This window comes from Carassius gibelio, chromosome B17, assembly GCF_023724105.1.
Source record: "Carassius gibelio isolate Cgi1373 ecotype wild population from Czech Republic chromosome B17, carGib1.2-hapl.c, whole genome shotgun sequence".
NCBI classification, from domain to species: domain Eukaryota; kingdom Metazoa; phylum Chordata; class Actinopteri; order Cypriniformes; family Cyprinidae; genus Carassius; species Carassius gibelio.
In genome coordinates this window covers 28,443,799-28,587,977 of record NC_068412.1, presented here as the reverse complement: position 1 = coordinate 28,587,977, position 144,179 = coordinate 28,443,799, and the positions used below count along the sequence as shown (strand labels likewise).

Below are 144,179 nucleotides of genomic sequence, written 5' to 3'. Positions count from 1 at the left end.
TGTAGCATTTTCTCAGGCCGTACAGTATCTCCTCCATCAGAAGTGTGGCGCTCAGAGGTGCGTGTGAACGTCCTGTGTCGCATGTGTGTGTAAAAGTTCAGAAACACGTGTCACTCACCACAAACTATGGCATCTGATTTCCTCAATGAGTGTAAAAATGACACAGCAAAAAGCAAAGCAACACACAGCTCCCTCTACCGCTGCAGACACACACACGGACGACAATCCATTCATGTGCAGAATCACCACGGCCCTACTAACCCAACTCCATCTGACCTCTTCAGAAAAACTGCTTCAACAACCTTACCAAAACTAACCCACAAGAGCCTCTCAACAATAAACCCGTTTCACATCTACAGCCACTAATACAATCCACAGTACACTTCTGGACTCGATTAAAAGCTATAACTTATAAATGCTTTCTAATTTTTTATAATGTAAACACCATGGTATAAATATACCAATTATCCAATGCATGCATAAAACAAGTACATGCGTGCATAAAAGCTTGAATAAATGCAAGTAACAATAAATGCATGTATAAAAGTAACAATAAATGCATGCATAAAACTAACAATAAATGCATGCATTAAAGTAACAATAAATGCATGCGTAAAAGTAACAATAAAAGCATGCATAAAAGTAACAATAAATGCATGCATGAATAAATTAATACATAGTCACATAAAAATGTAATATATGGAAAATAGTAACAAAATACCATTATAGCACTTTTAGTTATTGAGTGTCTTCAATGCAGGATTAACCAGATGGATGCTACTATTGTTTTGCAAGCTGTGTTTTCTCTGTAGTGTACTGTATGGTGCATTTAAGACACATTTTCATAAGAGCAATCAATCTTTGCCAGTAAACTTCGACTTCAAGTCCTGTAACAGCAGCAGTGGTGAGTGGTTTAGTAGTCAGACTGACGTCTCTTAGAGAGCTTCTGTAGCACTACTGACCCAGTGAGGAAACACACACACACACACACACACACACACACACTAAAAACACGCCCACACTATCCAGCACAGCTTGGCTATAAACTGTCCTGATTCAATAACTGCATAACATCATGATGAAAACAAACTAAACTTCAATAATAGAAAAAGAGAGACTATAATCAGTGTTTAGACACTCAGTTCTCCACATTTACTGCTCTCTAGTTATTAAACTTCTCATCTCCATATCTTAATGACATTACAGTAGTTCAACAGCACCATTATGTCATCATGAAACTGTTATCTTATCATCAAGTCTGTTAGTCAGACATTAGACATGGAATACCACTAAAACACACTGACAGGCATAATAAAGTACTCATGACACTTGTGTGCAGCACTTTAGACTAAATCAGATCTGAGATGTGAGAATCACAGGGCTGTGTCTCAAATCCTAGTGTGTGTCTCACTAGACAGCAGCAGTTTTGTTCCGCGAAGGCTGTGTGTTTAAAGTAAGAAGCTCCTAGACTTTAGTGAGCTAAACACGATGCTGTCTATGAAGGCAGCTCACTAGGATTTGAAACACCGCCAAAGTACCGGTTTGCACAACAACAGCTTCACTGATTTTATTATATTTTATAGCTAAATTAAGCTTTGTTTCAATAATACATACACTTTATATGATAAATCACAGTAAATATTCTCGATAAACACGAGTGTCTACATAAACACATTCAACAACAGAACACAAAACCGCATTTACTCGGGCTAACAATAGCACAACAAAAACCAAGGTGTTTCCCTCGCCTTGCCAGCTTTTGACGAACTACATGGTGACTAAACGCGACTTACCTTTGTCTTTGTCTCTGTTCCAGCTCAGTAGAAATGTTTAAGTAAAAGCAATCGCGTGAAGAGCAGAATCAGCAGCTACTCGCTCGCTGCGCGTCCCTCTTCTGCGCACTTCATTCTGTCTGCGTCGAGCGCGCTCTCGTTTTCCAACGGCGAGGCCCCGCCCCCGCACTGACGTCACTCTCTTTTTCTCTCTCGCTCTCTCTTTCACACACACACACACACACACACACACACACACACACACACACACACACACACACACACACACACACACACACACACACACACACACTCTAGACAGGCGAGACAGGCGCATTTTAACGAAGAGGTTATAATGACATAATTGTTTTACACACAACATTGTCAAAATATCAATACAAAAGCAATTTTAGATGAATAAGGCACAAGTAAATAAATAATTTGTATAGTCCCTGATAATAAATAAATAAATAAATACATTATTGATGACAAAATACAAAGTCAAATTAAATAGTATAAATTTGCCAGACTTTATCATATAAAATATTAATAATAGTGAAACGATTTTTCCATTTCATTTTATTATTAATGCTAATTGAAAAAGTGAAATAAATAAATAATAAATATAAATAAATAAATAAATAAATAAATAAATAAATAAATAAATAAATAAATAAATAAATTAATTAATTAATTAATTAATTAATTTATTTATTTATTTATTTATTTATTTATTTATTTATTTATATTTATTATTTATTTATTTCACTGATACTTAACAAAAATAAAATAAACAAGGGTTAAATGTATAGTTTGCCAGTCTTTATCATAATTATTGAGAGTGATCAGGGTAACTATTTTTTTCTTTGTATTTTATTATTGTTATTATTATTATTATTATTATTGTTGTTATTATTATTTTTATTTTACACCCTGAAATCTTATTTATTTATTTATTTACTGCACTAGTGCATGCAAAAATAAATAAATAAATAAACCATGAAATTAAACAAATAGAAGTACAGGAAAAATTAATTTGAGTGTAAAGGACTTATTATGTGAGATCGATTATACACTTTAGAGTAATTATACAAAAATATCTGAATTAGGAATTTAATGTGGAAATGTTCAACAAGACTTTATTAAGCATCGAAAATATTCTCTTCTTTAGACATATACAGACATAAATTAATATAGAAATACAAGCACAATGATGAACAAAATAACGCAGATAAGCAAGTTAATTTGCTTATGAATTGGAGCATTGCTTAACCCCTGACACATAGATGTTATTTTATAAAAAAAAAGCATTAAAATACACACTTAATTGATGTCTTTGTAAGACATTGCCGTCCTGCTGTGCTTTTGTGTGCAGCTCTATTGTCATCTGCTTTTCACAAATGGCCCAGTTAATTACTTTACTGACAGAAGCTTTTATAACTTCAGTTCCTAAAAGTCTAAGGATTTGTTTTTTGCTATAAGTTCAGTAGATCTTAGAAAGCAATCGTAGATGATCTGCACAAATAGTTGCATTGAGCAATGCACATTTACTGAGAATATATGCATTCCTGGCATACTGTGTTGTATCATTCAAGAAGATTACTGTCAATCATGTGACTTGTGGCCAATCAGGGTGTTTGTTTTGGTCCCGCCCTGCTGTGCTGTATTCACACACACACACACATGCGCACACACACACACACACACACGTGGATGGGAAATTCCCACCGCTGTAGTGGTTGTGGTTTCTCTGCTGTGAATTCATCATATGACACAAAGACTTCATACGAGAGCTGGTGATTTCACGTCATACAGAGGAAATGCAGCTCTGCTATGGGAGGAAATGCAATGTTTTTGTTGTAGATGTTTTGACGGTATTTGTATAAAGAGCAGTATGTAGATAAATGTCACAGTGCCATTTTTAGTCAGCTTTCATTTCCCATCATAAGACAAATAATGATTCTAAAGTATTACGTTATGTCTTTAAAGGTCATGTAAGTGTCTTGTGAAAGGTTACTAATCAATGTGTCTTTTTCGCAGGAAATAGTTTAACATGTGTTTCTCTTGTGTAAGAAAATTTACAAATGTGACCCTTGACCACAGATCGCTGGTGTGTATTTGTAGCAATAACAAACAATACATTGTATGGGTCAAATTTATACATTTTTATTTTATGGTAAAAATCATTAGGATATTAAGTGAAGATCATGTTCCATGAAGATATTGTGTAAATTTCATGCCGTAAATATATCAAAACTTAATTTTTGATTAGTAATATGCATTGCTAAGAACTTCATTCGGACAGCTTTAAAGATGATTTTCTTAGTATATTTATTTTTTTAAATGTTTAATAATCAATGGAAAGGTTATTTATTCAGTTTTCAGATGATGTTTAAATCTCATTTACACATGTATTACATTTACTCATATTTACACATGTATAATGTATATTTGTAGTCCAAAACCAGGAAACAAGTTACATTTTAGCACTTTCAGTTTCTTCGTCCTGAAGTCAATGGGTTTTTGGTTCAGTACCTGAAATAAAGCTCAAAATATTTCCATGTTTATGTGATTTTATTAAAGATTTTAGCAAGAGTTTTAATGGAATAGTTCATCCAAAATGTGCTAAAAGAATGACCCTCATTTAAGTTTAAAGTTTATGTATTTATGCATTTATTGACATAATATTTATTAATATTTGTTTATAAAAAATATTATTTAAATATTATTATTTTCAGCCATATATTTATAAAATAAATAAAGAAATAAATACTAAAAAGTACACTAATAATACCAGGAATTCCAAACGTACTAATTCTGGAAATTAGGAAAAATACAAGAGACAGAAAATATTTCGTATTTAAGTGTTTCAAGCCGATAATATGGGAGATTTCTAAAATTATTATTAAAAACAATAATTTGACTACAGAGAAGTCAGTTATTTCGGATAGTTTAAATAAACATTTATATCCTCTGGCACTCTTATTTGAAGCTCAGTCACAAAATAGTTTATTCTCTCAATTATTCACAAAATAGTGAATTCTCTTATTGTTCCTTCAACTGATATTCCATGTAAATTAATTCCACAAAAATTTTATTTTAACCAGCTCACTGTCTCTGGGGTTCTTAAAGCTTTGAGTTTTTTGGGCCCACAGAAGCCAGTGGGGCCTGATAAGATGGAACTGTTTTAAGTTAGCGTCTGGTTTTATTACTGAACCATTGACTTATTTATTTAATCTTTCTATTACCCATTGTGAAATCCCTAAGATTTGAAGATCTGGTTTAGTTTCTCACCTTTTTAAAGGTGGGGACCCTTTGCAATTGAACTATTATAGACCGATATCTAAACTATGTGTTTTATCCAATTATGACCAAATCTTTTTTTTTTTCTGGAAATAAATAATATTTTTTCTCCTTCTCAATCTGGATTTAGAACACAGAATAGCACTGTCACTGCTGATTTAAAAGCGTTTAATGACATTATTGATGCCTTAGATTAAAAAAGATTGTTAGATTGTTCAGCTCTTTTTCTTGACTTGTCAAAGGCTTTTGACACAGTTGATCATGACATACTCTTAAATACACTCTCTATGGTTTGCAAACTATTTTTCAGGGTGAACACAATGTGTGATTTTAAAAGACTGTACTTCATCTATTTTGTCACTTTCCAAAGGTGTCCCTCAGGGGTCTGTTCTAGGACCGATTTTATTTTCCTTGTATATTACATTTAAGCAATAATATTCCAAAAGTAAAGTTCCATCTGTATGCAAATGACACTGGTATTTACTGCTGTGCTCCATCAGCTTCTCAAGCACTTCACTATTTACAGACAGCGTTTGATATTGTTCCGTTTATGTCAGCTTAAGCTGGTTTTAAACACAGATAAAACTAGTTGAATGATTTTTTCAAATTCTAAAGTTCCACAAATTTAATATGTTGAAAGTTTATAGTTTATAAGTTTATAAGTATCCTTTGATTTGTGTTTTGTGTTATGATGTAAACTTGTATATACTGTGTTATTTGTTGCTGATTACTTTTTAAACCATATATTAGCAATATGCATTTATTCAAACAGCTTAGAATCAGCATAAATCTGCTCAGTGCGAAAACAAATAAAATGTATTCAGTTCAAATATATAAACGTGGTTAAAATATGACTAGCTGTTGAAATAACAATATTAAAACATTTAAATACATGCAAATGAAACCAACTGGATGCAAAATATATAAAACTGGTTATTGTGCATTTAAAACATATTCATTTACACAATTACAGAAAATTTACCCTTTTCATTTATCTGACAAATATGCATCACATTAAGTTTATTAGTTTGTTTATGTTAAAACGGTCTAATCCAAATGCATGGGAGTTTTAGATACAATTCAAATACATGAATCCTAAATTTAGGCCTAAAGTCACAAATGGTTAAAACGTAACTCCTAAGACAGCGTGAAATCCATGTGTAAAACACATGATGCCAGAGTTATTTTGTTGCTAAAACACATCACTCGTGTAAGTGCAGGTAAATGTAACTTCATATATTTGAGCGATTGCACAGTTTGACCTGTGTAAACCATGTCAAGCAGATGAGTGTTTGTGTTGGTGGTTGTTAAGCCACGTTTGTTTGGTTTTCTATCTGGCCAGACGAATGTAATCTTGATTCTGATAACAAACACTGTGCAAACTCTCGATCTGTCAACATCTCTTTCTGAACACATACTGAGTATGAAATATTCATTGGGTCGTGAATCGTTGCGCTGCCGAGTTTCGGCGGTAATGCACTGCCGTCTGTGAGGGAATGTGAGGTCATTGTGTGACCCAGCTGTACAAGTGTTTATTGATCAGTCCAAAACCCAGAGGGTGGATCATTACAGTGCCCCGAACCGGCCGGGACAAACCACTGCATCAGCTGTGTTTGAACAGACCAAATACAAACTCACAGAGCAGCCGGAGGACAGTTTTATTACTCTGAGCTCAGATACAGAGAGCCATTAAAGCAACGGTTCTTTCAAAAATAAAGCTGTGCTGAAAATGTGCAAACCATCAGGCCAGCCAAGATCAGGATGAGTTTGTTTCTTCATCAGGTTTGTAGAAATGTAGCAGTGCATCAGTGTCTCATCAATGGATGCTCTGCAGTGAATGGGTGCCGTCAGAATGAGAGTCTGATAAAAACATCACAATAATCCACAGCACTCCAGTCCATCAGTGAACATCTGGAGAAGACAAAACCTGAAACACATCCAGCATTAAGATGATTTTAACTCAAACACATCGAGTCTATAATCTATAATAACACTTCCTCCAGTGAAAATGAGTTCTGGTCTGAATCAGGAGAGAAATCTGCACAGATCAAGCAGCGTTTAAACAGATCTAAACTAATCTGTGAGAGACAACAGCAGATGCACTGTTTCACTGGAGGAAGTGAATTACGAATTATTCATATTATTCAATATGGATTTTAGCTTGAGGCAACAGTTTGAAGGTGAAAACGTCTTATGTGTTTAATCCCAAATTTGAAAAAATATATTAACAAATATAAATAAATTCATATTATTTATTTATAATTTATGCTCATATAATTCTTATTTAAATGATATAAATGAATACATGTAAATTGTGTTTTACATAGTATGCAATGGTTATTCTTGGGCTGTGTTCTGAGTAAGCATTCATGACTAAGCAGAACTCATCGTTACACATGACAAACTCTCTGATGCTATTTAAAGAACTAAAATTCAATTTGTGCAAGAGACATATGACAACATAACCTCTTTTCTACACACACACACACCCACATACACCCACATACACCCACACACCCACACACACATTTACTTAGATATCTAAATGGGGACATTCCATAGTAGTATGGAATACGTTTTTATACTGTACAAACTGTATATTATATTGCCCTTCACCAACCCTAACGCTTACAGAATACTTTCTGCATTTTTACTTAAAAAAACAAACAAAAAAAAAAACAAAAAAAAATGTTTGTTTACTTTATTTTTAAACCAGTTTTACAAATGAGGACATCCCCAAAGAGAAGTTTTTGAGATTTTGTCAGGTTAAGCTCACTTTTGGGTACAAATTTGTCCCCAAAATATGGTTAAGTAGGACCAGCTCACACACACACACACACACACACACACAGTGAAAACTCCTTTTGTTCATTCTTCCTGTTGCTTTCCCTCCTGAACCAGAGATGCCGGTTTGACTCCAGAGTTCATATGGAGTTTGCTGAAGTCCTGCCAAAACATCGGGCTGTGATCAAGTTCATGCCTGGGACACAGATACTGATCTCTATAGAACACACACACTTACACACACACACACACACACACACACACACTTACACACACACACACACACACACACACGGAGAGTCATCTCATTTATCCCCAGTAAAATATGGAGTGCCACAAGGATCCGTCCTAGGTCCCCTTCTATTTTCAATATACATGTTGCCCCTTGGTAATATTATTAGAAATACGGGATTATTTTCCACTGTTATGCTGATGATACTCAGCTATATATCTCAATGAGACCAGATGAAACTTCTAAATTATCTAAGATAAAAGAGTGTGTTAAAAATGTAGTTAAGTACGTACACACACGCACACACATACACAAGCGCGCGCAAACACATACAGAAAGTAAAAACAGGTTCTCAGTAATTCTTGCTCAATCATCAGAATCACGGTTAAAACTAGATTTCGACATTTTGTGTAGAACATCTTCTGGGTTTGTTTATTGAGAAGCGTCGGTCATAATGTCAGCATGTTCCAGGTGATTTCCAGCGTGTTTCTCACTTCAAACCAAAGTCCATCCTCACATCTCAGAATATTCTGGTCTGTAGGCCAGGCTCGAGTCTTTACTGTAACACTAATGTGACTTCATTCAGTCGTTTATCACTGCGATTGCTAATGTGGGGCTGTAGAAGAGAAACAGTCTATTACAGACGTCTTATCTGGCTCTTCACAGTCATGAATTCATAAGCATCAGATGAAATAGCAGCACAGCAGCAGACAGCTGAACAAACACAGACTGACTCCTCGAAATCAGCTTAGTGTTTACACCAGATCCTGATGGGCTCTTCACCGTGCAAATCATTAAACAGCATCAGCCAGAGACTGAGATCCCATCATGTGAGACACTGTATTATGAGATATACAGACATTAGGATGTTAAATGAGGCTTTTACACACTATAGAGGCAGACAAATCAAATAAAGATGATAGAGGAGTTACTTTCTTAAGATTAGATACAACAAATGAACCACATTCAAGACTATGAAATAAAATGATTACATTTTTTTTTTGTGACATATCAGTACATGGATCCCGGTTAAAATAACATTATATAAAATTATAAGGTTAACATTAGTAACTTTAAAAATAACATTAGACATATCATTAGTAACATTAAATATATGTTTGAATTACATGCACACATTTATATTTAATAAAATAAAATGCAATGCAAAGCAAAGCATTTTAAAATGTGACAAAATGTGATCAAATATAAAAATACTAAATAAATAAAATGCAAAAAATAAAACATAATAAAATCATCAAATAAAACCAGAAAAAATGTTAGAAATAACACACCTCTATATAAATAATAAAATAAAAATTAATTAATAAAATGGAAAAATAAAATGCAATGCAATAAACTAAAATGCAAAAATATAATGCGATGCATTTTCAAATGTGATCAAATCAGTAAAAAAAAAGAAATAAAAAATTAAGGAAATAAAATAAAAATAATAAAAATAAAATAAATTCAACATAGAAATAATGTGCCAACCTCTACATACATTCAATAATAAAATAAAAAATTATAAATAAAATAAATGGAATAAAGTAAAATGCATGCAAAAAAATTAAACAAAATAATAAATAAAAAATGTATGCAATGCCATGTGATTAAGAAAATGTACTGCATTTAGAAACAGACTATGAAGCTTGCTCGGCCAAACACTGTCAGTCAATGTAAACATACATGAATAATAAAGATTGCTTTGGAGGATCGTGAATGCAGGATTTGATGTGATGCTGGTTGTGACCCGCTGAATGACTGTCATTATTATGTTTGACTTTCAAGTGTTGAGCTGAAACTAAGCTAAATCATTCATGGGCCTTTTTCACTCAAACTCAAACTCGGTTACTATGGCAACAGCAGGCCAAATAAAGCCGTCTGATGGCAACAGCTCCATCATTGGTCCAGTGTGTGTAAACATGGGTCGCACTGTCAGATGAGGAGATACACATTATTCATGATTGCATCAGAACCCACAGAGAGAAAGAGAGAACACACACACACACACACACATGCCACACAATCACATGCTCCACTTCCTCTACTGCTTGTGCACCCTTTGAACTCTGAGTTTGATATAAAGTGTTTTAATGACTTTACAGTGAAAAATCATAAGAAAAAAATATATATAAAATAAACCAAAGTAACAAAACAGAATAAAAAATAATTGCAAAGCAATGCAATGCAATAAAATATTACAAAAATAAATTTAATTAAACATGTAGCAAAATAAAATAAAACATGAAACAGTACAATGCAAATGGAATAAAATCAAATGGAAAGAAATGTAATGTAATAAAATACTAATAAAATAAAATACAAATATTTATAAAAATATTACATTTATTTTATAAATAAAATAAATGTAAAAAATTCAAGTAAAAACAATGCAATAAAATGCAACAAAATCAAATAAAATCAAAACAAATCAAAGCAATGTAATGTAATTAAAAAAAAATGCAATGAATAGCAAAAAATATAAAAATATAAATTTTGATACTGGTAATATAAAAAAAAATCAAATAATTGTAAAAAAAAACAATAGAAAAAAGAAATTAAAAACACAATGCAGTACAATAAAATAAAATAAAATGCAATCAAATACAATGCAATAAAATACTATCTATCTAACTAACTAACTAACTAACTAACTAACTAACTAACTAACTAAATAAATGAAGTCAAGTGAAGTAAAAAGTTTTATAGTGGTTGTCTTGCCACACACACAGTTCTTCAGCTTCCACCAAAACACAGAGAACATGAATCCTGCCTGGAGACCAGTCGAGGGGTTTTCGGCTGCTCTGATTGGACGAGCTCCATAACAACCGCAGGAGCACATCCAGCATCAGGTGAAGCAGAAGAGCAGAGACACACTCACACTCACACACACACACACACACACACACACACACACACGCACGCACGCACGCACACACACACACACATCTGGCCTGTGGCTGAATATGTAATATTAAACAGATCTGGTGTGTTTGCTCATTTAAAGATGTCTTTAGATGTATTAGCCTTCAGCATGCTGGAATTATTACATCATTGATATTAATTATGCATTTTACATAATTACATTTTATATAACATATTAATGAATGTTAATTATGTAAATGCATATTTACATTTTAACACATACACCCACCATTAATCTTTTCTTCAGAAAACGAAATTGAATTGCTTATTTTTGTTTCATATCAGTACATTTTATTATTAAATATTAATATGAATTGCATTACTAGACATTGTCAACATTTCGAAACCAGAAAGAAAAGCACTGATGACTGTAACAAAATGAATAGAAACAAAACTTCTGTGCAATTCTTGGCCAATCATTTAATATGACGATGAATGAAATCAGGGTTATTAAAGAAAACTAAAACTAAAGCTATTAAACACATTTATTTTCTTATCTAAATAAAGCTGAAAATGAATAAATAAAAAAATAAAAAAATAAATAGAGTTGTTTTGCCTTGGCAAGCTGAAAACATAAAATTGTTAATGAAAGAAAATGATAACTGAAATAAATCTAAAATAAAATGGAAAAATAATATAAAGCTAAATAGTAATACTTCATCAAATAATACAAATCACAAAAATAGATAACAAAATTGCTAAAAAAAATTATAAAAAAATAAGCAAATTTTTTTTTACTAATTTTAATTTGTGAAATTAAATGAAATAAATGAAAAATAAAAACCACAAATGCACAAAATAATAACATACTAATAAAACAAATAAATAAATAAATAGAAATGTTGTCTTGGCAAATAACTAAAAGGTTAAAGAATGGAAATTAAACAGAAAAAATAAATAAATTTAAGTTAAACCTAAACAGTAATATTAAAAACAATATCATTATAAAAATTGCAAAAGCACATAACAAAGGGGCTAAAAACTAATCAAAACTTAAAAATAAATAAATAATGAATAACCTAATTCAAAATATGAAATAAAAATCTGAAGGTATATATATATATATATATATATATATAACACTAAAATAACACTGGAAGCGGTCACACATTAACCCAGCCGTCATCAGTCAGTCCTCTCAGGTGAAGTGTGTGAATTATTGAAGCGAGCGAGAGGAGGGATCTGTCCGTCTCTCTCTTATTAAAGCAATGACACCTGATCTGTGCAGGTAACAGAGACACAAATCTCCAATAAATCTTGAACACATCAGAGTGCAGTGCAATGCAATGCATAATTCAAAATTCAGGTCAAAAATGCCATTGTTTTAGGTGATTCAAAGCAAAACAAAACAAAATAAATACAAAGCAATGCAAAAAATAAACAAATGACAGTAAAAAAAATTAAACATGAAGCAAAAAATGAAATAAATACCAAAACATTTTTTTTATAAACAAAAATTTAATAATTGAAAAAAAGAAGAAAAAATTTAATCATGGTAAAAAGTGTGTGGATTTTTCAAAAATACAAGAGAAAAAAAAGAAAGAAAAAATGCAAGTCAAACAGACATAAATAACTTAAGTCTATCAGAATTAAAATACTTTTTGACATTTTTTGTAGATTGTTTTATTTGAAAATTATATATATTTTCAACTTCAACTTTTATTTTAAAGTACTAAAATAATTACAAATAAATAAATTAAAACTACAAACATAAAAACTAAAACACACTAAAAGCAACACAAAATGACACACACACACACACACACACACACACACACATAAACACACACACACACACAAACTACAAATTAAAGTAAAAACAAAAATATATATAAATGTAAAATCTAATTATTAAAATATTAACAAAAAGTGCACTTGTATCCACTCGAGCGACACTGAAGCAGCTCCTCCTGAATCCAGTGTTTGTGTTTGTGTTTAAGCAGCTGCAGGTCAAAGGTCAGAATCTGACTTTAATGTGTTTGTTATTCAGTCTTCAGTCGGACTTCAGACTGATTCTGATTCAGACTCTCATCGTTCGTTTCTTTGTTACTCAGAGACTCAGGACTGGACTTACAGGTTTAAAATCCTCCTGATTTCCAGCCTTTCCCACTTTAATCTTCCCAAATCCTCACAGACAACCATTGATTTGCAGAACACTTGCCTTTTGAATAAATTGTCATTTCTTTGTCATGTATTCTGGAAACACCTAACAGTTTCCACACCGTTCTTTAAGTTTATCCCATGCTGCTAATATTCAGCAGCAAAGCACTGAGGAAAGTGTGATGCTTTGATGCCTGAAGAGTTAAAAAGATCCGATGCACAGTAAGGTGTGTGTGTGTGTGTGTGTGTGTGTGTATTGACCCATCGACCTCCACCAAAAAGACACTTTTGAGTGTATTGTGTGCAGATGAAAAGTGTTGAGAGGACGGTCCATCACGAGCGAGTTAAACAAACTCAACAATACAGCAGAAAACTAATGCTTTACTAATCCTTATTATATTAAAGAAATATTGTGTACAAATAGTTCAGCCAAAAATAAAAAATGTGCTGAGAATTTCCTCAAGATGTAAGTTGAAGTGTGTGTTTCTTCATCAGGTTTGTAGAAATGTAGCACTGCATCAGTGTCTCATCAATGGATGCTCTGCAGTGAATGGGTGCCGTCAGAATGAGAGTCTGATAAAAACATCACAATAATCCACAGCACTCCAGTCCATCAGTGAACATCTGGAGAAGACAAAACCTGAAACACATCCAGCATTAAGATGATTTTAACTCAAACACATAGAGTCTATAATCCAGAATAACACTTCCTCCACACACACACACACACACACACACACACACACACGCACACGCGTATGCACAGAAACACACACACAAACACACACACACACACACACACACACAAAATGCTAACTGAAAAAAAAAAATACAATAATAGCATGCATTAAAAAAAAATAGTCAAAAATACTTTTTATAAATTTTTACTTAAAAGGAAATATAAAAATAAAATTTAATTCAAAACATTAACAAAACCATAATATAGTATCTCAATGACTAAAAATAATTTTTGTAAAAGTACAAGTACCTACATTTTTATGTGCATGAAAATCTGTAAATGTTTTATTACCAATACGTATTATACTCGATCAGAGCTTTAAACATCTGTATACTAAAATATGAATTTAAAGGAATAACAATTCAAGTGTGCAAACAAAACAAAATAAATAAATAAATAAAAATGAGAAAAACTACACTTTTGTAAATATGTGGCAACTAACAGAATAACAAAGCAATGTATCACATGAGGCATTAAAGAGGAAAGTCATGCAAACATAGCTGTAGATGATTTGAAACTGCTGTGAGAGCAGGAAAGATGGGCAAATATTACGTTTCATTAATTGTGCAATTATCAAACCAAAAATAAAAATTTAATGCGAACATGTCGGTCGCTAATAGAAGTGAGTGAAATAAGACGGATGTTTTTTGTAAATTAGAAACAACACAGAAAATTTTTTACTCATTTCACAATAATTACAAAGAAATGTAAAACAAACCAGACTACGATAAATACAGTTTTGAAAAACACAGCGGTTAGTTATGATTGAATAATATTTTAATGACTTTTTTTTTACAATTAAATATATAAAAAAATTGGTGTTTCATGCTAAATTTTGGTGTTGGTTGCCACTTGATGTAAAATGTTCAATCCGAGTCCTGTCGTAAAAGCAGAGGAGGATGTGAATTATCTTCATTCCAGAGAACAATAAAACAATTAGAGACACATCCACACCACAGCTGTTGTCCGGACCCTTTATAGAGCCGCCAAACTCACCTTTAACCTTTCAAATTCTTCCTAGTTTTAAAGTTAATCACATGACCCTCGGGAACTACACATCTGCGGCATTTAAACATATTTAGATTTAAAAAGGGATTTTTCTTACTTTTTTTCTGACAGATTTTTGACAAAATTCTGTTATCTCAAAAATAAGCCACAATTTAGCTCAGAATTTGTATCTTATTTTCACTTAGTGTGGAATAATATTGACTTTTTTTATTAATTAGTAGATTCTCTCAATCCATCATCTCTTGCTGTCCAGACAAACTGTCCGTATGAAGTCTAACAGATTTATGTGACTATTATTTCACATCTCAAGCTTCATTTGAGTGTTGAAGAGTGTTGCATGTTTAAATATGGACTTTGAAAACCTCAGTTTGTACTTACAGCCGTGAGAATAATTCTCCAGCTTTCCTCGTTCAGCTGTAACTCAGAGCCGACTGCTGAAAAATGCAGGAGCTATTAAACAAAACAGCTCTCTATATCTCCTTTCTAACTGTGAGTCAGCAGGGGTGTTTACCACTTGTGTGTGTGTGTGTGTGTGTGTGTGTAAACCAGAGGCAGCGGTCAGCGGTGTATTCACAGGCTAAAGGCATCTGATGAGTCACTGTGTGGTGAACAGCAGATCAGTGCAGCTCTCCAAATATTCTCCTTGTGTCTGGTTTGGGAATTTCCCAGTAGTATGCCGTAGATAGCTCTCCTCCTCGTATGCAAGAAAGGATAAGACTCCCAAAAAGTGCAAAAAAAAAAAAAAAACCGGTCACCATCACATCATTCCAAATTTGTAGGACTTTCCTTTTTCTGTAAAAAACTAAAGAGCTGATTTTTAGCTAAATGTTCACACTGCAACTTTTCCTCATGAAATCACATTTCAATGAGATGCCAAACTCAAAAAAAAAAAAAAAAAAAAAAAAAAAAAAAAAATTAATAACCAAAACTTTCTACTAAAAACTACAAATATCACACAATTCACAAATAAATTAAAAGAGACGGCGAGTAACCCGTGTTACTGTAGCATCATTGATATACTATTACAGCTGTTGCTAATATACTTAATCTTAAAATCAATTTTGTTTTATATTTATGTATTTCATTTATTTTATTAATATTTTGAATAAAAAATGTCTTTTCATTTCCATTTAAGTTCAACTTGCTTAGTTAAAAAATGTTTTATTAATTATTTTTGAAAATATATATTTTTTAACTAAAATGTAATTAGTTTTAATTAATTTTATTTACGTTTTAGTTATTTTCATATCTCAGCTCAAATTAAATTAATATTTGATATTTTTTTCTGCTTTTAAGCATCTAGCTAAATAATATGTAAATTAAAATAAAATATAAAATAATATTTATAATATGTACTATAGATATATATTGTACATATTATAAATTAAAACACGTCTTCTGAAGTCATATTACACAATTTATAAATAATTACATTAATTACATAATAATTACATGTTATTAAAGTATCCGTGATATACTCATATAGTTTTTGATAATATATTGAATTATTTGTTTTAATTTTAATTGTAATTTTAGTTTAGTTATTTTTTGTGTGAATTGTATTGTTTTATATGTACATCAGTCTTTCTTTACTGATTTCACGTCAGTTTTAGTTATTTAAATGTTATTATTAGCTGTTTATTTTTAGCTATTGTTTAAGCTGCTCTTCAACTCAAACTAAGCAACAACATCAACAACAAAAAGAAGAAAATAAAATATTATAATAAAATTATTTTATTTCAATTCAGAATCAGAAAGAGCTTTATTGCAAAGTGTGTTTGCGCGTACAAGGAATTTGTTTTAGTGACATAAGCTTCCAGTACACAGAGACAACAACACAGTGTATAAACAATTGTGCTATAAATGATAATGGAATAGAAATGAGATGCAGGAATGTTCTAGGATGTCATTAACTCACCGTAAAATCAAAAGATGTCTAAGTCATAAGATGTGTGAAAAGACAAGAGCATCATGTTGTTGTCTCTCCTATGAAAACATATCATATATGATTATCATACGCAGATGTCATATATTCAACATGAGGTCATGTGTGTGTGTGGGTGATGACTCATGATGTCATTTCCTCTGCAGAGAGCTAAAGTTAAACGTGACAACACTCCCCTGAGAATTCCATGTCAATATTTTAATATCTTACAAGTCATACGTGATGTTGGACAACAGAAAGTAAGTGTTTGGGCCAGTTGCATGAACTTAAACCACAAATTTGTAAAAAAAAAAAAAAAAAAAAAATTCTAATTCTACCCATGTATATAACTGTACATGAGCTTTACATAAAGTCAATTGCATTCAAACTTAATAACAATAACTACAAGGAAATTTCCCTTTACACTGAGAAAAACATACTTTGAAATGATTTTCACTCAGAAATCGCAAGCAAATTTCAAATACTACAGAAATGCCAAGCAACATTGAATTGCACATAAAATTTTGGAAAGATGAATGAACGAAAGAAAAAAAACTGAAGTAATGTAGTAACAGCTTTCACTAAGAAAAGGCAAGTGATACGGTGAATGCTTTGAAATGTGAAATTTTAATGTAGAAATGCTGAAATAGTATTTTATTGTAAAGCATCCCAATAATCTTCGTTTTATTTAAAAAAAATTCTAATCATTGTGTGGAAAGAATGGCATTTTTCGGTAAAATGTGCACTAATAATCTTTTTATTTATTTTTTGCAGTGTAGTATTATTGATACATTCTCTCATTTATATGAGATTTTATTTATTAATATTATTTGTATTTTTATTTGAATTTTATTTTAGTTGTATGTGTTTATTAACATGTATATAGTTTTTATTAATAAATTATATATATATATATATACATTTCAGAAATACTAATTTTAGTATTTCAATTTAAACTAAACTAAATTAGAAATAAATATTTAGTTCATTTTTATTTTATTAAGTAATGAGAAGTTTTATTAATATAACCCTTCATTAAACTCAATGTGAAATGTTGAAGTGCAGGGATTTTCATGCAAAAATGTACTCAACAATCTTTGTTTTAATACGACTTCACAAATCATTGTTTACAGTTCGAGCCACATTTATCTGTAGAGCACTGCATCGTCTCAAAGCAGCTTCACAGAACATGCTTGTTATTAAAACAGCGAACAGATGAAATTATAATGATATTTTTAACTTCATCACGTTGACGTTTGGGCTCAGACCCGAGTCAGATGAGGTAGAAGTGTAATCAACACATTTAAGTGTCATGTGATCCGAGGAGGGAACAGGTAATCAGAGACTGACCTCAGTAAAGATGCTTCTCATTTCACCGCAGTAAAACCAGCACGAGACGACGAGAGAGAGAAAGTCACTCGGCCTGCCAGACACACACACACACACACACACACACACACACACACACACACCTATCTGCGATGATGATCTTAGACCGTTCACTTATTCAGTTCGCTCAGTTTCAAATAATGCTCATATTATCATGCTGCAATGATAAAAACATGCTTGAGTTACTGTAATGAATATGGCGGAGGTGTTGGGCGATATAACGCTGAATTATTCATCTGCAAACGACTGTCAATAATAAAGACGGAGAGGGAAAATCAATCAGGAGTCAGTGAAGTATTAGCCATATCAGGCGGAGATTCACGCCGAGCATCAATCGCTGAAGGTCTCTTAATGTATATGTATTAATTATTAAAACCAGGAGCTGAGAGACTCTTCGGGATCTCCAGAGCAGTGGTTTTTCATAGCGAGGACGTGTTGATCAGACAGATGTTATTGAAGGGTCAGTGGTTCGCAGTGACCTGTAGACTGAGCAGAGGAATGATGTCAGATTCTTTCAGATGTGGAAAACAAAAGTATTGTCAATCAGCTGCGGCTAAACAGACCATTATCAACTCAGACGAGCTCCATTCAGACAGAGTAGACCAAGACATTTAAAGGAATAGATCAACCAAAACAAGAAAAGGTGTTCACCATTGCCCAAGCTCAGGATGAGTTTGTTTCTTCATCGGGTTTGTAGAAATGTAGCATTCGGACTTCAGACACTTGATCTGATGAATCTACAGACGAGCGACTGAAGTGAACAGATCTGTGCAGGTTTGACTTCAACCACAAACACTGGAGGAGTGTGTGTGAGGGGAAATACCGTGTTTTTAGGCACGATGATGTTGAGCAGTAAAGTGTGTGCGACCAAACACAAGCTCATCTGGAAAATCACACTGTGGTTCGGTGTCTCAGTGTGTGAAATAGAGGTTAGGAACTGATCGAGAGCACAGATGTGTTGCTCACCAGAAATTATTTTCTTACTTAGTATTCTTGATTTGAATTTTAAGTGAGATTTTGTTTAAAACAAGAAAAAATGTCAATGGGGAAAGAAAAATAGCAGTTTTTATTATGATTATTCATCTGGTCCCATTGATAGATATTTGTTCTTGTTTTAAACAAAAACTCACTAAAGTTTAAACCGTTTTCAGAAAATAAATCATTTTGCTTCTCAAGTAAATGTGTCTACACTGGAAAACAGAACAAAAATATTGAGTAAAAAATAGTTTGTAGTGATTATTCATTCAAATAAGTAAGTTATTCTAAGTCTAGACAAAAACAACAAAATTATGAAAATATTTAACGTTTTTATTTATTTTATTTTTTAAATCTGAAACTTGAAAAATAACTTGCATGTGTATATTCTAATGTAGTCGCGTTTATTTAATAATATTCAAATGTTTTTAAGGTTACCTGAAAAAAAAAATATATATATTGTTTTTTTTGCGGAGACATAAATGAGTCAATAAATATCTATAAATATCTAAAATAATAATAATAATAATACAGAGAGCAGATAATTTGATGAGAAATGTTTGAGTTCATAATGAGTTCATAATGAGACATTGCTGAGATCTTATGTGATCAATTTTCCACCAAAAGTATTGCGGTGAATGATCATAAAACTAATAAGCTTGAAATAAAAATTTAGAAACACGTAAAAAAAACAAAAAAAAACAATTATTGCTCAAAACTACAAAACAAATGCAAAATTATAAGAATAGTAAACAACATGGTCACAGATTGAGCTTAAACATTGTCATTTATACAAAAACATAAGAATATAACTAAGGAAAACAATATTTTTTAATACCATTTCTCTTTTGAAACATCTCAGAAGCCAGATATTTCAGCAAGAGTCTTCTCAACAGTAAGCCGTTAATTTTACAACACACACAAAGTCAATATGTTTAGTGAAACAGTGGTTTATGTGTGTGACATCATGAGCGTTGACCAGCGTTTCACCTCACTCTCGGGTGATGAGGTGACGCTGTTAACTAGTCTTTGATGTGAGCTGCACTATCTAACAGCCGATCAATAGACATACTGATGGCAAATAAACCCAACATCAAAGCGCATCAGTGTGCAAACACACATCCACATGATTCGCTCGTTAATTTACACCTCAGGACACATCACATTCAACACACGGAACAGCCCAGTCTTAAAACACATTAAATCCTTCAGCCATTAGAAAGTGAATCTGGACAGATAAACACAGTTGAGGGATTCATGCTGCCGGCTCTAAAGAAATCTAACTCTGCCACAAGGTTAATAAATTAAGAACTAGACTAATGCTTTGAAGTCCATTTAAATCAAATAATGGAACTGACACACACACACACACACACACACACTTTCAAAATATTCAGTGGTGTTTTAATCTTCTATTTTTCGTATTTGGTATTGATGATTCATATGAGAAAGAGTAAAAAAGCTCCTCTCTTTTGAGAGAAAAACACAAACGCTATAACAACTGCATAACAACACCCTAGTAACCACTCAAAATACCATAGCAAACACACATAGCAACGTCCAAGTAACCACTTAAAACAGAAGAACAACCACATAGCAACACCCTAGTAACACTTAAATCAACCACATAGCAATACCCTAGTAACCACTCAAAACACCCAAACAACTAGATAGCAATACCCTAGAAACCACTCAAATAAACCACATAGCAACACCCTAGTAACAACACAGAACACCAAAACAACTACATAGCAACACCATAGTAACCACTTAAATCAACCACATAGCAACACCCTAGTATTCACTCAAAACACCAAACAACTACATAGTCACCAAAACAACACCTTAGTAACTACTCAAAATACAAAACAACTACATAGCAACACCCTAAATACCATTCAAAGCAACCATATAGCAACACCCTAGTAACCACTTGTAGTGTTTTTCTCTTGTTCTGGTGTGTGTGTGTGGGAAGGAAGGAGACCAGGGTTGGCTGTCTGAGGCTCGTGAGGACTTTAATTATAAACAAAACAAGCGCGCCACGTGCGCACACTCTCAATCGCTATCTTGCAATGTTGCTCTGACTTCCGGTTTACGCTTTCTGTCCCTCACGAGTCCTCAGCTCTCTCTCTCCTTGCCGGCGTCAAACTGGCTTATATACCATCTTCCCACGCCCATTATTGCAACGAGACCCAGGTGTACTTTGACACTTGACTCACTTCCCGCCGCTCGTCTGTCCACTCTCTCTCCCATCCCAGACCTCACTGAACCACACCTCCCCCGCCACACCACTCAAAACACCAAAACAACTACATAGCAACACCCTAGATACCATTCAAAGCAACGGCATAGCAACACCCTGGTAACCACTCAAAACACCAAAAACAACCACATAGCAACACCCTAGATAGCATTCAAAGCAACCGCATAGCAACACCCTAGATACCATTCAAAGCAACCACATAGCTACACCCTGGTAACCACTCAAAACACCAAAACAACTACATAGCAACACCCTAGATACCATTCAAAGCAACCACATAGCTACACCCTGGTAACCACTCAAAACACCAAAAACAACCACATAGCAACACCTTAGATACCATTCAAAGCAACCGCATAGCAACACCCTAGATAGCATTCAAAGCAACCACATAGCAACACCCTAGATACCATTCAAAGCAACCACATAGCAACACCCTAGTAACCACTCAAAACAACAAAACAACCACATAGCAACACCCTAGATACCATTCAAAGCAACCACATAGCTACACCCTGGTAACCACTCAAAACACCAAAACAACTACATAGCAACACCCTAGATACCATTCAAAGCAACCACATAGCTACACCCTGGTAACCACTCAAAACACCAAAAACAACCACATAGCAACACCTTAGATACCATTCAAAGCAACCGCATAGCAACACCCTAGATAGCATTCAAAGCAACCACATAGCAACACCCTAGATACCATTCAAAGCAACCACATAGCAACACCCTAGATACCATTCAAAGCAACATAATAGCAACACAGTTGTAACCACTCAAAACACCAAAACAACCACATAGCAACACCCTAGATACCATTCAAAGCAACCACATAGCTACACCCTAGTAACCACTCAAAACACAAAACAACCACATAGCAACACCCTAGATACCATTCAAAGCAACCACATAGCTACACCCTAGTAACCACTCAAAACACCAAAAACAACCACATAGCAACACCCTAGATACCACTCAAAGCAACCACATTGCAACACCGTAGTAACCACTCAAAACACCAAAACAACCACATAGCAACACCCTAGATACCATTCAAAGCAACCAGATAGCTACACCCTAGTAATTACTCAAAACACCAAAAACAACCACATAGCAACACCCTAGATACCACTCAAAGCAACCACATAGCAACACCGTAGTAACCACTCAAAACACCAAAACAACCACATAGCAACACCCTAGATACCATTCAAAGCAACCAGATAGCTACACCCTAGTAACCACTCAAAACACCAAAAACAACCACATAGCAACACCCTAGATACCACTCAAAGCAACCACATAGCAACACCGTAGTAACCACTCAAAACACCAAAACAACCACATAGCAACACCCTAGATACCATTCAAAGCAACCAGATAGCTACACCCTAGTAACCACTCAAAACACCAAAAACAACCACATAGCAACACCCTAGATACCACTCAAAGCAACCACATAGCAACACCGTAGGAACCACTCAAAACACCAAAACAACCACATAGCGACACCCTAGAAACCACTCAAATAAACCACGCAGCAACACCATAGTAACCACTCAAAACACTATAGTGATGGCCAGATAACAACCCAAACCATGAAAGTGACTACACAGCAACAGCTTGGAAACCACTCAAACCCTCTCAGCGCCTGTATAGCAACCCCTCGGCAGCCGCGTGACTCCAGCGTGAGTGCAGTGGGTTTTTCACAGTCAAACGCAGAGTTTCTTCATTGAATGTTCTGTTTGGAGAGTTGCTGCTCTGCTGGCGTCTTTCATCTGAACTCAGCTGGCGTTCTGTGATCTCCTCTGATGTCCAGAACTAGAAGACCATCTCCAGCATCTCCACACACGCTGATGAGGGATCTTCAGGACTCTGCTGACCCGCTCGGCCTCCATCAGCTCAATCAATACCTGATGCTCCTTTGATCTTAATGAGGTTTCATCTTTTGTTTTCGGGGATTTTATCAGTTGCTGAAGCCGCGGGCAGTTTCCAGAAGAATATCTCGAACAGCATGAACAGCAATAACACTTCAGCTGGAAACTTCTGACATATATTAATATTACATGTGTGGCCACTAATGGCATTCTGACACACTCCATCAGAGAAGAGAAATCGCTGGAGAAACGAAATCATGCGAGACGTGTGAGAGATGAATGCCTTGATCTCTGAGCTGGACTCCTCCAGCTCTGTGTGTGTGTTTGCAGAGTCCTGAGGAGGCGGATGAAAGCAGCAATATTGATTTATGTGCAACTGCAAATATGAGCTGAGAGAAAGAGAGCGTCCTCACAGAATAAAGCATAAAGAGACGATCTCCCCTCATCTCCCCAAACACTCAATACTCTCCACCTGCAGACTGCCTTGTTTACTCCAAAGTGCTTCAGATGAAAACTTTCTTTGGATCAATTTTTGTTCTTCTAACTCCACTTATGTGTGTGTGTGTGTGTGTGTAATGGTGTAATAGATAATTATTACAGTTACTTTGTTTAGTAAAATGAAGCTGACACAAAATAAATATTAAATGAAAAACGCAATTATATGAAAAATATAGTGAATTGAAATATATATATATAAATATACATATATAAATCCTTATAGTAAAACTGTAGATACACTAAAATAAATTACTTTCTTTTTCTGCTAAGTTTTTATAACTGTACTTCCATAATTATTTAACGTTTTGTACAGTTTATGATTTTTTTTTTAATTAAAGCTCAAATGAAATCTAATAAAATAACAAAAGCACCTAACAAAATTAATAGATTTTCAAATAAAAGTAAAACAAAATATATATTTTAAATCTTATTCAAAATAATATATACTTTAATAGCATAAATTATATATATATATATATATATAGCTTTGTAATCATTGTGTAATTTACAATCAATTTCCAAATGAATATTGTCTCACACATAATATTTTTTTTCAATGTTGGCTTCATTTTTTAAAACGTTAACTCTTGCATTTTATTTAAAATATATTATTCTATTGATTTCATTTGTCCTATACATTTCTTTAGGAAATACACTCAGAAACAGCTGCCAAGATAAACACTTGAAGAAAAATGGACTTCTAAGGAATATAAGCATTGAAGGTTCGTCTGATTGTTGTCTCTCTTTAACTCTTGAAGTTTTCCTCTCCTTTATTCATTAACTGAAGTAAGAAAGACTCTGAAGTGTTTGTACATTTTTGTCTGGACGAGCTGATTATAGACACACATCTCTATTCCAGCACGTCGAGTCGCATGAGTGCAGCGAGTGAATGTCCGTGACCTCTGACCTCTGATCACTGCTTCATTCAAACACTAACACAGCTGAGCTGCTGATCTCTGAACACCTGCGATGACATCATCATCTGCCGTCCCACTGGGAAGCCTCTGTTCTCACTTTACAACATTCTGCCCTGAGTTCAAACACACACACACACACACACACACACACACGCACACACACACACACACGCACACACACACACACAAATAGTTTTAGTTAAAGTTGTAATCATTTTGTGTGTGAACCGTGAGTCTTCATCATCTCAGTGCAGATGAACACGGAGCTAACGGTCATTTCTTCTGGCTGTTTGTTTGTGGCTGATGTCCAGTGTTAAGTGCCTCCCTTTGACCTTGTAAAAGAAAACCAATTAAATATTAATGGCAGAAACATGAGCGCTGCTTTGTTTTGGCCATTTTAAAGATCCTGGGGTCATAAATTATGTTTACTCATTTTCTCTAGATCTCTTGGACGCTGAGAGAATGAGGTTTGAGCTTTCCTGTAGTTATGTAGAGATTGACTAACAATGCCAAATTAATGGATAATGCATGCATTGGATAAATAAAAAAATGCAAGTATCAAAAAAATAAAAAAAAATAATAATAATAAAAAATAGTAATAATAAATGCATACATTAAATAATGTATCCCTAAAATAAAAAAGGAAATGCATGCAATAAAAAAAAAAAAAGGAATGTAAGCATTAAGTATATAAATGCATGCATTAAATAATGTATCCATTTAATAAATAAATGAATGAATAAATAAACAAACAATAAAATACAAAAAAATAAATAACTAAATTACATAGAAAACAAACAAACAGACAAATAAATAAATAAAAGTAATGGATGCATTTAAAAACAAATAAATAAATAAATATGTAAATAAATATGTAAATAAATGCATGCATTAAAAATAAACTTATGAATAAACAAATGCATGCTTTAAGTAATGTGTGCAATAAATAAATACACACATTAAATACATAAATGCATGCATGAAATATAAATGAATAAATCAATGCAATAAACAAACAAATAAATTTGATATAATAAATTAATAAATGAATGCATTAAACAAAAACAAAAAAAAAAAAAGGAAAAAAAAAAAAGATTAACTTTCCCCTGGTTTAATTATCCTTAACCTGTAAAAAGACATTGATATGTTTCTCTGGTATATTCTTCCTGTTGATCAGGTGAACTATAACACAAGGGTTCCAGCTCTGTAGCAGAACATCATTCAATCCGTGCATCTCTCTGTCTTCATCCACTAACAGTTCACACTGATGTCTTTAGCATCGACAGAAATACGGCTCTCCGCTGCTCGTACTGTAAATCAGACCAGAGTTATATTCAGTCCTGAATGATTCAGTGTCACTGTGATTGAGCGGCTCATACTAAACCTGATTGTCATCGGCTCTGGGATTACAGATCAATAAAAGAGCTGGTTAGTTAGATAGCTGGACTAATTACAGAATACAGCTCATGCAGTCTTGGTATATTTGTATAGTAAAAAAAAGTATATTTTTAATTAAATTGAATGCAGCCCAGGTGAGCAGAAGAGACTTCTTTCACACACTGAACATATTACAGTCTCAAGGTTTCATGTGTATCATTATTGCAAATAAACCCTTCAGGATGGTCCTGCTGGTTTCTTTAGTCTAGTCAGCTGTCTGTACATTATCACACACTAATGAACAGATTCTCACACACACGCGCTACACAACTGGTGAATGTGTTTTGTCAGCTCTGACCTCGTTCACACACACAGCTGCTCCTCTGATCGAGGGCATGTTCAAACCTGCTTTCAGTATCAGACACAGCACAACAGACAGAGACAGGCCAGAAAAACAACACATAAAAAAGAAAGAAAAGGAAAATAATAAAACACTTAAAGCCTTAATGCATTATAAAGTAGTTTTAATGCATTGATTATGCCTCGTAGAGCACCTTATAATGCATTGTGCAATCTCATGAATATGTGTAACCACATTTAATACATTATAACACTTAGCAATTCATTGTTACGCAATGCATTTTAAATTCAGTTAGAATTATTTACGACAAGATATAATGTATTACAATGAAAATTATGAATAATTGCAATGCATTTTACCCTTTAATAACCTTCATTATACTGAACATTAAGGCTTTTGAATGTATGCAATAAATGATTGCTTGCAGTGAATAAATGAATGCATGCAACATATTAGGGAATGGATTAATCAAATAAATGCATTTAAAAACGTATGCATTAAATAAGAAAATAAATGAAAGCATTAAGTAAATGCATGCATTAAACAAATAAATAACTAGATGCATGCAATATATATATATATATATATATATATATATATATATATATATATATATATATATATATATATATATATATATATATATATATATATATATATATATATATATATATATATATATATATTTTTTTTTTTTTTTTAAAGCTTATAATGAAATGATGGCCCATGTTAGCTTTATGGGACAAACATTCATTAGTGAATAACAGACAGCAGCCCATTAATGAGAGCAGTGACAACATGGTCAGACGCTGCTGGATCAATCAGTGTGTGTCCAGTCAATAAAAACACTGATCGATCCGTTGTTTAATGTGAAATCTGGCTTTACAACCAAAGCCTGGCATTAATATCTGTCAGGATGCTTTTCTGTTCAGATCCTCGAATGTGATTACAAACATTTAACAGCATGTGTTCAAGCTTTATAACCTATAAATAAAGAAATTAAGCTTAAACAAAATTAAAATTATATATATATATTATAGAGCTGAATTGAGTCATTGGGACTGACAGTGGACTCTCATGCTGGACATCATGCCGAAGATCATATTTCAATATCTGGTAAAATAATGTTTAAACTGATTCGTGTGATTTGATTAAAGGTATGTTTTACAGTTACAGAGACAAAGCAACAAACATAATTCCTTTTTTTTTTTTTTTAAACAAAGGATTGAAAAGATATTCAATTTCAAAAGAATGGAAATTGCAGTTGAATATACAGGGGGAACACCTACCTATAAAGTGTTTAATCAACGCATTTCCAAGAAAACACACTTTGTTTCAAACACTTCGGTGAGAAAAATAAAATGCACCTGGAGATGATTTCCATCTTTACTATTCTAGCCAGTGAGTTCAGATAACTATAGGGTCAAATATAGGGTGCGTTACAGTTACAGTGACACGAGAGGGCGCTATTTCTCCAGAGATCCTCTTTACATTGAGAGCTTCTTCATGTTACAGTGTGTTTGCATTCGAAGCTTCTAGATTCATCTTGAGATTGACTGAGATGTGAATGTTGATGTCATAAAGAGCCTGATGTCTCAGGATCTGACATCACTGCGAAGAAATAATGAATTAAATGAAACATTTAGGCCTATGTTGTACTGGCAGATATGCATCTTCACTCGTTTAAAGAGGTGAAGTGTGGGGGGAATTAGTCTGTGCCAGTAAACAAAATGTATTCAAGATAAAAGCTCTGAAAACAAGCTTTAATACCATACGCAGCTGTGGATGTAAAAACGTGTCGGGAGTACAATATCATTTCCTAATTTCAAACACTAAAGGCTTCTTCTTACATGTGTAAGTAACACTCTCTAGACGAACTCTGATATATCTTCACAAAACAAAAACTCAAAAGAGAGAACCGACAGAGAGACAAACATTCAGAGAAACATTGTATCATCTGGCTGAGCAGACATCGGCTTCTCTCATTGGTGCAGGGGGAGGAGTGGGCGGGTCTAGATGAATCAGCCAATAACAGCGTGATCAGATCCCGCTCTGCTTACACGTGTTGCTAAAGAATCTCACTCCTAAATCGTAACATACGGACGCTTGGTGGGTTCCCTATATCTATTGATTGATTATTTATTTATATTTGTTTATTAATAAATCAGTCAGCGGCGCTGACGTCATTGCATGACGCGATCCCACGATTCACTGCGATTTTCCACTGGGTAAGTAGAACAGTTAATACAGATGTAAACAATGTTTGTTTGTTTTCACATATACTCCTGCAAGGTAATATCAGTTCTGATGTGTTTTTAGTTATTACAGAAGCTCACAAGCTTCAGCCATTTATGAAGTGTTGCCAGATTGATGTTTTCCACGAATTGTTCAAAAGCCACACAAAATAATATTTGTTAATAATCACACAAATCTTACCAATTATAAAGAATACAAATTAATTCATAACTACAACTGTATTGTGGCTCATCACATTTTTTCAATATGTCATTATAAAGCAAATAAAGTCTAATTCTCTAAAGAAGGTTATGTTGTTGCTACACTGTAAACTATTTTCCATGTCTGTCATTGATTTGAATTATTTCAGTAATAAAAGGGAACAACAGAAATATCGAAATTCCACCTGTGCAAGCCCATTTTATTCCATGTCATACAACCCAAAACCCAATCTGCCAACACCAATGAAGAAAATACTGGTAAAGATGTACAAGTTTAATTCTGAATGTTTTCATTTTTGCTTTGTTTTATCAGGTTCTTCAAATTTGCCAGCTTCCAACATTCTCCGTTATTTTAACCACCCTCCACACACACACACACACACACACACACACACACACACACACACACACACACACACACATACACCAAAGGCACTTTTAAGAGCCACATCTGTGTTGTTAACCTGTACTTGTCTCTCTGTAGCTCGCTCACTCTCTCTCTCTCTGTGTTTACATCTGTATCTGTCCATCTTTCTGTTTCTCTTAAGAGGTCCTCCTTCAAAAACTTTCTTTATTTCTAGCACGTTGTCTCTCTTTTTTTTTGTTTTGTATTTCTGCTGTATATTTCCTGTCAAGTTATGACACGACCCAAATTCAGGCCCTGTCCGTATTGCCAGACTCCCAATCAGGCAAGCAGGAACACTTGTCATGTCTGCTTTGGAAGTCTGTACATTAAACAAAGAATAAAAGACAGAGTGGTGTCTCTGGACAGCCGATGGGGGCAATCTGTGGTGAACAGCAGAAATGCTGCACGTATCGTTGATTCTGCCCGTATTGCAGTAAGTAAAAATGCTAATTTTTCATAAATATTATTTGAAGTGTAACTGAAAGCTCATGTTTAGACTAGTAGCAGTATAGTGTGGCCTTTATAAACATAGTCTTAGTTTATACAATGAAGACTCTTCATTTTTAAATTGTGTTAAAGAGAAACAATAAGTTGTCAAATAATGATTCAGTGAAATTTAACTTTGATCTTATGAAATAGAAGATGCATTAATGTTTTTTCTCAAATAATAATCTTTATGAATCAGATCAAGGCTCGGTTTCTTGCATTGCACTCCATTAAATTACCTTAAAATGAAATTGCTTTATACAGTACTAATGTATCTAATAATTCAGTGGGTTTAACTAATGTGTAGTAACTGCTTTTGGTTATTTCAGGTGTGTAAGCTTGAGGCAGTGGGTTACAAGCCCATTTTATTTATTGGCAAACAAAATAAAAAGGCTTCAAATAAGTGGGTTGCAGACATTATTACCCATCTGCAGCCCACTCCTGTCACAAGAAGTTGTTTGGAGAAGATGCAAAGGGCTTATGAATTTATCCTTACTAAAGGTAAGAGTAAGATTTTGGTTCAGAAAAAATATTATTTCAAATACATGTATTATTCTTTGTTAATATGTACAGGTTTGAAATGAATTCAAACTTGTATTAAAGGAACCTCCATGGGTAAACAACTGGACAAAGACATTCTCGTAGCAGAGCAGCACAACAGTCGCAGTCAGGAGCAGTGCAACGGTTCCATTTTGGAGCTGGAGAGCCTCACCGTGGAGCAGCTGGAGAGCCTCACCGTGGAGCAGCTGGAGAGCCTCACTGTAGAGCAGCCGGAGAGCCTCACCGTGGAGCAGCTGGAGAGCCTCACTGTAGAGCGGCCGGAGAGACCCACTGTAGAGCGGCCGGAGAGCCTCACCGTGGAGCGGCCGGAGAGCCTCACCGTAGAGCGGCCGGAGAGACCCACTGTAGAGCGGCCGGAGAGACCCACTGTGGAGCGGCCGGAGAGACCCACTGTGGAGCGGCCGGAGAGACCCACTGTGGAGCGGCCGGAGAGACCCACTGTGGAGCGGCCGGAGAGACCCACTGTAGAGCGGCCGGAGAGACCCACTGTAGAGCGGCCGGAGAGACCCACTGTAGAGCGGCCGGAGAGACCCACTGTAGAGCGGCCGGAGAGCCTCACTGTAGAGCGGCCGGAGAGACCCACCGTAGAGCGGCCGGAGAGACCCACTGTAGAGCGGCCGGAGAGCCTCACCGTAGAGCGGCCGGAGAGACCCACTGTAGAGTGGCCGGAGAGACCCACTGTAGAGCGGCCGGAGAGCCTCACTGTAGAGCGGCCGGAGAGACCCACCGTAGAGCGGCCGGAGAGACCCACCGTAGAGCGGCCGGAGAGACCCACCGTAGAGCGGCCGGAGAGACCCACTGTAGAGCGGCCGGAGAGACCCACTGTAGAGCGGCCGGAGAGACCCACTGTAGAGCGGCCAGAGAGCCTCAGCATAAAACAGGAAAGCCTCACTGTGGAGCGGCCAGAGAGCCTCACTGTAGAGCGGCCGGAGAGACCCACTGTAGAGCGGCCGGAGAGACCCACTGTAGAGCGGCCGGAGAGCCTCAGCATAAAACAGGAAAGCCTCACTGTGGAGCGGCCAGAGAGCCTCACTGTAGAGCGGCCGAAGAGCCTCAGCATAAAACTGGAGAGCCTCACCATGGAGCAGCTAGAGAGCCTCACTGTAGAACAGCCGAACAGACCCACTTTAAAGTGGCTGGAGAGCCTCAGCATAAAACAGGAGAGCCTCACTGTGGAGCAGCCGGAGAGCCTCACTGTGGAGCAGCCAGAGAGACTCACTGTGGAGCAGCCAGAGAGCCTCACCATAAAACAGGAGAGCCTCGATGTAGAGCAGCCAGAAAACCTCACCATAAAACAGAAGAGCCTCAATGTAGAGAGGCTGGAGAGCCTCTGCGTAAAACATGAGAGCCCCACCTGGGAGCGGCCGGAGAGACTCATTGTGAAACAGGAGAGCCTCACCGTGGAGCGGTTGGAGAACCTCACAATAAAACAGGAGAGCCTCAATGTGGACCAGCCAGAGAGCCCCACTATAGAGCAGCTGGAGAGTCTCCCAAAGAAGTCTGAGACTGTATTTATTCTCAACCTTGTTCCTCTCTCTTCCCCATGCTCTCCAACTTCTCTCTCTCCTACATCTTCTACTACATTTACAGCTTTTCTTCCTCCACACTCTTCTCCACCTCCAATGCCACGCTCTAAGTCTTTGCGGCAGAGGAAGAAAAGGTCAAAACCCTCAATCTGTTCACCAGCACATTCTGCCACCTCTGTCTCTCCTCCGTCTCTCATCACCACAGATATCTCCCTTCCACAGTCTTGTCCTCCACCTGCTGCCTCCTCCATCTCCCAGTCCTTGAGTCAGGAGGGGCCATATGTGAAGAAGAGAAGAAAGGGTAAGGGTATGGTAATACACACTTCTAATACATTTGCTCTCAGACAAATCTGACTTCAGGCAATGTTACTTAGCAGTGTCAAAGTGACCAGAGTCCAAGGGCTGTTCTTAATGTCAATCACTGACTCTAGTTAAAATGGCTTTGGGAAACCCAGCCTAGTACATTTTACTTGATCAACAAAAAGCAAAGTCATTTGGACACAAGTGGACATGACCACAGATGACCACACGAGTGAAATGATAACATGACAACTTGAGATTCAACTAAAAAACATGCCACTCATTGCTTAATAAACTTTCCTTATCTTTTGATCATTAAGGTTGCCGAAAATGTAGCAGGCAGAAGATCTTCCTATTTGATAAAATAACTGGAGAAAGAATACATAAGGTAAAATTTATTTTATTATGCTGCTTGCTTGTCTTAGTGACTGATTCTGGCCTGTAAAAATAATAAACCAGTACGTTATGCCCTGTTCAGTGATTGCATAAACAGTTTAAATAATTAATACTTTGTGTGTGTGTGTAGGGAAAAGCAGAATTGAAAGTCCACTGGTTGCCTTGCACTATGTGGTAAGTCTTGTTTCATTAACCATTTAATTCCATTGCAATGCTAAGTAGTCTCTTCTGTGACCAATATGATGTATGCAAAGCTGGAAGCTGCATGGAGGCTCTTTTATTGATGCCTGTGGCGAATGAAAGCTCTCTGGTCACAGAGGTGAAATCCTCCTCCGAGGTAGCCTGTAGCAAGCTGATGCAAGGTTTTGCTAGAACATGGCCGAGAGTCCGTAGTCTGTAGAAATGCCAGATATGCTTAGAGTGCAACATGAAAACATGCTGAAATTGTAAAACTTGTTCAGTATTCTCCAACTTATTTTCCAGTGAATGTCAGTGAACTTTCTAAATTAAATCCAACAGTGATCCTGATTTTTGTTCTGTGTTCTAATGATATGTGCACTTTACAGTGGCAGAACTTGGGATGACACATGGGAGCCTGCCAGCGAGTTCTAGCATGTTTTGCCTGAGTCTCTTCAATCTCCATGACAGACGAGTCACCATAAACACATGGACTCGTCAAGCACACTTCAATTCTGAGTGTTTGTTGTTGTTGTTGTTTAGCTTGCTGTTCTTTATTAAAGTTTTTGCACCCTCTTTTAGTTTTTTTTTACACCTTCTGCATTTGTCATGAACTGCCTGTCAAGTCAAGTCAAGTCACTTTTTTTACATAGCGCTTTAAATAAAATTCATTGCGTCAAAGCAACTGAACAACATTTATTAGGAAAAGTCAATTCAATCAGGACCACTTCCGTCAAGTATATTTATGACAATTATAATTGCATACAGTTAGTGTTGGCGGTATGGTTATGTTCTGGGCAACACTCCACACACCTGTCCATGCAGCCATGGCTACGGTGACCTCGGAATAAGAGAGAAACAGACTAATATTAGCATGGATGGCATTCTTCTAATGATGTAGCAAGTACATCGGGTGTTATGGGAAGTGTTTCCGGTTCCGGTTTACCTAATTAATGCAGCCTAAAAATCCTTTAACGGATTTGGATATTAAAAGCATATTAGTATGTTATGTGTAAGCCAGGTTAAAGAGATGGGTCTTTAATCTAGATTTAAACTGCAAGAGTTTGTCTGCCTCCCGAACAATGTTAGGTAGGTTATTCCAGAGTTTAGGCGCCAAATAGGAAAAGGATCTGCCGCCCGCAGTTGATTTTGCTATTCTAGGTATTATAAAATTGCCTGAGTTTTGAGAACGTAGCGGACGTAGAAGATTATAATGTAAAAGGAGCTCATTCAAATACTGAGGTGCGAAACCATTCAGGGCTTTATAAGTAATAAGAAATATTATAAAATCTATACGATGTTTGATAGGGAGCCAGTGCAGTGTTGACAGGACCGGGCTAATATGGTCATACTTCCTGGTTCTAGTAAGAACTCTTGCTGCTGCATTTTGGACTAGCTGTAGTTTGTTTACCAAGCATGCAGAACAACCACCCAATAAAGCATTACAATAATATAACCTTGAGGTCATAAATGCATGGATTAACATTTCTGCATTTGACATTGAGAGCATAGGCCATAATTTAGTTATATTTTTGAGATGGAAAAATGCAGTTTTACAAATGCTAGAAACGTGGCTTTCTAAGGTTTAACCCACAGTTTTAGTATAGGTAAGTTTACAGGAACTGTCGGTCTGTTTTGCATTCCACAATATAAATGTAATAGCATTATATAGTTCCATTCACATCTTTGTTTCTCGATAGCCAAAATACATTTCATTTATTAATAAGAATGATTACTTACATTTTTATATTTAACTGTTTGCCTTTAATTGCATAAAATTTTGATGAACTGCTCAATTCGTGTCTTTAATTTCTAGTTGAGAGAGTATACTTGATGCACTTTTGGGATATATCTGAATATATCTGTGTTGATCATTACTGAAACTGTTAGTTGAATAACTGAATTGTGCTTTCTGATATCTGACCTCATGTTACTGATTGATTAGATTTACTGAGTATAATGATGTGATCACGTGTGTGCCAGGGAGACTCATACAATCAACTTCATTTACAAAGGAATTTGCATCTTCAGGATGTTACAGAAGGTCAGACACCTGTGGATACAGATATTTTTGCATAGATATTTGAAATAGCATTTCAAGGAACGTCATTTGAAAACACTCTGAATTCACTCGGAGTTATTCTGAATGTTATTCTTCATCATGATGGACTTTCAGTGGCTCCAGTAAACATCTAGTCTTATTATTAAACTTATTAATGTGTGAATGTTATTTATTAAGCAACAAAATAACAAAGTAAATCATTTATTGTAAAATAAAAAAATTAGGTGCAAATTGCATTTTGTTCATTTTGACATTTTAATAAAGCAAACATGATTTGATAAACAAGATCCGAATGTAACTGTGTACTGAAATTCACAGCTAAAGCCCAAATACATAAATTTGCATGTTTGCAAATGAACTGCATATCAGAGTCCAGCGTCTCTTGAGCTGCTGCTCATAATCAAACAGCTTCATATCTGAACGCATCAAAATCTTGGATAGTGGAATTTATCTCAAGAATGTAATAAGAAAATTATTTAGGCCGTCTGATTTATTTCCTATGCCTGTGGAAAACAAAACTAACTTGTGTCTCTATCAGGTCGCTGTCTCTAGGAATTATGATTTGGAAAATGCTGAATTTGCTGTGGCTGATAATCATCTGTTGTGTTACGAGTCAGATGAGTATGTTTCCTTCAAAAAAAAATTCATTTATCATGCCAGTGAATGTTGTTTGGTGCACATCGATGTAAAGCGTTGTCTTTGTTTGTGCAGCCTGTTCAAAGATGATGATAATTCGCGAGACAGACATAAACTCGAGCAGCTTCAGCAGTTCAAACACATCTTTTACAGGTACATGAGAGACATACTCAATGGGCTGTGAATATTTGCTTTCTGATAGTGCTCATGAAGAACAACAAATTCATTGAGCCGATGTTTTTCTTTCCTTCCAGCCATAAACATGACATGTTCACCAGGGTATGAAATACTGATAGGAAACTTTTGCATAGTGGATGTCCAACAAAACACATCTGTCCTGGGTAACAGTCTTGTTTTTAGTAGCATTCATTTATGAATATAATCTTTATTGATATTTTGAAATAGCATTCATTTTTATATCTACAGCTTTGTTTAACTTTAATTTAAGTTTTAGTAATTTTGTCATTTTTATGAGTTTTTTTATTTAGCTTCAATTTATTTTTATTTCAGTTTTAGTAATTTTAATACCCCGTTAGTTGACAAGGCATATTAAATATTATGTTTTATAAAACGTTTTATTACATATTTTAGCTGTTTTTTTCTTTTGTCCAGTCAACTCATATAACAATATTTTGACTTATTTCTTATGATTGAACAAATCTCTTTCTTTGTATTAACTTTTAGTTTAGTTTAAAGCAAACAAGCTTCTTACTATGTAAAGTTAAACCAACAACCTTTTCAGTGCCTGCATGTATTTTAATTATAAATGTGAAATGTTCAAATGTTTTCTCTTGTTTCCAGGAGAATGCAATTCATACCGTTTCAACATAACAAACGATGGGGGGAATTATAAAGTAAGAATGAATGACATGGTTAAAAACATTATAATGTGGTTTTTACCGAATGGATCTCGATGTCTTCCATCAGAAGTCCTGAATTCATCAGGTACATGTCTTAGGATCGTATAACACACATGCAAAACTGCATATGGATGCATGTACTTTCCATGCATTTGTGTTTGCATGCATGCTCTCTGCTGTCAGTGCCAATGACGTCATAGCTGGTTAGATTTTGAACTTTGAACATTCCATTAATCAATGAAAGGCAAAAATAGACTGAAAGACCGTATTGTTTAAAGTGTTGACTTGACTTGAGAGTATATACAAATCAAACTATTTGAATGAAGTCTGTGTGTTCGTTGTCCTGCGAGCTCTGTAATGAGTTCCCGAGAAAGAGCAGACTAATTTAGACTACTTCAGAACAGTTATTTGTAGTTTGTGTTGTAGAAATTTAATCTCTTGCATTCTGCAGGATCCACATCAAATAATTATGGGACTTGCCAGACACAGCAAAGCAGCTCCACCACCACCCAATCTATTTCCACCATTACTAACAACCCTAGCAGCTGCCCTAACAGATCACCCATCAACACCTCCTGCAATGCCATTTATCCAGATGCATGTAAGATTTCACACTTTTCTATAATCCCACCAGTTGCCATTGCAGCCAGATGCATTGCATTTTCCCGTACTGTGAGTTCAATGTCTGCTATCTATGCTATCTGTAACAGTCTGAGTGTAGGCTTTCATGTGACGACATACAGTACTCATCTGGTTAGACTGGTTCAAGATTTATATCTTATGTCCTAAATACCAATAAATTCCAGTGTGCATTTCACAGCCTTTTTTCAATCAACATATCATACAGTAGAATACAAAATATTAGGATAAATATCAAGATTTATTTACGTGAAGACAGATTATGCACAGTTATGTTCTCTTTAGGTTGTTTGAAAACCCCTCCCGTTAATCCTGAAATTACATGTAGAAACGCCTCATATGGAAATGATACATGCACTGGTAAGTTTGAGTCTTAAGATCTTGATTTCAGAATCAAAAAAATATTACAATATGAACTGACAGTCTTCTTATTTCCAGCATAGCTGTAGGCATACTATTATGACTTGTTGTGCCTTTTAAACACAATGCACTTGTTTGAGAAATTCATTAATTCGTTTAGTGCTATAAGTTAATAGCATGACAAAATCATAGCAATAATATGACTAGACTATATGACCATTAAATATGAGAACTGATGAACAGATATCAGATATTGTTTAAACTGCAATAAAATGCATCCACTGTTTATTTGTGTTTAAGGGAACGAAAAAAGCAGATACATAATGTATTTAAATGGCAGTGAATGGATGTGTGTGACCTGCGATGGTGAAAGATCGACAACTCCCCAGCCAACTACTAGTTCAACATCATATACTACAACTAACACTCCAACTACTAGTTCAACATCAGATACTACAACTAACACTCCAACTACTAGTTCAACATTGCATACTATTAACACTCCAACTACTAGTTCAACATCAGATACTACAACTAACACTCCAACTACTAGTTCAACATTGCATACTATTAACACTCCAACTACTAGTTCAACATCATATACTACAACTAACACTCCAACTACTAGTTCAACATCATATACTACAACTAACACTCCAACTACTAGTTCAACATTGCATACTATTAACACTCCAACTACTAGTTCAACATCAGATACTACAACTAACACTCCAACTACTAGTTCAACATTGCATACTATTAACACTCCAACTACTAGTTCAACATCATATACTACATCTAACACTCCAACTACTAGTTCAACATCACATACTTCAACTAAAACTCCAACTACTAGTACACCATCACATGCTAGTTTCATGACAGGTTGGACAACTCCCGAGCCAACTGTCCCACCACCTGAGATAATTTTCACTCTATCTAATAAAACAAATCAGACAAACACAGTTCAAGTTCAAGACCCCCAAGAGGCAGTGTAAGTGTGCAGTTACCAGCTGATTTCAAATCTAAATGTTAGTTACAGGATAACAAGTAATTAAATGTATTTCACAGAGAAAACTTGGAAAAAGTAGAGTCACTGGTGGAGGTAATGGAAAAAAACAATAAAACCAATGCGGCGATTGTCATGGGGGATGTTATTGGCGTTCTCCAAAGACAACCCAGGGACAAGCCAACCAAAGACATCAACATATGCTACTCTTCGAACCAGAACATGATAAACGTAAGGCTTGAGAAGAATTAAAACATGTCCCTCCGGAGAGGGAATTAACGTTTAACAATGTCATTTCTTCTTTTCGCAGGTTGTTGAGAGCAACCAGGCTGGTTATCCCTGGTCTGTAAAGATTCCCAGAGAAGCCTTTAATAAATCACGTCAAGAAAACAATGGAAGTGCATTTGTTGGAGTTTTACGATTTAAAAACATGGAAAATAAGGTTTGCATCTGTGTTTTTTTTTACCCCCACTCTTGTTTTTCAGATAATATACTTGGACAAATATTTATTGACCTGATGTATTGACAAACATTTATATTTGACTGCTCTGTTATGGTTTCTCATTTAGGATAAAACTCACACTGTTTTGGGCAATGAGAGCTATGGAATAACGATGGGTGCCAACATCTCCAACCTTACAGACAATATTGACATGACCATTCAAAAGAACAATAAACTGGTAATAAAGGTTTTGTTGCAAAACGTATTATTTTACACCGTGAAATCAAAATGAAAGTAAATGTGTTCTTAACAGGATGGAAATGTGTCCTGCGTTTCTTGGGATGGCAAAGGTAGATTCATTTATGATCCTATTAACAAACCCAGTATATTTTCTATAACTTACGTATATGTATAATTAATTTAATTAATCTCTCTCTTCTCTTTGAAGGAGAGCTTAATTGGACAACGTTCGGCTGTGAGACAATAATCGAAAACAACACCATAAAGTGCTCCTGCTCACATCTGACGTTCTTTGCAGTGCTGATGGTGAGAAGATTTACAATGAAGAAGAACTTACACTATCATAATTCATATTTCATTTAAAGATCCCCTGAAATCAAAATCTTTTAGTCCACATCCATATGCTAGTGAACTCAAAGGTCAATGTCAAAATCCTTGGTCAGGACACTCTTGTATTTTTCCTTTTTTCAATCAGGACCACTTCCGTCAAGTATATTTATGACAATTATAATTGCATACAGTTAGTGTTGGTGGTATGGTTATGTTCTGGGCAACACTCCACACGCCTGTCCATGCAGCCCTGCTTGGCCAGAGCGGGGAGAGCAGCAAGAACAGAACCATTATAAGCATAAATAATTACAATTCACAATTACATGAGTTGTAAACAAAATGTGATAGAGACTGCTTCCAATGAAGACACTATAAAGAAAGAACAAGTTAGATCAGATTACAGGTTCAGTTGGTGAAGTTGGGGGTTGGAGGAGGGAGTTAATTGCAAGCAGCAATGTGATGGAAGAGACACTGAATAATGGGAATTTAAATAGACCTCAGGTGATAGTTGTTAAGACTGGATAGGTACACGTCAGGAACAGCTGACTGTCAGCTGATGCAAGTGTGACTAACGTGGCCTGACTGAACTAACGCGATGCTCAATAATAATATTAATAAACAATTAAATACATTAGCTATGTTTGCATGCACCCAAAAAATCCAATCCATTAGTACCTGAATTTGATGACTCAATCAGGATGGAAAATCCTTCAAACACTTCAATCAATCCAACTGAACTTGATAAAAAAAATGGGATCGAAAGTGGTGTAGACCTAAAATTCCTAATTTAATTCAAAATTATCAATTGGATTCAAAGTCAGAATGCGTTTTGAAATCTACATTTTACTTTTTACAAAATGGTTAGGGGATCAGATTGAACATTTACCAAATTTTTACCAATTTGCTAAATTTGTGCATGTAAACACACAAACTTGCATAAGTGATTCAGTGCATCCAAACGTTGGAGTTATGACCACCTGACAGCTCTCAGTTATGCTGACTAGAGCCATAAAATGAATGTGGAACAGCTCAAATAAAAAAAATTATCCTGTGGATCTGTTTCATTCTGTTTTCTTAGACCTCTCAGTCAGATACAAAACTCACATCTTCGGATCTGGAATCATTGACCTTAATTTCTTCTATCGGCTGTGGCATCTCCATTTTTTTCCTGTCTATCGGTTTATTCATGCATTTCCTGCTACGGTAAAGTATCCTAAAGAATATTATATAGTTAGTGCTGTTAAGTAATCAATAATCACTAATACTACACTAAGAAATAATTTTCACTCAGAAATTGCTAGTGCATTTACAAAGAAACAGCAATGCATTGAATTAAACTTGAAATTTTGATGTGTAAAGACTGAAATGTAATACAAGTGATGAGATCAAAGCTCTAAAGTATTAAAGTTCAGGCTATAAGAACAGTTACTTTTGTGTTTTAATAGGAAAGCCAAGTCAAATCAGGCAACGAAGATCCTGATGAACATGTTTGTAGCTTTGTTTCTACTGAATGCCTCATTTTTGTCAAACGAGAGCGTCGCTAACACAAAAGACAACGCTGCGTGTGTCTTCATAGCGCTGCTCCTGCATTACTCCATGCTGGCCTCATTCACCTGGTTCTTCATTCAAGCTCTTCATATGTACTTATGGCTCATCAGACAGAACGTCTCCATCACAAACTACATGAGGAAGATCACCGTGTTGGGCTGGGGTGAGTTAGAGCAAGAAAATAAAATTGCCATGAGGTTTAGGTGTGCTGGATTTAGTAGGGACATTTTAATTGTAGAAAATGTAGACTGGCTGTGTTTACAAAAGTTTATTAATTTGACACTATATCAATCAGTCACCTTTATTAATATAGTGCTTTAAACAAAATACATTGCGTCAAAGCACTGAACAACATTCATTTGGAAAACAGTATCTCAATAATGCAAATAAAAACGCTGTAGATGATACTTCGCTGTAGATGAAGTGACCCCAACTAAGCAAGCCAGAGGCGACAGCGGCAAGGAACCGAAACTCGATCGGTGACAGAATGGAGAAAAAAACTTTGGGAGAAACCAGGCTCAGTTGGGGGGCCAGTTCTCCTCTGACCAGACGAAACCAGTAGTTCAATTCCAGGCTGCAGCAAAGTCAGATTGTGCAGAAGAATCATCTGTTTCCTGTGGTCTTGTGCTGGTGGTCCTCTGAGACAAGGTCTTTACAGGGGATCTGTATCTGGGGCTCTAGTTGTCCTGGTCTCCGCTGTCTTTCAGGGCAGTAGAGGTCCTTTCTAGGTGCTGATCCACCATCTGGTCTGGATACGTACTGGATCTGGTGGCCACGGTGACCTCGGAACAAGTGAGAAACAGACAAATATTAGCGTAGATGCCATTCTTCTAATGATGTAGCAAGTACATCGGGTGTTATGTGAAGTGTTCCTGGTTCCGGTTTACCTAATTAATGCAGCCTAAAAATCCTTTAACGGATTTGGATATTAAAAGCATATTAGTATGTTATGTGTAAGCCAGGTTAAAGAGATGGGTCTTTAATCTAGATTTAAACTGCAAGAGTGTGTCTGCCTCCCGAACAATGTTAGGTAGGTTATTCCAGAGTTTAGGCACCAAATAGGAAAAGGATCTGCCGCCCGCAGTTGATTTTGATATTCTAGGTATTATCAAATTGCCTGAGTTTTGAGAACGTAGCGGACGTAGAGGACTATAATGTAAAAGGAGCTCATTCAAATACTGAGGTGCAAAACCATTCAGGGCTTTATAAGTAATAAGCAATATTTTAAAATCTATACGATGTCTGATAGGGAGCCAGTGCAGTGTGGACAGGACCGGGCTAATATGGTCACACTTCCTGGTTCTAGTAAGAACTCTTGCTGCTGCATTTTGGACTAGCTGTAGTTTGTTTACTAAGCTTGCAGAACAACCACCCAATAAAGCATTACAATAATCTAACCTTGAGGTCATAAATGCATGGATTAACATTCCTGCATTTGACATTGAGAGCATAGGCCGTAATTTAGATATATTTTTGAGATGGAAAAATGCAGTTTTACAAATGCTAGAAACGTGGCTTTCTAAGGAAAGATTGCGATCAAGTAGCACACCTAGGTATCTTAGACAGTGTTCTAGGTTATTACAAGCAGAGTTTTTAGGCCCTAAAATTAACACCTCTGTTTTTTCTGAATTTAGCAGTAAGAAATTACTCGTCATCCAATTTTTTATATCGACTATGCATTCCATTAGTTTTTCAAATTGGTGTGTTTCACCGGGCTGCGAGGAAATATAGAGCTGAGTATCATCAGCATAACAGTGAAAGCTAACACCATGTTTCCTGATGATATCTCCCAAGGGTAACATATAAAGCGTGAAGAGTAGCGGCCCTAGTACTGAGCCTTGAGGTACTCCATACTGCACTTGTGATCGATATGATACATCTTCATTCACTGCTACGAAATGATGGCGGTCATATAAGTACGATTTAAATCATGCTAATGCACTTCCACTGATGCCAACAAAGTGTTCACTTTATCTTTACTTTGGGATTAGAAACAAAGCTTGCATCTTCTCAACTGTAAATCAAGTGTATCCCAATTGTAGTTGTAGTGACACTACAGCTGTAAATACAGGTGCTGGTCATATAATTAGAATATCATCAAAAAGTTGATTTATTTCACTAATTGAGGTGGCTCCAGCTCAGGAGGGGTGGGTGACTATGTAACCCTTTCTGCATATACTTATGTTTATTAAATTTATAAAGTTTTCTTTGCAGTGCTCAGTTACAGTGTTCACTAAACACTCGCCAGCACCAGCCATCCGGCTTCATGTTCCGGTATTAGGTGGCTGAGATCACAGGTTTCTGCGGGAGCCTCCTTGATCATCAGGCCTGGCACAGCACTGCAGGGAATTTCATGGATGACCGGCTAGGTCACTCCGAGGGGTCTCCTGGCCGCTTAGTTCCAGTGGAAGTGGAGTTGGCAGTTACAGAAGTCTTCCTGTATATGCTGCCTCAGGTGATGCTCCAGAGGTTTGTAAATTTGAGCTTGCCTCTCCCGTGCGGTTCAGCACCTCTGCGATGCCTAGGAACCTTTAGGTACACACACTAAGCTCTGTGTACTTTCTGAAAACCACATGGTGGTCAGTGTGAATTTGAACAGTTTGCGCACTTTCTAAAATCCACGTAAGTGGTAACTGTGCACGCAAGACTCTGCACACTTTCTGAAATATGGCATACGGTAAGGGTTACGTGCTCCACTTCGTTCCCTTTCTTGAGATGATTAGACCTTGGTTCCTTGGGCTCCATTCAGCCAGTGTGTATTTGTTTATACACTTCAAGCATCGCTTCCCTCAACATGAGGGGCTATTTGGGCGATTCTCGTGGTAGTTTAACAGTGCTCCCCTTTTCCAAGAAGGGTCGCCTATGAGCGCGCTACTCTGAGCTCGGAGTTCTCCTCTCAAATGAGACTGAGTTCTCTGCTTTTTCCCCAGAGCGCTCCAGTATTGTTTCCACAGATCGAGTTGATGACTCTCAAACATACTGTTTTTAGATGCACCCTTCCATCTATGAGCTGCTCTATCAGAGTGCCACGAGAGCCCCTCCTTAGAACAGTATTTGAAAATCCATACTATGGTAAGTGTGCACGTGAAGTCTTTGCACGCTTTCTGAAATCCAGACTGAGGTAAGTTCGCACGCTAGTATTCAGTGTTCTATCTAAAATACTATATGGTGAGGGCTTCGCGCGGTTGCTTCATGCCCTTTCTTGAATTGGTAAAAGCCCCATTCATTTTGGGCGCTACTCCACCTATGTATCCTATCTAAACAGAGTGTTGCTACTAGAGATCTGTTGAGACAGCTCCTTCAGCAAGCTTTTGCGAAAGCTAGCAGTAGCCCCTGTGTAACAGGCAAGACTTAATATAAAATGCTAGGTTCTTAGCCGTATCCCTTTAAAGGAATCTTTCCTGATTTCAAGCCTTCAGCTCTACCCATTAAGTTGGTTATGTATCTTAGGCTTTTGGCCATAAGGGGTACTGTCACTGACAGCCATCTAACGTCCCAGGGACAACTCCCAATCTAAATGGTAGAGTTGGTACTTAGTGTTCGCCATGATTCCAGCCTGCACTCCCCTCAGCATGGCGGGGTGGGCATACTGTTCCCCATAGCATCAGAGGCTGTCACCGGCCAACAAGTTGGTGTTTTTTTCAATGTATGCTTCAGACACGGGTCACGAAGATCTGTTCCCCATATCGACCACTAGAGGACGCATTGTCTCGTTCCCTACTCAGGGAACCATGGTTACATTCGTAATCTGAGACATTTTTAAAATCTTTTTTTCTTCAAATAAACCAGTTTATTTCTGTGTGTTTTCAGTGTGTGCCGCTCCGATAGTCGTAGGTATTGCTTCTGGAGGAGAATATAAAGTAGTGACCCTCAACAGTACGTCTGGAAAAATCGCACACATGTAAGTTGGTTTTATGTCAAAAATTCATGCATTTATTGACGTTAAATGACTGCCTTCTTCAATTCAATATTTTCAAATTACAGGTGCTGGACTACAAATCCTTATATTCACTACATAGTGAACATCGGCTACTATGCTTTAGTTTTCGTCTTCACGGCAGGAATCTTCATCATGATCGTCACTAAGGTCTTTCAGGCCAGAAAAATAAAAACTGTTGATGGCAAGAGAAAGACGTTCAGAAAGCAGCTGATGATGGTGTTGAGTTTGTTCCTGCTCTTCGGTCTGACGTGGTCTGTGGCGTTCTTCAGTTATGGACCGATGCTCATTCCCTCATATTACATATTCACTGTGCTGAACTCATTACAGGGTGAGAAACAATCACATCATTAAAAGGCTTAGTAGAACACTTCTATTTTTTGTCCTGCAGATTTTTGCAAATAATTAGAGCTAAGGATGTTTTAAATGATTTATTATTTAATTTCTCCGATCTTTTTTCCAGGGTTCTTCCTCTTCCTGTATTACTACCACATTCACAATGATGTCGCGGGTCAGTTCTCTGATGATCCAGAAAACACTGACTCCAACACAACCATCACTCAATCCGGCATTACTGCTGTGGAAAATATTTATCACTAGTATAATTAGGACAGAAGGTCTTCTTTGTATCAGATTGATTTCTTAAACTGATTTGTCATTGTTTAAGGGAAAACAGTGTATTCTCACTAATACCAAGCTCACAAACAATACAAAGACAAAAGTAACTTATGAAAAAGAAGAATAGTTTAAAATGATGCATGCACATCCTAAAATAATAAATTTTAGAGAAAAAACTCAAAATAATTGACTGACAATTGTTAATGAAACTTTATTATTGTAGAAGAATTAAATGTGATATAACCTGATATTCCTGATGTTCAATTTATTATAGTTATATAATAAATAGTTATAATCATCATTCTGTCCTCTATATGTGATCATGTGCATTTCAGAAAGTCTCAACCAACACTAAGTTTCTTTTACGAAACAAATTTGCATCTTCGATCTTTATTAGCTATAGGAGCTTGCGTAGATAGCTCAATTGGTAGAGCATTGCGTTATCAAGCGCAAGGTTGGGGGTTCGATTCCGCGGGAACACTTGATAGATAAAAATTGATAGGCTGAATGCACTTTAAGTTATTTTGGATAAAAGCATCTGCTAAATGCATACATTTATTTAATTTTACTATTTGGTAAATGAAAACAACATATGAAACACTGTCAGATTGAACTAATGTTTTCTGCATTATTTAATGTGGTTTACATTTACAGATGCTGTTATCTCTGAATGACTGTCATTAAGCTATAAAATCTCATCATTCTTCATCATGATGGACTTTCGATACTCCAAAATTATTTATTCACTTCAGTCAAACTTGTAAATATGTGAATGTACTTCAAATATGTGAAGGACTGCACTTCATTGTTTCTATGAAAAAAGTTCAAACTTGTTCAAAAATTTCTGTATGGGAATATGAATGTAAATATTGCAAATTAATTTAAACATGGTCTAATTGCCTCTAATAAAGGTCAAGCTTTTATTGAAATTCTGTTTCTACATTTATATATATGTACACCGAACAAAATTATAAATGCAACACTTTTGTTTTTGCTCCCATTTTTCATGAGCTGAACTCAAAGATTTAAGACTTTTTCTATGTACACAGAAGGCCTATTTCTCTCAAATATTGTTCACAAATCTGTCTAAATCTCTGTTAGTGAGCACTTCTCCTCTGCCGAGATAATCTATCCACCTCACAGGTGTGGCATATCTGTCATGATCAGGTCATTGAACTTCCATCTATTCACCACTAGAGGTCATCATCCACAACACAGACTCTCACACTACACAGTACACACTGGACTACATTTCCCATGCTCCACTGCACACATCACATTCACCTGATAACAATCACACCATGCACCTGAGACCAATCACATGCACACAGCACAATCGTCGGACACGCTTTATAAGTATTGGACTTCCCCTCACACAATGCCAAGTATTGTTCTGCACATATCCCTCACCTAGCGATAGCTGCGATATCAAGCCATTCCGTGTTTGTTTTCATAGTCTTTCAGTTTATAGTTTTCTTAGTCTTGTCTCTGTTTCTGTTTTTGGGAAGTCGTGGCCTAATGGTTAGAGAGTCGGACTCCCAATCGGAAGGTTGTGAGTTCAAGTCCCGGGCCAGCAGGAATTGTGGGTGGGGGGAGTGCATGAACAGCTCTCTCTCCACCTTCAATACCACGACTTAGGTGCCCTTGAGCAAGGCATTGAACCCCCAACTGCTCCCTGGGCGCTGCAGCATAAATGGCTGCCCACTGCTCCGGGTGTGTGTTCACAGTGTGTGTGTGTGTTCACTGCTCTGTGTGTGTGCACTTCAGATGGGTTAAATGCAGAGCACAAATTCTGAGTATGGGTACCATACTTGGCTGAATGTCATGTCACTTTCACTTTCTAGTTTTCATAGTTTAGTCTTTTTCTTGCCTTGCCCTGTTACTCATGTTTTGACCTGTTTGCTTTGGATACTGGATTACCCCTCTTGCCTATCCCTTGCTTAGATATTGTTTGCTCATCGAAGACCCATGCTTGCCCTAGGATTATTCTTGTGTCTTGCTCTCTATATAAATGTTTGACCCATGCCTGTTACAACCATTTCTCTGTCTAATAAAAGCTTGCATATGGACCCACATGTCTCATGTTTCATCGGCTCCCACGTTATAATAACAAGATGCTAATTAGAAAGCATGATTAATGTAGATGTGTGCCTTAGGCTTGCCACAGTAAAAGGCCACTCTAAAATGTGCAGTTTACTGTACTAGGGGGTCCGAAAAGTATTTGGTGTTGCGGTTATGAGGCCAGTTGGATGTACTGCCAAATTCTCTGAAACACCTTTGGAGATGGCTTATGGTAGAGAAATGAACTTTCAATTCACCAGCAACTGCTCTGGTGAACATTCCTGCAGTCAGCATGCCAACTGCACTCTCACTCAAAACTTGCAACATCTGTAGCATTGTGTTGTGTGATACAACTTCATTTTAGAGTGGCCTTTTATTGTGGCCAGCCTAAGGCACACCTGTGCTATAATCATGCTGTCTAATCAGCATCTTGATATGCCACACCTGTGATGTGGATGAATTATCTCAGCAAAGGAGAAGTGCTCACAAACACAGATTTAGACAGATTTGTGAACAATATTTGAGAGAAATAAGCATTTTGTGTACTTTGAGTTCAGCTCATTTTGTTCAGTGTATTTATTTTCTACATTTGTATTGTTCTCTGTGAACAAAAACAACTTGATAAACTGGACTTGAATGAAATCAGATACTGCAATTCTCAGTTAAAGCTTATATAAACATAATTTGCATGTTTTCAAATGAACTGCGTGTCACATCTATGTTGAAGCTCATTATCAAACAGCTTTATGTATGGACAGATCAAACTCTCTCAACACTTGGACTGTGGACTTTATCTTAAGAATGTTATGAGAAATGTATTAAAGATTTATTTGCAAAGCCTGTGGATGAAATAGCTAGTGTGTGTCTCAAACAGGCTGCTGTCTCTGGGAATTATGTCTCGACAAAAGAAGAATTTGCTGTGGTTTATGATTTTCTGTTGTTCTACGTGCCAGATAAGTATGTTACCATCCATGTAAAATGGATTCATCATCAAATATATGCTAATGAATTTGTTGTTTGGTGAAAATTAGAAAACAAATTAAAGTTTCAGCGAAAAAAAACAAAAGAAAGAAAAAAGTTGATTGTGGCTGTGGGCATCTAAATTGTGACATAGAGCTTAATATAATGTCATACATTGCTACATGATTAAGTCAAATGTTGTTTTTGTTTATGCAGACAGTTCAGAAAATATGCTCCAAATCAACATCCAAGTCAGTTTGACAGATGTATACTTTTTTAACAGAAGTAGCTCACCATATCCAGGTAGATGTGAAATATACTGCTAACATGCTGTGTGAATACTTCATATTGATTATCTGAGAGCACTTGTGATGACTGAAACTCATTTAGTTAATTTCATGTCAATCAGATAATAACATATATAATTTTCGCATGAATGTCGAACTAAACATTGAGCCTGTTGATCCTGGAGAGATATGTAGAAATGCAGTATATGACAAAAGTGCATGCAGTGGTAAGTCCGTTTTAAATTGTATAAATAGCTTTTCAGTTGTTTCTATTGACTGTTTCATTCAAATTAAAGTTTAATCAAATAAAGTACACTGTAAACACATAATATATTTTTTCTCTAATAAAAAAAAACACTAAGTTGGGTTAATTCAAGCTTTTAACTTGTACTTCCTTTGAAAATCAAGCTGAATAATTCATTCATGATAAGTTGACACTGTTTATTGCTTTAAATTATGGCAATAATATGATTGGACTCAATAATAAATGTGTGAACTGATGAGCATGCATCTATAATGTTGAAATTACAATGTTGCTTGGTTGATAAATAATCAACATATATATTATGTATCATGTAACATACCATATAAGTTTAAATTATTGCACAACTGCTATAAAATTCATCCATTGTTTATTTCTTTGTTGAAGGGAAAGAAGGAAGCAAATATGTTCTGCTTTTTAAAGAGGGCAAATGGATGTGCGTGACCTGTGCTGCTGGAAGATCAACCACCATTACACCACTGTCACACATTACATCTAACAATCCAACTACCAGTTTTGCATCTTATACGGCAACTCCTGACTCAAATATCAGTTTAGCACCAGACAAAACAACTCACTATCCAGCTACCAGCTTTGCTCCAGTTAAAAAAACTCCCAACTTAACTACCAGTTTTGCTGCAGCTACAACAACTCCCATGTTAACTACCAGTTTTGCATCATATATGACAACTTCTAACCCATTTACTAGTTTCGCATCAGATAAAACAACTCCTGAGCCAACTATCAGTTTAGCATCAAATACGACAACTCCCAACCCAAATACCAGTTTTGTGCCAGATAAAACAACTCCTGAACGCACTACCAGTTTTGCTTCATATGCTACGACTCCTAATTTAACTTCCAGTTTCGCATCAGATAATACAACTCCCGAGCCAACTACCAGTTTATCACCAGACACAACAACCCCCAACCCAACTACCAGTTTATCACCAGACACGACAACCCCCAACCCAACTACCAGTTTATCACCAGACACGACAACTCCCAACCCAACTACCAGTTTCTCACCAGACACGACAACTCCCAATCCAACTACCAGTTTATCACCAGATACAATGTCAACTCCCAACCCAACTACCAGTTTATCACCAGATACGACAAGTCCCAACCCAACTACCAGTTTATCATCAGATACGACAACTCACAAGGCAACTACCAGCTATGCACAAAATAAAAGATCTTCAGAGCAAACTACCAATTTAGTGCCATATACAGCAACTACAAACCCAACTACCAGCTTTGCACCAGATACAACTACTCCTGTGCCAACTTCTAGTTTTGCATCATTTTCGACAACTCCCAAATCAACTTCCCGTTTCGTATCAAATATTACAACTCCTGAGCAAACTACCAATTTATCACAAGATACAACAACTCCTAACCCAACTACCAGCTTCACAACAGATAAAGCAACTCCCAGCTTAACTACTAGTTTTTCGGCAGGTATGTCAACTCCCGTGCTAAATGCTAATTTCAAATTAGATACCACAACTCCTCAATCAACCATCAGTTTTGCAACATTTATGACAACTTCCAAACCATCTAGCAGTTACACATCAGGTAAAACACCTTCTGAGCCAACTATCAGTGTAGAACCAAAAATGACAACTCCCAACCCAACTACCAGTTTTGGGACAGATAAAACAACTCCTGAGCAAACTAATTTTGCATCAAATACGACAACTCCAAACCCAACTACCAGGTTCCCACAAAATAAAACATCTTCAGAGTCAACTACCACTTTAGTGCCATATACGACAACTCCTGATACAATTACCAGTTTTGCGTCATATACGACAACTCCCAACCCAACTACCAGTTTTGTGCCAAAAACAACAACTCCCAAATCAACTTCCAGTTTCGCATCAGATAATACAACTCCTGAGTCAACTACTACTTTATCATCAGATAATACAACTCCCGAGTCAACTACTAGTTTATCATCAGATAATACAACTCCCGAGTCAACTACTAGTTTATCATCAGATAATACAACTCCCGAGTCAACTACTAGTTTATCATCAGATACGACAACTCCCAACCCAACAACCAGCTTTGCATCAGATAAAACAACTCCCAAGCTAACTACCAGTTTATCACCAGACACGACAACCCCCAACCCAACTACCAGTTTATCACCAGATACGACAACCCCCAACCCAACTACCAGTTTATCACCAGACACGACAACCCCCAACCCAACTACCAGTTTATCACCAGACACGACAACCCCCAACCCAACTACCAGTTTATCACCAGATACGACAACTCCCAACCCAACTACCGGTTTATCACCAGACACGACAACCCCCAACCCAACTACCAGTTTATCACCAGACACGACAACCCCCAACCCAACTACCAGTTTATCACCAGACACGACAACCCCAAACCCAACTACCAGTTTATCACCAGATACGACAACTCCCAACCCAACTACCGGTTTATCACCAGATACGACAACTCCCAACCCAACAACCAGCTTTGCATCAGATAAAACAACTCCCAAGCTAACTACCAGTTTATCACCAGACACGACAACCCCCAACCCAACTACCAGTTTATCACCAGATACGACAACCCCCAACCCAACTACCAGTTTATCACCAGACACGACAACCCCCAACCCAACTACCAGTTTATCACCAGACACGACAACCCCCAACCCAACTACCAGTTTATCACCAGACACGACAACCCCCAACCCAACTACCAGTTTATCACCAGACACGACAACTCCCAACCCAACTACCAGCTTATCACCAGACACGACAACTCCCAACCCAACTACCAGTTTATCACCAGATACGACAACTCCCAACCCAACTACCAGTTTATCACCAGATACGACAACTCCGAACCCAACTACCAGTTTATCACCAGATACGACAACTCCCAACCCAACTACCAGTTTATCACCAGATACGACAACTCCCAACCCAACTACCAGTTTATCACCAGATACGACAACTCCCAACCCAACTACCAGTTTATCACCAGATACGACAACTCCCAACCCAACTACCAGTTTATCACCATATACGACAACCCCCAACCCAACTACCAGTTTATCACCAGATACGACAACTCCCAACCCAACTACCAGTTTATCACCAGATACGACAACCCCCAACCCAACTACCAGTTTATCGCCAGATACGACAACCCCCAACCCAACTACCCGTTTATCACCAGACACGACAACTCCCAACCCAACTACCAGTTTATCGCCAGATACGACAACTCCCAACCCAACTACTAGTTTATCACCAGATACGACAACTCACAAGGCAACTACCAGCTATGCACAAAATAAAAGATCTTCAGAGCAAACTACCAATTTAGTGCCATATACAGCAACTACAAACCCAACTACCAGCTTTGCGCCAGATACAACTACTCCTGTGCCAACTTCTAGTTTTGCATCATATTCGACAATTCCCAAATCAACTTCCCGTTTCGTATCAAATATTACAACTCCTGAGCAAACTACCAATTTATCACAAGATACAACAACTCCTAACCCAACTACAAGCTTCACAACAGATAAAGCAACTCCCAGCTTAACTACTAGTTTTTCGGCAGGTATGTCAGCTCCTGTGCTAACTGCTAATTTCAAATTAGATACCACAACTCCTCAATCAACCATCAGTTTTGCAACATTTATGGCAACTTCCAAACCATCTAGCAGTTACACATCAGGTAAAACAACTCCTGAGCTAACTATCAGTGTAGCACCAAAAACGACAACTCCCAACCCAACTACCAGTTTTGGGACAGATAAAACAACTCCTGAGCAAATTAATTTTGCATCAAATACGACAACTCCAAACCCAACTACCAGGTTCCCACAAAATAAAACATCTTCAGAGTCAACTACCACTTTAGTGCCATATACGACAACTCCTGATACAATTACCAGTTTTGCGTCATATACGACAACTCCAAACCCAACTACCAGTTTTGTGCCAAAAACAACAACTCCCAAATCAACTTCCAGTTTCGCATCAGATAATACAACTCCTGAGTCAACTACTACTTTATCATCAGATAATACAACTCCCGAGTCAACTACTAGTTTATCATCAGATAATACAACTCCCGAGTCAACTACTAGTTTATCATCAGATACGACAACTCCCAACCCAACAACCAGCTTTGCATCAGATAAAACAACTCCCAAGCTAACTAACAGTTTAGCACCAGATACAACAACTCCCAACCCAACTACCAGGTTTGCACAAAATAAAACATCTTCAGAGCCAACTACCACTTTAGTGCCATATACGACAACTCCTGATCAAATTACCAGTTTTGCCCAAGATACAACTACTCCTGTGCCAACTTCCAGTTTTGCATCATATTCGACAACTCCCGAATCAACTTCCAGTTTCACATCAGATAATACAACTCCTGAGCAAACTACCAATTTATCACAAGATACAACAACTCCCAACCCAACTACCAGCTTCACACCAGATAAAGCAACTCCCAACTTAACTACCAGTTTTGTGGCAGGTATGTCAACTCCCGTGCTAACTACTAGTTTCGCGTCATATACAGCAACTCCTGATGTAACTACCAGGGTCACATTACAAACATCAACTCACAATAAGACTACAAGTTTCCCATTACATACAACAATTCTCAAGCCAACTACTAATTTCACATCACATGTGATAACTCCCAACCCAACTACCAGTTTTACATCCTATACAGCAACGCCCAATCTAACTACCTGGTTTACATTGTATAGGACAACTTACAATCAATCTACAAGTTTTACATCATATAAGACAACTTCCGAGTCAACTAAAAGTTTCCCATTACATACAACAACTATCAAGTCAACTACCAGTTTCATGTCACATATGACAACTCAGAATCCAACTAATAATTTCACATCAAATACAACTCCTAATCGAACTACCAGATTCATGTCACATATAATAACTCATGGATACACTGACCCATCAAAGGCATCGTAAGTGTGCAGTTACCAGCGGAAATCAAGTTTAAAACTCTGTTACAGAATACCAAGTAATTCAATCCATTTTACAGAGAAGACTTAGAAAATCTGGATAATAAAATGGAAGAATTGGAAAAAAGCAATAAAAGCTATGCAATGATTGTCACGGAGAATGGTGTTGGTTTTCATTATGTACAAGCCAAAAATACAAAAACCAAAGACATGAACATATGCTACTCTTCAGCTGATGTCACGGTAAACCTACTACCTAAGATGCATTTAAATGTATGATTCATCATTTATAATGGAAATTCTTCTTTTCATAGTTTGTTGAGAGTCAAAGTGACCTGTCACTTATTAACTGTTCCTGGTCAATAAAAATTTCCAAGGAAGCTTTTGATAAATCACGTCTTGAAAACAGTGGAACTGCATTTGTTGGAGTTCTACGGTTCCAAAACTTGAGAAATATGGTACTGCATGCTTCTATTTTTTTTGCCTTCTATGGAAATATTCTTAATCTACTTTTGTACAAATGTTTCTCGATCAGTTCACACACATTTATATCTGATTCATGACTGCTCTCTTGGTTTCTGATTTAGAATCAAACTGAAAATTACACTGTTCTGAACAATGAGGTTTACGGAATAACGATGAGGGCCAAAATCTCCAACCTTACCGACAATATAGACATATTCTTTAAATATAAAAATCTGGTAATAAAACTGTTGTTGTTGTTGGTGACCTTTTGTTAGAATAATCAGATAATGTGAAATCAAAATTAAACTGAATGTGTTTTTACAGACCGATAAGGCATCCTGTGTTTCTTGGGATGGCAAAGGTACATTAATTTATGGCTGTACTGATCAGTTCCTATCAAAAAACCCAGTTCATTCAGTTTTTTTTAAATGATCAATTTCATTCATTGCTCTCTTTTCTTTGAAGGAAAGCTTAATTGGACAGCATTTGGCTGTAAAACAGAAATCAACAAAGACACCATAAAGTGTTCCTGCTCACATCTGACGTTCTTTGCAGTGCTGATGGTGAGAAGCTTTGCGATGAAGAACTTATGCTTTTGTAATTCATGTTTTGTTTAAAAGATTCCATTAAATCAATATCAGTCTTTTAGTCCCTGCTCGAGAACATGTAAACAATGAGAAAAAATGGTTAAAAAAATGTATCCTGTGGATCTGTTCCATTCTGTTTTCTTAGATACCTCAGTCTCAGTCAGATGCAAACATCACAGCTCTGCATCTGGAATCGCTGACTTTAATCTCTTCTATCGGCTGTGGCATCTCCATGTTTTTTATGGCAGTCGCTTTGTTCATGCATTTCCTGCTACGGTAGAGTATCTTAAAACATATCATATGATTAGTGCTGTTTAGTAAACAATAATCACTGATACTACACTAAGAAACCGTTTTCACTCAGAAATTGCTAGTGCATTTACAAAGATACAGCAATGCATTGAATTAAAGTGATGAGTAAAGTGATGAGATCAAAGCTGTAAAGTATTAAAGTTCTTGTTATAAGAATAGTTGTTTTTGTGTTTTAAAAGGAGAGCAGAATCAAATCAGGCCACGAAGATCCTGATGAACATGTTTGTAGCTTTGTTTCTATTGAATGGCTCGTTTTTGTCAAACGAGAGCGTCGCTAACACAGGAGACAACGCTGCGTGTGTCTTCATAGCGCTGCTCCTGCATTACTCCATGCTGGCCTCATTCACCTGGTTCTTCATTCAAGCTCTTCATATGTACTTATGGCTCATCAGACAGAACGTCTCCATCACAAACTACATGAGGAAGATCACCGTGTTGGGCTGGGGTGAGTTGTGATTGCAGTCTGTCAGTCACAAAATGTAAGTGGATGGAAAAAAAAAAAAAAAAATACACAAGCAAAACCAAATTAAACCCTGCGGATCGTGGCGATACATTGATGTATTAAGACACCAAACTATTGGTTATGCAAGAAACTGAACATTATTTATATAGATTTTTACCTCTGATTTTGAACTGATTTTGATTGAATTTGAACTGAACATCAAATTTACATTTTTGGGTGAACTGTCCCTTTAACGATGAACAAAGAATTTGTTACAGTATTTATTATAATTAGGGCCGGGACTTTAACGCGTTAATTGAGATTAATTAATTACACAAAAAATAACGCGTTAACTAAGATTAATTAATTACAGAAAAAAAATTCCCGCATTTTTAATAACGTATTTTTGCACCGCGGAACGTTTCTCACTGGATGCGTTTCGACGGACCGATTATACTGAAGCACCAACTAGCGTTCGCATATCACTGCAGCACATCGACGAGCCTCAAGTATCATCTCAACGCAAAACATATAGCAGCTAGCGTGCACGTGAACTATGTATTATTTTGTTGGTGCAACTGGCAGTTTATGTTGAACTCTTTATTGTTTTGGCCAAGGTTATTGAGAGTTGGACTTAGTATGTTATGGCCTCTGAAGCAACAAAAATTGTTTCTAAATATGCTATTGCTACACTTAATTGCAAAAATTGCACTGGTCTGCTAGACTTGGTTGAACAAAAATAAACAATATTTTGTTGCTTAAGCTTATGTATTCAGTCATTATTCAATGGTATACTATAAATCCATGTGAAAAAATTACTTCTCACTGTTCTCAGGTCAAATATTTATATGCGATTAAAATGCGATTAATTTCGATTAATTAATTACAAAGCCTCTAATTAATTAGATTAATTTTTTTAATCGAGTCCCGGCCCTAATTATAATGGAACTACAACTATGACTATTGTGTTTTCTGTGTGTTTTTCAGTGTGTCCGGCTCCAATAGTCGTAGTTATCGTTTCTGTAGGAGGATATGAAACGATGATCCTGAACGCAACGTCTGGAAAAATGACACGAATGTGAGTTCTTCTGATGTCACAAATTAATACAATTCTGAACGTCTACAGACTATCTTATTTTATTCTGTTTAATAACAGGTGCTGGATTACAAACTCTTACATTCACTACATAGTGAACATCGGCTACTATGCTTTAGTTTTCATCTTCACGACAGGAATCTTCATCATGATTGTCACTAAGATCATTCAGTCCAGAATCATAAAAGCGACTGAAGGCAAGAGAAAGACGTTCAGAAAGCATCTGATGATGGTGTTGAGTTTGTTCCTGCTCTTCGGTCTGACGTGGTCTGTGGCGTTCTTCAGTTATGGACCGATGCTCATTCCCTCATATTACATATTCACTGTGCTGAACTCGTTTCAGGGTGAGAAAGAAGTACACCAAGCTTTAGTAGAACACTTCTATTTGTCCTACATATTACAATATTTGTTATTTTTATTTTTTATCTTATAACAGGAAAGTATTTTAATTAGTTGAAATAAGCTTCTCTCATTCTTTTTTCAGGGTTGTTTCTCTTCCTGTATTACTACAACATACACAAAGACATTGCGGGTAATTTCTCAGATGATCCAGAAAGCACAGAATCCATTGTTTAATCTTGTGTTTATGCTTTGGAAAACAATAATGTTAATGTAAAGTTGTGCATAATTAGGACAGAAGGCTTTCTTTGTCTCAGACTTTCTTTGACTGATTTCTTAAACTGATCTGTACAGTTGTTGTTCAATGGGAAACTGTGTAACCGAAATAAAGCTTGAAAACAACACAAAGACAAATGTCAATTATGAGCAAGAAAGAATTGGTTAAAATTTTAGTGAAATAACTCAAAACAAATGACAAATACATATGTTGAACATTAAAGTAATGTATTATTGTGGACTGATCTGATATTACTGTTAGATTTACTGAGCATGGTAATCATGTGCGTCAGAGCGACTCAAATAACACTGAACCTTATTTAGAAAACAAATTTACATCTTCTGTAGGAATGTCAATGTACTTTTGTATTCAGAAATTTGCATGGTCATTTTATAAATACCCACGCGCTGGGTTTTAAAAATCCATGCATGGATGTGAAACATGGTTACTGGAAACACAACACACAAACAAAAATAAGGATCAGCTAGTAATCTGTGCATTATTTAATAATTTATACCTACAGACATATCTCATATTTCAGTATGTCTCATGTGATTGTGATGAAGCTTATAAAACATAAGTTTTTTCATCACGTTTGCATCAAACATGCTAGAAATTTGTCTTTAACCTGTTGCAAATCGAGCTAGTGGAAATAAGCAGCGCACTCAGGAACCTGGAACACAGCTATGGAATGATATTCCGGACATTATTCAAAATTTTTATTTGCAATTGCGTTTTAAATTTGTGGACGCATAAAATGTGACTTCATCCAAACGCAAATGCATTTCGTGCATTACCGTTTGCATTTTCGTTTAAGTGAACGCACAGTGTCTACCAAATTTAAAATGGTAATGCAAAGTCTGTTTGCAATTGTGTTTCCCATATCTTACGAGCTATGAGCCTGTCATATTTAAATAGCAATGTTTTTTACCACATTTGCCTTTTCACTCTCTCTGCACTGTGTATGTAAACTTCCAAAACTCAAATGGAATCGCTATTCCTTTTGGATTTGAATTTCCAGCATCTACACGGAAACCTGTCAATCAAGTGACAGGGGTGGGGCCATTTTATTTGGCGTGTTTGCAATGGGAAGTGATGTCACTCACAGTTTCAACAAATTGAAAACGTAATTGCAAATACAATTTCCAAGTCCAAGCGAGGAACACACTGCCATGAGTCTTTTTTTTTTTTTTTTCAGAGCACATATACAATATACACTTTGGAAATGCCAGGTATGTGATGTTTATTTATATATTTCAACACTGACACTCCTAATTGAGATTGTAGATAGAGTGTCAACGGTTCATTTGAGAGATAGGTGGCGGTAATGAACTTAAAAGTCTACGATCCGCCGTAAATCAAGAAGAAGAAGAAGACGCCTCATGACAGACAATTCGGACATTGTCATATTGAAAATCATTATGAGGTAAAAAAAACAATATAAATACTCTTCACTTTCTTGCACAAACTGATCGTTTTGTGTCTTTACACATCAATGTATCGACACGAGCCGCAGGGTTTAATTTGGTGTTTTTTGACTCTAAAAGCCTTGATTTCCATCCACTTACATTATACGACTGACAGACTGCAACAGTTTGAGTTGAAAATCCCTGTTTGTGTTCTACTGAAGAATCAAAGTCACCTTCATCTCGGATGCCCTGGGGATAGAGGCAGATAAACATCAAATGTTCATTTTTGGGTGAACTATCCCTTTAAGACAGAAGGCTTTCTTTGTCTCAAACTTTCTGAGACTGATTCCTTAAACTGATCTGTACAGCCATTGTTTAAGGAAAAACTGTGTATTCTCACCAAAATCAGGCTCAAAAACAACACAAAGACATCACCTATGTCACCTATGAAAAAGTCACCTATGAAAAAGAATAATAATAAATAAAAAAAAAGATCCATGCACGGGTACATTTTAATTAGATTACTCGAAAAAAAAAGTTACTGAAAATGTCTATAACTGTAGAAGGATTGACTATGATATGACCTGATATAACTTTCATTTATTGAGCATTATAATCATCATTCTGTCTTCTATGTGTGATCATGCATGTAAGAGCAACTCAAACAACACTGACCCTCTCTTACTAAACAAATTCACATCTTAAGAATAAAAGTAGTGTCCACATGCCTTTGTGTTCATATTTTTGCATGCTCATTTGATAAAGCATCTTAATCAAATCCACACACATGAATATGGTACATATTGGATGTAAATAAAATAGAAAAATACAAAAAAACTGTCAGAATCAGCTGACAATATGTTTTCTGCATTATTTAATATGTTTTACATCTACAGATGCTCTGTTATCTCTGAATGATTGTCATAAAATTATTTAATAACTTCAGTAAAACATGTAAATTTGTGAATATTATTCATTAGATGCCACAATAACAAAGCAAGTTCCATTTATTGTAAAGAAACATACTAATTCATTGTTTCTATGAAAAATGTTAAAACTTGGCATTTTCTGTATAAGAATCCGATAAATGTTGCTAATTAATACAAATATTGTCTAATAAAGGGTATGCTGTCATTGGCATTCTGTTTATACTTTCATTAAATATAAATATTTGACGAGATAACAGGAATTAGGAACAAGATTAATTGAAATTCCAAATACAAATGATTAACATGTTTTCAAATGAACAGTATGTCACGAATGTATTCTGCAGCTTCAAATCTGGTTGGAACAAACTCTCTCAAACCTTGGACTGTGGAATTTAGCACAAGAATTTTAGAAAATTATTAAAAATGTATTTCCAAAGCTTGTAGAAAGCTAGATATCATGTGTGTCTAATATGGCGCTGTCTCTGTGAATTATGTCTCATGTAAAACCCGCTTATATTTTATTTATAAAGTTCAAAGCTCTTTGATACGTACTTCAACAAATGTACATGTTCTTTTTAGTGCACAGCAATGATTGATCACTGTGCTCAATGCAAACCAAAAATTATTTGTAACACACTTAAGAATGCAATTATCTACAAAACAAGCTCTTTAATTGAAGTCTGAATGTTCACTGTCCTGTAGAGTCTGTAATGATTCCTGAAAAAGAGCAGATCGAGGTCCAAACAGTCTAGATTAGATTAGTTAAATTTAGTATCTATTATAATCATTTCATCTCTTCCCTTTTACAGAAATAATGACATAATGAACATCAGTACCAGAATTGCACAGAAAAGTAAGATATGATTTGTCTATGACCAGACATTGTGAAAACAAAATACAAATAAACATGTTCTGCAGTTCTTGTGATGAGCGATTATCACAACACAATCTGTCATCTCAGTCAATGTTGATAATTATCACCGTAAATGCCAAACAATAGTTTCTTTCAAGTTGAAAGGCAGATGTCTTCTCCTGATTAATTTCTTTGTTTTGGCATGTCATACATTAACATCTATAAAAGCCTCATATGTATTGGGTAAAATTTAAATGAATTCTGTTAAAATTAACCATTGATCATAGAGTATAGTGCACAGTTAGATCATGATAAGCAAAGGTAAAACCACACATAGCACCTCACTACAATGTAACTATCTGGTTTCTATAATATTTGCATGAAAAACAGTAGCCTAAATACATTTGGCATAAATATAAATACATAAATGATATGCCTTATAACAACCATTGCTCCTCTAATACGTTTCCATAAGTATATCCAACACTTCTACCTTAATGTTTGGCACATGTTATTTCCTTTCCTTTCTTTTCACACTTTTTTGTGTCTTGCTGTACGCTCAAAGCACATTTCAATCATATGAGGGGATCTCTCCTCAACAACCACCAGAGAGCAGCATCCACCTGATGATACACCAGCACCAGAGCTACACACCAGCTACAGGAGGAGGAGAGGAGAGAGAGATTATTAGGAGGCTGTGACTGACAAGGGTCAGAGAAGGGAATTTGGCCAGGACACCGGGGATACTCCCCAACTCTTTACAACAAGTGCATTGGGATTCTTAATGGCCACAGAGAGTCAGGACCTCGGTTTAATGTCTCATCCGAAAGCAAACTATAGTTTTCCCAGGAGGTCTCCTAACCAAGAACTTTTCTTGAGCTGTTCTTATAAGATCATCTGATTTTAGTATCACTGAGACACTGCTAGTTTTTATTAATCTTTTGGATCACTTTATTTATTTATTTTTTTAAGTATTTAATATTATATTTTTTTGTAAATATGTATTGGTTTTATATATATATATATTAGCATTAGCATATTAGATATTAGCATATCAGAATCAAATTTAATAAAAATGGAAATGTGGCTTCGGAAACTAGCTGAAATGAAATAAGAAATTTCTAATTAAGTAGTTAATGTTTCTTTAAATGGATTTAGGTTTAGTTTTTTTTTTTTTTTTTTTTTTTTACTATAATAACCCTTGTCTCTGTGTTCTCAGTGTGTCCGTCTCTGATAGTCACAGTTATTGTTTCTGTAGGAGGATATAAAGCAGTGATCCTAAACGAGACATCTGGAAATATCACAGGTGCTGGATTACAGATCTTTACATTCACTACATAGTGAACAACTATGGAGCCAAAAGAGTCTCAATAAAGATAAATGCACACACTACATTCATATATGCACACACAGGATACACAAATGTGCACAAAATTTAAAAAGCACAGAAGATTCACAAATGCATACAAAATTCAGAAATGCAAACAACATTTACAAATGCACTCAAGATTCACAAATGCACAGGACAAGATTCAGAAATGTATTTCTGATGCACACACATATATATCTTGATTTACAAACTGCTTGCGGTCTGTGAACTTCACTGCATTTGTGTGTGAATTTTGAGACTCCTCGGACTTGGCTCGACACACAAATGCCTTTTTTTAAACAGGGAATGATCTGCAACCAATCAGATGTCTCCCTTCTTTTAGCCAATCACAAGAACGCACTCCACGTGGTTGTTTACTTATAAGCCAGTCACATGAACCCGTTCACACAGCGGGATATGCCTGTGGTGCAGCATATTATAGCCTACTTATTTATGAAATTGTATGGAAATACAGATGTTTAGATTACAATTCAGGTTTATTTTTTTATTATTTTTTACAAAATATAAATTTTAAAATCTCTCAATACATATAGCCCAGACTGTGACTGCAGAAAAAAAGTTAACCATGGATTCATAAATGTGCAATAGGCAATTATTTCATTTTATTGAAATTTTTTAATGAAAGTAAAACAACATTTTTTACACCTTTTTGAATATTTTAAATATATCTAAATATTCTTTTGGATGCAATATAGAAGTCACTTTAATTATAATATTCGGTCCCTACATGAAGAGAGAGTCAGTGGTCCGCTGAGAGAGGAAAGTGACTCTCCGGCTGCGCAAAGTGAGTCGCCGGCTGCGTGATGAAAAGGGAATCGTTCGCTCAACTTCGCTGGGTGAGGAAAGTGAATCGTTTGCTGAGGAAAGTGAGTCGCTCGCTGCGTGACTCGAAAGGAAAGTGAGTCGTTCGCTGCATGACTCGTGAGGAAAGTGAGTCGTTCGCTGCGAGAGGAAAGTGAGTCTCCTGCTGCGCAAAGTGGGTGTCCGGCTGCGCAAAGTGAGTCGTTCGCTGCGTGAGGTAAGTGAGTCGTTCGCTGAGGAATGTACGTCGTTCGCTGATTGGCTTATAAGTGAACAATCCCCCCCGTGGGGTGCATTCTTGTGATTGACTCAAACAAGGGAGATATCTGATTGGTTGCAGATCATTCCCTGTTTGAAAAAAGCAGTGAAAATGCAGTGAAGTTCACAGACCGCAAGCAGTTTGTAAATCAAGATATATGTGTGTGTGCATCAGAAATACATTTCTGAATCTTGTCCTGTGCATTTGTGAATCTTGAGAGCATTTGTAAATGTTGTTTGCATTTCTGAATTGTGTATGCATTTCTGAATTTTGTAAGCATTTGTGAATCTTCTGTGCTTTTTAAATTCTGTGTGTGCATTTGGGAATTTTGTGCGCATTTGTGTATCCTGTGTGTGTATTTATGAATTATGTGTGTGCATGTATGAATCCTATGTGTGCATATGTGAATGTAGTGTGTGCATTTATCTTTATTGATACTCTTTTGGCTCCATAAACAACATCAGCTACAATGCTTTAGTTTTCATCTTCATCATGATTGTCACTAAGATCATTCAGTCCAGAAACATAAAAGCGACTGAAGACAAGGGAATGACATTCAGAAAGCATCTGATGATGGTGTTGAGTTTGTTGAACAATGAGGTTTATGGAATAGCAATGAAGGCCAATTTCACCAACCTTACTGACAATATTGAAATGTTCTTTAAACAGAAAGATCCGGTAATGAACATTTTGCTGCAAAACTAATTTTGTTATAATGAACAGACAATGTAAAAATAAAATCAAAAATCAAACATGTTCTTGCAGGTCAGTAAGGCATCCTGCCATTCTTGGGATGGAAACGGTAAATTCATTTATGACTGTATTAATAAGTTCCTGTCAACAAACCCAGTTTATTTCATATAATTACAATTTGCTCTTTTCTTTGAAGGAGAACTTAACTGATGAAATTAATAAATTTCCTACCTTAAATAAATCAAAACTTATTTTTTCATTCGCAATATGCATTGCTAAGAACTTCATTTGGACAACTTTAAAGATGTTTACCAAATCATCTAGCCCAATTGTAACTTCCAAAAGAAAATATATTGCACATGAGTTAGTGTTGTCAAAAATATAATTTTTTTTTAATCTTTTGCTTGCAGTATTGATGCACTGATACCAGCTGTGCTTTCTCTTCTCGCTGATAGCAGTGTAAATAAGTAGCATTTAGAAACCTGTTGTCCAACAGAATATACATTTAACAACATATTTTTACTCCAAACTTACTTATGTAACTCAAATAACTTCATTTTGTGATCCGATGTGGCATCTTACAAAATGAGGCAGAAATATATTACTTCCAGTGCTGGGTAGATTACTTACAAACTGTAGTCCGTTACTGTTTCCAGATAAAATTACAAAAATTTTAGTTAGAAATGTAATCCATTGCATTACATGTTTTAGGTAATGTAATCAGACTCCTTGATTACTTTTAGATTACTTTTGACCTAACTCATTTATCACATTGATTTAAATGGAAATCATGTACCATATTGCTATAAATATACAAAGAGAAATAAAATAATTCCATTCATTGTTACTAACAACATGAAGTGAATTAAACTATACATTACATCTTGGTTAACCAAACTCACACTGATTCTGACATGAAAGTGAAATGGATTTGTGACACGACACAACGGCACTACTACACAACATCTTGTAATCAAGACAAGATCTCAATGATTTTGTTGATGGAAAACTTTACTCTCTCACACACACTATCAAACTTTCTCTTATACACCACAATACTGTCTCTCACACACTAGCAAAGCTTTCACACACACACTAACAAACTCGTTCGTTTGGTCCATGTATGTTTTGATGGGTAGTTGTTTTTTTCATTTTTTTATTAACTTTTTTTGTCATTTTCTGGTAGAAAATGTATAAACAACTTCGAAGGTAATTTTCCACACAAGGGCGATCATGAGTAGAGCCCGACCGAAAAAGGTTTTGGCGGACCGATACCGATATTAGGTTGTAAAAGATACCGATATATCGGCCGATATTCTTTATGTGTATATTTTCTTAAAGTATATACATAAACATAATATATGTACATAAACACTTTTTTTTTTTTTTTTTTTTTTTGCAATGATCACTCAAATGTGGTGATCAAACACTTAATATTATGTGACAAAGATATGTAACAGAGGCATGGTATTTAACAACTTAACAATAAACTTTATTATTTATTATCCAAAATGAGACATCAGTGCGCTAAACAGTAAACTTCACTTCATTTATTATAAACAACTTTAAAACACTAATAGAACAAAATATATATAACTTGATTCAAGAAAATAATCCAGGTATCTGTGCAGGACAAGCTATTGCCAATACAACAGGGACATGTTTATGCAGCAGAGCTTTTCCAAATGTAATGACATGTTTTAAAAAAAATATTTATCCACCATTTTTATGTTTGACTGGATTTCACAATTCTATCTGCGTTTTCTGCATTGCGGAAATAAAAGGAGCCTACTAATGTAGTTGTGAGAGTAAAAGATAAGGACACTGTAGGGGACAATATAGCATTAAATCACCTAGCATTAAACCTTTCAATCTGCTACATTACTGACTCTACTGACAAACTATCAATCATTTTCCTCCACAAAAACATGTAGGCTTAGCTTAATCTTGGTGAGTGATAGCTAAATATGAATTGAGTCTTAAGTGCATAATGTAGACAGAGTATATTAGGCTAATGTTGGCATTATTCTTTTATTAAATGTCAGCTGCTAGTGGTGAAGCAAATCCGGTGGAGACTTTGTCTTAATTTCGTTATTGCCAAATACCCATCTTAATTTAGAATTTATTTAAATTTATTTGTTAAGAAAGACTTGTTTTTATTGGTGTGTTGGCTAGTTTATAAGCTAAATGAGCCTTTGCCTATTTAGAGTGCTGAGATGTTACAATGTTACAGAGGACTTATTTTATTTCTTTGTTCCAACTTCCAAATGGCCTATAGCCTACGTTAGTCATGAATAAATTGTTACAACATGTATAAATGAATCAATCTTAACAAAAGGCAAAAGAGCTGTGTGCATGCACACATTTGAATAATAATCCACATAGTGAACATTGGCTACTACGCTTTAGTTTTTATCTTCACGACAGGAATCTTCATCATGATCGTCATTAAGATTATTCAGTCCAGTATCATAAGATCGACTGAAGACAAGAGAAAGACGTTCAGAAAGCATCTGATGATGGTGTTGAGTTTGTTCCTGCTCTTCGGTCTGACGTGGTCTGTGGCGTTCTTCAGTTATGGACCGATGCTCATTCCCTCATATTACATATTCACTGTGCTGAACTCGTTTCAGGGTGAGAAACTATTACATGCATCACTACATCTGGTTCAGTAGAACACTTCTGTTTTTTCCTACAGATTTCAGCTAATTCTGTTTTATGTATTATCCCTTATAATATTGGAGTTTGGTTATTTCTGGTCACAGTTCATATTTTAAAAATTATGCAAATAACTTTAATCATATCTGATATGTATTCAAATTAATTGAAAAAAGTGTCTTTGATCCTTTTTCCCCCCAGGTTTCTTCCTCTTCCTGTATTACTTACACATAACACAATGATGTCGCGGGTCAGTTCTCTGATGATACACAACCATCACTCAATCCAGCATTAACGCTGCGGAAAATATTAATATCTATCATACTTAAGACAGAACCCTTTCTTTGTCTCAGACTTCTTTCTCTTAGATTAAAATGATGTATGTACATAAAAAGTATGACTCTAAAAAGGGTCAGTTATACTGAAGTCACTCAGAACTAATGACAAATATCTGTTGATCATTACTAAAACTAATTACTTGTAGAAGGATTGAATTGTGCTTTCAAATCTCTGATATGATCTGATTTGTTGAGCATTATAGTCATCCTTATGTGATCATGTGTGTGTCAGAGCGACTCAAACAACACTGAAAATTATTTAAAAAAACAAAATAAAATAAGAAATATCAGGATGAATGTCGACAAGCCTTTGGATTCTGACATTTGCATGGTCATTTTATAAAGCATCCCACTAAAATCCACAAACACGGATGTGAAACATATTTGGTTAGAGGAAACATACACACACACACACACATTCTGTTAAATTCCAAATAAACATAAAATGCTCAAATGACCAAATGTAAACATGATTTGCATGTTTTCAGATGAACTTTATGTTAGTTTGCTGCGGCTCATAATCAAACAGATTCATATGTGGACACATCACACTCTCTCAACTCTGAGAAAAAAATCTAATCAAATAAACACTTTGGGAAATATGTCTGGACAAAAGCAGAATTTCCTGTGGCTGATGATCATCTCTTGTGTTTTACACCAGATAAGTATGTAGCTTTAAAAATTCATTTATAGCTCAAAAAGACTTATGTGCCAATGAATATGTTGTTTGGTGCACATTATAAGTATGTGTGAATTTAAATGTCGGAATATCGATTTTGACATTTAATAGAGTGTTACACCATGTTATACATTATTACTTAATAGTTTAATAATGTTGTGTTTGTGCAGCCTGCTCAGATGAACTGATAATCCAAGTCAATTCATCAGATCAGTGTTTCTGGAACCAAAGTAACTCAACAATTCCAGGTAGATGTGAAATATACTGCTAACATGCCTGTGTGAATATTGCTTATTTATTATCTGAGAACACGCGAGACGACTGACAAACTCATTGAGTTCATTTCTGATTTTCTTTCAGATATAAAATGGACATGTCTGACAGCTGATGAAACAACAGGAACTGTTCAACTAAATATCTCTACTCTTGGTATAACCTACTTATATTTGATTTATAAACCATTCTTGAATCCAAAGCTCTTTAAAAGGTATTTTTTAACAAATGTAAGTTTATTTTCTGTGGTTTCAGGAGAATGCAGATCATACAGCCTCAGCATAAAACAGGATAAGGATTATGAAATCAGAATGAATGAGATGATTCAAGGCATAAAACTGTGGATATTACCAAATGGATCTAATTATCAGTTTTCAGTCCAGAATTCATCAGGTGCATATTGTGTGTTTGTGTGTGTGTGTGTGTGTGTGTGTTTGCAGGACATCCCCTACAGTCACAGCACAGTTGTTTAATTGGCGTCTGAATATGAATTGTCCTGTAAACTCTGTAAAGAGATCTCAAGAACGTGAATCTTGTTTAATCTCTTCTCTTTTACAGTAATTAAGGCTTGCCAGGCACAGGATGGTATATTGAGCATCAGCTCCAGAATTGGTAAGATAAGATTTATCCCTTGTTTGGTAACACTTAGAATATAACATATATTAAATTAAAATTAAATTAATTATATGCATTTAGTAGACGCTTTTATCCAAAGTGACTTACATTGCATTCAGGCTAACAATTTTCTCCTTGCATCCAGTGTGGACATAATTAAGGATTATAATGACTTACACTATGATTTTATGTGTTGCATTGCATCACGCCACATAAACATGAAAAACCATACCTGCATTTGTGATCGGAAAAATGACAAACAACAAGCGCTACTCTACATTGCTCAAAACTCGCGTCAGTGTTAAATTCTTTAAATATGAAAACGTACTTACAGACTTTGAGTCAGAACAGCAGATATTGTAGTCTTCTCTCCTAGGATCAGGAAATAGTCCTCCATAAAAACAAATACACATTTGAATATTTGGGTTGTAAATACAATTTAACCACTACTTATTAGTCGTGTTCTCTTTTGGATTTTCGCTTTCGCAATGAAACACCGAGTGTATTCACAACATGGCGGTGGTGTTGGCAGCAACAATAAAGTTATGCCTTCTTTCTTTGCATGAAGATTTGGATGGTGTTATGTAAATTTTCCCACATCTTGATGTAAACATGTGGGGGCGTGTTTAAAGAAGTTATTTTAAGAGGGCATGTTTACAAAAAGTTAACTTTTTAGGCTCAACAGAACATTGAGCCTAACTTTCTTTTTTTTTCTATTTAAAGAATAATCACATTATTGGTGCACATCCAAATGTAGTCATTACTTCAGAATTTAAACTTTAAACAAGCAAGACGCTTAAAACAAGCAAAAATAAAAACAAGCATTCTCATAACCCTTTGGCTTGTGTAAAAAAAAACAACCCATATATATATATATATATATATATATATATATATATATATATATATATATATATATATATATATATATATATATATATATATATATATATACATTTCTATGAAGCAATTGATTTAATGGAGATTACTATTCGGTGGACAACTTTTTTTATGCATGATTTGATAATTATGTTGAATTTTGTGTTTTGATCTCTTGAGGATGTCAGAACATTGAGCCTGTTGATCCTGAAGAGAAATGTACAAACGCCCTATATAACAATGATATATGCAGCGGTAAGTCTGTTATAAACTACGTCTAGATTTATAAACTGCTTTTCAGTAGTTCTTTCAGTTACCTGTTTTACACCCATTAAGGTTTGATTTCAGAATCAAAATACATTTAGTAACATAAATTTAAAAGTGAACTTAAAATCAGTTTTTTTTCTTTAGTGAAAAATCACTAAATTAGGTGATATTTGTCAAGTCCCTAGACTCATTTGTTGTGTTTCCTCCCCATGTGTGCCGTGTTCCCTTTTACCGTATTTTCCGGACTGTAAGTCACACTTTTTTTCATAGTTTGGCTGGTCCTGCGACTTATAGTCAGGTGCGACTTATTTATCAAAATTAATTTGACATGAACCAAGAGAAATGAACTAAGAGACATTAACCAATAGAAAACATTACAGTATACAGCCGCTCTATGCTGCTCAGGTCTCCTGTAGTCTACACTGAACACATAGAGCGCCCTCTCGCGACTGGAGATGGTAATGTTTTCTTATGGTTCTTGGTTCTAAATAAATGCGACTTATAGTCCAGTGCGATTTATACATGTTTTTTTCCTCATCATGACCTATTTTTGGACTGACGTGACTTATACTCAGGTGCGACTTATAGTCTGAAAAATACGGTAATTAGTAATTTCTCACACCTGTGTCTTCCCAATCACCCTGTGTTTAAAAGCTTTTAATCATTTTGGTTTGTATTTGTCAGATATACTTGTTGAATGTCCTCACAGTCCCCTGTTTCTATGGATTATTAAAGATTATAGTGATTATTGTGACTCCTTGTTCCCTACTAATGAATTGTGACAATATTAGGCCCCTATTATGGGTAATGAAGGGTTCAAATTTTCTTTTTTGAGAATCCCCAACAACAGCTTGACATGCATGCAAGGTCAAAAACATTCATGGTCTTATAATATGCATTTATTTTTTACCTTACTTGTTCAACTACACCCAAACTATTTGCTCAATGATTCATTTTACCAATCCTCTCCTTTGCGTGACGCTAATCTGTGGTGATTGGTTGATTTCATTTCCATTTCATTATGCCTGTAATGCCTGATAAAGCAGCGTTTGTGAGCACAGTGTTGCTCTGTGTACAGCGTTACTGGGAGAAACCGCAATTTTTCTGCTTCAAAAGCGGCACCTAGTGGAAAATAATTAATTTGCATTTTCATTTCAAACCAACGCGAAAAGAACAACAAGTGTGCGGCACTATGCTAAAGTTTCATGTTGACGTCAACATGAAACGACTGGTTTCAATGATTCAGAGTCAACTCTTTCTTTTGAGAGGTAATAACATTATATACGGTGCACTTTAAGATTTAAAATTTTACAGGAGGTTTTCATTCACTTAGAGCTGTGTTGTCAATAATACATATTTGAACAGTGTTAACCAACATACATTCATTTGAGCACTTTAATCTTTAATATTTTTTCAGTTAACAATTACAAGAAATTTTGCTCATTATTTACTTTTTCTATTGAAGGGAAAGAAGGAAACAGATACATTCTGCATTTAAATGAGAGTGAATGGATTTGTGTGACCTGCGATGATGGAAGATCAACCACCATTAGTCCATCGTCAAACACTATATCTTACAATCTAACTACCAGTTTCACATCACATATGACAACTCCAGATCCAACTACGAGTTTCACATCACATACGACAATTGACAAACCAATTTTCACTGTCAAACCACCTGAGATAACTTACAATCTTACAAACCAACAAGCAGTCAATCAAAGCGGCGAGGTTGGATATACTGAACCTACAAAGGCTTCGTAAGTATGCAGTTACCAGTGGTTTTCAAGTCTTAAACTTTACCTTTATTACAGAACACCAAGTGATTCAATCTATTTTACAGAAAAAACTTGCAAACAATTGAGGCACAGATGAAGCAGATGGAAATTGATAATAAAACCAATGCGGAGATTGTCATTGGGGATGTTATTGGTGTTCTTCTAAGACAACCCATGGGCACAGAAACCAAAGACATGGACATATGCTATTCTTCACATTGGAACAAAATAAACGTAAAGCCCGAGAAGTATTAAAACATGTCCCTCTTGGAAGGAATATACATTTATTAAGCCATTTGTTCTTTTCACAGCTTGTTGAGAGCAACCAGAAGACAGAATTCCCCTGGTGTGTAAAGATCCCCAGTGAAGCCTTTAATAAATCAAGACTGGAAAACAATGGAAGTGCATTTGTAGGAGTTTTACGGTTCATGAACATGGCAAACAAGGTTTGCAATCTTCAAAAATTCTACTTCTGAACACGTTTCTTGATCTGTTGTGTTCACAAATATTTATGTTTGACTGCTGTATTATTATATGGTTTCTTGTTTAGAATGAAACTGAACCTACCATTGTTTTAAACAATGATAGTTATGGAATAACGATGGGGGCCAAAATCTCCAACCTTACCAACAATATTGACATATTCATTAAAAAACCTAACACGGTAATGAAGGTTTTGTTGAACACTTACTTTGTTATAATTTCCAGACAATGTGAAAATAAAATAAAAAATCAAGCGTGTTCTTACAGGTTGGCAGTAATGCGTCCTGCGTTTCTTGGAATGAAAAAGGTAAATTCATGTAGGACTGATCAGTTGCTTTCGACAAACCCAGTTTAATTTAAATAATTATAATTAATTCTCTTTTCTTAGAAGGAGAGCTTAATTGGACAACATTCGGCTGTGAGACAGAAACATTTGACAACAACACCATGAAGTGCTCCTGCTCACACCTGACGTTCTTTTCAGTGCTGATGGTGAGAAGAAGAACTTACACTTTCATCATTCATGTTTCATTTAAAGATCCCATTATATCTAGGGGTCTATACACATGTAAACAGGTATCGCATTGTGATATTTTGTTTGCCGAAATTGTGTAGATTCTCAAAAACTCTCTCTCATGGTGGGGGGACATTCAACATCTTCATTTCTTTTATTGTTTTAAAATGATTTTGTTTTCTTTAGGAATCCTGCAAGCAATTCATTTTTATTGAAATTAAACAGATCTAATTATTTTGTTCAGATCAAAATGTTATGACATTGTATGTTACAGTTGTAAACTGTGAACCTTCAAAGCAGGGTCTAAAAAGATATATGATCATTTTATAAAACACATATACATTTGAATAAAGGATCCTGCAAGCACTTTAATTTTCCTCCCTTTACTCGTATTGCACAAACGTGGTTCAATAACATGTTACAGGAAATGATTACTGCAAATGCAGATCCCACTGTGTTCTGGTTTTTATTATTTATTTATTGCTAAGGTTTGCATATGGTGGTGTGTTCTTAATGACAGCATTCCAAAAATCATGCCATTCTCCTAAAATAAGAAATATCCCAATATATCGCCTTGCTTACAGTATCGCAATATAATCGCTAAATACCGTATCGCAATCCATGTATCGTGATATCTATCGTATCGCCAGATTCTTACCAATACACAACTCTAATTAAATCAATATTTTGGTCCATGTCTATATGCTTATAAACATGTAAAAGATGACAAAAAAGACAAATGCATGCATTGAAAACTCGCTAAGATTGCTTACAATCAACAAATGGTTTTAAAAACCTCCTGCTGATCTGTGTATATCGTTGTCTTTTATCAGAAACCTTACCCTCCGTCAGATGGAAAAGACAAAGCACCACATCAGGAATCACTGACTTTCATCTCTTCTATCGGCTGTGGAATCTCCATACTTTTTCTGGCTGATGCTTTATTTATTCATTTCGTGCTACGGTAGAGTATCTTAAAGTATATTATATAGTTTGTGCTATTTAGTAATCGATAATCACTACTACTACACCAAGAAACAATTTTTACTCAAAAAATGAAAAATGTAAATTTCACAAATAATTACAAAGAAACAGCAAGTTACCATTGAATTAAACTTGAAATTTTAAAGAAACAGTATTTTGATGTAAAACATGCTACAAGTGATAAGCTCAAAGCTCTAAATAATGAAAGTTCATGTTACAAGAAAAGTTATTTTTGTGTTTTAATAGGAAAGCCAAGTCAAATCAGGCCACGAAGATCCTGATGAACATGTTTGTGGCTTTGTTTCTACTGAACGTCTCATTTTTGTCAAACGAGAGCGTCGCTAACACAGGAGACAACGCTGCGTGTGTCTTCATAGCGCTGCTCCTGCATTACTCCATGCTGGCCTCATTCACCTGGTTCTTCATTCAAGCTCTTCATATGTACTTATGGCTCATCAGACAGAACGTCTCCATCACAAACTACATGAGGAAGATCACCGTGTTGGGCTGGGGTGAGTTACACTCTCAGAACAAAATGGTACAAAAGCTGTCACTGGGGCAGTACTCTTTCAAAATGTTCTTTTTAGGTATAAAACTAGAAATTAATCTAAATAAAAATATTGAAATAGATTTTTTTTTTGCTACTACCTGAAACAAGAATTTTTCAGTGACAAACATTATATATCTATGTGTTTGCAGTGTGTCCGGCTCCAGTAGTCACAGTTATCATTTCTGTAGGAGGATATAAAGCAGTGATCCTAAACACAACATCTGAGAAAATCACACGAATGTAAGTTGTTCTGCAGTCACAAATGCATAAAGTTATGAACGTCTAATGATTGTCTTCCTCGTAATGTTTCATTATGTATAATTACAGGTGCTGGATTTCCAATTTTTATATTCACTATATAGTGAACATCAGCTTCTATGCTTTAGTTTTCATCTTCATCATGATCATCATCGCGGTTGTTCATATCAGAAACATAAAAGCGACTAAAGACAAGAGAAAGACGGTCAGAAAGCAGCTGATGATGGTGTTGAGTTTGTTCCTGCTCTTCGGTCTGACGTGGTCTTTGCCATTTTTCAGTTATGGACCGATGCTCATTACCTTATATTACATATTCACTGTGCTGAACTTGTTTCAGGGTGAGAAAAAAATAAATAAAACATTTGTTTTAGAATACTTCTATTTCTCCTGTATATATTTAATTATATTATTTGAATTAAAGGTACAATTTGTAAGATGTTCGCAGTAAAATATCCAAAAACCACTAGTGTTATATATTTTGTTTAACAATATCTCTAATGTTTTCAATTACTTGTAAATCATGTAAATCATTAAAGAAAACGTATACTATTATAACGATCAACAAGATTAGTATTATGGGGCATACATGCCAAACGTGGGGCATCGCGAGGACTCGTCTGATCCATAGTCTGATCGCGTCTTTGCATTGAATTTGTATGTAATCGCGCAAATCTCGCGTTAAATCCATGATTTATCTTTCCGTCTGATTGATGGCCGTCAGCAGTTGGGTAGAAGACAACAAATCCCATCATTCCACACTTTAAATTATCATAATTTATTGTTCTATATATTTTTTGTATACTTTATTTTTTTTTTATAAAATATTATTAAATCTTTTTAATTCAATTATTTTATTGATTGTAATGGATTTTAAAAGGATGCAGGCAAATAATTTGACCAAATGTTTGTCACAGTTTAAGTCATGCAAATTACTTTAATTATATCTGAAATGTATCTAAATTAGTTGAAATACGGTTCTCTGATATTTTTGTTGTTGTTGTTTTTTTTTCAGGGATTTTCCTCTTCGTGTATTACTACCACATCCGCAATGATGTTGAGGGTCATTTCTCCAATCATCCAGAAAGCACCAGCTCCACTAGAAACATCACTTAATTTAGCATTAATACTGCAGAAAATATTAATATCTATCATACTTACGACAGAAGACTTTCTTTGTCTCAGACTTTCTTAGACTGATTTCTTTAACTGATCTGTACAGGCATTGTTTGTATAGGGGAAAATTCCTCCTGTAGCTGGTGATCCCTCTGCTCCTTCTTGTTGCCTTACTGTGTTTTATCAGTTCAAACTTCTTCAGTTTTCTACCATGGCTAGAATAGTTGATCAGTTGAAGCCATCGGATTCCCCTCTTGATGTTGTTCCATCAAGACTAATCAAACAAGCATTCAATGTATTTGGGCCAAGCATTTTATCAATATTAAATAGCTCCCTTGTATCAGGGACTGTTCCTGCATCTTTCAAGCATGCTGTAGTGCAACCATTAATTAAAAATACTAAATTGGATCCTATGGATTAAGCAAATAACAGGCCTATTTCAAAACTGCCTTTTCTATCAAAGGTGCTGGAGAAATCTGTCCTTATTCAATTGCAGTCTTTTTTGAATAAGAACTCATTATTTGAAGTTTTCCAATCAGGGTTTAGGGAGCATCATAGTACAGAGTCTGCACTTTGAAAGTTCTCAATGATGTTCTGATAGTAGTGGACTCTGGTGATACTGCACTTTTGGTGTTAATTGACCTTAGTGCAGCTAAGCCATAGACCATGAAATTCTTGCTGCTCAACTTGAACAGGTGGTAGGGATTCGAGGAACTGTTTTAAACTGGTTTAAGTCCTATCTAACAAATAGGAGCTTTTCAGTTACCCTGGGCAAATTTTAATCATCATCAGCCTCTCTTAAATGTGGGATCCCACAAGGATCCATTTTGGGACCCCCTTTGTTTTTACTGTATAGGCTGCTAATTTGATCTATCTTTAGTAAACATGGTTTATTGTTTCACTGCTACGCTGATGATATGCAGATCTATGTACCTATACAGAAGAAAGGCAACTTTTTAGAACCTTTCCTTGCATGCTTAAAGAAATTGAAAACATGGTTGGCTGTGATTTTTCTGCACTTAAATAAAAGTAAAACCAAAATTACAGTTTTTGCACCCTCCAATGCATCTGGGTCTACTAATATTAATTTAGGCCATTTATCTATCTATGGTAAATCCATGGTAGAAAATGTAGATGTAATTTTTGATGATGCCTTAAAATTTGATTAGCAGATCAATGGTGTTGTTCGATCTGGGTTTTTTCAACTAAGAACACTGGGAAAGATTAAACCATTTTTATCCTTTTGTGATTTTGAAAGAGTGATCCATGTTTGGACTGCTGTAATTCCCTGTATGTAGGTATTAGTCAGTCCACCCTTTCATGACTAAATATTGTCCAAAATGGCGCTGAAAGTTTGTTAACTGATTCTCAGAAATGGGACGATTTCACTCCCATTTTGACATCTTTGCATTGGTTGCAATGTGGTAACATGTAGTACATGTAGTAAATGAGTATGATAAGCTCATTATGAGAGTAAAACATAAGGACATTGTTTATTTATTTATAGCACTGGTAATGCACAATAGGCCCCTGTGGCGCGGCCTAAGCTTTTGTTCTTAATGGCATTTTTTCCCTTATATTACTGTTACTTTTATACTTTAAGTAGTTTTTTTAAACCAGTACTTTTACACTTTTACTTGACTAAAAAGCTTGAGTTGATACTTCAACTTCTACAAAAGTCTTTTTAAACCCTAGTATCTATACTTCTACTTGAGTAATGAATGCTAATTCGTTTGACACCACTGGTTTTCAGTGTGTCTGGCTCCAGTGGTCGTAGTTATTTATTCTATAGGAGGATATGAAGCAGTGATTATAAACACTAGAGCTTTAGATCCTGATGGGTTCAGGCTCAATTTATATAATTTTATGCGGGCACGGGCTTATGCGGTAAATGAGCGGTCATGTGATGTGTTTCGATTAGGGCGAGAAAGATATGAAAATGTATGGAGTGTAACATAGTGTAATGGAGGCTTGCCTCTGGCGATTATGTTTTGGTTGCACCAGCAACTAAAGCAAAGTCTGAGGTGTGGAAACGTTTTGACCATGTTTATCATGAGAATAATGAGCCAGTGGGTTATATTGCTGGACACCATCAGTGAGCGCAGGAACGCGCTGAAGACATCTACAGTGGATTCAATCATTTTCCTCCACAAAAACATGTAGGCCTAGCGTAATCTTGGTGAGTGATAGCTAAATATTAATTGACTCTTAAATGCATAATGTAGACAGAGTATATTAGGCTTATGTTGGCATTATTCTTTTATTAAATGTCAGCTGCTAGTGGTGAAGCCAACTGAAAGACTTGTTTTTATAGGTGCGTTGGCTAATTTATAAGCTAAATGAGCCTATGCCTATTTAGAGTGCTGAGATGTTACAGAGGACTTATTTTATTTCTTTATTCCAACTTCCAAGTGGCCTATAGCCTACGTCAGTCATGAATAAATTTTTACAACATATAAATGACTCATTCTTGACAAAAGAGCTGTGTGTGTGCGCACATTTGAATAATGTCGGGCTGTAAACGGGTTTGAGCTTTTAAACATCTGTCAGTCAAAATGTACTTGGCGGCCTCGGGCCGAAATCTGTCTCTGATCCGAAAAGTGTCTCTGATCCTTTTTTTCCAGGTTTCTTCCTCTTCCTGTATTACTAACACATTCACAATGATGTCGCGGGTCAGTTCTCTGATGATCCAGAAAGCACCAGCTCCACTACAACCATTACTCAATCCAGCATTAATGCTGCTGAAAATATTAATATCTAACATCCTTAAGACAGAAAGCTTTCTTTGTCTCAGACTTCTTTCTCTAAGATTAAAAGATTGTATGTACATAAAAAGTATGACTCTAAAAAGGCTCAGTTATACTAAAGTCGCTCAAAACAAATGACAAATATCTGTTGATCATTACTAAAACTTATAGAAGGATTGGATTGTGCTTTCAAATCTCTGATATGATCTGATTTGTTGAGCATTATAATCATCCTTATGTGATCATGTGTGTCTCACACTATGAACATTATTAAAAAAATTAAATAAAATAAGAAATACATCTTCAAATCAGGATGAATGTTGACAATATCACGGTCTCTGTCTGATTGTGTGCTTCTGTTAATTAGCATCAGCTGCGGTAATGAGCACCAGCTGCATCACATTTGCATTGCCTTTAAGTTTGGCTGGCATCCTGTTCGTGTTGTTGGTTCGTTGATTCTCATCTGTTTTTCTTGTGTAGTTGTGCTTCTGTCCCTCCAGTTGTGATTCTCTGGATCTTACTCCTCGCCTGCCTAGGATTCCTGCGCTGGGTTTGAGTTACTACGTTCTCATTGCTGACTGTCAGAGCTACAAATAAACAATTTTTACCTCTCACTTGGATCTCGTGACTCGATCATTGTGACAGAACAAACCAACCAAGTATGCAGATGGGCAGGTCTCGCCCTTTCACAGCAGGAGAAGCAGAGAGGTTTGTGCTTATACTGTGGAGCCACCGGTCACATCGTTCTGCAATGTCCAATAAAAGCTTGTGCCCACCAGTAGGTAAGAGGTTACTGACCGGTGGAGCAACTCATAAATCCTCTCTTTCTGTTACGTCGCTACCGGTAAGGCTGACTCTCCGTTCTCTCACTTTTGACTGTGAGGCTTTTGTGGTTTCGGGGGTGGAGGGTAATTTTCTAGACATAAATGTCGTGAAAAGACTTAAGATACCTATGCTGGAACTCTATCAGCCCATCTCTGTGGTGGCATTAAATGGTCAGCCATTACCCTCTGTCACACATTCCACAGTCTCTGTCAAACTCATCATCTCTGGACTACACACTGAAAACATTAACTTTCTCTTAACTGACACTCCTGCTGCTCCTGTGGTGTCGGAGCATGTGCTGGCTAGTGCTCCATAATCCCAACATAAATTGGGGAAAGAATTCTGTCTTGTCCTGGAGTGAATATTGTCATGCGTCATGTCTGTTGTCTGCATGTTCTCTTGTGTCTTGTTCTGTGTTTCAGGATGATCACACTGACCTGTCTAACATGCCATGTGAGTACCTCGACCTAAAGAGAGAGTTCAGTAAGTCTCGGGCTGCTTCTCTACCTCTGCATCGTCCCTATGAATGTGCTATAGAGTTATTGTCAGGTACGTCTCCGCCTAAAGGCAAATTATATTCGCTTTCCAATCCGGAGAGGGAGGTCATGGAGAAATATATTTCTGATTCTCCTGCAGCCAAGATCATCCGCCCCTCTTCCTTTACAGCAGGTGCGGGATTTTTTTTTTGTGAAAAAAAGAAGACTCTCTTCATCCCTGTATTGATTATCAAGGGTTGAATGACACCACAGTGAAGAATACTTATCCTTTGCCGCTGATGTCGTCGGCTTTCGAGCGTCTGCAGGGGGCGTAATTTTTCACGAAATTGGATCTCCGTAACTCTTATCATTTGGTTTCGCATAAGAGAGGGGGATGAATGGAAGACCGCTTTTAATACCCCCAGGGGGCACTTTCAATATCTTGTTCTTCCTTTTGAGCTTTGTAATGCCCCCGCTGTATTCCAAGCACTCGTCAACGATGTGTTGAGAGATATGGCAGATCAGTTCATTTATGTCTACCTGGATGACATACTGATATTTTCTCATTCTTTCCAGTAACATGTTCAACATGCCTTAACCTTCAAGACTGACTTCAGTTGGTCTAGTGCAGTGGAAGCTGCATTTACCAAACTAAAGAGCTGCTTCGTTTCAGCTCCCATTCTAATTGCCTCTGATCCTTCCCAGCAGATTGTGGTGGAGGTTGACATGTCAGAGGTGGGGGTTGGCGTGGTTCTATCCCAGTGTTCCCTTACGGATGGTAGGGGGCATCCTTGCGCATATTTTTCTCACCGTTTGTCCCCCGCCGAGCGTAATTATGACATTGGTAACAGAGAGCTGTTGGCAGTCAAGCACGCTTTGGGAGAGTGGCGTCATTAGTTGGAAGGTTCGGGGGGTTCCTTTTATTGTTTGGACTGATCACAAATATCTTGAACACATCAAGTCCGCCAAAAGATTAAACTCTAGGCAGGCTCAGTGGGCTCTTTTTTTCGGTCGTTTGGACTTTTCTATTTCTTATCGTCCATGTTTTAAGAACATCAAACCTGACGCGTTCTCCCATTTTTTTTGATGTTTCGGATCGCCCATCTTTTTCCGAACCCATTGTGCCGCAGAAAGTCTTTATTTCTGCAGTGACGTGGGACATTTTGTCGAAGGTTCGCATAGCCTCGCAAAGGGTAACGGATGCCCACTAGGTCGGTTGATTGTGCCAGAGGCTTTAAGGTCCGAAATAATCCACTGGGGTCATTATTCCAAGGTAGCTTGCTGTGATGGCCTGTTACCACTCTCTTTGTTGAGGAGGAGCCCTTCTTTCCCGTGCACTAATTATTTTGTTCATGCAACACGCAACAGCATACATTCCATTCATCCAAACATGCACTTTATTCTACTGAGCTTACTTTCACACCACATGGTTGTATTATGTTATGATAGTTGTTGTATCAGTGTTTTTGTTTAGTTAATACATTTCATTTTGTGGGTTAAAACTGCGTCTTTCTATTTTCCTCATGGCTTTAGAGCCAGGTCATGACAAAGTGGGGCCTCGTCCGTTGGTTTTGATCCGTTATATCGCTTAATTGTTATTTCACTAAGTTTTGGAGTGGGAGTTGTATTGTTTTTGCTTTTGTTTCGCAATGTCGGGTCAGAATATTGTGAATGGCGTGTCGTCATATGTGACGTCAGCTGATGGTGAAGATTAGTTGTAGCTTCGATCAGGTGTTAGAATCCATACAAAGTGGCTTTGTTTGAAGTGGACGCAGTTTTGAAACTTTTTGTGCAGTGAATTTGGCTTTTTTTTTACTTTGGTGTGCAAGAATCAGTGTTGGGTATAGTTACTTTGGAAAGTAGTTAGTTAGGTTACAACGTTACCATCAATTAAAAGTAATCAGTTATGATACAGTGTTACCTATTCATAAAAGTAACACGTTAGAGTACTCATGCGTTACCAAAAATTAATAGCCGTTTGCAGCGGCTCACACATGACAGACACAGCCCCCGGCCCCTTTAAATGCACCTAGAAGTCGTGACTCCCGTCTCCCGACAATGAATAACGTCAGTCATCCGACTAAATTAACACTGCAGGATAACAATAACAGGAAAGACAGTCAGCAATCGGCTATTCCACATGCCGTTTTATTTATTTATTATCACAGAACATATTATTAATCAAAATTTGCACCTACCCAGCCCGGGTAGCCTAGGCTACTGTATATTATGAGCACCACAAGAAAACTCCTGATTTTTCTTTAACTTTAAATAATGCAGTTATCAAAGTACAATTATGCTTACTTGTAAACACAACCTTAAACAGGCTTGCAGATTTAAATCCATTTAGAAATGATGAACAATCAGCCAGCCAACGATCTAACAGAAATTAACAGCTGCCTGTCAAACAAAAATGATAACAAACCGAATTAAATCCTTCACCGCCACACAGGCAAATGACAAATCGATTAATAGCCGAACTAAATATTATTAAAGTGTCACTCACAGTCACAAGCCTAAATTCGCTTTAACACAGTCCTCTTACATTTACTCTTCAAAGTAGTGATTAAAACGTAGCGTTAAATTTGAGGTAGAATTTTTGGCGGTCGACAGAAGCTTTTCACCAATTCAGTGTGCATTTTACCATTATGTTCTTTTCTTTTTCGTTGACAAATGGAAAATAATGTGCGTACTTCCATAAACCAAACGCTGACCTAGGCCTACTGTCTGACAAAAAGCAGGCTGCAGTCGGGATTTTCCTTTCCTTAAAATAACGGATTACTTTTTTTTTAAAATAACGAAGTTACTGATTACTTACGCACGAAACTAATGCGTTAAGTTACACATTTCAGGAAAAAAGTAATTAGAGTACTCTAACGCGTTACTTTGTAACTCGTTACCCACAACACTGGCAAGAATTCAGGTAAGTAAGTGTATGACTATGTTACTAAGTATTCATTGCTGGCAATCGGTGTCCCTGTTAGGTGAAGCAGTGTTGCTCTTTTGGATTTTGTTGGGCTGGGTTTTGTAGTGTTGTGGTGAAGGCAGCTAGAGCCATTGTCTCGGGCGCAAATCTGTGGTTTTCGGTGAGTTGCCAGTTTTTGGTTGCTTTTCCTTTCCATCGGGCTTTGGTGCTTAAATGCCCACCGCCGGTAACTGCATGAAGAGAAAGGTTTTAGTTTAGGTAGGTAGCTTTTGGAGATGAGTTAGCTAGAGGGACATTCTTTGCTTTTAGATCTTGGCCGTTATGTGCTTTGAGTCATGTACAATGTACAGTGTACAATGTACAAAGGAGCAGTTGCTGCAGTTAGCAGACTACTATCAAGTTGAGGTTGGTAGCAGTTCCAAAAAATAAAAAATAAAAGGCAGTGTAAAGAGTGAATTGATTGAACAGAAAATTTTGGTGGAAGAAAAATCGGCTGCTTCGTCTTTTGTGCCTGTATCGTTGGAGGAATTGAGTTTTGCAGAAAGGAAAGAACTTTTTATGTTGCAAATAGAATATGACAAAAATAAAGTTAACGCCGCAATCGAGAAAGATTTGGCTGTGAAAAAGTTGCATCAGCAAACTGAGCAAACGCGCTTGGATTTTGAACATCAACTCGAGGTGATTCGTGAGGGTAAAATTACATCTCGACCTGGACTGCATCCTGGGTTAGCGTTAGATGCTCAGCAGCTTAGCTCTGATTTTGACGTGTTGAGAAATTTGAGACTGGTGCCGAAGTTTTCGGAGAGCGATCCAGATTCTTTTTTTTCTGCTATTTGAAAGGATTGCAGATGCACGTAACTGGCCGGCCGCAGCTCTTGCTTTGATGCTTCAATGCGTGTTAACTGGTAAAGCTCAAGAGGTCTATTCAGCAGTTACCATGGCAGATAGTCAAGATTATGCAAAGGTGAAAGCTGCCGTGTTGAAGGATTATGAACGCATTCCAGAATATTACAGACAAAAATTTAGATCTTGGAAAAAAGGTCCAAAGCAGAGCCATTGTAATGATGAGACAGAGAGGTTCGGATCCATGTGCAGAACTTTTAATGAGAATGGTCAGACAGGCAATGATCAGCAACGGCGTCAGGTATATAGGGATAACCAGAATCGAAAACAGGAACAAGCAGATGTCGGGGGCAGGCAGCAGAGAATCAGATTCGGTATAAACAATCCAAATGTCAGGTACAGAGAGATCAAACACAAGGGAAACACTCGGAAATGACAGACACAGCAACTTTGCAGAGAGTGAGAGTGAGTGTGCTGCTTATATGTGTGTGTAAATGAGGTGCAGGTGTGGCAAGGAGATTGACTGAGGAATGATGTGCAGGTGTGGCAGGGTGATTGTGATGCAGAGACTCATGGGAAATGTAGTTAGGGTGTGGTGCAACAGATAAGAGGTGCTAGAGTCCGGGTGACATCTGATGGTTAATGTGGAATTGTCCTGATTGGAGTGCCCTCTACAAAAGTTCATGGGCACTCCATGTAATGATCGTGACAGCCATCTAGAATTATACGACTTGCTTTTCATGATGGTGTGCGTCTGCTGATGTCTCTGATTTTGAGAGTTTATGGGAAGTCTTTATATTGAAACAACTTAAAGACTCAGTTCCTGAACGTGTTGCCACATATATCAGTGAGCAAAAGGCAAAAACTGCGGCTGAAGCAGCTGCGCTGGCTGATGATTTTGTGTTGATACATAAACATGCATTTGTTGAACACAGGGTTCCAATGAATTATATAGGGACTGGGATGAGTACAATGCTTGATGTTTCGTCTCGTACAAACATAGTTTTTTAGTCCGACGGTGGTGGTGGTTCACGTGAAGCGGATAAACATTGCAACACTGTCATAAAAAACGTGGTCATTGGGAGGCTGACTGCTATATGCTTAAGGCTCATAAAACAAAAATTTGTTCCAGGTTCTCAGATGAAGGGGGCAGGCTTGGCTGTGCCTGGGAATCTGACCACCAGAGATTCGGGTTACCCTGTAAACAGCTCGTGTTCATCTGCTATGAAATCATATTTGCCATTCGTGAGAAGGGGTTATGTAAATATGGTTGGCAGTGAGGTAAAAGTGCCGGAGAATATTTTGAGGGACATGGGAGCGGAGCATTTGATTATTTAATTCAGGCAGGCTTGTTACCTTTATCCAAAGAGTCTGAAGTTGGCAGTTTTATTCCAGTTCGCGGAATGGGCTTGAATGTTTTGTCTGTACCATTACATAGAGTGGTTTATTGATTGTGATTTGTTTCAGGGTGAAGCTGCGCTTGCTGTGCGTCCAGCGTTGCCAATTGAGGGAGTCTCTCTGATTCTCGATAAGAAGTTGGCAGGTGCCCGGGTTTGGCCTGATGTTATTCCGTCCATTGTTGCAGAGTCGGTGCCACGGTTGAGGGAAGATCCTGATGAATGCCAACGGGATTTTCCTGAGGCATTTGCAGCCTGCGCTGTAACCCGCGCTATGGGAGCTCTCCTGGGTTGAGTACGCACATAACTCATTACCAGTTTCAGATACAGGCCTATCGCCTTTTCAGTGTAGTTTAGGGTACCAGCCACCGCTTTTTCCAGAATTGGAATCCGAAGTCATGGTCCCCTCTGCCCACGCATTTATCCAGAGGTGCTGACGCACCTGGACCAGGGCCAGATTGACCCTGCTCCAGGTGGGGGCGCGCACCAAGGTTCAGGCCGATCGCCACCGGTCGAAACCTCCCGTCTATGTCGCAGGTCAAAAAGTGTGGCTTTCATCAAAGAATATTCCTCTCCGATCCATCAGTAATAAGCTTGCGCACAAATTTATTTACTGTTACCAAAATTATTAGTCCAGTGGCAGTACAGGAGAATTCATCCGGTGTTTCATGTTTCTAAATTAAAGCCTGTTTTTCATTCATCCATTAATCCGCCGGTCCTGGTCAGGAGACCATTTAATGCCAGGAGGCGTTCCTAGGAGAGGGGGTACTGTCAAGGTTCATGGGTCAGTGCGTTCATCTTGCATCTTTGTCTGATTGTGTGCGTCTGTTAACTAGCAGCAGCTGTGGTAATGAGCACGAGCTGCATCACATTTGCGCTACCTTTAAGTTTGGCTGGCATCCTGTTCGTGTTGTTGGTTCGTTGATTCTCGTCTGTCTTTCTTGTGTAGTTGTGCTCCTGTCCCTCCAGTTGGGATTCTCTGGAACTTATTCCTCGCCTGCCAAGGATTCCTGCGTTGGGTTTGAGTTACTGCAGCTTGAGCGATCTGGACCTTATTTTTTTGCCCACCTAGGATTCGTGCACAGGGTTTGAGTTACTGCTGCTTGAGTGGTCTGTACGTGATTCATCTGGGGTTATGCCATCGTCTTCCTACGTTCTCATTGCTGACTGTCAGAGCTACAAATAAACAATTTTTACCTCGCACTTGGATCTCGTGACTCGATCATTGTGACAGATAAGCCTTTGTATTCTGACATTTGCATGGTCATTTTATAAAGCAGCTCACTAAAATCCCAAACACGGATGTGAAACATAATTGGTTACACGAAACACAAACACACACACACACTCGCTCTCACACACACACACAACACTGTCAGAATCATTGAAGCCATCAGTTTTATGTAGCTAATTATTATCTGTTATATTTCTCAGTATTTCTCATGTGATTCTAACTGAAACAAAATAATTCATTTTTTAATCATGACAGACTGACTCCAAAATCACTTATTCACTTGAGTCACTCTTACATATATAAAAATTAAGTGCATCATAAAATATATAAGCAAATGTAAATGGGAGAAATGTGCACAAACACACTAACAAAGTATAAAAACATGACATTTTATGCATCTATACCAAGTGTCACAGTCTTCTGTCTTTCTGTCACTGTGTTCTGTGAGTGTTGTGTTTATTTGGTGCCATGTGCTCTCTCCTTTCCTTTTCTGACCCCGCCCACCTTGTCACCTCATTACTGTTTAGTTGCTCCACCTGTGTTTCTCGCTTGCTCCCGGACTCATTACCTGGTTCGCTCTGCACACCTGTTCAATTACTCACACACACAGCTGTTCCCCATTTGTTCACTAGTATATAGTTTTGTCTCACACACCACTCTGCCTCCCTGGATTATTGTAATGTTAATTGTGAACCGTGTCTCTAGTGCTTGTGCTGTTTCGGCTTGTTCCCTGTCATTTGTTTCTGTTTGTTTTTGCCATGTTGGCCTTTTTGTTCTATTAAATTTAATCTTACCTGCATTTGGACTCTGACCTTGTTCTTTCCACGGAGCTGCCCCTACCACGCCGTGACACCAAGTCAGATATCAAATTGATCAAATTAAATTGTCAATAGCATCTTCTAATCTTTTGTTTTGTTGCTATTATTAAATAGTAAAATAGTTTTCAATATTTATATTGTTCTCTGTGAGCAAAGCCTTGATAAACTACACCTGAATGTTATCAGATGCTGAAATTCTGTTAAATTCCAAATAAGCATAACATGCTAAAATTACCAAATGGAAACATGATTTGCATGTTTTCAGATGAACTGAATGTCAGCTTCCAGCGGCTCTGAGCTGCGGCTCATAATCAAACAGATTCATATGTGGACACATCAAACTCTCTCAACTCTGAGAAAAAAATTAAATCAAATAAACACGTGTGTCTCTATCAGGCCGCTGTCTCTGGGAATTATGTCTGGACAAAAGCAGAATTTGCTGTGGCTGATGATCATCTGTTGTGTTTTACGCCAGATAAGTATGTAGCTTTAAAAATTCATTTATAGCTCAAAAAGAATTATGTGCCAAAGAATTTGTTGTTTGGTGCACATTATAAGTATGTGTGAAAGTAAATGTGGGCATATCAATTTTGACATTTAACATAGAGTTGTACCATGTTATACATTATTACTTAATAGTTGAATAATGTTGTGTTTGTGCAGCCTGCTCAGATGAACTGATAATCCAAGTCAATTCATCAGATCAGTGTTTCTGGAACCAAAGTAACTCAACAATTCCAGGTAGATGTGAAATATACTGCTAACATGACTGTGTGAATATTGCTTATTTATTATCTGAGAACACGCGAGACGACTGACAAACTCATTGAGTTCATTTCTTATTTTCTTTCAGATATAAAATGGACATGTCTGACAGCTGATGAACCAACAGGAACTGTTAAACTAAATATCTCTACTCTTGGTATAACCTACTTATGTTTTATTTATAAACTATTCTAGAGTCCAAAGCTCTTTAAAAGTTATTTTTTAACAAATGTAAATGTTCTCTGTGGTTTCAGGACAGTGCAGATCATACAGCCTCAGCATAAGACAGGAAGATAATTATGAAATCAGAATGAATGAGATGATTCAAGACATAAAACTGTCGTTATTACGAAATGAATCTAATTATCAGTCTTCAGTTCAGAATCCACCAGGTGCATATTGTGTGTGTGTGTGTGTGTCTGTGTGTGTCTGTGTGTGTGTGTGCTCTTGTTTTTGTGACATAACAGGACACAACTCTGTATAATGACATGGGTATGACACAGGTATTACAAGGAGAGGGTGACTTATGAGAACATAACCCATGTCCCCATTTTTCAAAACGCTTATAAATCCTACAAAATGAGTTTTTTTGAGAAAGTAAAAATGCACAAAGTTTCCTGTAAGGGTTAGGGTTAGGTGTAGGGTTGGTGTATGACCATAGAATATACAGATTGTACAGTATAAATTACAACTATAGGATGAACCCACTTTTTACAAAAAAAAACGTGTATGTTTGTGTGTGTTGTTTGCCGGACATCCCCTACAGTCACAGCACATTTGTTTAATTGGAGTCTGAATATTAATTGTACTGTACGCTCTGTAAAGAGATCTCAAGGACGTGAATCTTGTTTCATCTCTTGTTTCTTCTCTTTTACAGAAATTAAGGCTTGCCAGGCACAGGATGGTATAATGAGCATCAGCGCCAGAATTGGTAAGATAAGATTTATCCCCTGTTTGGTAACACTTAGAATATAACATATATTCATTATTTATTATGATTTCCTTCAATAAGATCCTGATTTGCTGCCTGTTAATAGTTATTAAGGTAGTTGTTAAGGTTATGTTATTAACGGATTGAAAATATGGTCGTGAAGACTAAGGCATTAATAAATGACTAGTATGCTAGTAATATGCATGCTAATACGCAAGTAATTAATAGTGATAAATGGACCTTAAAATAAAACGTTACCCACTGTTTTATTGTTTTTCATTTGAGTTTATGTCTTCAATTTATGGCAGAACAGTTGGTTCAATATGGTTCAATATAATATGTTAGTAACTAGACCAGTGTTTCTAAATGGGGTCAGAGAGGTTTAAGTCAAGTTTTGACTAAACATTCAAGACAAAGAAGCTGAAACTTTAACCACTTGTGTAAGAATCTAGCAGGGCCATCTTAAGCTGTTGTATGATAGTGTCTTTTGCCACGTTTCCACCACAGGAACTTTACCCAGGAACTAAATAATGTTCCGGGTAAAAAATGCCCCTCAGAAAGTCCCTGCTGGCGAGGTGGCACTTTATCAAAGTTCCGGAACTTTCGGGGGCGGGGCTTGGGCGCTAAACATCCTGATTGGTTGAGTTCACGCAGCATTGGTTGAGTACAACCACCATTTATTCTGATCATTTTCAAAATATTACTGTTATTTTGTCATGAAATGTAATTTTAAAAGTATTTCAGGCGAGAATGTAGTTGTTTAAAACTCAAATCTGTTGTTTATTTATAAAGACAGCGTTTATTTAAAAATGTGTTTCACCGATCTCAGAGATGGTGAGCTCCACGCGATCAGCGAGAGCTCAGTCCTCATGTATCCACCGAGAGCAGCCTCACCTCGGCTAGACCTTCTGATATGTGCCGCTGGCTCTGATGTCTCTTTAGTCGTTAAACATAAAATATAATTCGTTTTGGGTAAATCTAACAGGTTTTCTTTGGTCTGTATTCAATTTATCTATATGTTAAAATGAAAATAAAAAAGGCAAATTTATATAATATTTCGTTTCATTGTAATGGCTGTATAAACACATTTCCCTGAACTAAGTACATTTCTGCAGCTGTTATTATGTTTAGATGAAAACGAAAGGAGGCAGTGGTATTTGATATCCTATTTCGTTTTATTGTAAATATACAGAGAGGAAAATTGCAGTAGCCACGGTCAGCTGACTGAAGTTATCGAGTACGCTGCTGTTTGCAGAATTACAGAATTTCGCGGACATCACACTCCCAGGTCCAATGCACAAAGTCTGAACTACCGAGGATGCACGTCAACAATCAGAGTACTTTACATTGGGAAACGCGCACAAACCTACGCCACCAGACATTTGCCTAATCTTCCCTGTACTTTACACCGCAGTGGAAATGCAGAAAGCAAGACTAAGCCATGAGAACTCAATTTACACAACATAATGAGTGTGTTTACGTGCACCATCATAATTCAATTACAATGAGATTTTGGCAATATTGCTATTAAACTTTACCTCAAGTAAACTAAATTATTTGATTAAAATAATGCAATTAAAGGGGTCAAATGATGTGTATATCTCGTTTAAGGTTAAAAAAACCCATTATTTTCCACATACTGTACATTATTGTTTCTCCTATATGCCCCACCTTTCTGAATGACGTAGATTTTTACAAATCTAATTGGTCTGAAAAGCAAGGTCTGCTCTGATTTGCCAGCTATCCAATGTGTTGTGATTGGCCGAATATCTCAAGTGTGTGATGGAAATGTTACGCCTCTCACCATACTGTGATACACTGATGATGAGCCAAAACTAATAAAACCCATTATAAATGAGGCAGTTGTTGCATCTAGTGGGGACACAATTATGGATTATAATGACTTACACTGTGTTTTTACGTGTTGCATTGCATCACGCCATGTAACTTAGTCATTTTCCAAAACCGCTAAGCAAATACATACAGTTTCAGTACATACCACATAGAGACGTCATTGCTGATGCTGCTCTTGTTAAATTTCAGCCTCTGGATCTGATTCTGGATCATAAATATATGCTGAATCTGATTGTTAGCCGTGGTTTGTTTTGGTTGGTTTTGTCCTCACGGTGTCACAGCTTCCACATGCTCTCAACGCAAAAGCCTACTGGCGCTCGTGATTCTTTAGCTCCGCCCACACGTCACGCCTCCAGCCGGTCGTGTTTTTCCGGGAAAAATCGGTACATACTATCTTTCTCTTATGAATATAATAAAACTAAAGACTTTTTGGAGTTATGAAGGATGCAGTACTACTCTATAGGTACTCAAGATTAACAGGAGATTGAGTGAAAACGAGCATTTCACCCCCCCCCCCCCCCTTTAAGTATTTTATGTCAGCTTGAAAATCCTCTCATTATAACAATGTTTAAAGAGGATGAAAATAATATATTATTTGATTATAACATAACTTTGTGAGATTGTGGTGTTGCAATGTTCATCAATGTTCATCCAATGCATTTCTGTACTCATGTTTTGCATTTGAGGTAAGTGGGCAGAGGCCAGTAACACACCTAGTGTATGTGAGGGAGTATGTAAATAATGACATTAAAAATAAAAGACTTCTTAGCGAATAATCAGAATAATGAAAACTGCATGTAAACTGTAGTTTAAAGGAGATTACTATTCAGTGGAAAACTTTTGTATGCATGATTTCATAATTATGATGAATTTTGTGTTTTGATCTCTTGAGGATGTCAGAACATTGAGCCTGTTGATCCTGAAGAGAAATGTACAAACGCCCTATATAACAATGATATATGCAGCGGTAAGTCTGTTATAAACTAAGTCTAGATTTATAAACTGCTTTTCAGTAGTTGTTTCAGTTACCTGTTTCACACCCAGCAAGTTTTGATTTCAGAATCAAGATACATTTTTTGTAACAAATTTAAACAACTGACATCAGTTTTATTTCCTCTAGTAAAAAATCTAGGGCCGGGACTCGATTAAAAAAATTAATCTAATTAATTAGAGGCTTTGTAATTAATTATTTGAAATTAATCGCATTTTAATCGCATATAAATATTTGATCTGAGAACAGTGCAAAGTAATTTTTTTTCACATGGATTTATAGTATACCATTGAATAATGACTGAATACATAAGCTTAAGCAACAAAATATTGTTTATTTTTGTTCAACCAAGTCTAGCCGACCAGTGCAATTTTTGCCATTAAGTGTAGCAATAGCATATTTAGAAACAATTTAGAAATAGTATATCTCAGAAATTCAGGAAGATTATAGGTGCTGGAACCTTCTGTAAAGTGTTTTTTTAAGTAATACACAATACTGTCAATTACATTCAGAACATTGGAAACCCTGACTATTAGAAAACATCTCTCTGTTGCTTCAGAGGCCATAACATACTAAGTCCAACTCTCAATAACCTTGGCCAAAACAATAAAGAGTTAAAACATAAAACATAAAAGCTGCAGAAGGGAACTTTTGTAAATATATATATTTTTTACATATTTGTTAAACCTGTCATTATGTCCTGACAGTAGAATATGAGACAGATAATCTGTGAAAAAAATCAAGCTCCTCTGGCTCCTCCCAGTGTCCTATTGCCATTTGCAGAAAGCCAGTTGCACCAAAAAAATAATACATAGTTCAACATAAAGTGTAAAGTCCATGCTAGCTGCTATATGTTTTGCGTTTAGGTGATACTTGAGGCTCGATGTGCTGCTGCGGTGAGTTGGTGCTTCAGTATAATCGGTCCCGCCGAAACTCATCCAGTGAGAAACGTTCCGCGGTGCAAAAATAAGTTATTAAAAAGTGGGAATTTTTTTTCTGTAACTAATTAATCTTAATTAACGCGTTATTTTTTGTGTAATTAATTAATCTCAATTAACGTGTTAAAGTCCCGGCCCTAAAAAAATCACTACATTGGGTAATATTTGTCAAACCCCTAGACTCATTTGTTGTGTTTCCTCCCCATGTGTGTCGTGTTGCCTTTTAATTATTAATTTCTTGCACCTGTGTTTTTCCAATCACCCTGTGTTTAAAAGCTCCAGTCATTTTGGATTGTATTTGTCAGATATACTTGTTGATTGTCCTCACTGTTCCTGTTTCTATGGATTATTAAAGATTATTAAAGACTCCTTGTTCCTTACTAGTGAATTGTGACAATATTAGGCCCCTATTATGGGTAATGAAAGATTACATTTTTTTTTTTTTGAGAGTCCCCAACAACAACGTGACATGCATGCAAGGTAAAAAAAAAAAAAAAAAAACATTAATTGTCTTAAAATGTGCATTTATTTTTACCTTACTTGTTCAACTACACCCAAACTATTTGCTCAATGATTAATTTTTCCAATCCCCTCCTTCGCTAATCTGTGGTGATTGGTCGATTTCATTTCCATTTCATTATGTCCGTAATGCCTGATAAAGCAGCGTTTGTGAGCACAGTGTTGCTCTGTGTACAGCGTTACTGGGGGAAACCCCAATTTTTCAGCTCCAAAAGTGGCACCTAGTGGCAAATAATTCATTAGCATTTTCATTTCAAACCAACCCGGCACTATGCTAAAGTTTCATGTTGACGTCAACATGAAACGACTGGTTTCAATGATTCAGAGTCAACTCTTTCTTTTGAGAGGTAATAACATTATATACAGTGCACTTTAAGATTCAAAATTTTACAGGATGTTTTCATTCACTAAGAGCTGTGTTACACACTTCATGAAAGGTAATTTTCAAAAATCCATAATAGGGGCACATTTACATGTATTTGTTAAAATGTAGTTGCTTTGAAAAGCATTCTGACTAATTAATTCACGATAACTTGAAACTGTTTAGTGCTTTAAATTAACAGTTATTGAAAGCATGACAACATGACTTGACTGTCAATAATAAATATTTGAACCGTATTAACCAACATACATTCATTAGAGCACTTTAATCTTTAAGAATTGTTCAGTTATTAATTACACGAAATTTTGCTCATTATTTACTTTCTCTATTGAAGGGAAAGAAGGAAACAGATACATTCTGCATTTAAATGAGTGTGAATGGATTTGTGTGACCTGCGATGATGGAAGATCAACCACCATTAGTCTAATGTCAAAGACTATATCTTACAATCTAACTACCAGTTTCACATCACATATGACAACTCCAGATCCAACTACCAGTTTCGTGTCTCGTACGACAACTCCAGATCCAACTACCAGTTTCGCGTCACGTAAGACAACTCCAGATCCAACTACCAGTTTCACGTCACATAAGACAACTCCAGAACCAACTAACAGTTTCGCGTCACGTAAGACAACTCCAGATCCAACTACCAGTTTCGCGTCACGTAAGACAACTCCAGAACCAACTACCAGTTTCGCGTCACGTAAGACAACTCGAGATCCAACTACCAGTTTCGCGTCACTTAAGACAACTCCAGATCCAACTACCAGTTTCGCGTCATGTAAGACAACTCCAGATCCAAATACCAGTTTCGCGTCACATAAGACAAGTCCAGATCCAACTACCAGTTTCGCATCACGTAAGACAACTCCAGATTCAACTGCCAGTTTCGCGTCACGTAAGACAACTCCAGATTCAACTGCCAGTTTCGCGTCAAGTAACACAACTCCAGAACCAACTGCCAGCTTCGCGTCACGTAAGACAACTCCAGATCCAACTACCAGTTTTGCGTCACTTAAGACAACTCCAGATCCAACTACCAGTTTCACGTCACATAAGACAACTCCAGAACCAACTACCAGTTTCGCGTAACGTAAGACACATAAGACAACTCCAGAACCAACTACCAGTTTCGCGTCACGTAAGACAACTCCAGAACCAACTACCAGTTTTGCGTCACGTAAGACAACTGCAGAACCAACTACCAGTTCCGCGTCACGTAAGACAACTCCAGAACCAACTACCAGTTTTGCGTCACGTAAGACAACTCCAGAACCAACTGCCAGTTTCGCGTCACGTAAGACAACTCCAGATTCAACTGCCAGTTTCGCGTCAAGTAACACAACTCCAGAACCAACTGCCAGCTTCGCGTCACGTAAGACAACTCCAGATCCAACTACCAGTTTTGCGTCACTTAAGACAACTCCAGATCCAACTACCAGTTTCGCGTCACATAAGACAACTCCAGAACCAACTACCAGTTTCGCGTCACGTAAGACACATAAGACAACTCCAGAACCAACTACCAGTTTCGCGTCACGTAAGACAACTCCAGAACCAACTACCAGTTTTGCGTCACGTAAGACAACTTCAGAACCAACTACCAGTTCCGCGTCACGTAAGACAACTCCAGGTCCAACTACCAGTTTCACGTCACATAAGACAACTCCAGATCCAACTACCAGTTTCACGTCACATAAGACAACTCCAGATCCAACTACCAGTTTCACGTCACATAAGACAACTCCAGAACCAACTACCAGTTTCGCGTCACGTAAGACAACTCCAGATCCAACTACCAGTTTCACGTCACATAAGACAACTCCAGATCCAAGCACCAGTTTCACGTCACATAAGACAAATCCAGATCCAACTACCAGTTTCACGTCACATAAGACAACTCCAGATCCAACTACCAGTTTCACGTCACATAAGACAAATCCAGATCCAAGTACCAGTTTCACGTCACATAAGACAACTCCAGGTCCAACTACCAGTTTCACGTCACATAAGACAACTACAGATCCAACTACCAGTTTCGCGTCACGTAAGACAACTCCAGATCCAACTACCAGTTTCACGTCACATAAGACAACTCCAGATCCAACTACCAGTTTCACATCACATAGGACAACTCCAGATCCAACTACCAGTTTCGCACCACGTAAGACAACTCCAGATCCAACTACCAGTTTCACATCACATAAGACAACTCCAGGTCCAACTACGAGTTTCACGTCACATAAGACAACTCCAGATCCAACTACCAGTTTCACATCACATAAGACAACTCCAGATCCAACAACCAGTTTCACATCACATAAAACAATAGACAAACCAATTTCCACTGTCAAACCACCTGAGATAACTTACAATCTTACAGACCAACAAACTGTCGATCAAAACAGCGAGGTTGGATATACTGATCCTTCAAAGGCTTCGTAAGTATGCAGTTAGCAGTGGTTTTCAAGTCTAAAACTTTAACTTTATTACAGAACACCAAGTGATTCAATCCATTTTACAGACAAAACTTGGAAAAAATTGAGACACTAGTGGAGCGGATGGAAATAGAAAATAAAACCAATGCGGCGATTGTCATGGGGGATGTAATTGGTGTTCTTCTAAGACAACCCATGGGCACAGAAACCAAAGACATGGACATATGCTACTCTACACATCAGAACACAATAAACGTAAAGCCTGAGAAGCATTAAAACATGTCCCTCTTGGAAGGAATATACATTTATTAAGCCATTTGTTCTTTTCACAGCTTGTTGAGAGCAACCAGAAGACAGAATTCCCCTGGTGTGTAAAGATCCCCAGTGAGGCCTTTAATAAATCAAGACTGGAAAACAATGGAAATGCATTTGTAGGAGTTTTACGGTTCATAAACATGGCAAACAAGGTTTGCAATCTTCAAAAATTCTAATTCTAAACACGTTTCTTGGACTGTTGTGTTCACAAATATTTATGTTTGACTGCTGTATTATTATATGGTTTCTCGTTTAGAATGAAACTGAACCTCAAATTGTTTTAAACAATGATAGTTATGGAATAACGATGGGGGCCAAAATCTCCAACCTTACCAACAATATTGACATATTCATTAAAAAACCTAACATGGTAATGAAGGTTTTGTTGAACACTTACTTTGTTATAATGACCAGACAGTGTGAAAATAAAATAAAAAATCAAGCGTGTTCTTACAGGTTGGCAGTAATGCGTCCTGCGTTTCTTGGAATGAAAAAGGTAAATTCATGTAGGACTGATCAGTTGCTTTCGACAAACCCAGTTTAATTTAAATAATTATAATTAATTCTCTTTTCTTAGAAGGAGAGCTTAATTGGACAACATTCGGCTGTGAGACAGAAACATTTAACAACAACACCATAAAGTGCTCCTGCTCACACCTGACGTTCTTTTCAGTGCTGATGGTGAGAAGAAGAACTTACACTTTCATCATTCATGTTTCATTTAAAGATCCCATTATATCTAGGGGTCTATACACATGTATACAGGTATCGCATTGTGATATTTTGTTTGCCAATATTGTGTAGATTCTCAAAAACTCTCTCTCATGGTGGGGGGACATTCAACATTTTCATTTCTTTTATTGTTTTAAAATGATTTTGTTTTCTTTAGGAATCCTGCAAGCACTTCATTTTTATTTAAATTAAATGGATCTAATTATTTTGTTCAGATCAAAATGTTATGACATTGTATGTTACAGTTGTAAACTGTGAACCTTCAAAGCAGGGTCTAAAAAGATATATGATCATTTTATAAAACACATATACATTTGAATAAAGGATCCTGCAAGCACTTTAATTTTCCTCCCTTTACTCGTATTGCACAAACGTGGTTCAATAACATGTTACAGGAAATGATTACTGCAAATGCAGATACCACTGTGTTCTGGTTTTTATTATTTATTTATTGCTAAGGTTTGCATATGGTGGTGTGTTCTTAATGACAGCATTCCAAAAATCATGCCATTCTCCTAAAATAAGAAATATCTCAATATATCGCCTTGCTTACAGTATCGCAATATAATCTCTAAATACCGTATCGCAATCCATGTATCGTGATATCTATCGCATCGCCAGATTCTTACCAATACACAACTCTAATTAAATCAATATTTTGGTCCATGTCTAGATGTTCATAAACATGTAAATGATGACAAAAAAGACAAATGCATGCATTGAAAACTTGCTAAGATTGCTTACAATCAACAAATGGTTTTAAAACCTCTTGCTGATCTGTGTATATCGTTGTCTTTTATCAGAAACCTTACCCTCCGTCAGATGGAAAAGACAAAGCACCGCATCAGGAATCACTGACTTTCATCTCTTCTATCGGCTGTGGAATCTCCATACTTTTTCTGGCTGATGCTTTATTTATTCATTTCGTGCTACGGTAGAGTAACTTAAAGTATATTATTAAGTTTGTGTTGTTTAGTAATCAATAATCACTACTATTACACCAAGAAAAATTTTTTCTCAGAAAATGATGGTAAATTTGGTAAATGGTAAATAATTACAAAGAAACAGCAAGTTACCATTGAATTAAACTTGAAATTTTAAAGAAACAGTATTTTGATGTAAAACATGCTACAAGTGATGAGCTCAAAGCTCTAAATAACGAAAGTACATGTTACAAAAAAACTTATTTTTGTGTTTTAATAGGAAAGCCAAGTCAAATCAGGCCACGAAGATCCTGATGAATATGTTTGTAGCTTTGTTTCTATTGAACGTCTCATTTTTGTCAAACGAGAGCGTCGCTAACACAGGAGACAACGCTGCGTGTGTCTTCATAGCGCTGCTCCTGCATTACTCCATGCTGGCCTCATTCACCTGGTTCTTCATTCAAGCTCTTCATATGTACTTATGGCTCATCAGACAGAACGTCTCCATCACAAACTACATGAGGAAGATTACCGTGTTGGGCTGGGGTGAGTTACACTCTCTCAGAACAAAATGGTACAAAAGCTGTTACTGGGGCAGTACTCTTTCAAAAGGTTCTTTTAAGGTATAAAAGTAGAAATTAATCTATATAAAAATATTGAAATAGATTTTTTTTTGCAACTACCTGAAACAAGAATTGTTCATTGACAAACAATATATATCTATGTGTTTGCAGTGTGTCCGGCTCCAGTAGTCACAGTTATCGTTTCTGTAGGAGGATATAAAGCAGTGATCCTAAACACAACATCTGAGAAAATCACACGAATGTAAGTTGTTCTGCTGTCACAAATGCATAAAGTTATGAACGTCTAATGATTGTCTTCTTCGTAATGTTTCATTATGTATAATTACAGGTGCTGGATTTCCAATTTTTATATTCACTATATAGTGAACATCAGCTTCTATGCTTTAGTTTTCATCTTCATCATGATCATTATTGCGGCTGTTCAGACCAGAAAAATAAAAGCGACTAAAGACAATAGAAAGACGTTCAGAAAGCAGCTGATGATGGTGTTGAGTTTGTTCCTGCTCTTTGGTCTGACGTGGTCTTTGCCTTTTTTCAGTTATGGACCAATGCTCATTACCTTATATTACATATTCACTGTGCTGAACTTGTTTCAGGGTGAGAAAAAAAAACTTGTATTTACATTTGTTTTAGAATACTTCTATTTCTCCTGTATAGATTTAATTATATTATTTGAATTAAAGATATTTGCAGTAAAATAACCAAAAACCACTAGGCTAGTGTTATATATTTTAACAATATCTCTAATGTTTTCAATTACTTGTAAATCATATAAATCATTAAAGAAAACGTATACTATTATAACGATCAACAAGATTAGTATTATGGGGCATAAACACCAAATATGGGGCATCGCGAGGACCAGTCTGATCCATAGTCTGATCGCGTCTTTGCGTTGACTTTGTATGTAATCTACTCGCGCAAATCGTTGAACTCGTGTTAAATCCATGATTTATCTTTCTGTCTGATTGATGGCCGTCAGCAGTTGGGTAGAAGACAACAAATCCCATCATTCCACGCTCTTCCTTAGCGTCATCAAACCACGCGATTGTTATTGTTTTGATAGTGCGCCCTCTAGTGGCAGGTCCTTCAACCTGTACCTTTAATCAATTAATTAATATTTTAAATAAAACAAATATTATTTTAATTATATATTTTTTGTATACTTTATTTTTTTATAAAATATTATTAAATCTTTTTAATTCAATTATTTTATTGATTGTAATGGATTTTAAAAGGAGGTATACAATTAATTTGACCAAACATTTGTCACAGTTTAAGTCATGCAAATGACAAAATATATATCTGAAATGTATCTAAATTAGTTGAAATAAGGTTCTCTGATATTTTTGTTGTTGTTGTTTTTTTTCAGGGATTTTCCTCTTTGTGTATTACTACCACATCCGCAATGATGTTGAGGGTCATTTCTCCAATCATCCAGAAAGCACCAGCTCCACTAGAAACATCACTTAATTTAGCATTAATACTGCAGAAAATATTAATATATATCATACTTACGACAGAAGACTTTCTTTGTCTCAGACTTTCTTAGACTGGTTTCTTTAACTGATCTCTACAGGCATTGTTTGTACAGGGGAAAATTCCTGCTGTAGCTGGTGATCCCTCTGCTCCTTCTTGTTGCCTTACTGTGTTTTATCAGTTCGAACTTCTTCAGTTTTCTACCTTGGCTAGAATAGTTGATCAGTTGAAGCCATCGGATTCCCCTCTTGATGTTGTTCCATCAAGACTAATCAAACAAGCATTTGATGTACTGTAGTTGGGCCTAGCATTTTATCAATAATATATAGCTCCCTTGTATCAGGAACTGTTCTCACATCTTTCAAGCATGCTGTAGTGCAACCATTAATTAAAAATACTAAATTGGATCCTATGGATTAGGCAAATAACAGGCCTATTTCAAAACTGCCTTTTCTATCAAAGGTGCTGGAGAAATCTGTCCTTATTTAATTGCAGTCTTTTTTGAATAAGCACTCATTATTTGAAGTTTTTAAATCAGGGTTTAGGGAGCATCATAGTACAGAGTCTGCACTTTGAAAGTTCTCAATGATGTTCTGATAGTAGTGGACTCTGGTGATACTGCACTTTTGGTGTTAATTGACCTTAGTGCAGCTTTTGACACCATAGACCATGAAATTCTTGCTGCTCAACTTGAACAGGTGGTAGGGATTCTAGGTACTGTTTTAAACTGGTTTAAGTCCTATCTAACTAATAGGAACTTTTAGGTTACACTGGGCAAATTTTCATCATCATCGGCCTCTCTTACATGTGGGATCCCACAAGGATCCATTTTGGGACCCCCTTTGTTTTTGTTGTATATGCTGCTAATTGGATCTATCTTTAGTAAACATGGTATATCATTTCACTGCTACGCTGATGATATGCAGATCTATGTACCTGTAAAGAAGAAAGGCAACTTTTAAGAACATTTCCTTGCATGCTTAAAGAAATTGATAACATGGTTGGCTGTGAACTTTCTGCACTTAAATGAAAGTAAAACCGAAATTAGTGTTTTTGCACCCTCCAAAGCATCTGGGTCTACTAATATTGATTTTGGCCCTTTATCTATCTATGGTAAATCCATGGTAAGAAATTTATGTTTAATTTTTGAAGATGCCTTGAGATTTGACAAGCAGATCAATGGTGTTGTTCGATCTGGGTTTTTTCAACTAAGAACACTGGCAAAGATTAAACTGTTTTTATCCTTTTGTGATTTTGAAAGAGTGATGCGTGCTTTTGTGTCTTCCCGTTTGGACTGTATGTAGGGATTAGTCAGTCCAATCTTTCACAACTACAGATTGTCCAAAATGCCACTGAAAGATTGTTAACTGGTTCTCGGAAACTGGACCATATCACTCACATTTTATCATCTTTGCATTGGTTGCCAGTCCATTACAGAATTTATTTTAAAATCTTGCTGTTCGTTTTTAAATCTTTAAATGGCCTTGCTCCATTTTATATTTCAGATCTCTTGCAACCGTACACTACATCAAGATCTCTTAGGTCTTCTGACCAGAAACTTTTGATTGTTCCTAGGTTGAGATGCAAACAGTGTGGGGACCGTGCATTTTCAGTAGTGGCCCCAAGGCTTTGTAATAGTTTGCCTTCACAGATAAGACCTGCCTTCACACTGGTGTCATTTAAGTGCCTTTTAAAAACAAATTTTTTTCTCCCAGTCTTTTTTGCAAAATGCTATTCAGTGAAATGTTGTTATTTGTGAAATGTTTTTTGTTTTCGTTTTTGTTTTTTGTGTATATGTTGTTTGCTTATTTATGTTTTTAGATTCTGTATAGCACATTGGTCAACTTTTTGTTTTTAATCGTGCTTCAGAAATAAATTGTCTTGCCCTTGCCCTTGCCTTACTGTAACTGTCTATTTATTATTTTTTTTTTAACTGTTCCATTAGAATCATCCATGTGTGATCATGTGTGTGTCAGAGAGACTCAAACAATACAGGATGACAGTAATGTTGACACACCCATGGATTCAGATGTTTGCATGGTCATTTCATAAAGCAGCTCGGTAATATTTTACAGTATTTCTCAGATGATTCTTATGGAGCAAATAAAATGTAATTTTATTAATCATGATGGACTGACTCCAAAATCATTTATTCTCTTTAGTCACACTTTGACATATTCATTAGGTTATGAAATAGATATTAAATGTCAATTAACAGAAAGGTGCACAAACACACAAACAAAGTGTTAAAAAACACAACATTTTCTGTATCTAAATCATGTTGGATTTCCACTTATGAAAGTTGATTTTCATTAGCATTTTCAAGTGCCCAGGTAATGTTTAACGGCCTCTGTTATTGTCACTACTCTGATGGTTGCATTTGAACGTTTTGTACTCCAGGCTCACTTTTTTTCTGAAGAAAGAAGGCCGTTGATCTGACACCTGTTGCTCTAGCTCTGTGGCTGCAGATGGACTGCATGGACTGGGCGCTTGGAGCAATCATGACAAAATCAAGCTTTTGGAGAGCGAACAAACAGGGTTTTCCCCTTCTCTCTCCCCGGACTGTGTGCGTGTAATGAAAGAGCACTTTGTGAGTATGGTGGTTTATACTGATAACGATCTGTCACACTCCAGGAGTTCATAATTCAAACTCTTTTGGCTGCGGCCCAGATGATGATGAAGTGCCTTTAACAGTGATCTCAGACTCTGAGAAGCTTGTGGGCGATTTGTGTATCTCTCTTTCAGAGCTGACAAGTGGAATGCACTTCCTTGTCCTATAATGAGTTATTGGACATGGTGGCGCACTGTGTGACGTGACATTCAGCCAAGTATGGTGACCCATACTCAGAATTCGTGCTCTGCATTTAACCCATCCAAAGTGCACACACACAGAGCAGTGAACACACACACACACACTGTGAGCACACACCCGGAGCAGTGGGCATCATTTATGCTGTGGCGCCCAGGGAGCAGTTGGGGGTTCGATGCCTTGCTCAAGGACACCTAAGTCATGGAATTGCCGACACGAGATTCGAACCCACAACCCTAGGGTAAGGAGTCAAACTCTCTAACCACTAGGCCACGACTGCCACTAATAAGTTCAGGTTAGAATGGCAAAACAAAAACGGTCCAAAATCAGGCCAAGTCAAAACTGGATAATCATTTTCTGGCCAGCTGCAGTTTTGTTGAGCCTCTTAAGCCTTTGTCTATCTTCCATGACATCCCTCAAGAGGTTTCAGAGTCTTGGAAGCAACTCTTTTCAGCACATATTACTAATCCTGCTTCAATGAAAATCACCTTCAGTTGTAAACTCCAATTCACCCCCCAAAAAAAGAAAATATATTGCACACAAGTCTGCTGAACTGTGGTCTGTATTGTTGTACTAACCCTTTAAGAAAATAGTTTTTTTTTCTTCGAATTAAGGGGGAAATAATGTATTTATTCCATATAGGATTATTGATGATGAGAGTGAATGTTATGTGGATAATGAATGCAGAGGTGAGTAGTAACGAGTTACATATACTTGGGTAAATTTTTTGGGTACTCTACCCACCTTTGAATAAACGTTTCACAAGTTCACGCTTACATTTAATTAGCTGAGGTATGGTATGCGTATTTGGCGTGTTGTCCGGGGAAGGGTTCCGAGCTTGGGAATGGCCCGAACCTAGAGTACCCCCCCTTCCCCGTCTATTATAAAGTGAACTTGAAGTGAGGAGATGGGGGGGAGGAGGGATGCTGATAAACCGTCAATGAATAGAGGTAAGTCAGCGATATTTATACTATGGGATTGATTACTTGATTATGGTCCACCTGTGTTGATTAGGCTAAGTATTTGACGCGCTCCTCCCAAATCTTGTTAATAAAACATCATTTAATGAAATTAAAAAATCTAATGATCTTTGTGAGGGATGTGGTGAATGAGTACGCAAACGGGTATAATTCCTGTATGATTGTTAAAAACATTCTTGAACTCATGCCTTAATGTGAAGAAAGTCTTAAAATAGGTGACATTTTATGTCTTTGTACATATCTAACTGACGTGTGTGTGATGCTGAAAATTGTACTACAACCCATCAATCCCTGGGTCTTTTGGTGCTAAAGACTGCTTAAAATGTGGTCTGTTACAGGAATATGGTGTAACTCTGAAGTATAAAGAAGTGGTGGATTGGTCAGCTGTTCAGGATGCGTATGCATTACACAGAACCGCAAGCGTAATAGATTGGTAGTGTTTAGAAAAGATGTACAGTTTCAAGCAGATCTTGTTGACATGTCTGCTTAGTGTAAAGAAAATGAAAATGAATGTACAGTATATATGTTTACAGACATTTTCAGTAAGTACACTTGGGTGCGCCCACTGAAGAATTGGAGGTTGCGAAATTTAACTATTAAAATCTATGCTGATCTTCGAAGGTTGAATGTTTTAACCGTAAACTTCTGAATGATTTTCAACAGCCGTAATTTTATAGTGTCTAAGGTTAGATAAAAAAAGTGAAAAAGTGAAATGTGTTTTCTAAGGGGTATGAACAGAATAACACAGAAGAGTTTTTCACTATAGCTGTCTGTATACCTCAGAACCCACATATGTACAGATTAAAAGACTACGATGGTGATATTATCGACAGGTGTTTTTATGAAAAATATTATTAAAAAAATGATTGTGTCAAGGTAAGTCATTTAAAATAGCTAATATGTTTAATATTTTTATATTTTTATGGCATTGTATGTCACCAGATGTCACCAAAACAGAAACTTTTTAGGTTTTGGCTCTCTCGAACTTACTGGAATAATGTAAGTAAAATAAATACTAAATATTACATACAAATATTCATTAAAAAAATGGTCCTTTTAAAAGTTAATAAACAAACACAAAAAGTCACAAAAAAGCATAAATTGATTGTTTTTATTTTATCAAAGATAGTGATATGACACTTATAAAAAAATAAAAAATGGGATCACACCTGAGAAGTTTTTGCCCAAATTTGTTCATGAAGGACCAACTAAGAGCTGCTATATGAAGGATGGTTGATGGTTAAGGCCACCACCATGCCAAAGAAGTCTTCCTTGTCCTGCCTTAATGACTATCCTCGTACTTACATCTACCATCATAAAGTGCTTTGAACAGTTTGTTATGAGGTACATCAAGACCATACTGCCACCCTCATTGGACCCGCTGGAGTTTGTGTATTGTCCAAACCGCTCCACAGAAGACATAATTTCCCACACACTCCATCTGGCTCTCATTTATCTGGACAATAAGGATACATATCTTTGAATGCTGTTCAGACTTCAGCTCACCACAGCAACTGATAGGAATGCTGAGCCTAATAGGCCTGAATAGCTCCCTCCTGGACTTCTTGACAAAGAGACCTCAGTAAATCTGGATCAGGAACAGCATCTTCAGCACCACCACACTAAAAACTGGGATCCCACAGGGCTCTGTGCTCAGTCCGGTTTGGTTTATATTTTTATGTATGTAATTGTGGTACTATATAATATATTTTAAAACTATACAGGTGCATCTCAATAAATTAGAATATCAGGGAAAAGTTCATTTATTTCAGTAATTCAACTCAAATTGGAAAGTTTTACTCACCGGCTGCGGTTCCAACACACGATCGTAACCCTTTTTTGTTGGGATTGCATTTTCCTTACGAAATAAACGATGTGCAAATCCGGCGTCAAACTGGGCCTTGTTTGTAAAACAAGCATCTTCGAAATGCAGGGAACAAACAAAAACACTTGCACTCCGTTGATGCTCTGTAAAAATAAACTCCATCCACTGGTCACTTAATGCTGTTTTTTTTTTTTTTTTTGGTAATCTGTGCAGGGTTGTCTTGCCCTGGCAACCAAAAACACACTTCTTTTGTGACATTTGGCGACGCTCTCGCTCTGATCAGTGAAGTCTGTTGTGCTCTCAGTGCTCTGCTATACGGGAGCGCGCTCTTCCGGCAGAAGTGCCTCAGGACCCATATAAGGAAATTCCGCTCCATCTAACGTCACACAGAGCCATGCTCGAAAAAAACTTTCCGAAACTTGTGACCAACCGGAAGGAGTATTTTTGTTCCAAAATATATTAGTAAATCGTGCGCACAATTTATAAATTTTTTCTTGCATGTCATGTGCGGGGCACCGTACAATTTTGACTTCACAATTACCTTTTTATTTTTTATTAAATGGTGTATACTAATTTTCATAATTTTAGTACATCAAGTTAAACTAAATGAAAATGAGAAATGTTCCTGAAATCATCAAAATATATCAATAAATACAAAATATTAATACATTTAATTTATATTTTACATCGATATATATCAGTTAAAAAGTATTCATTTCCAATTTCATAAATGTTTTTAGTTGTACTTATTGTTTCTATTACAGGATATAAAGCAGTGACCTGGAAGTGTCTGGAAAACAAAAATCACACGAATGTTCTACTGTTCAAAAATGTGTTATGCCCATGATTGTCTTTATAATGAAGAATGAATTATATTTCATTATTTTCTAATAACAGGTGCTTGATACAAATACTTACATTCACTACATAGTGAACATCGGCTACTATGCTTTAGTTTTCATCTTCACGACAGGAATCTTCATCATGATCGTCATTAAGATTATTCAGTCCAGAATCATAAGATCGACTGAAGACAAGAGAAAGACGTTCAGAAAGCATCTGATGATGGTGTTGAGTTTGTTCCTGCTCTTCGGTCTGACGTGGTCTGTGGCGTTCTTCAGTTATGGAGCGATGCTCATCCTCCTCGCTTCCAGTTTTACTATGACATTTCACGCAACTTCTCTGATGATCCAGAAAGCACCAACTTCACCAGAACCATTTTATCCTGCATTAATACTGTGGAAAATATTTATAACTAGCATAATTAAGACAGAAGGCTTTATTTGTCTCAGACTGATTTCTTTAATTGATCTGTACAGTCATTGTTTAAGGGGAAACTATGTATTCTAACAAAAATGAAGCTCAAAAACAACACAAAGATAAAAGCCACTTATGAAAAAGACACGGTCTGGTAAGAGAGCACCGCAGGAAAACAAGGTCTGGGTCCAACTGCAGGTTAAACTTATCTTTAATGAACAAAAAGGACAACAAGGCAAAACAAAATAAGTTCAGGAACAGGATAGATTAAACAGCAACACTGTGCATGTATCCAAAACATTTAACAATGAATTCATTGGTGAGGTGAGTGAGAGAGAATATATATTCTGTGTCAATGGGGAACAGCTGAGGGTGAGTGTAATGAGTAAATGAGTGTACAGGTGTATGGAGTTGGAGTCTAGGAGATGGTGACCTCGGGTGGAGAAAGGAAGAAACGCAGGGCATGGACTCATTACAGTCAGACCTGTTTAAAATGATGCATGCACATGAAGTTATGACCCAAAAGGGTCAATTTTACTAAAAGAAGAGGAAATATATTGTGTTGATTGTAACTGTAACAGTCTGTTTTTTTTTTTGTTTGTTTGTTTTTTTTTTTTAGTAGCACTGAATAGTGATTTTAAATCTCTGATATGATCTAATATTACTGTTGATAGATTTATTAAGAATTACAATCATCCATGTGTGGTCATGTGCGTGTCAGAGCGACTCATGTGATGTGATGAAAGTGTTGTTCACATTTGCATGGTCCTTTCATAAAGCAGCTTAAAATCCACACACGGATGGGAAATGTATTTGGTTACAGGAAACACAACAAACATATACTGTCAAAATTAGCGCGTGTATGTGTGTGTGTATGTGTGTTTCTATGAAACATGTTCAAACATGTTCAAAAATGCCTTTTCAGTATGGAAATATGAATGTAATTATTGAAAATTAATCTAAATATTGTTGAGTAGCTACTAAAGCTTATGTTCTCAATGGCATTTAATATCTACTTTATTAAATATAAATATTTGCTACATATAGTTCTCTGTGGAGTATGAATGTAGCCAGTTACTGAGATTCACAGATAAAGCCCTTATGAACATGATTTGCATGTTTTCAGATGAACTGTATGTCAGTGTCCAGCTGAGCTGTGGCTCATCATCAAACAGCTTCATATGTGGACACATCAAACTCTCTCAACTCCTGTACTTTTGACTTAATCTCAAGAGTGAAATAAGACGAAGATTAATTATTTATATTTAAAACAAACGTGTGTCTCTATCAGGCTTCTGTCTCTGGGAATTATGTCTGGACAAAAGCAGAATTTTCTGTGGCTGATGATCATCTGTTGTGCTGCGTGCCAGATAAGTATGTTGCTTCAAACAATTCATTTATTAACTTCATTTAAATGCATAAGCTTAAAATAACTTAAATGCAAGTGCATACATTTACAATTTTTTTTAGCAGACGCTTTTATCCAAAGTGACTTACAAATGAGGACAGTGGAAGCAATCAAAAACAACAAAAAGAGCAATGATATAAGTGCTATAACAAGTCTCAGTTAGATTAACACAGTACACGTAGTATGGGCTTTTAAACAATATAATAAATAAAAAGAAAACAGATAGACTAAAAAATGAGCAAGCTAGTGTTAGAGGTCTTTACACACACACATACACAATTGCATAATAAATGAAAAGAAAATAGAATACAAAAAGATAAGAAAGTAGTTATATTTTTTAAAGAATAGAATTAGAATAGTGAGTGTTAAAGTTAGAGGGTCAAATAAAGATGGAAGAGATGTGTTTTAAGCCGATTCTTGAAGATGGCTAAGGACTCAGCTGTCCAGATTGAGTTGGGAAAGTCATTCCACCAGGAGGAACATTTAATTTAAAAGTCCATAAAAGTGACTTTGTGCTTCTTTGGGATGAACAATCAAGCGACGTTCACTTGCAGAACGCAAGCTTCTAGAGGCACATAAGTCTGAAGTAACGAATTTAGGTAAATGGGTGCAGAGCCAGTGATAGTTTTGTATTTGAATTTTATGCGAGCAGCTATTGTAAGCCAGTGAAAACTGATAAACAGAGGTGTGACGTGTATTTTTTTGGGTGGCTCATTAAAAATCAATCTTGCTGCCGCGTTTTGGATTAATTGTAAAGGTTTGATAGAACTGGCTGGAAGACCTGCCAAGAGGGCATTGCAATAGTCCAGCCTGGACAGAACAAGAGCTTGAATAAGGAGTTGTGCAGCATGTTCTGAAAGAAAGGGCTTGATCTTCTTGATGATGAATAAAGCAAATCTGCAAGATCGGACAGTTTTAGCAATGTGGTCTGAGAAAGTCAGCTGATCATCAATCATAACTCCAAGGCTTCTAGCTGTTTTTGAAGGAGTTATGGTTGATGTGCCTAACTTGATGGTGAAATTGTGATGGAACGATGGGTTTGCTGGAATTACAAGCAGTTCTGTCTTGGCAAGGTTGAGTTAAAGGCGAAGGAAGAAATGACTGTTAGACAAGCTGAGATGCGAATAGCTACCGTCGGTTCATCAGGATGGAATGAGAGGTAGGGTTGAGTGTCATCAGCATAGCAGTGGTATGAAAAGCCATGTTTCTGAATGACAGAACCTAATGATGAGACAGAGAAGAAAAGTGGTCCAAGAACTGAGCCCTGAGGCACCCCAGTAGTTAGATGTTGTGACTTGGACACCTCACCTCTCCAAGATACTTTGAAGGACCTATCTGATAGGTAAGACTCAAACCATTGAAGTGTTGTTCCTGAGATGCCTTTTGCCAGTAGGGTTGATAGAAGGATCTGGTGGTTAACTGTGTCAAAAGCAGTGGACAGATCAAGCAGGATAAGTACTGAAGATTTGGATTCTGCTCTTGCCAGTCTTAGAGCTTCAACAACTGGGAGCAAGGCCGTCTCAAGTGAATGTCCACTTCTGAAGCCAGATTGGTTGCTGTCAAGGAGGTTGTTGTGTGTGAGAAATGTAGAGACTTGGTTGAACACAGCTTGTTCTAGTGTTTTTATAATGAAAGGAAGAAGGGAAACTGGTCTGTAGTTATCTAAAAGAGATGGGTTGAGGTTGGGTTTTTTAAGTAGTGGAGTTATACGTGTCTGTCTAAATGATGAAGGAAAAACACCAGTGTGGAGGGATGTGTTGTTGATGTGAGTGAGTGCATACCAATTAAGATGTTTGGTGAACGTTAAAAAACAAATGTGATAAAAAAATAATGGTATAAATAAAGTAATAAAATAATAAGTATATGTATGTGGGCATCTATGTTTTGACATCTAATATTGATTATGCACAAATTTTATGAATTAGTGACATCAGAACAATTTACATTCATGTGATTTTTCATGACGTTACGTTTAGGAGTCTGAGACAGGAAGTAATATTACTAGAAATATAAAGAAATATTATCAATATATTCTAGATACATTTTAATATCATGTCATATATTGTTACATGATAACATTAAACACGTCTTTTTTGTGCAGCCTGCTCAGAAAATCTGATCCAAATCAAGGTCAATTTGACAGATCAGTGTTTCTGGAACCAAAGTAGCTCACCATATTCAGGTAGATGTGAATATACTGCTAACATGACTGTGTGAATACTGCATATTCATCATCTGAGAGCACTTGAGATGACTGACAAACTCAAGTTAATTTCTGTTTTTCTTCCAGATATAATTCAGACACCTCTATCATATGATCTAGAAAGATGTCACACAATGAATGTCACTCTAAACATCTCTTCTCAAGGTAAAACCTGTGCATATTTTATTTATAAACCATTGTTGAGTTCAAAGCTCTTTGAAAAGTCTTTTTTCAACAAATGTAAATGTTTTATGTGGTTTCAGGACGATGTAGATCATACAATTTCACCATAGCAAAACAGAAGGAGAATTATGAAATCAGAATGAATGAGGAGTTTAAAGACATTCAACTCAGTTTTTTACGGAATGATGATTGTCTGCCATCAGCCCCGGAAGAAGGTGGTGCATGTCATCCTAAATTAGACACAGTTTTAGTGTATAGCCTATCCCTTCCTTCTTTTCTGTCCTGTATTGTAAAATGTCCATTCATGGTATTAGAAACCTCTATAAACAATTCAGTGCATGACTGAACTGTCCAAAAGAATTAAACGGAGCAACAAACATCTTTGGATGTTTCAGCAAATCTGTTGAAAAACTGATCGGGGGTGTGTTTACCGTACAACGTCGTAACTCGCTGATTAACCACTACCATAGTACTGTGCACTGTTGTGGAAATTAACTAGCCAGTTTCACTAGTAACACTGACTGAGTCAAAGTTTTGATTAACTCCAAAGTGGTTCCAAGTTATTTGTTGATAAAGTAGCAAAACAATATATTTATAATTCATAATTTACAAAATATGTTTTTTATGCCATTTACTCTAATGAGTCAAAAATATAATTTGAAAGGCCTCGTTGAGTAGAATAAAACAAGCAGAATTGTTTGGGGCTTTGAATAAACAGGAGCGAGTTTTTGTACAAGAAGTCACCCCCAGATCCATATAAAAATAATATATTGTTGTCACCATTTTGCCTGTTCATAAAGTTCATAAAACATGCTCAAAAAATCTGATCCAAATCAAGGTCAGTTTTACAGATAAATGTTTCTGGAACCAAAATAATTGAACAGTTTCAGATAGATGTGAAATATACTGCTAACATGACTGTGTTTTCATGATCTGAAAGCAATAGCGATGACTGACAAACTCCTTATGTTCATTTCTGTTTTCTTCCAGCTATAACACAAACATGTCTATCATATAATCTAGAAAAATGTCACATGATGAATTTCACACTAAACATCTCTTCTCGAGGTAAAACCTGTGCATATTTTATTTATAAACCATTGTTGAGTTAAAAGCTCTTTAACAAATGTAAATATTTTATGTGGTTTCAGGACAATGTAGATCATACAGTTTTACCATAACAAAACAGAAGGAGAATTGTGAAATCGGAATGAATGAGGATATTAAAAGCATAAAACTTATGTTTTTATGGAACGGAGATTGTCTGCTGGAAGAAGGTGCATGTCATCCTAAATTAGACACAGTGTTATAGTATACACTGTGTTATAGTATATTGTATGGAAGCATATGGCATTGTATTTCAATTATATAATTTGCATTTGCCATTTCTTACAATAGTTTTAATATGTAAATTAAATCATGAAAATACATTCCTCCAAACTGTCTGTTTGCTTATGTGTATCGATCAGTGGACGAGGAGGCGGAGGAGGCGGAGGAGGCGGAGGAGGTGGAGGAAGAGGCGGAGGTGGAGGCGGAGGCGGAGGCAGAGTCGGAGGCAGAGGCGGAGGCAGAGGCAGAGGCGGAGGTGGAGGTGGAGGCAGAGGCAGAGTCGGAGGCGGAGGTGGAGGCAGAGTCGGAGGCAGAGGCGGAGGTGGAGGTGGAGGTGGAGGCGGATGCGGAGGCAGAGGCGGAGATGGAGGTGGAGGCGGAGGCAGAGTCGGAGGCAGAGGTGGAGGCGGAGGCGGAGGCGGAGGCGGAGGCAGAGGCGGAGGTGGAGGCGGAGGCGGAGGCAGAGTCAGAGGCAGAGGCGGAGGTGGAGGCGGAGGCAGAGTCGGAGGCAGAGTCGGAGGCAGAGTCGGAGGCAGAGGCAGAGGCGGAGATGGAGGTGGAGGAGGAGGAGGATATGTGCAATGGTAAGACTGAGTCTTTATAATCTACACTTTTCAGTAGTTTCAAAATCACATTAATTACAGTATAACTAGGCCCCCAGAATATTTTGTATGAATATCTGAATATGCGATGCCAAAAGAAAAAACAGAGCCTCTGCTTTAAAAAAAAAAAACAATTAAAAAACAAAAAACAAAAATACAAGCAAACAAAAAAGACATACAGAACCTATGTCATATGAACATCCCAAGTTCGAATCCTGGCTTCAGGACCTTTCACGATCCCGCCCTCCTCTCTCACTTCCACTTAGCTTACTGTCAGATCTAAAACTGTCCTATCATAATAAAGGGGAAAGAATAAGCCAAAAATAAATCTTAAAAAAAAAACTTTATTTGGTCTTCCGAAAGTAGACACATTTTGGAATCTTTAAGGATACTTAGAACAGCAACGCAACATCTGAGGCACTGTGTTTAAAAACTGCACATTTTAGAGTGTCCTTTTATAGTGGCCAGCCTAAGACACACCTGTGCTATAATCATGCTGTCTAATCAGCATCTTGATATGCCACACCTGTGAGGTGGATGAATTATCTCAGCAAAGGAGAAGTGCTCACAAACACAGATTTAGACAGATTTGTGAACAATATTTGATAGAAATAGGACTTTTGTGTACATACAAACAGTCTTAGTTTTTTTAATTCAGCTCATGAAAAATGCGGGCAAAAACAAAAGTGTCTCATTTATAATTTTGTTCGGTGTAATTTTGTTAGAAAACATTAAAATACATGCTGGCAATGTGAGACAGCTTGATGCAATGCAATATAAAATGTGTACAAGTTACTTCACAATAACAAAATAAATCTAACATGAGTAATCTCCTCCACTGGATCAAGCAGTGATAGTCAGGGGTATCTCCTCATCCACCACCAGTGTGCAGCATCCACCTGGATGATGCGACGGCAGCCATAGTGCGCCAGAACGCCCACCACACACCAGCTTACTGGTGGAGAGGAGACAGAGTGATGAAGCCAATCAGCAGATATGGGGATTGTTAGGAGGCCATGATGGTCGGAGGCCAATGGGTGAATTTAGCCAGGATGCTGAGCACAAATTCTGAGTATAGGTCACCATTCTTGGCTGTACAGTATGTCATGTCACTTTCACTTTAATATCATATTGTAATACTTGACTGACTGATGTTAAGAGTGTACTTGTGTGCATAGTAGGTTGTAAAGCTACTTTAATCATTTGAGATTAATTAAATCATTGCACAAAGAAATGAAATCCATTCCTTGTTTATTTCTGTTTGTTGTAGAAGCAGCATCAAGGAAATGCATTCTGCATTTAAATAACATTGACTGGATGTGTGTGACATATGATAAGAGCAATACTGATGAAGTTGTCGAAGCCCCAGAAGCATCGTAAGTGTTCAATTACTAGTGACTTTCCAGTAACTCTATTAGAGAATACCAAGTGATTCAATTAATTTTAAAGAAACTACTTGGGAAAAATGGAATCTAAGATGGAAGAGATGGATAAAAAACATATAAGCAATCAGATTATCAACGGGAAGGCTATTGGTCTTCTCCAAATACATGATGAGAACACAACAACCGAAGACACATGCTACTCATCAAATCAGAACAGGATAAACGTAAGGCCTGAGAAACATTACATCATATCCTTCTGGATTCTTCATAATCAATGTACATTTTCTATTCACAGGTTGTTGACTGTCAAAGCATCCTAAATACAAACTTTTCATGGGCTGTAAAGATTCCCAAGGAAGCAGTGAATAAATCACGACAGGAAAACAATGGATGTGCGTTTGTTGCAGTTCTACAGTTCAAAAATATGAGAAATAAGGTACTAAGGCACAATAAAAGTGTAAAAATCCTGTTTGAGCATTTTAAGAAATGTTTAAGGAAACGTTTACCCAAACTATTCTGTCATCATTATATTGTGTTATATTCAATATTATTCAATAAGCAGATGTTTGAAATGAAGTTATTTCTTTTATCTGTTAGTATTCATATGGTGTTATGATAATCTTTGTGACTATTGCTTTTAGTTTAAAATGAGCTGAAGACTCTTCCAATATTCTCCTTTTGTAAAAAGAAAACAGCATGAGACAATTTTGGGTGAACTGTTCTTTTAGTCAGTGTTTCTTGATCAGCCTTCTTCATTTATTGCTAAATTTGATTTTGATTGCTATATTCTTTTTTTTTTTTCATTTTAGAATCAAACTAAAAATCTAAGCGTTTTGAATGATGAGGTTTATGGAATAACAATGAGGGCCAATATCTCCAACCTTACCAACAATATTGAAATGCTCTTTGCACGTAATGATAAGGTAATAATGGTTTTGTTGAAAAACTTATTTTGGTATAATGAACAGATAATGTGAAGAAAAAAAAATCAACTGCTTTCTTACAGGGCCGTAAAGCATCCTGTGTTTCTTGGGATGGCAAAGGTACATTCATTTATTACTGTACTGACCAGTTCCTTTAAAGAAAACCAGTTTATTTTATAAAATTTTTATTTGCTCTCTTTTCTTTGAAGGAGAACTAAATTGGACGACGTTTGGCTGCAAGACAGAAATCAACAACAACACCATAAAGTGCTCCTGCTCACATCTGACGTTCTTTGCAGTGTTGATGGTGAGAAGCTTCTCAGAGAAGAAGAAATTACTCTTTCAGAATTCATGTTTTATTTAATGATGCCATTAAATCAATAGTAGAGTATTTTAGTCCATGTCTACATGCTAGTGAACTTGTAAAATATGACAAAACAAGCAAATTCTGAGCTGTCTAACAAAGAAGAAATGGTTTTCTTTTTTTCTTTTTTTCTGCTAATCTGTGTGTTTTGTTGTGTTTTCTCACATCCATCAGTCTCAGTCAGATGCAAACATCACAGCAAAGGTTCTGGAATCACTGACTTATATCACTTCTGCCGGCTGTGGCATCTCCATATTTTTTCTGTCTATTGCTTTATTCATGCATTTCCTGTTACGGTAGAGTATCTTAAAGTATATTATATAGTAAGTGCTGTTATTTGAGTATTAGCTTATCAGTTAAGTTCGTTTTTTAATGTTTTAATAGGAAAGCCAAATCGAATCAGGCCACGAAGATCCTGATGAACATGTTTGTAGCGCTGTGTCTACTAAATATCTTGTTTTTGTCAAACGAGAGCGTCGCTAACACAGGAGACAACGCTGCGTGTGTCTTCATAGCGCTGCTCCTGCATTACTCCATGCTGGCCTCATTCACCTGGTTCTTCATTCAAGCTCTTCATATGTACTTATGGCTCATCAGACAGAACGTCTCCATCACAAACTACATGAGGAAGATCACCGTGTTGGGCTGGGGTGAGTTACACTCTCTTTCTTTAAGAACTGTTTCTTTAAGAGCATCTAAACACTTATTTTATTATCATTTAGATACTACTAGCTTTTTTTATTTTAAATCAATTCAATTTTTTTTTTTTTTTTTTTTCATTTTAATTAAAAATGTTAGTAATTCTTTGGGCAATATTTAGTATTTTTATATACATAATATTAGGCCTGTCATGTCTTGTAAACCGAATGTCGCAAAACTACTTTTTTAGTAACTTTTTAAAATAGTTTTACGTTTGTTTGTTTGTTTTTAATATAACCATTGTCTTTGTGTTTTCAGTGTGTCCGGCTCCAGTAGTCACAGTTATTGTTTCTGTAGGAGGATATAAAGCAGTGATACTAAACACAACATCTGGAAAAATCACACGAATGTAAGCTGTTCTGATGTCACAAATGTGTACATTTATGAATGTCTACTGATTGTATTCTTAATTATACAGGTGCATCTCAATAAATTAGAATGTTGTGGATAAGTTAATTTCAGTAATTCAACTCAAATTGTGAAACTTGTGTATTAAATAAATTCAATACACAGACTGAAGCAGTTTAAGTCTTTGGTTCTTTTAATTGTGATTATTTTGGCTCACATTTAACAAAAAAAAACCAATTCGCTATCTCACCAAATTAGAATATGGTAACATGTCAATCAGCTGATCAACTCAAAACACCTGCAAAGGTCTCCTGAGTCTTCAGAATGGTCTCTCAGTTTGGTTCACTAGGCTACACAATCATGGGGAAGACTGCTGATCTGACAGTTGTCCAGAAGACAATCATTGACACCCTTCACAAGGAGGGTAAGACACAAACATTCATTGCCAAAGAAGCTGTTCACAGAGTGCTGTATCTAAGCATGTTAACAGAAGGTTGAGCGGAAGGAAAAAGTGTGGAATAAAAAGATGCACAACCAACCGAGAGAACCACAGCCTTATGAGGATTGTCAAGCAAAATCATTTCAAGAATTTGAGTGAACTTCACAAGGAATGGACTGTAGCTGAAGTCAAGTCATCAAGAGCCTCCACACACAGACATGTAAAGAGATTTACTGAACCACAGACAACGTCAGAGGTGTCTTACCTGGGCTAAGAAGAAGAAGATCTGGACTGTTGCTCAGTGGTACAAAGTCCTCTTTTCAGATGAGAGCAAGTTTCGTGTTTCATTTGGAAACCAATGTCCTAGAGTCTGGAGGAAGGGTGGAGAAGCTCATAGCACAAGTTGCTTGAAGTCCAGTGTTAAGTTTCCACAGTCTGTGATGATTTGGTCCATTGAGTTTTTTGAAAACCAAAGTCACTGCACACGTGGGTTTCTGTTAAATGTAAGCCAAAATGTGCGCACTGAAATTATTTAATACACGAGTTTCAAAATTTGGGTTGAATTACTGAAATAAATAAACTTTTCCACTACATTCTAATGTATTGAGATACACCTGTATTTCATTCTCTTTAATTACAGGTGCTGGATTACAAATACTTACATTCACTACATAGTGAACATCGGCTACTATGCTTTAGTTTTCATCTTCACGACAGGAATCTTCATCATGATCGTCACTAAGATTATTCAGTCCAGAATCATAAGATCGACTGAAGACAAGAGAAAGACGTTCAGAAAGCATCTGATGATGGTGTTGAGTTTGTTCCTGCTCTTCGGTCTGACGTGGTCTGTGGCTTTCTTCAGTTATGGAGCGATGCTCATTCCCTCATATTACATATTCACTGTGCTGAACTCGTTTCAGGGTGAGAAACTATTACTTGCATCACTTCATTTGGTTTAGTAGAATGCTTCTATTTTACCTAAAGCAAATTAGTTTAATATTTTTTTATGAATTTAATTAAATTTATTATAAGGGGATATTGGAGTTTGACTATTTCTGGTCACAGTTCACTGTTTAAATATTACAAAAATGACTCCAATCATATCTGAAATGTATTTGAATTATCTGAAATAAATTTCTCTGATTTTATTTTAGGTTTCTTCCTCTTCCTGTATTACTACCACATTCACAATGATGTCGCGGGTCAGTTCTCTGATGATCCAGAAAGCACCGACTCCAACACAACCATCACTCAATCCAGCATTACTGCTGTGGAAAATATTTATAACTAGTATAATTAAGACTGAAGAATAAAGTTTTAGTAAAATCACTCAAAAAATATATATTTTTATATTTTTTATTGTTAACTTTTAGAAGGATTAAACTGTGCTTTCAAATCTCTGATATGATCTCATATGACCGTTGTTAGATTTAGTGAGTGTAATAATCATCCATGTGTGTCAGAGCAACTCAAACAACACAATCTTATGTAGAAAACATGACATTTTCTCTATCAAAATCATCCACTAAGGAAATTACTTTTTCATTAGCATCTTCAAAATGTTTCTTCTATTAAATATACATCAGTGTGCTCAGGCCACTCTCAAGACTCTCTGAAGTCGATAGGAAGCCTGCAGCCACTCTCTGTCAGTCCTTCTTGTTTGGACTTTGCTCCTGGCCTGGAGCTTTTTTTACAGCGTAGTCCGAAGTATAGTCCGAAGTATAGTCCTAAAGTAGCTTTGACACAATTTTGTTCTCACAAGTTGCTGTTAGAGGCTTTTTCCCCTCCTAGGTTTGAGTTTGAGAAAGATGCACATCCTCACATGCTCTGCCCATGGAGACAGCTGAAGGCTTATTTTCACTGTATGGCATGAATCTAATCAGCTGATTGTTTATTTTGGTGGCCGAAACGGGGTTGTCACAAAGTAGAGGATGTCTCATTAGGTGACTGATGGTATCTCTGCTGCCTATGAGGCGTGCAGCTCAGCTTTGACTCTAGGAGTGCTCATGCTCTTTCTACCAGAGGAATGACGTCATCTCAGGCTCTGTTTAGAGAATATATCATTGATGGATATTTTTTGATGGAAGGGTGGTCCTCTCCACATACTATATCAGATTTTATGGTTTGGAGGTGAGGAAGGCACTTAGTGCCTGTTATTCATACGTCGCTAACTCAGTTAACCAGATTTGATTGTTGACGATTTGGCATGATCTTGAATTGGTTGGTTCTTTAAAGCCTATCCCGGAGTTCCTGTCAAGTATGTTAGCTTAAACCTGTTCGGTTTATTTAATGTAAACATTAGATTAGATTGTATATTTTTAAGCAGAATTAATACTTAAAGTTTGTCCTCTACGAACGCTACTTTATAACAAGATTATCCTACTGATCCAGGGGCAATAATTTCAAATAATATTCATTTAAAAATGTATTTAAAGATAATATAATAATGTTGAGTAGTTTTTAATAGACACAGCCAGTTTTATTAACTGAAAATTTATTAGACATAAAATAATGATTTGATAATTTAATATATAAGCTATTTAATTTAATATTTAAGCTATACAGATAATGTAGAGTTGTGAATTCATTTGAGTAATGACAGGAGTGGCTTGACAAAGTTCATTAATGTTTTTGTTGTTGTTTATCTGTTTATGTATTTTGGTTTGCTTGGCTGTTTCCTAATAAAAGTCCAGAAGTTTGTCAAGTTTTTCGTCAGGTGACTTTTTTAATTATATGTCATTATGTTGCTGTCTTGTTGCCAGCCAATCACTGCATTGCTGATCATGGTTTTGTGAATCAATACATAACCCCTTTTAAACCAACCCATGAACACACAATTATCTCAGATAACTCAATCCAGCCAAACTAATCATCAACAACAGGTATGTTTGAAGAACTGAATTAGCCAGATCCTGATTAGCATGATGATATCAACGTGGATGGGACATTTCATCTCGGATGTTATAAGTGACATCAAAGAACAGGCACCTGTGCCATCATTTATCAACAGTGTGTATGCGTAGATGTGTGCGTAAGAATATTTTTACAGAAAATGAGGGGTTTACCAACTTGTGCTTATACGCAGAGGTGGAAAGTAAAGAAATTACATTTACTCGCGTTACTGTAATTGAGTAGTTTTTCTTACATACTTTTTTAAAAGTAATTTTTAGTCTGTTCTATTCGCCGTGGGAGTTTTACACATTCATTCTTTGTGTTTACATTCCTCCACAAGCAAACATGAGCTCAGCTTTTAAAAAACTAGCCGATCAGATCCAATCCCTCACATCCAAGTCACCCCATATTTAAACTTTTGCCATCTGGCCGGCTCTTCAGAGCCGCACATACCAGGACAGTCAGGCACGAGAACAGTTTCTTCCCCAGGCAATCTACCTCATGAACAGTTAAATGTTCCCCACTTATGCAGTAAAAATATGCAATATCCTTATATTTATTTGTTACCACCTCCATCCTAGTACATCCCTGGATCTCACTCTATTCTATTCCACTATCATATACAACACAACTGTTCATACAAATTATTTATTTATTTTTTTCTTTATTTTGTCACTGTGCAGTGTACAAGTAAAGTGCCAATGTTAAAACAGCAAGTGTTTTAATTACATATGCTCACTGTAGAAGACATTTTGGAGATATTTCTGAGGATCGGTTATGTACACCTGTGCATCAAATGCTTCAAATTCGCTTATTTATAGAGGAGCTATTCTGTGATGACAAACTGAGTTTCCACACATTCAGAATGGTTTCATTTTTTATTTGTATTTTGGTGTTAGTTATTCTGCATTGATCAGTGTATGCAGTCATTTGGCGTCTCTCCCTGTGGTCTTGTTTGCTACAGTAGATTTATTTGCACTTATTTGTTAAAGTTGCTGTATAATTATGTTTACGTACTTTTAAGTAGTGATTTTTAAGTTGTAAAGAATATCTGCAGTGACATTTTTGCAAAGTATTTATTGATTTGGAGAGGAAGGAGGCCTTGGATTAAACAAGGTTGAGAACTACTGGCTTAGACAAATGTTTCACATGCTGAGAATGCTAACCTAACATATAAGTATATAGACCATGAATGTTTAAGAATCACATAGGTTACCTCTGGGTGATTCATGTTCAGGTAGATCAATCAATCAATCAATCACCTTTATTTATATAGTGCTTTAAACAAAATACATTGCGCCAAAGCACTGAACAACATTCATTTGGAAAACAGTGTCTCAATAATGCAAAATGATAGTTAAAGGCAGTTCATCATTGAATTCAGTTATGTCATCTCTGTTCAGTTGAAATAGTGTCTGTTTTAATTTGCAATCAAGTCAATGATATCGCTGTAGATGAAGTGACCCCAACTAAGCAAGCCAGAGGCGACAGTGGCAAGGAACCGAAACTCCATCGGTGACAGAATGGAGAAAAAAACCTTGGGAGAAACCAGGCTCAGTTGGGGGGCCAGTTCTCCTCTGACCAGACGAAACCAGTAGTTCAATTCCAGGCTGCAGCAAAGTCAGATTGTGCAGAAGAATCATCTGTTTCCTGTGGTCTTGTCCTGGTGCTCCTCTGAGACAAGGTCTTTACAGGGGATCTGTATCTGGGGCTCTAGTTGTCCTGGTCTCCGCTGTCTTTCAGGGCAGTAGAGGTCCTTTCTAGGTGCTGATCCACCATCTGGTCTGGATACGTACTGGATCCGGGTGACTGCAGTGACCCTCTGATCTGGACACAGACTGGATCTGGTGGCCACGGTGACCTCGGAACAAGAGAGAAACAGACAAATATTAGCGTAGATGCCATTCTTCTAATGATGTAGAAAGTACGGTGTTATGTGAAGTGTTCCGGTTCCAGTTTACCTAATTAATGCAGCCTAAAAATCCTTTAACGGATTTGGATATTAAAAGCATATTAGTATGTTATGTGTATGCCAGGTTAAAGAGATGGGTCTTTAATCTAGATTTAAACTGCAAGAGTGTGTCTGCCTCCCGAACAATGTTAGGTAGGTTATTCCAGAGTTTAGGCGCCAAATAGGAAAAGGATCTGCCGCCCGCAGTTGATTTTGATATTCTAGGTATTATCAAATTGCCTGAGTTTTGAGAACGTAGCGGACGTAGAGGAGTATAATGTAAAAGGAGCTCATTCAAATACTGAGGTGCTAAACCATTCAGGGCTTTATAAGTAATAAGCAATATTTTAAAATCTATACGATGTTTGATAGGGAGCCAGTGCAGTGTGGACAGGACCGGGCTAATATGGTCATACTTCCTGGTTCTAGTAAGAACTCTTGCTGCTGCATTTTGGACTAGCTGTAGTTTGTTTACCAAGCGTGCAGAACAACCACCCAATAAAGCATTACAATAATCTAACCTTGAAGTCATAAATGCATGGATTAACATTTCTGCATTTGACATTGAGAGCATAGGCCGTAATTTAGATATATTTTTGAGATGGAAAAATGCAGTTTTACAAATGCTAGAAACGTGGCTTTCTAAGGAAAGATTGTGATCAAATAGCACACCTAGGTTCCTAACTGATGACGAAGAATTGACAGAGCAACCATCAAGTCTTAGACAGTGTTCTAGGTTATTACAAGTAGAGTTTTTAGGCCCTATGATTAACACCTCTGTTTTTTCTGAATTTAGCAGTAAGAAATTACTCGTCATCCAATTTTTTATATCGACTATGCATTCCATTAGTTTTTCAAATTGGTGTGTTTCACCGGGCTGCGAGGAAATATAGAGCTGCGTATCATCAGCATAACAGTGAAAGCTAACACCATGTTTCCTGATGATATCTCCCAAGGGTAACATATAAAGCGTGAAGAGTAGCGGCCCTAGAACTGAGCCTTGAGGTACTCCATACTGCACTTGTGATCGATATGATACATCTTCATTCACTGCTACGAACTGATGGCGGTCATAGAAGTACGATTTAAACCATGCTAATGCACTTCCACTGATGCCAACAAAGTGTTCAAGTCTATGCAAAAGAATGTTGTGGTCAATTGTGTCAAACGCAGCACTAAGATCCAATAAAACTAATAGAGAGATACACCCACGATCAGATGATAAGAGCAGATCATTTGTAACTCTAAGGAGAGCAGTTTCAGTACTATGATACGGTCTAAATCCTGACTGGAAATCCTCACATATACCATTTTTCTCTAAGAAGGAATATAATTGTGAGGATACCACCTTTTCTAGTATCTTGGACAGAAAAGGGAGATTCGAGATTGGTCTATAATTAACTAGTTCTCTGGGGTCAAGTTGTGGCTTTTTTATGAGAGGCTTAATAACAGCCAGTTTGAAGGTTTTGGGGACATATCCTAATGACAATGAGGAATTAATAATAGTCAGAAGAGGACCTATGACTTCTGGAAGCACCTCTTTTAAGAGCTTCGATGGTATAGGGTCTAACATACATGTTGTAAGTTTAGATGATTTAACAAGTTTATACAATTCTTCCTCTCCTATAGTAGAGAATGAGTGGAACTGTTCCTCAGGGGGTCTATAGTGCACTGTCTGATGTGATACTGTAGCTGACGGCTGAATGGTTCCAATTTTATCTCTAATAGTATCGATTTTAGAAGTAAAGTAGTTCATAAAGTCATTACTGCTGTGGTGTTGGGAAATGTCAACACTTGTTGAGGCTTTATTTTTTCGTTCATTTAGCCACTGTATTGAATAAATACCTGGGGTTATGTTTGTTTTCTTCTAAAAGAGAAGAAAAGTAATCAGATCTAGCAGTTTTTAATGCTTTTCTGTAGGATATGCTACTTTCCCGCCAAGCAATACGAAATACCTCTAGTTTTGTTTTCCTCCAGCTGCGCTCCATTTTTCGGGCTGCTCTCTTTAGGGTGCGAGTACGCTCATTATACCATGGTGTCAAACTGTTTTCCTTAACCTTTCTTAAGCGTAAAGGAGCAACTGTATTTAAAGTGCTAGAAAAGAGAGAGTCCATAGTTTCTGTTACATCATCAAGTTGTTCTGAGGTTTTGGATATGCTAAGGAATTTGGATACATCAGGAAGATAACTTAAAAAGCAGTCTTTTGTGGTAGAAGTGATGGTTCTTCGATACTTGTAACAAGAAGTAGAATTTACAATTTTGGCTATATGAAGTTTACACAGAACTAAATAATGATCTGAGATATCATCACTTGGCTGAATAATTTCAACACTATCAACATCAATTCCATGTGACAGTATTAAATCTAGAGTATGATTTCGACAATGAGTAGGTCCTGAAACGTGTTGTCTAACACCAATAGAGTTCAGAGTGTCTATAAATGCTGATCCCAATGCATCTTTTTCATTATCGACATGGATATTAAAATCACCAACTATTAAGACTTTATCTGCAGCCAGAACTAACTCGGATGTAAAATCACCAAACTCTTTAATAAAGTCTGTATGGTGCCCTGGTGGCCTGTATACAGTAGCCAGTACAAACATAACAGGGGATTTATCATTAACATTGGTTTCTCTGGATAATGTTATATGAAGCACCATTACTTCAAACGAGTTCTTAGGTAGATCTTGAACAGTACGCTCACACCAGAAAGCTACCAATTGGCCAAAATGCTTTGTTTGACCTTTCAGAGATAAACTCCCTTCCCTGTGGATTAACTATGACCTACTTTCTATATGATCTGAATTTCTGGGTATTGAATATTTGTATATTGAATTTGATGTTGCAAATTTCTTCTTCATCTTGAAAACTTGTTGCATTTTGCATTTTCCATCACTCAATCCAGCATTAATGCTATGGAAAATATTCATAACTAGCAGGATTAAGACAGAATTCTTTCATTGTCTCAGACATATTAAAATAATTGTATATAGCCTATTTTATAACCCTAAAAGGCTCGTTTTTATTGAAATCTGTCAAAATAAATGACACATATCTGTTGATTGTTGAACTGTATATGTCTGGTATGATCTGGTATTACTGCTGTTTGATTTGTTGAGTGTAATAATCATCCATGTGAGATCATGTGCGTGTCAGAGAGACTCAAACAACACAATCTTATTTAGAAGACATATTTACATCTTCAGGATTACAGTAATGTACCACGCCTGTGGATTTAGACATTTGCATGATTATTCAATAAGCTTACTCATATCCACCCACATGAACGTGAAACAGGATTGCTTTACAGTAAGGGGCACAAACAGATTGTTTTAAGACACATGATATTTTCTGCATCTACATCATATTAGACATCCAATAATTTACTTTTTAAATAGCATCTTAAAATTGTTTATGCTATTATTAATATTTATTTTGTTATCTGTGAACAAAGATTACTTGATGAACTAGATCTGACTGTAACTAGATACTGAAATTCTCAGTTAAAGCCCTTATAAACATGATTTGCATGTTTTCAGATGAACTGTATCTCAGTGTCCAGCGGCTCTGAGCTGTGGTTTATAATCAAACAGCTTCATCTGAAGACACATCAAACTCTCTCAACTCTTGGACTGTGCACTATATCTGAAGAATGCAATAAGAAGATTATTTAAGATTTATTTAACTTAAACACGTGTCTCTATTAGGCCACTGTCTCTGGGAATTATGTCTCAACCAATAAAGAATTTGCTGTGGCTGATGATCGTCTGTTGTTCAGTGTGCCAGATAAGTATGTTGCTTTAAAAAATACATTTATAAACAAAGATAAATATATGCTATAGAATATGCTGTTTGGTGGACATTAGATTAATTAAATTGTAAAATAAAATAATTTGAAAAAGATTATGATGGTAATTATTGCCATATAATGTTTAATAAGTAATATAAAGTGTTAAATCATGTCATACATCATTATATAAAAGTCTAATAATGTTGTGTTTGTGCAGCCTGCTCAAAAAAACTGAAAATCAGCTTCAATGTGACAAATCAATGTTTCTCAAACTCAGCATTTCCAGGTAACTTTTTATAAAGTTTACAATTTATTTATAACAGCAGTTTCAGAGTTTAAATTGTTTCAAAGTCATGTTTTCTGTGCATGTGTGAATACTGCAGACGTATTATCTGAAAGTGATGAATGATAAACTCAACGAGTTCATTTCTGTTTTTCTTTCAGTTATAGCACTGACCTGTCAATCACCTAATATAAATAATTTTTACATAATGAATGTCAAACTAAACCTCTCTTGTCAAGGTAAAACCTGCTTATATTTAACTTATAATACATTATTGTATTCAAAGCTCTTTAAAAAGTATCATCAAATGTAGAATGTTTTCTCTGGTTTCAGGACAATGCAAAGCATACAGTTTCAGTCTAACAGTTCAAAAGCAGAAAAAAGAAATCAGATTGACAGAGATGGTCAAAGACATAAATCAGTTATTTCTGCTAAAAACTAAAAAGTGTCAGCGATCAGAATCCTTGAATTCAACAGGTGCGTGTTTTCCTATAATAGGCACAGTGTTGGTGTTAAAAGTTGAGGTTCTGTTGCTGTTTTTTTTTTTTTTTTATGGTAAGTCCACAACAGCTTCACAGACTGATCGGTGTTAACTTAAACAAATATTCTGAAAAATTACCAATCTGTGGTCAGACAGGTATTGTAAATTGTATGACACTTAGGTATCTCACAAAAGGTTTTAACTCATTAATGTTTTATTCCTGTTGGTCCTTTATTACCTTCCATGCTGTTCTATGCACAGATGCAAAAGTTATTTCAAATCAGACATTGAATATTCATGTTGATCTATGTGTCATGGTCTCTTCAGGTTACTTGGAAATCCCCTCTGTTGACCCTGGAAAGCAATGTAGAGGGGCCAAATATGATGATATCTGCAAAAGTAAGTCTGTGTCTTTGTAAACTTGTAGTTGTTTCAGTTAAATACACATCACAACACAGCATTTCTCTAATTATTAGTCTGTGTTGTATACCATTAATAAATAAAAAATAATTTAAAATAAATAAATAGGTGAATTGCGATGCGATGTGTTTATAATTCTGTTTATAGATTTATAAATAAGAAACATCACTTTAATCTGATTTATTTCTGTGTTGAAGAGAGCAAAAGAAGCAGTTACGTTCTGCGTTTCATCAAAAGTGAATGGATGTGTGTGAACTGTTCAACCAGTGCTCTCACTGTCACTCTAAAACCACATGAGGTCATTTACAATATCTCTGTTAAAGATGATGATGGAGATATTGATCCCTCAGAAGCATCGTGAGTGTGTGATTATCTGTGACTTTGAATGGACTATTACACAAAGTAATTAAATCATTTTTGCAGAGACTACATGAATAAAATGGAGTCTAAGATTGAAGAGATTGAAACAAACAAGACAAGCAAAGCAGGGATTGTCATGGGGGATGTTATTGGTCTAATTCATGTTCAAGAGAAAAATACAGAAACCAAAGACATATGCTACTCTTCAGATGAGGACATTATGAACGTAAGACTTCAGAAACATTAAATGATGATATGAATCTTTATTTATCATGCTAATTCTTCTTTTTCACAGGATATTGATTGTAAAAGTTACCCGAAGGCAGGTTTTTCCTGGTCTGCAAAGATTTCTAGTGAGGCCTTTAATAAATCACGACAGGAAAACAATGGAAGAGCCTTTCTTGGAATTCTGCAATTCTACGATATGATAAATAAGGTACAACTCAAGCTAAAAATTACATCTTTGAACTAGGGAAAATGGCTATAACAGGGCTGGACAGTGTGAGCATTTCACTCACAGTTGCGACCAAAAATAGATGTGTGTAAACTGGAAAATGCATTTAGGAGCATGAGTGCAATATCTTAAACAGCCTAACTTAAGGCCGTTTCACACCGAGCGCGATGTAAAAAAGCCAAAGTCTTTATATCGCATATGGATTATGCATGGACTTAACATTGTTCACTTGTTCATTGTTCAATATACTGCATTAAATGAATATAGCTAAATAAAGTTTGGTTTTATGCCAGAAATACAAACTATAACTTCGGGGAAGTCGTGGCCTAGTGGTTAGAGAGTTTGACTCCTAACCCTAGGGTTAAGGGGTCGAGTCTCTGGCCGGCAATACCATGACTTAGGTGCCCTTGAGCAAGGCACTGAACCCCCAACAGCTTCCTGGGCAGCAATGCAACACTGTTTGATAACCGCGCGCCAGCAAAATAACAGCGAACAGATAAACAAAGCCCACTAAACAGTAACCATGTGCTGATTCTAAATGCGTCTATCATAGAATGACAAATGAGTAAGGTATACTTTGTTTTGAGCACTCTACTGTTTGTGAAATGGCTTTTGTGCCTACCTATCTCATTCGTCACAAATCCCATAATATTTCCATATTTGCAATCTAATGTTTCTGATTGCAAAACTATTATTTATTATGTAAATTATAGGCTTTGTTGTACTTCAGTTGCGTTCCAAAGGTGACACAGAGGCGGGCAGGGTTTGGTTCACTGTATTATATTTTGTTGAAAGTACCAACTGCACTGTCAAGTTAGCAATGCTGAAACTGATGTGTTTTGTGGCGAACCATCGCGCCCAGATGGCGCGGACTCACCCTCAGTCACAGGAGTGTGGGCAGGGCTTTCCTCCACGCCCTCGATCTCCACGAGGACTCCCACGATGCACGGTGTTGCCGGCTCACACACCTGGTCAGTCGCGCTCTCGAGATCCTGCTTCCTGTCAGTGGATGGCTCAGGCTCTGCGGCTGCGGTGGGCTCTGGCTCCGTGCGGCGTGATGGTGGCTGGCTGGTCTCTGGGTCGGGAGTGGGGCTGGAGATATCCTCTTCGGCGGTGCGGACGGTCCACGAAGATCCGTTTTTCTCCAGCACCCACTCCACAAAAGCGGCGAAATCCTCTCGGGGACCGTTCGCTTGTAGGTGTGCCTTACTCCGGTTGCTCAGGCCGGTATAGAAAAAGTTAGAGAGCGAGCGGTCAGGGAAGTGAATAAGGCACGCCAGATCTAAAAAGTCCCTGGTGTGGTCCTCCAGCGAACGGTCAAGTTGCTCGAGGCATAGGAGACGGACTGCTGGGACGGCCATTCCAAGAGAGGAGAAAAAAAAAAAATAAATGAAAGAAAAAACGTCACTAATTAACACTGTTGTGGGTCTGTGATTCTGTTACAAACTAAGGTAGTGCTTAACGTAAAACAAAGTGCAGGAAGAGAATCTGGAACAAATAAGGAGTTTTCTGATGACGAAGGGGAACACAGACAATATACAAGACTACGTTTAGCATTACATTCATTGACACATCTACAATGCATTACATCCAAACGTACAAACAATCACAGATGAGGGAGAACTCAACAGAACGGGTATTTAAACAATCAGGAGGTGATGAGGAAACTGGAAACAGGTGGGGAAGAATCAATTAACCAAACCTAGGAGGAAGGTGACCAAAAATGGAAACAGAAAGTTCATAAACGTGACAACCAGCCGCACTGAATTGTTAGTTATTATTGTTTTATTATTAATTTGAATTGAACTTGTTCTAGTGAAAACATACAGTAACATCATACAAGACATTTTTGGTCAACTGTTATTTTGACAAATGTTTCTCTATCTATTGTATTCACACATAACTATATCTGATTAATGATTTTGCAATTCTATGTTTCTTGATTTAGAATGAAACTCAAAACTACACCATTTTGAACAATCAGGTTTATGGAATAACGATGAAGGCCAAAATCTCCAACCTTACAGATACTATTGACATGTTCTTTACACAAAGCAATCAGGTAATAAAGTATTTGTTGTAAAATATATTACATTACACAGTGATATATATATATATATATATATATATATATATATATATATATATATATATATATATATATATATAAAACATAATTTTCTTACAGGGAAGTAATGCATCATGCGTTTCATGGGATGGCAAAGGTAAATTCATTTGTGACTGTACTTATCAGTTCCACCCAATTTATTTTATATAATTAATTTGTATTATTCATCACTATTCTTTTTTTTTTTTTTTTCTTTGAAGGAGAGCTTAATTGGACGACATCCGGCTGTATGACAGAAATGATTGAAGAATCAAACACCATAAAGTGCTCCTGCTCACATCTGACGTTCTTTGCAGTGCTGATGGTGAGAACCCAGATGGCAAGCCACCATTAAAAGAATGTTACTGTTATATTATGTTGCCGGATCGAATCACGGAGCCATGGATAAATGCAAGAGTCTTTATTAATCTAACACAGGGGTGAATCCGACGTAGGGAACAAGAGGAAGACGCACATACACAACTGGTAGACGCGACAAACAAGCACTGATTAGACTGGGGCTTTTAAAGACAGAATAATTGGGGAAGAATGAGACACACCAAGGATCAAATTAACACAAGTCAAGTCAAGTCACCTTTATTTATATAGCGCTCTAAACAAAATACATTGCGTCAAAGTAAGTGAACAACATTCATTAGGAAAACAGTGTGTCAATAATGCAAAATGACAGTTAAAGGCAGTTGATCATTGAATTCAGTGATGTTATCACTGTTCAGTTTAAATAGTGTCTGTGCATTTATTTGCAATCAAGTCAATGATATCGCTGTAAATGAACAGAATGGTGACAGTGACAGAATCGGTGACAGAATGGAAGAAAAAACCTTGGGGAAAACCAGGCTCAGTTGGGTGCCATTTCTCCTCTGACCAGACGAAACCAGTAGTTCAATTCCAGGCTGCAGCAAAGTCAGATTGTGCAGAAGAATCATCTGTTTCCTGTGGTCTTGTCCTGGTGGTCCTCTGAGACAAGGTCTTTACAGGGGATCTGTATCTGGGCTCTAGTTGTCCTGGTCTCCACTGTCTTTCAGGGATATAGAGGTCATTTCTAGGTGCTGATCCACCATCTGGTCTGGATACGTACTGGATCCGGGTGACTGCAGTGACCCTCTGATCTGGATACAGACTGGATCTGGTGGCCACGCTGACCTCGGAATAAGAGAGAAACAGACAAATATTAGCGTAGATGCCATTTTTCTAATGATGTAGCAAGTACATAGGGTGTTATGTGAAGTGTTTCCGGTTCCGGTTTACCTAATTAATGCAGCCTAAAAATCTTTTAATGGATTTGGTTATTAAAAGCATACAAGTATGTTATTTGTAAGCCAGGTTAAAGAGATGGGTCTTTAATCTAGATTTAAACTGCAAGAGTGTGTCTTCCTCCCGAACAATGTTAGGTAGGTTATTCCAGAGTTTAGGCGCCAAACAGAAAAAGGATCTGCCGCCCGCAGTTGATTTTGATATTCTAGGTATTATCAAAGCGGATGTAGAGGATTATAATGTAAAAGGAGTTCATTCAAATACTAAGGTGCTAAACCATTCAGGGCTTTATAAGTAATAAGCAATATTTTAAGATCTATATGATGTTTGATAGGGAGCCAGTGCAGTGTGGACAGGACCGGGCTAATATGGTCGTGCATCCTGCTTCTAGTAAGAACTCTTGCTGCTGCATTTTGGACTAGCTGTAGTTTGTTTACCAAGCGTGCAGAACAACCACCCAATAAAGCATTACAATAGTCTAACCTTGAGGTCATAAATGCATGGATTAACATTTCTGCATTTGACATTGAGAGCATAGGCCGTAATTTAGATATATTTTTTTGATGGAAAAATGCAGTTTTACAAATGCTAGAAACGTGAATTTCTAAGGAAAGATTGCGATCAATTAGCACACCTAGGTTCCTAACTGATGACGAATAATTGACAGAGCAGCCATCAATTCTTAGACATTGTTCTGTTATTACATGCATAGTTTTTAGGTCCTGTAAATAAGACCTCTGTTTTTGTTTTGTTTTTTCAAAATTTAGCAGTAAGAAATTACTCCTCATCCAATTTTTTATATAGACTATGCATTCCATTAGTTTTTCAAATTGGTATGTTTCACCGGGCCGTGAAGAAATATAGAACTGCGTATCATCAGCATAACAATGAAAGCTAACACCATGTTTCCTGATGATATCCCCCAAGGGTAACATATAAAGTGCGAAGAGTAGCGGCCCTAGTACTGAGCCTTGAGGTACTCCATACTGCACTTGTGATCGATATGATACATCTTCATTCACTGCTACGAACTGATGGCGGTCATATAAGTACGATTTAAACCATGCTAATGCACTTCCACTGATGCCAACAAAGTGTTCAAGTCTATGCAAAAGAATGTTGTGGTCAATTGTGTCAAACGCAGCACTAAGATCCAATAAAACTAATAGAGAGATACACCCACGATCAGATGATAAGAGCAGATCATTTGTAACTCTAAAGAGTGCAGTCTCAGTACTATGATACGGTCTAAATCCTGACTGGACATTCTCACATGTACAATTTTTCTCTAAGAAGAAATATAATTGTGAAGATACCACCTTTCCTAGTATCTTGGACAGAAAAGGGAGATTCGAGATTGGTCTATAATTAATCCCAAATCTCCGATGTTGAATCAATACTGAAGTGTGATACTGGTTTTGAATCAGTTGTTTTTGTTGAAACACTGAAAATACAACTAAAATATCAAATACTGTTGTCATCTGATGTAATATTATGTAATCTGATGTATTTCTGACCATTTCAAAGTTTGGGGGAAAAATTTAAAACACAAACAACACTATTCCAGTAGGTTAAGGAATTTATTTCATTTGACAGCTTAATACAAACAATTTGATAAAGAGAACAAAAGTGGGGCAAAAAGGACAAAAGCATTACAACCTTTAAAAATAAAATTACTTTCAGAAGTCTCATGTCATTATAACAAGTGGTGGGACGGTTCATGTTTAGACATTTTTTCTTTTGGATTCTCTTAAAGAAGACCTTTTATGCCCCTTTTTATGTCAAATATGTTTCTGATGTCCCCCAGAGTGTGTATGTGAAGTCTTAGCTCAAAATATACCTCAGATAATTTTTTTATAGCTGGTTTAAGTTGCCATTTTAGGGTATGAGTCTAAATTGACTTTTTTTTATACTTTAAATGCGAAGGCAGCATCAGTGAAAACAGGCAGAGATGAAAGGCAATTTGAAAAAATATGAAGCACTTACTTTTATCTGACGTTCATGCACAAAGTGTTGGTATTGATCCCTCTTTCAGAATCAGACTGCGAAAATCCATTACCCTGGTTTGTGAGGTAGTCCAGTGTAAAATGATAGGCATGACTTCCTTTGAAAATTAAACTTAACAACAGTGTCCTTAGCGGCTCAGATGGAGGGAGTCTATGGACCTCCAAGGTGTGTCACGACCGGGATACAATGAAGCACGGAGAGAGATCCAAGTGCGTGTATGATATTTACTGAGGGCAATCCAAAGGGGTAAACAGTCCAGGCAGGGTCAAAACCAAAGTATCCAATAAACAAGAAACAGACGAAACACAAGGCTAGATCAAGACTATGGATAAACATTAGACAAGGACTCCGTGGCACATACTAAGACAGACCGGGTATAAATACACAGGGAGAGACAAATGCTAATGGGGAAATGACTGAGTGGAGCAGAAGACCACCACAGCCGTATGGTTAGGAATGAAGCCCCCCAGGGCGGAGCAGAAGACCACAACAACCGTGTGGTCGGGACGGACGCCCCCCATGGCGGAGCAGAAGACCACCATAACCGTGTGGTCAGGGCGGAAGCCCCCCAGGGCGGAGCAGAAGACCAACACGTCCCTGTGGTGGAGACCGGAGTCCCCCAGGGCGGAGCAGAAGACCACAACAACCGTGTGGTCGGGACGGACGCCCCCCAGGGCGGAGCAGAAGACCACCACAACCGTGTGGTCAGGGCGGAGCAGAAGACCACCACGTCCGTGTGGTGGAGACCGGAGTCCCCCGGAGGCGGAGCAGAAGACCACCATAACCATGTGGTAAGGGCGGAAGCCCCCCAGGGCGGAGCAGAAGACCACCACATCCGTGCGGCCGGATCAACAGGAGGACGAGTCTGGTTGGGCAAGTCTGAAACAAAGAATCTGAACAATTTAAAAGTAGCCTCCGTGGCCATGACAGGATCAGTCGGGCGCTCTGGGAGTTCCGCAGAGGCGAGGAAAGACTCTGGTCGGTCAGCCGAGACGTGACGAGGCTTTGGAAGTTCCCCAGAGGCGTGAAGAGACTCTGGTAATCCAGCTCAGACGAGGAGAGGCTCCAGTAGTCCCATGGTGTTTAGACTGGATTCCAGAAGATCAATGCTGACTTCATCCTGCTTCGTGACGCTGAGCTGGCGGCCATCTTGTGCTGTGGCGCTGGATTGGCAGCCCTCTTGGGCCATGACTCTGGACGAGCGGCCATCTTGGGCCGTGGCTCTGGACCAATGACCATCTTGGGCATTGGTGCTGGGTTAGCGGCCATCTTGTGCTGTGGCACTGGATTGGCGGCCATTTTGGGCCATGACTCTGGACGAGCGGCCATCTCGGGCCATGGCTCTGGACCAGTGGCCATCTTGGGCATTGGTGCTGGGTTAGCGGCCATCTTGTGCTGTGGTGCTGGGCTGGCGACCACCTGGTGCTGTGGCGCTGGACTGGCGGCCATTTTGGGCTGTGGCGCTGGCTCAGCAGCCATGACATGAACATTTTTGGGAATCTCTAGGATCTTTGACAGCATGGAGAAATAATCCAGAAATGTGTCAGCGGCCATCTTGGGCGTTGGCGCTGAGCTGGCGGCCATCTTGCACCGTGGGGCTAAACTGGTGACCACTTTGTGCTGTGGCACTGTGCTGGCGTCCATCCTGCCTCGTGGCGCTGGACTGGCGGCCATCATGGGCAGTGGCACCACCATGGTGGACGTGCGCTTCTTCTCCAATCTCCGTCCGCCATGTTGAGACAGTGGCTCTGATCCATCCCATACTAGCCCCGGGTCGAAGGGAGGCCACGGTGGGTGTATGATATTTATTGAGGGCAATCCAAAGGGGTAAACAGTCCAGGCAGGGTCAAAACCAATGTATCCAATAAACAAGAAACAGACAAAACACAAGGCTAGATCAAGACTACGGATAAACATTAGACAAGGGCTCCGTGACACATACTAAGACAGACCGGGTTTAAATACACAGGGAGAGACAAACGCTAATGGGGAAATGACTGAGTGCAATGATTGGTAACCAGTGACAGCTGGGTGCAATGATTAAGCAGAGAAACATGAGGAATGTTGTTCATAAAGTGACAGACACCGTGGGAAAGGATGACATCTAGTGGAAACCCAGGGAACACAACCCAGACACTGTGAAAAGGTGTTTCTATTTTTTTTAAATGTCCATACTCATCAGCCTTAACTCCTACTAAAGGAAAGAAGGCAAAATGCTCTGTAAGTATTGATTAATAAATGCAATATGTGGGCTATGTGAACATTTTAAGAAATCTGTTAGGCTACATGTTTGTTGGAACTTTAATCAGAATATTCCTAATAAATATCCCTAAATCAAAAAAGTGGAAAAAAAAACCCTTTTGTATCTTATTAGATTTATTAACAAATCAAATGCAAATAACAAGCAAGCAAAACAAAGGAACAGAGAAATAATATGATAGATGAACGATTGTTTAAAACCCAGAGTCATGCCTGTCAGGCAGTTAAACAAACAAGACTTTTGCATTGGATCCACCGGTGTTTTCTTTCTAATGAGGAGGCATCAATTAGACTCTTCAAGTGCACACACAGAACCAAAATGAGCATACAATTTTTTTTGTTTGTTTTAAACCATTTTTAAATACACTTATTAAAATCATGAAGGCCCAGCTCAATACCAAGCCCCCAGTGTATTAGACCAAATCGGCTAAAGCAATAAAAATGTCCATTATGGTTTGGCACACCCCACTGATTGAGACACAGAGATAGATGCAGAGATACATGTCTGTATGATCTTGTGCTCATCGACTGCAAATGACTGTTAGTTCAATATCACTGTCTTTACCCATGTGTGCTGAAGATCTGTGTGTTTCCTTATGTTTTCTCAGGTCCCTCCGTCTCAGGCAGATGAAATTGTCACAGAACAGGATCTGCAATCATTGACTTATATTACTTCTATCGGCTGCGGCATCTCCATGTTTTTTATGGCTATCGCTTTGTTCATGCATTTCCTGCTACGGTAGAATATCTTCATATATATTTAGAATTGTTTACTTTAAGAAGTTACCTAGGTTTTAAGAACAGTTATTTGTATGTTTCAATAGGAAAGCCAAGTCAAATCAGGCCACGAAGATCCTGATGAACATGTTCGTAGCTTTGTGTCTACTAAATATCTTGTTTTTGTCAAACGAGAGCGTCGCTAACACAGGAGACAACGCTGCGTGTGTCTTCATAGCGCTGCTCCTGCATTACTCCATGCTGGCCTCATTCACCTGGTTCTTCATTCAAGCTCTTCATATGTACTTATGGCTCATCAGACAGAACGTCTCCATCACAAACTACATGAGGAAGATCACCGTGTTGGGCTGGGGTGAGTTAGAGCAAGAAATAAACCCATTTCAAACCATCTAGGCCAATTGTAAAAATATATATATATAGCACAAGTCATATGAACTAGTGTCATGATAATTTTTTGGTGTTTTTCCAATTTTATATTGTCTTCATTTTAAATGTAAAGTTTTAGCATGGGGGGGGGGGTAATATTTTTTAATACATTTCTTGTCTTTTTTATATCTACATAGTTTTGTTTACATTGCATTTTGGTTTTAATTTATCTTATAGTTATTTTAACATATCCATTTTAATTACATGAAAATGGGAAAATGTTGCTTCGGCATCTAGCTGAAATGAAACCAGTATTTTTAAGTAAAAAAAATTGTTATTATGTTTTTGGGGTTATTTTTATTTTTACTATAATGTACTTTGTCTCTTTGTGTTTTCAGCATTTCCGTCTCCAATAGTCATAACTATTGCTTCCATAGGAGAATATAAAACACTAATCCTAAAAAGTTCACGAATGTAAGTTTTGTCAAATTATATGTAAATGTGTAATTATGAACATTCGATTTAATAATATTTCTTTCTTTTCTAATTAAAGGTGCTGGATTACTAATAATTACATTCACTACATAGTGAACATTGGCTACTATGCTTTAGTTTTCGTCTTCACGGCAGGAATCTTCATCATGATCGTCACTAAGATCATTCAGTCCAGAATCATAAAAGCGACTGAAGACAAGAGAAAGACGTTCAGAAAGCATCTGATGATGGTGTTGAGTTTGTTCCTGCTCTTCGGTCTGACGTGGTCTGTGGCGTTCTTCAGTTATGGAGCGATGCTCATTCCCTCATATTACATATTCACTGTGCTGAACTCGTTTCAGGGTGAGAAACAATCAAATTCATCAGAACCTTTGGTTTAGTAGAGCTCTACTACTTAATTTAATTAAATGTTTCAGTAAAATATTTGTAATTAATATTATATTATTAAATGTATTAATATTTGTTTACATAGGGTGTTAAAAGCTGTTGAAATATTTTTTTCTCATCCTTTTATTCAGGGTTTTTCCTCTTCCTGTATTACTACCACATTCACAAAGACATTGCTGGTGGTTTCTCTGATGATCCAAGAAGCTCTGGCTCCACCACAACCATGGTTCAACCCAACATGAATGGTCTGGAGAATGTCTACAATTAGCCTAATTAAGACCAAAAACCACACTGTCTCTTAGTTTCTTAGACAGATGGCAGATTACCAGAATACTAGAACGGTCATGTGTACTATAATATGCTTTACAGTTTAATATGCATGTTTAAAAATATTTTGTATGGTGATTGGGATATAATTCATAACGGGTTCGTAAACGGGATCATGAACTTTTAAGATATTTTAAACAAATTTAACATGTACATGAACATTGTAACTGGAAGCTACTTTAAAAGTCAAAATTTTGGTGTCTGTAAGTTTAGTTTTACTGTAATTGTATTTATGAAATATGTTGTTTGACTGACCTGTGTATGTTTAAACTGTGGGTTTCACTTTATTTTGATGATGCCTTTAACACATTGTTGACTATAGGTAATGTTGCACCTACATATCTACTAACTCTCATTAGAGTGTTATTATAGTATTAGTAGACTGGTAGGTTTAGGGTTAGAATAGGTTGACATTGTGAACATGGAGAGGTACTTAAAATTAGGAGAATGTCTGTTTTGAGACCATTGACAATAAAAAGTTTATGGACTCTTATTAAGCGATGGTCTAATAATCTAATGAGAGTTAGTTCACATGGAGGTGGATTACTTACTGTCAACAATGTTCAAAAAGGACTATCAAAATTAAGTGCTAATTAATATTATTTGTTTCATTATTAGAAGGTGATGTACTAGGAGTAAAGATGTCAGTTTTTTTAATAAAAGCGTTTCAGTTCAAATAATTGTAATGAAGCTTCTATCTACTGTTTTCTTTAGGTAAATATTTCTGACAACTAAACAAAACTAAAAACATGCGATAATTTTAATAACTTTTATCTTTTTAAAAACTAATTTTGAAAACTTGGGCAGCCGACTTGCCTCGCTGATGATGAGGCAATGGCTTTGCAGGCAGTGTTTTTGCACGAAACTGATTCATGACTAATGAAACTGATTTCAGACAGGCTTCTGAGGCAGTGTAACGGTTTAATGATCTACAACGAAATAGAACAAGTTTTTGTGATAACTAAACAAATATTTACTTATAATACTGATTACACAATATAAATAACATCAAAAGTGCAAAAAGTTAGTCAGAAATATAGATTTTCAGACACCATCTTAATTTTTTAGCTTAACCATCACAGAATGTAATGCACAGGATTGTGGGATATCAAAGACAGCAAAGGATACATCTCTAAAACCTCTTAACTTTGTTATAATGAAAGGATTTGCAAGCTGACATACAATACTTAAAAACTGGTGTTTTGAGCAGTGAAGGGACGTTTGAACTTAAATACCTCTGATTGGCCTTTGGATGAGGTTATGGATCACGCCATGGCAAAGTTGTACTTGCCATGGAAGTGTGCAAGCAAGGTGACACCGCAAGGTCGCCTCGACAAGCTTTAGCTGATTCCGTCTTCATGTTTTCCGGTATCAGGTGGCCAGAATACAGGTTTCTGCGGGATTCTTCTTGATCATCAGGCCCAGCATGACACTGTAAGGAATTTCATGGATGTCTGGTCAGGTCACCCTGAGGGGTCTCCTGGCTGATTGGTTGTTGCTGACGCATCAAGCAGGAAGTGGAGGTGGCAGTAACGGAAGTCTTCTCTATATGCTGTCTCAGGTAATGGTCCCCTTGCCACAGGTTTGTAAATTTGAGCTTGCCTCTACCGTGCGGTTCAGCGCCTCTGCGATGCTTAGGAACCTTTAAGTACACACGCTAAACTCTGTGTACTTTCTGGAAACCCTATGGTGGTGAGTGTGCATGTTGAACACTTTGCGCACTTTCTAAAATCCACTTAAGTATGAATGCAAGACTCTGCGCACTTTCTGAAATGGTTAATGTTAATGGTCATGTTACACAAAGAAATGTTTGCTAAAAATCGCTAATATTTGCTAACGTCATATCCAGAGTTGGGTATAACGCGTTACAAAGTAACTTTAAAACATGCGTTACTGTATTCTAATTACTTTTCATGGTAACGCAGTAATGTAACTCATTACATTTAAAATAAATGTAATTTGATTACTGTTACTGATGTCAATAAAATTAAGTTACTTGCGTTACAAATTTATTAGTACGAAAAAATATTAAAGTAAATAAATTAAAATGCAATCATGTTTTGGGGCGGCTGCGTCAGTTATTGAGCATGCGCTTTAATGAATTACTGGAGAACTCGTGCTGTAAAAATGGACGGAGATTTTTGTTTAAAGTGAAGTGACATTCAGCCAAGTATGGTGACCCATACTCAGAATTTGTGCTCTGCATTTAACCCATGCAAAGTGCACACACAGAGCAGTGAACACACACACACACTGTGAGCACACACCCGGAGCAGTGGGCAGCCATTTATGCTGCGGCGCCCGGGGAGCAGTTGGGGGTTCGATGCCTTGCTCAAGGGCACCTAAGTCGTGGTATTGAAGGTGGAGAGAGAGCTGTTCATGCACTCCCCCCACACACAATTCCGTCCGGCCCAAGACTAGAACCCACAACCCTTCGATTGGGAGTCCAACCCTCTAACCATCAGGCCACGACTTCGACATCAGGGCACGATTTATTTTAAGATCGGTAGGGAAGGTAACTTCTGGACAGGTGAAGAGAGCTGTAGCAGCGTGTGAGGTGGAGGAAATGCTGCCCTTGTCGACTGTGGAATCGCACTCATTTAGAGACTTGCTTTCGATGATAGCCTAGCCTACTCGTGACGGACAGCTCTGTTCCCTTGCAGGACCGAAAGACATTTGCAAGGTATCTAGATAAATGCTATACGGATAGAGGGCTGTCACTTTTGTGTAAAAAGCATTTTCGATTTTTAAGACATACGTGTTCATTGAATAGATTGTAAAATCGATTTTCCATGTCTAAAAAAAAGACGTTTCCTTTTTCAACGCCACATATCGGACAAACGAGAGCGCAAACGCACAAGTCAGCAATATTTCTTATTTATTGGCATTAGAGCTGTAATCGGGCCTTAAAAGTTAGACCTGACAGGTCCGGAGCTCGACAGGTTTCGGCCCGAGCCCGAAGTACATTTTGATTGATATTATTCTTATTATAAACACGGTCAAAACTTTTCCACACCTCAGAACTTTGCTTTAGTTGGTGGTGCAACCAAAACGTATTTTCGCCAGAGGCAAGCCTCCGTTACACCTACTCAGCATCCATTTCACATCTTTCTCGCGCTAATCGATTTACCTATCAATTAATATTAATTTACCTCACAAACCAGAGCGCAAGCCCGAGCCCGCGTAATATGATATAAATTAAGCCCCAACACGAGTTTTTTTTACATCTATATTTGTGTAATTGTTTAATTATTTTAAAATTAATAGTTTGGTCAAAATCGATTCCCTATTTTCATTTTCGAAACTTTTTTTGGTTGGTCCGATCGATTGTGCTATCGATTTTCGAACGAAAAGTGACAGCCCTATGCGGATATGGAGTATGAACTAAAAAAAAACATTCGAGCGTTTGGAATACGTCTCCACAACCGCAGACATCTGGACTTGTAATAATAGAAGCTTCCATGGAACGACAGCCCATATGTAGTTAAGACATACTGTATATACATTTAAAAAGACTACAGTTTTCATTGTTAGGCAAGTTTATGTTAAGAATGTTAAGTTATAGAAAGGCATTGGATCTTTAATTCAAGTTGCTGTTTTCATATTTCTGTAATATTTTTCAGTCAGTATTAAATTATGGAAAGAACTGAGTTTCACTTTGTTTGTAGTTTTTTTCCCTTGTAGGTTTAATAGGTTTTCAAAGTAACTTGAAAGTAAAATAATTAGTAATCTGATTACTTTTTACTTGCAGTAATCAGTAATGTAATCAAATTACAATTTTAGAGCAGTAATTAGTAATTTGTAGTGGATTACTTTTTTTGGGTAACTTACCCACTGCATGATAGTACCACAGCATAAGTCTGATTAATTGCCTATTCGAGAGAGAAAGAGAGAGAGAAAGAGAAAGAGAGAAATGAAAGTTGCGTGTATTCACGTCTGCTCATTTATCTTTTTATTGTGAGTTTACTTAAAAACAGTGATTGTATCCTCTCGTCGCTGGAAAATATAATGTAGCAATTCAGCATTTAAACTGTATTTAATAAAAGTCGTGGGACAGCATTGACAAGTTTATTTTCTCCTGGATGTGTGAGCTGCGTGATTTCCGATATGTCTGTGTGTCAGTAAGCAGCTCATTAATACAGAATATAATATAAGGCTCTAATTCACACCAGAACACCAGTATATGAGCTAGACGATGAATGATGATGTGTTACGGCATAGTAGTGGTGTCCCAATCCTTAGGGGGATATTTTCTCCCCTACCCCTTGACATCCTACTGGGATTGGGCCTTAGCATAAAATGTTAGGTTCTTTGCCGTATCCCTTTAAAGGAATCTATCTTGATTACAAGCCTTCAGATCTATCCCGGACTGAGGTCCTATCAAGTCAATTGGGTATGTAGATTAGGCTTTAGGCCTTAAGGGGTAATGTCACGGACAGCCGTCTAAAATCCCAGGGGGAACTCCCATGGAAATGATAGAGTCGGTACTTCGTGTTTGCCATGATTCTGGCCTGCACTCCCCTCAGCATGGCTGCATTTACTGTTCCCCATAGCGACCCATAGAGGACGCAGTGTCTCGTTCCCTACTCAGGGAACCATGGTTACAGTCGTAACCTGAGACGTTACTAGTGTTCTAGAAACACTGATCTGTTGAATTTATTTGGATTATCAGTTCTTCTTAGCAGGCTGCACAAACACAACATTATTTCATGCGCACACACACATAATGTGCATGCACATAATTCTTTTTAAACTATAAATGAATTTTTAAAGCAACATACTTATCTGGCGTAAAACACAACAGATGATCATCAGCCACAGCAAATTCTGCTTTTGTCCAGACATAATTCCCAGAGACAAGCCTGATAGAGACACAAGTGTTTATTTGATTTTATTTTTTCTCATTGTTGAAAGAGTTTGATGTGTCCATATATGAATCTGTTTGAATATGAACCACAGCTCAGAGCCGCTGGACACTGACATACAGTTCTGAAAACGTCAAAAATCATGTTTATTTGGCATTTAACACAATTTCAGTTTCTGGTTATATTCAGGTCCGGTTTATCAAGTCAGTGCTGACATAGAACTATATAAAATAATATGTAAAAAAAAAAAAAAAAAATATATATATATATATATATATATATATCTAATTTTTTTATTTTTTATTTGATTTATAGTTATCTGACTTGATATAGATGCATACAATGTCAAGTTTTTATACTTTGTTAGTGTGTTTGTGCATATTTCTCCCATTTACATTTGCTTTGATATTTCATGGCGCACTTTATTTATATATTTGTATGAATGACTCAAGTGAATAAATGATTTTGGAGTCAGTCCGTCATGATTAATAGAAATGTATTTTATTGGGTCAATTAGAATCACATAAAATATGCTGAGAAATATAACAGATAATAATTAGCAACATAAAACAGATGCATTCACTGATTCTGACAGTGTGTGTGTGTGTGTGTTTCCTGTAACCAAATATGTTTCACATCCGTGTTTGTGGATTTTAGTGAGCTGCTTTATAAAATGACCATGCAAATGTCAGAATCCAAAGGCTTGTCGACATTCATCCTAATTTGAATATGTATTTATTATTTTATTTTTTACAAATAATTTTTTAAGTGTTGTTTGAGTCGCTCTGACACACACACACGAGCACATATGGATGATTATAATGCTCAACATATCAGATCATATCAGAGATTTGAAAGCACAATTCAATCCTTCTACAAGTAATGAGTTTTAGTAATGATCAACAGAAAATTGTCATTTGTTTTGAGTAACTTCAGTATAACTGACCCTTTTTAGAGTCATACTTTTTATGTACATACCTACTTCTAATCTAAGAGAAAGAAGTCTGAGAGAAAGAAAGCCTTCTGTCTTAAGTATGATAGATATTAATATTTTCTGCAGCATTAATGCTGGATTAAGTGATGGTTGATGTGGAGTCAGTGTTTTCTGGATCATCAGAGAACTGACCCGCGGCATCATTGTGAATGTGGTAGTAATACAGGAAGAGGAAGAACCCTGGAAAAAAAAGAGGATTTGAGATACTTTTTCAACTAATTTGAATACATATCAGATATGTTAAGTTATTTGCATAATTTTTAAACTGTGAACTGCAACCAGAAATAACCAAACTCCAATATCCCTTATAATACATAAAACAGAATAAACTAGAAATTTTAAACATTGATTTAAAATGTTTAATGAAATAATAATAAATAAAAAGGTTAGCTGAAATCTGTAGGACAAATAGAAGTGTTCTACTGAACCAGATGTAGTGATGCATGTAATAGTTTCTCACCCTGTAATGAGTTCAGCACAGTGAATATATAATATGAGGGAATGAGCATCGGTCCATAACTGAAGAACGCCACAGACCACGTCAGACCGAAGAGCAGGAACAAACTCAACACCATCATCAGCTGCTTTCTGAACGTCTTTCTCTTGTCTTCAGTCGATCTTATGATTCTGGACTGAATGATCTTAGTGACGATCATGATGAAGATTCCTGCCGTGAAGATGAAAACTAAAGCATAGTAGCCAATGTTCACTATGTAGTGAATATAAGGATTTGTAGTCCAGCACCTGTAATCAGAAAAAAAAATAGAATTGAGAAGACAATCAATAGAATAGACATTCGTAAATGTATGCATTTGTGACATCAAAACAACTTACATTTGTATGATTTTTCCAGATGTTGTGTTTAGAATCACTGCTTCATATCCTCCTACAGAAACAATAACTACGACTATTGGAGCCGGACACACTGAAAACACAAAGAGAGAAGGGAAAATTTAAAAAAAAATGAAAAAGACAAGTGAAAAATTTAAAAACTAAATCTAAACCAATTAAAAAAAAAATCTGATAGTATCTCAATGTGAACAGGTTCAGCTTTGAATCAGTGGAAAGGGTTTTCTCATGATTAGATCCTGACCGATTTTCACTTCAGTAATATCGGCCGATATATCGGTATCAGACTTTTTACTCCCTGATATCGGTATCAGCCCCCCAAAAACCATTATCGGTCAGGTTCTACTCAAAAATGTCTGTAATGGCCTCTCATAGGATTACTCCATCAACAAAATCATTGAGATCTTGTCTTGATTACAAGATGTTGTGTAGTAGTGCTGTTATGTCGTGTCACAAATCCATTTCACTTTCATGTCAGAATCAGTGTGAGTTTGGTTAACCAAGATGTAATTTATTGTTTAATGCACTTCATGTTGTTAGTAACAATGAATGGAATTGTTTATTTCTCTTAGTATATTTATATCAATATGGTAGATGTTTTCTATTTAAATCAATGTGATAAATGAGTTAGGTCAAAAGTAATCTAAAAGTAATCAAGTAGTCTGATAACATTACCTAAAATATGTAATGCAATGGATTACATTTCTAACTACAATTTTTCTAATTTTATCTGGAATC

The 144,179-nt window shown here is 36.8% G+C and overlaps 4 protein-coding genes and 1 long non-coding RNA gene across 13 annotated transcripts in view; 3 read left to right on the top strand and 2 right to left on the bottom strand.

The window, feature by feature from the left end:
• Positions 1-1,947, bottom strand: part of LOC127976780 (bcl-2-modifying factor) — a 56,096-nt gene extending 54,149 nt beyond the window's left edge. For all 4 annotated transcript variants that reach the window (XM_052581449.1, XM_052581447.1, XM_052581446.1 and 1 more), the window contains exon 1: positions 1,794-1,947. The gene's annotated coding sequence lies outside the window, so the exon portion shown is untranslated. The remainder of the gene's footprint in view (positions 1-1,793) is intronic.
• Positions 1,948-28,514: 26,567 nt separating this feature from the next.
• On the top strand, positions 28,515-33,359 carry LOC127976776 (zonadhesin). Of its 2 annotated transcripts, none has more exons than XM_052581441.1 (7): positions 28,515-28,684; positions 29,226-29,751; positions 30,134-30,305; positions 30,408-32,192; positions 32,512-32,579; positions 32,718-32,761; positions 33,154-33,359. In XM_052581441.1, exons 2-7 carry the CDS (start codon positions 29,551-29,553, stop codon positions 33,197-33,199), a joined length of 2,316 nt encoding a protein of 771 aa, XP_052437401.1. In that variant the 5' UTR covers positions 28,515-28,684; positions 29,226-29,550; the 3' UTR covers positions 33,200-33,359. The 2 variants fall into 2 exon arrangements, with proteins under 2 accessions (XP_052437401.1, XP_052437400.1); XM_052581440.1 differs by having other exon boundaries at positions 30,408-32,198.
• A 1,880-nt stretch (positions 33,360-35,239) lies between these two features.
• Positions 35,240-99,727, top strand: LOC127976775 (adhesion G-protein coupled receptor G1-like). Of its 5 annotated transcripts, none has more exons than XM_052581437.1 (18): positions 35,240-35,286; positions 35,365-35,447; positions 35,538-35,615; positions 35,717-35,803; positions 36,264-36,407; positions 36,774-36,923; positions 37,247-37,321; positions 37,622-38,315; positions 38,393-38,561; positions 38,641-38,772; positions 38,900-39,010; positions 39,086-39,122; positions 39,221-39,318; positions 40,421-40,545; positions 73,587-73,852; positions 98,053-98,143; positions 98,231-98,499; positions 99,275-99,727. In XM_052581437.1, coding segments are annotated over exons 1-18 (2,712 nt in total). In that variant the 5' UTR covers positions 35,240-35,284; the 3' UTR covers positions 99,376-99,727. The 5 variants fall into 5 exon arrangements, with proteins under 5 accessions (XP_052437397.1, XP_052437399.1, XP_052437396.1 ...); XM_052581439.1 differs by lacking the exon at positions 98,053-98,143 and adding an exon at positions 74,040-74,130; XM_052581436.1 differs by lacking the exon at positions 73,587-73,852 and adding an exon at positions 40,788-41,053.
• LOC127976784 (uncharacterized) lies at positions 86,915-87,450 on the top strand. Its single transcript, XR_008157928.1, has 3 exons — positions 86,915-87,006; positions 87,191-87,268; positions 87,381-87,450. It is a non-coding gene; the product is annotated as an uncharacterized LOC127976784 (long non-coding RNA).
• Positions 99,728-142,102: 42,375 nt separating the features above from the next.
• LOC127976515 (adhesion G-protein coupled receptor G2) overlaps positions 142,103-144,179 on the bottom strand; it is an 8,175-nt gene continuing 6,098 nt past the window's right edge. The window contains exons 11-13 of the mRNA XM_052580974.1: positions 143,427-143,517; positions 143,053-143,336; positions 142,103-142,772 (exon numbers count right to left, since the gene is read on the bottom strand). Of these exons, the coding sequence (XP_052436934.1) occupies positions 142,672-142,772; positions 143,053-143,336; positions 143,427-143,517 (476 nt within the window). The 3' untranslated portion in view covers positions 142,103-142,671. The remainder of the gene's footprint in view (positions 142,773-143,052; positions 143,337-143,426; positions 143,518-144,179) is intronic.

Coding starts and splice junctions, on each gene's coding strand:
- LOC127976776 (XM_052581440.1), top strand. CDS start 29,551: ATGACACGACCCAAATTCAGGCCCTGTCCGTATTGCCAGACTCCCAAT. Junction 32,199..32,511: donor GAAGAGAAGAAAGGGTAAGG/GTATGGTAATAC, acceptor TTGATCATTAAG/GTTGCCGAAAATGTAGCAGG. Junction 32,580..32,717: donor CTGGAGAAAGAATACATAAG/GTAAAATTTATT, acceptor GTGTGTGTGTAG/GGAAAAGCAGAATTGAAAGT.
- LOC127976775 (XM_052581434.1), top strand. Junction 41,054..44,700: donor GATCACCGTGTTGGGCTGGG/GTGAGTTAGAGC, acceptor GTGTGTTTTCAG/TGTGTGCCGCTCCGATAGTC. Junction 44,792..44,874: donor TCTGGAAAAATCGCACACAT/GTAAGTTGGTTT, acceptor TTCAAATTACAG/GTGCTGGACTACAAATCCTT.